Source organism: Pelodiscus sinensis, chromosome 4 (assembly GCF_052426305.1).
Source record: "Pelodiscus sinensis isolate ZL-2025 chromosome 4, ASM5242630v1, whole genome shotgun sequence".
Lineage (NCBI taxonomy): Eukaryota > Metazoa > Chordata > Testudines > Trionychidae > Pelodiscus > Pelodiscus sinensis.
In genome coordinates this window covers 102,946,335-103,090,513 of record NC_143055.1, presented here as the reverse complement: position 1 = coordinate 103,090,513, position 144,179 = coordinate 102,946,335, and the positions used below count along the sequence as shown (strand labels likewise).

General features: G+C 40.9%; 1 long non-coding RNA gene across 1 annotated transcript; it reads left to right on the top strand.

Annotated features, from left to right (window-relative positions):
* Positions 1-50,819: 50,819 nt before the first annotated feature.
* On the top strand, positions 50,820-98,967 carry LOC142829408 (uncharacterized). Its single transcript, XR_012903805.2, has 3 exons — positions 50,820-50,895; positions 50,989-51,076; positions 98,818-98,967. It is a non-coding gene; the product is annotated as an uncharacterized LOC142829408 (long non-coding RNA).
* Positions 98,968-144,179: the final 45,212 nt, after the last annotated feature.

Sequence of the window (144,179 nt, the reverse complement as noted above, 5' to 3'; positions counted from 1 at the left end):
CCGACTTCTGTAAACCTCATTATATGAGGAGTAAGGGAATTAAGAAATAGTGCTCTATTTCAAAATAAGTGTTGTATAGACGTGCCCAAATTCGAAATAGCTATTTCAACTCATGCTATGCAATTGATGTAGCTCAAGTCATGTAGCTTATTTCCAGTTTAGCCCTACTGTATAGGTATGCCCTCCAAGGGCAGTCTAATAGCCCCCACTCTCCCAACACCTGAGCCATTGTAGCTCCAATGGAGCTACAACCAAACGTGCATATCTACCTCATAAGGAACTCTCTCTCCTCTCTACTATCTAGATGAAGAAGTTATGTAGCAGGGCACACATTTCTCCAACTGAATGTAAGAAAAGCAAATTGTTACCAAACCACAATGTTATTTGTGCAATATTGTAGGTGGTGAAGGTGGGTGGAAAAAGTTGTAATCACAGTTGCAGTAACAATATCAAGTCAAAGCAATGAAGTTTTTCTGCCACTTAAATTAGCTAATTGGACTTAACGCATGAATTGAATCCATGTTACCATGTGTTGTTTAAAGATAAAATAGCAGGAAAATTTCAGCAGCTGGGAATGTACTGAATGTTTAAAAGCATAAAGTTTCTGCCAATATCTTAATGAAAGTAAAAATCATGAGCACAAAAGAGAAAAAGAAAAACGTCTAGAGAGTATAGAATGGATTCAGAAGAGGAGAGGATGGATGGTCTTGAGATTATGATATTGCTCTAAAAATTAGGAAATCTGGGTTCAGTTCTTGGCTTGGATATAGATCCCCTCAGTGATTTTAAGCAGTGTGTAATTGTTTTTGTCTCCAGGCCTTTGTTTTGTAATTTGTAGATAATAGTGCCTCCTTTCTGACACTCTTTGTCTGGATATTAGATTATGAGCTTTTGGGGGCTTCTTTGGATGGTAAAAGGAATACAATTTTTTAATGTTTAGATATTTTCAGATATGCAAGAGCAAGAGGATTTGGAGTGTATAGATTAGAATCTGAAATATTTCTTTCTTTCTGTGGACTGATCAGAGAAATGAAAGCATGATAAATCAGAAAAGATTTTAAAACCATTCAATCACACTTCCAGTGTCTTATAAAACAAACAAATATAGAGATGTTTGTGTTTAAGTTAACCAAACTTTTTTGAATCTCTTAAATTTCAATTCAATTTTGGGGGCAAAGTTTGAGTCACTTATTTTATTTGCACCCTTTGAGTAATCCCTAGGTGCAATATAAAGAATACAAATAACCAAAAAAGATTGGAAAAATAAGACACCAGCCTTTGAAAGACATATATGTTTAACCTTCCCTGCCAAGTTAAAACACATGCACTAGTCTTTGCATTATCAGGGCCTAGGGCCTTCTATTAGAGAAGGAGTATATTTTCAAAGGTCATATACTCAGAAGTATTATTAAGGCTAGCCAAAGTCAGGTAGCTGGAAGACTGAGTTGAATGCAAAGATAGCAACATTTTGGGTTTGTAAGGATTGGAAAGAGGTCTTTTAAAAGAAATGGAGCGTATAGTATTTATGTGGAAAAGCTATATATAAACCTAACAGGGCATCAGTGAGGGAACATGATTTGTAATAAAGAATTAAAATTATTGGCCTAACTGGGAGAAATCTCAAAATGCAAGAAGAGAGGAAGGAAGATATGACTTAGATTAGCAGATTTATGGAAAGGGAGAAATAATACCGAACAATGAAGTACTTATAATTCATAGTAAGGAATAAAAGAAGACACTGATACATCTAAGGAAATGTGCTGAAATCTCAGAAAGCCACAAGATCACTTGGGTGCAGTTTAAAAAGTGCTTACACGTAGTATAGAGCTTAGTAAGAAAAATAAGAATTGGAATGATATGAATGAAGACTGAAACTTTCAAACCTGTAGGGTGCATCTAGACTGGTAAGATTGCCAGCTGTCTACACTGGCCGCTTGAATTTGCGCAAGAGCACTGATGTTCTAATGTAATAATTCAGTGCTTCTTGCGCAAATACTTTGATGCTTGTGCAAGAATACTTGTGCAAGAGGGCCAGTGTAGACAGGCACCTTAATTTTTTGCGCAAGAAAGCCCAGTGGCTAAAATGGCCATTGGAGCTTTCTTGCGCAAAAGCGCATCTATACTGGTCACGGATGCTTTTGTGCAAAAGTACTTTTTGCGCAAAAGCATCTGTGCCAATCTAGACGCTCTTTTGCAGAAATACTTTTAACTGAAAAACTTTTCCATTAAAAGTATTTCCACAAAATCATGCCAGTCTAGATGCAGCCGTAGAGTGTCTGACGAAGCTGGTTTTTTTTAATGTTTCAGCTAAAACAGTTCACCTGTTTCTGAGAATAACATGAAAAATACACTGTTTTGCCTATGTTTAAAACAACATAAAAAAACCACTCTACTGTTTTGATGAGAAACTCTAGCATTTCCTTGCTTTCGAGAAGGTGCCTGAATTTGCTTGGGAGTGAGGGGTGGGAAAAGGGGAGATTTGTAGATTTAGCTGTTTTTGTGGGGAAAATGTTCAAAATTAACCAAGTTATAAACCCCTAAAAAATCTTAGTTCACACATACTCAATGAGATTTTCTTTAGAGCTTTGCAGCTAAAATCTCTAAAGATTTCTTTTGTTTTGGCCTCTCACATCTCTGACATCTGATGAGACTGTAGGCCCTAATCTACACTAGCGAGTTATTTCAAAATAACTGTTATTTTGAAATAAAAAGCGGAGCGTCCATACCCGTTATTTTGAAATAAAGGGCTGGTTATTTCAAAATAATAATTCCTGCTTTCCATGAGAAATAATACTTATTTCAAAATGGCTATTTTGGAGACATTTCACTGATGCTATTTTGAAATAACTATTCCCCAGAGTCATTCAGATTAATTACTCCCCAGAACTATCTAGAGCTACCAGGAACTCTAAGTCGAGGTAGCATGTCCACATTAAGGAACTGTGCTTCAGACTGGTTTTGAGGCTTCCCTGTAGTTTGGACATGTTATTTTGAAATAGTTGTTTTGGGAGTTATTATTTCAAAATAAACATGCCTTAAGTGCACAAACCCACAAAGTGACTGGGCAATTCACACATAGAGAGTTCTTCCACAATTGAGCCCTATAGAGGGTATGTATAGACTGCAGAGCTTTTCTAGGATACCAGAGGTCCGTGTCCAAAGAATTTTTTTTGAAGTAGCAGACGTGCTTTTTGGCATCCCCGTAAACCTCGTTTTACGAGGAAGAAGGAATGTTCTGAAAAAAGTTTTTTTTTTCTGACATATGGCCCAGTGTAGATGGGCCAAATGCCGCAAAAGCCTCTTCTGAAAAAAGAAGCGGAAAAAGCTACTCAAATTGAGATTTGCAATTTGCGTATCTTTTTCTGGAAGAACTGTGTAGTCTAGACACAGCCTCAGAAGGAGAAACCATCTGTTTCAGATGCAGAGGGGCTAGGGAATGTGGGAGTTGCAAAGTATAAGAAGACAGAAGAGGAGTCACAGAGGTGTATATTTGCAAAGCAGGAGGATGACAGGAGGCATTTCTAATTGAACATTCAACGTTATTGGACACTTCTGACATGAATATATCTGTCTTCATTCTCCATGTATAAAATGGGTGAGCATACTATCATGTCACAGAGTGTTTTGAAGATAAAGTCATCAAAATTTGTGAAGCATTCAGAAGACAAAGTGGTGAGTTTCAAAGAAAAAAATGCTCATGAGGAAATGATAATTCTGTATAAAAATCAGGCTTTGAATAGTACACAGAACATCAAAACGCTCCTGCTTTCTACACTGGCTTTCCACAGAATTTCAAATCAAGCTCATGGTCTCAGTCCATGTCTTCAGTTTGCAACCTAGTCTTTGTCAAAGAAATCTGCAAGACCATCACGAGGCATAAGGGATCAGTCGACAACGGCTTTCCCTGTCGACTGATCCGCGTCCTGACTGCCGCGTTGTGCTGACAATCGGCTGAGCCGGCACAACGCCGCAGACATTTTTATTTTAATGAAGCGGGGGATATTTAAATCCCCGCTTCATTGACTATGTCAGTATGTCTAATTTACTTGCCTTTATCAGCAGAGGCATGTAGTCTAGACATACCCTAAGTGGCCACAGTACTACTTGTTGTTTATGAACACAGATAAACATGTAACATTTAAAAAGCAACCTTCAAACCTTACCATAATAAGACACTGCTCAGCAGGTTTCTCACATTGGGGAGAGGATGATAAAGGAAACAGCAAATGACAGATTTGTAATGACATTGCTTAATGCACTACTTTAAGGTACTCAGATGTTACAGTGATAACACTGTTTAAAAACCTCTATAGAATAGATAGGAAGGCCTTGGGCTAGAAATTTTAAAATGAAGAAAATATTGAATAACTACTCCTTCAGTGAGCACTGCCCTTTTTATGCACAGAATGAAGGAGAGATTCTGTGGGAGGAAAAATGGCTCATGATGCATGCTCACTTGAAGGGGGAAAAAAATAAGGATGCACAGGCAGTCTTAATTCTGGCATTTCCAAACTCTTGAGAGCTTAAAGAAATCTGCAAGACCATCTAAAAACTGTGGTTTACAACTTCACTCTTATGGAACAATGGAACTCTCCATGGGTAAAGCTCATCTGTGTATGGTGTAGAACCTTCCTAGGAGTTCCTTAATGGCAGAGGAATACATTTCCTGTCTTATCAGAATCCCTGAGCTTTTGTAGTTTTATGCTTGCTAGGTTGGGAGCACTCTGAGTATGCCTACAGCGTATCTGGGAATGTGTCTCCCAGCACAGTTGGACAGACATGTTCTACCTCTCAAGGAGTTAGCATGCTAAAATTAGCAGTATGGACATTGCTGTACCGTCAGCAGCATGAACTGCTGCTGCCTATCTCCCAGGGTCTGTATTAGGGTAGTTAGCCTGTGCTGCTGCTGGTGCTGCAACAGCCATCCTGCTGTGTTTTTAGTGTGCTAGCTTGAGAAGAGCTAATATAGTTCATTCTACCTGGACTGGGAGACAATCTTCTAGCTACGGTGTAGCCCTCAAAGATAGTAGATATTGTTCATTAGGAACTTATTGTGTTCATTACTCACAGCTCTACATTTGATGAAGGGAGTCATACCTGCTCAAGAGTACAGGTTGGACCTCCCTGGTCCAGTACACTGTAGACGTGACCAATCCCAAACAAGGGAGTTTGCCAAACCAGAGAGCCTGGCTGTGGCCCCAGTCCTGGATGCCAGATTGGCTCCACACCTAGCCCTGACCAGGCTGTCTCCTGCCCCCCCCCCCCCACCGACTCTGCTCTTAGTCCTGTCCAGCCTCCCAGATATGAGTCCCCAAGCTGCTATCACCCCCTGGGCCTCAGGACTGGCTCCACCTGTGACCAGATTCCCCTGCACCTGGCCCCAGCCGGAGGTCCCAACCACTGGAATCCCAACCACTGTATTGGCTTTCAGTCTCAGTTACCAGTCCCCTAGTCGCCGCCACCCCCTTGGCCTCTGGACTGGCTCTACTCATGACTGGACTCCCAGTTGCTCTTCCCTTGCCACTGGGCTGGCTTCATGCTCAGTCACTGGCCCCCCGGTTGCCAGACCAGCCTTGCTCCTGGTCTTGGCTACCCCATCTCTCACCAGACTCCCAGCTGGCCCACACTCCCATCTACTGGATCACAGATGTTACCAGACTAGAGAGTCAGGCACCAGAGAGTTTCAACTTGAATTGGAGAGTATTCTCTCTCAAAAACATGTTATTTCAGAGCTTCCTATTTGCCCTGGGGAGGAAGCAATCTTTTATCCCTTTCTAGGGTGCAGCATACCTCACAATGTCTTAAAGTAGCAGGACATATCTGTCACTCACTGATGTGTGTGTTACACAACCCTCTCTGCCTGTTCCACAGAACTGTGAGTCTTTTGCAGCTCAGGATCTTCAACTGAAATTGTGGATTTTCATGGGTTCAGCTCTTCATGTCCTTGATTCAGTCCTCTGGCTATTACACTGACACTGAACTGAAGATCCAAAACAACTAGGGATTGGTGTTCCCTGTAAGCTATGTCCTTGTGCAGCCACTCAAGAGAGTGGCTTCAAAGGCTTTCCAGCTGATTAGCAGAGCACTCACAGCTAGGTTTTTGTATCTACTTGTGGTGCATATTTGCACGTGCCCTAGGGCACGTAAAATATGTATTCCCCACATGGATGGAAAAAAAACCCATATGTGGATGCCAAAGATTAGAGGGAACATTGCTAGTGACCGGATCTTCAGCTAGTGTAAGACAACATAGATTCGTTGACATCAGTACCTATTTGCTCCAGCTGAGGCTTGGCCCATAAACCTTCTAAAACATACATCAAACATTTTCTAATGATAACAATTTAGAACATGTATAGTTTTATCATGTCCATGTGCCTCACCAGCAAGAAAAGCACTTAATATGGCTCTATAGTATTATTTGTTTAAAACACGTAATTTATCTTATACGTTAAATCTTTATCTTAGATGATTAATCTTTAGTGCTTAACCATTTTAATTATTTATTCAGACTCAGAGGGAACATGCTTTGTGTCCAAATCACATTTTCTTGGATCACCTGCCTTCCACCTCTTTCCAGGCCTTTCTACTTTGTCTCCCTAGCCTCCTCTTTTTCTGCCTAGCAGCTACCTGCTCAGGATTCTGTTGTAGTTTCATTCAGAGCCTTATACCTGCACCATCATCAGCATATGTGCAGTGTGCCCAGCCATTTGATAGCATCCTCATCAGCCCCATTACAGCAGTATCTGAACAACTGGTCTGTGCCATTATGTGTAAGAAGCACAATGTTTCAGCCATGATTGATTCTGACTCTAAAGGGAGTGGGATAGAATAAACAAGGACTGAATGAAGATGTGTGAAGTATTTGTAACATATCATGAAAGGCATTTCCGCTGTAAAAGCAAATTATGTGTTTCAGCAGAAGTGAAGGAATTATTAAAATGATGCAGACACCTTGGAAATATGACCAAGATTATAATGAATACATTAGAATAAAGTAAGCAGAAGTAGTCTTCTTGACACTGTTCTTTCAATGTTTTTATTTTAATACGAGCACTAGGAAAATTATGTAACTATATGACATGATTAGAAATGTGTTCACAAAACACAGCAAGTGGTACTGAAAAATATAATAGCAGTGAAGAAGCTCATTCTGTTTGGATTTTTGCCAATATTGTACTTTTTAAGTTAGTTATGGCAGGACAATGAGATCTGAGCAAATACTCTGTGAAATTATAGGTTCTAGAAGATGAACAAAAGGCAAAATTTCACATAGTCACAGCAATCCACCACTTCTTGTCGCCATTTCATTTAATTTATTATGCCGTGTGATAGGTTTTTGAGGGATTTAAAATGTTTATTGACTTTTGGAAAGAACCCATCAAACTCAACCTTCATCCAAGGGCAGAATTTGAAGGAAGTATTTGAACCCCAATTCTTTGTAAAAAAAATAAAATAGAAAATGTTATCTTCTACAAAGATCAAGTGTTGAGCATGTGTAAATGCCATTGATTTCAACTTTATGTATCACTGTTTGAAAATATTGGCTTTAGCCTATTATGAGCTAGATTATAACCTTATAGACTATTATCAGTTTACACATGGTTTACACATGGCTGCACAGCCCCAGAAGCAAAATTTGGAATGAATTGTTACTAAGATCAACTGTTCTTACCCTACTTCCACTGTCCAAGAGCAGAAGCAGATTACTTCTACCAGGTCTTTTCAGAGGGGGAACCAGGAGGGCCTTTTGGCCCGGGCCTCAGGACACAAAGGGGCATCAAAAGTTGACATTTTTCTACCAAGTCATTTCCATTTATTACATACCTTATATAGTAAAACTCCAATAGTCCGGCCTCCAATTGTATGGCAATCTTGATAGTCCGGCATCAAAATGGCAAGAGCCTAGTGGGTTATTTTAGGGTATGTCTACACTACCACCCTAGTTCGAACTAGGGTGGTAATGTAGGCAACCGGAGTTGCAAATGAAGCCCGGGATTTGAATTTCCCGGGCTTCATTTGCATAAAGCCGGGCGCCGCCATTTTTAAATGTCTGCTAGTGCGGACTCCGTGCCGCGCGGCTACACGCGGCATGGACTAGGTAGTTCGGACTAGGAAGCCTAGTCCGAACTACTTAATCCGTGCCGCATGTAGCCGCGTGGCACGGAGTCCGCACTAGCGGACATTTAAAAATGATGGCGCCCGGCTTTATGCAAATGAAGCCTGGGAAATTCAAATCCCGGGCTTCATTTGCAACTCCGGTTGCCTACATTACCACCCTAGTTCGAACTAGGGTGGTAGTGTAGACATACCCTCCGTGTTTAAGTGAATAATGTACAGACTGTATTAGTGTTGAAGTGTATAATTTTTGTGTTTAAGTGAATAAAGTGCTGTATTAATTATTCAAAGGCTTCGCAACAATAATGGTGAGTACTGTACTGTACAGGCAGTCCCCGGGTTACGTACAAGATAGGGACTGTAGGTTTGTTCTTAAGTTGAATCTGTATGTAAGTCGGAACTGGTGTCCAGATTCAGCCACTGCTGAAACTGATCAGTTTCAACAGCGGCTGAATCTGGACGCCAGTTCTGACTTACATACAGATTCAACTTAAGAACCCCAGGCATCCCCAAGTCAGCTGCTGCTGAAATTGATCAGCGGCTGATTCCAGGAAGCCCGGGGCAGGGGCTTCCTGTAGTCAGCCACTGGTCAGTTTCAGCAGCGGCTGACTTGGGGACGCCTGGGGCAGAGCAGCTGGGGTGCTGCTGGGTTGGTCCAGTAGCACCGCTGCTCCTCGGTGCTACTGGACCAACCCAGCAGCACCCAAGCTGCTCTGCCCCAGGCGTCCTGATTCAGCCGCTTCTGAATCTGACCAGCAGTGGCTGAATCAGGACGCCTGGGGCAGAACAGCTGGGGTGCTGCCCGGTTGGTCCAGTAGCGCCCAGAGCGGCGCTACGGGACCAACTGGCAGCGCCCCAGCTGCTGTACCACAGATGTCCGGAGCAAAGCCACGGAGCACGGGGGCAGCGGGACAGCCCAGACGCGCCGTGGCTGTCCTGCTGCCCTCGGGCTCCGTGGCTTTGCTCTGCTTTGCTCCCTGTCCCCCTGGTCTGCAGACCAGGGGGACGGGGAGCAAAGTGGTGGAACACGCAGGCAGCGGACAGCCCAGACGCGTCTGGGCTGTCAGCTGATCGCGCGCTCCGCGGCTTGGCTCTGCTTGGCTCTGCTTTGCCCCCCCCTCCCCCTGGTCTGCAGACCAGGGGGGGGGGGGAAAGCAGAGCCAAGCCTCGGAGAGCGTGGGCAGCGGACAGCCCTGTCCACTGCCCACGTGTTCCGCCGCTTTGCTTCCTCTCCCTGGTCTGCTGGAGACCAGGGAGAGGAACAGCCCCGTTCGTAACTGCGGATCCGACATAAGTCGGATCCGCGTAACTCGGGGACTGCCTGTACATTTATTCTTTCATTCTATGACTAAATTCATGCATTACAGTATGTACAATAAAAAGGGTTAAAAATACTTTATACACGGTACGGTATATACTGTGTGTGTGTATATATATAAATACCCATCTTATAGTACCTCCTGATAGTCCGGCATATCTGATAATCCGGCACCACCTAGGTCCAAAGATTCCGGATTATCGGAAGTCTACTGTACACTGCAGTTATCACGAAGACAGCAAAAGAAGCCAAGTATACCTGCAAAAAAATTGATTTAAATCATTGTGGGACCTCAGGCCTTTGCCAATTTCTTAATCACATCAGAGTTTCCATCTGTGTGACTGGAGTAACTTCTGTGATTAGTGATTCTATATTATGAAATGCTGTTCACAGTCTTTGCATAGTTTAGAGGTTTTAAAAATTGTAATTAATTCTGTTACTGTAAAGTGATTTTGCTTGGTCTAAGGGTGAGCTTAACCTTTAAATTAGATGTTTATTTCTACATTGGAGATTTTTGTATTCCTGTTTTTTCTTATGTGTCTTCGTATACAATAATCATATCAAGCTCACCTGTAAGCTACCTCTTTGTCCAGCTTTAGATTCGCCATTAAAGGCTTTTTAGTGATAATAAACTTCTAATTCTAGTTGTTTAATAAACTTTGTTTCTAATCTGGAAATTGACCCATGTTCATATTCAGTATTGCATAAAGATAAACTATGTTACATGGAAATCAGCTAGTAGATCAGCACTAGATGACAATTCAGTTAAAAATGTATTCCTGCGTGAAATAAACACAGAAATTGGTAACTGGAAAAAACTCCTTGAGCTCATATTGAATTGCCATTCTTTTGCTTTCTGAATGGGGATTAGCTTTGCTTGGTTCCAGTCAATGTTTCTGTTACCTTACTAATGGAAACTTTCTTGGTATACTTGAGCTTCTTAGCAAGTATGACCCACTTTTATCAGGCCATGCTAAGCATGTTCATAAATCACAAGAGAGCAGAAAATGCATGCAAATCTATTATCTGTCTACCAGAATAAAAAAACAAATTTTTTGATCTGTGTAGGACATTTGTGCAAACAATAATTCTTGACGAGATATGATATGCAAAATACTTTTTCAAGAGGCCATGTTCAGGATGTCTGGCTCTCCCCGGGACAGGGAGCTGCCCCAAGACCGCACCCATGTCCCTGTGCCATGTATAGTGTGGCCGGGGCAGCGGAGGTGGGAGGGGGGAGAGATGTCCCTTGCCTCCGTGTAGAGGGGACATGTGAAGGGAAAGCATCCTGCTGGGTCCCACCCCGGGGTTGGGAGAATGTCAGGTCTCTTCACACATGCATGGGCCATGGCCCCTGGGTGTCACGCAGCTGAATCCACCTGCCCAAGGGTGGCATGGCACGTGCTCGCACGTGCACAGGTGTCTGCATGATCCGTGGAAGGCATGGCCCATGCGCACAGTCTCTGGTCTCCCTCCCGCCTCCCCCCCCCACCCGAACTACTTAATTCGAACTACTTACCCGGTATGGTCTCCCTGGATGACCCTGCTGGAACATCTTGTGGTGGCCCCTTCGGTGTGCCCGGGTCAGGGCCCTCCGGTCCCAGCTCGCTGTCCCCCGGGCTGGCACGGACCGCCCCGCCCTCCAAGAGTCGGTTGAGGGCGGGAAAGTAGGGGCAGGTGGCAGCCCCTGCTGCGGCGCCGCCCCTGGTGGCCCTGGCGTACGCCTGACGCAGCTGCTTTACTTTCAGGCGCACCTATTCCTGGGTGCGCCCGTGTCCCTTTTGGGCCATGGTGGCTGCTATGTGGCCGTAGACGGCCGTGTTCCTCCACCTAGTGCGGAGATCATGGAGGTTGGGGGCCTGCCTCCAAACCTCAATGAGGTCCATGACCTCCGCACTAGACCAGGGGGCGCGCGCTGTCTACGGCCCCTGGATGGCCCCTGGCTGCTGGGGGACTGGGCAGGGGACAGCTCGCTGGCACTGGCTCCCTGGCTCATCGTGGGGCCACTGGGTCAGGGCAGAGACCGCTGGCAGGGCTGGCTGTGTGAAGTGCCGTCTGGCCAGAGTCTACCCCTTTAAGGGCCTGGGGCTGGGGGAGAGGAGTTTTCCTGGTCGTGCCCAGAGTGGCCACCAGGGGAACCTGGGAAGGGCTAGCCTCCCACTAGTTCGAATTAAGTGGCTACACAGCCCTTAATTCGAACTAGGCGTTAGTCCTCGTAGAATGAGGTTTACCTAGTTCCAATTAAGCGCTCCGCTAGTTTGAATTAAGTTCGAACTAGCGGATCGCTAGTGTAGCACCTATCAAAGTTAATTCGAACTAACGGCTGTAATTCTCTGAGAGGGACTGACTTCTACCTCAATGCTGACTCAGCTTGTTGACTGACATATTAGAGAGAAAGACTCAAGGTTCCACTCATTCCCCACTTCCTTCCAACTTGCATGTGGGAAATAGCAGGCCCATGATGCCTGTTTTTTTCCTCACAGCTCTTATTAGCAGTCTGGTAATCCACACAGGGGAGAAATAGGATGTGTTGTGCCTCGTTATTCCCTTGCATGGGCAAATTGGCAAACAACAATTGTAATTATGCTAAATAAGTGCAGAATAGGAAAAAATAGTATCAATCCTTATTTTTTTACAGATGGCAAGATTCTTCTCTTCCCTTTTTTGTGTTTGCAAGTGACATCTCTGTGATATCATCTAAAAAGTTCAAGTGACCAATTAGTGTCCACTCTCATAATCTAATATGTATGAATTCACAATAACCATTCATCTAACCTCTCTGACTTTGTTACATTGATTATTTTTCATAATAGAGAAACATTTAAGCAATTTAAACAGCATTGCTTGCCTATGCTATGTCCAAGGAATAAAGACAACATTTGTAAAATAAATGTTTTGTACTATAGCAGCAAATCTTCACAATGTTTCTTGTGGCTTTTTAAGATAGCAGTAGAAACTGACTTAGCTTTGCCACTCAGCTCTAGAAATGAGAAGGGAGAGGTGAAAAACCATCCATTCCATGATGTAATTCATATTTTTCACAAAATGAAAAATAGTATAGAATAAGACTTATTAGTATCATAATACTAATCAGTATCAATGAGTAATAATCAGTAGAAACTTTCCATAAATCTCACCAAGAGCAGTCATGCCTTTCTGGCTAGGAACCTGTTATACAATATTGGTTAGGTTTTTTAATCTCTGTGCTAAACAGAGCTGCAAACGCTAGTTCAAATTAGTTTGTGATAGAAGCAGATATCTCCATTTTGACATGCCTGAACTTGAAAAGATCTTCTTATAGCAGAAAAATTGGGTAAAAGCTTAGTATATCTTAATCCCAGATTTGAGATTCAGTTTAAAACTTTATATGGACAGTTTTTGTATATATATATTTAATTTTATCTAAATCTGCACCAACTATTTCTCCAGAAAATTGAACTCTACCCATTCTTCCTTCCCTCAAAAAGCATATTGAAGTTTGACTAAAAGAAATTCAATTTGGGATCTTTTTCTTTATCTACTGTGTAGGCTTGTTTCACCTGAGAATCATGAATGGAAAAAAATCCACCATGACACCTGCTTTAGACAGTTACTGGCAAATATTTTGTCCATACTAGTTTTAAATGATTCAGATTGGGGATTATTTCACAGCTTAATTTACTTCATTGTTATGTAGTGTTGTGATTGCTCTACTTTTTTCAAGCATCTCCTTTTGAATATCTACATATTTGGGTTCTACAAGCATAAAAATGTCAACTACATTGATTTTTTGAAGATTCCACCAGAGTAGAATTTGTAGGCAGTCTATTGCCACTGGAACTGGTTCTGTGCCTCCCCCACTCCAACTCCTGATATTGTATTGAGGCAGTCATTACCTAGTTGCTGTCCATGGGAGCTATGCAAAGCCAGTGTGTGAGAGAACTGCTCTGACTCTGCCTATTTTGCACCAGGGTCTGGCTCAACGCTTTTGAGTCTGGGGTCCTCCTCCTCCTCCTCCCTGTGTACATAGGAGCATGAATGCTCTCCAGGATCTATCTCTTGGATTTTGGGTTATAACTTCTGCTTATTGCACATACTTCTATAAATCTTTTTGTGCAATTTCTATTGTACTCTTGTTTTTTATCATTCCTCTGTCATCTCCAGTATTTGCCTCCAAGCATGTCAATGCTCAGACCTCACCACTTCCTGCACAGCTAGAGATGGTATTTTTAAAGGACTCATATCTAGGGTGTACAGTGTGAATGCTGGAGAATTGATTTGCTTGAGGCTCACAGTTGCCCATTAATCTTTTTTGCAAGGTCAGCTTTTTTATCACTAGTTCAAATTCCCACAGAACCAGAATCTGCAACTTTCAGGCTTACTAAGCTTAGAAGAGTCTTAGTTTAAATTGAGATTTTTTTTCAGATGCAGGTTAATTAAATATATATTTTAAATGTCTCATTCTATTTATAAACCATTCTGCACTTTAAGGATGAGTCTACACTGCACTGTAACTTGAAATAAGATATGCAATTTGAGCCACACAAATTGCATATCTTATTTTGATGCTATTTCGAAATAGCTTATTTTGTCATTTGGCGCTGTCTACTCAAGGCCAAATGTCAAAATAAAGCACTATTCCAAAACATCCCTTACTCCTCATAGAATGAAATTTACAGGGATATCGGAGTAGTGAGCTCAAAATACTGGGCTTGCTGTGAAGACATGGGATAGCTATTTCAGGATAATCCTGTAACCTGAAATAGCATTGCAGTGTAGACATATCATAAACGTTTAAGGGTACGGCTAGACTACATGCCTCTGTCGCAAGAGGCATGTAGATTAGGCTACCTGACACAGTAAAATGAAGCGGCGATTTAAATAATCACCGCTTTATTTAAATTTACATGGCTGCCGCGCTGAGCCGACAAACAGCTGATCAGGAGGCATACCTGGGTGGTCGACAAATACCTTTGATGTCGGCAGGGGAGCGTCCAGACTATCGCGCTGAGCCGACAAACAGCTGTTCAACTGTTTGTCGGCTCAGCGCGGCAGCCATGTAAATTTAAATGAAGCGGCGATTATTTAAATCGCCGCTTCATTTTACTGTGTTGGGTAGCCTAATCTACATGCCTCTGGCGACAGAGGCATGTAGTCTAGATGTACCCTAAGTGTCAACAAAACTGTAAACTGAGTGTTGCATTCCGAAGCTAGGAACAGCAAAGCCTCTGTGGCAGGGAGTTTGTTTATAAACAGAAGCAGGGTGATTAAGATAATAAAGGCTTGCTATTAAAGTGAACTAAGGATTATTAGATGATACTGAAAGCATCGTCAGGTGCTCCAGTCAAAATATAGGAAACATAGGTGGGCTATCAGGGGAGATGTAAGAGGGAGTTTAGAGGCAGAATTTGAGCTAGATACACTTAAAACTCAATTTTTTTTCAGTTTCTTTAAACTAAAATGGAACCAGCTGATTTACAAATTAAAAAAAAATCAAGAAAGGAATAAGCTCTATGAGAGAATTCTGGCAGAAACCCTAAAACAGAGTGGAAGCAATCTTGTTTATTGCACCCAGAGTAGCATGTTTGCAATGTGTGCATTCAATGCAAGGAGTTTCTGGCCTTCAGAGATTATGTATGGACTTTGGAGACTCGAGTGGCTGAACTGGAGGACATGAGGGAAGTAGAGGTGTACATAGATGAGATGTTCCAGGACACAGTAGAACGATCCCACCTCTGGCCTGATAGCTTCTTTGCTGTCAAGGAGAATGAAAGTCTCAGGAAAGGAGAATGTTCAACTGGAGCAGAAGGAAATGATCCTGTAGTTGAGAGCAGCATTCCCTGTAAGTTGTGCAGCCACTCGGGAGAGATTCAGATACAGCACAGTTGATTGGCAGAGCATCCAACACTTTATTTCTACTGGGGCACATTTGCACATAGAAAATGCATAGAAAAGATTAGAGGGAAAACTCCAGTTATTAGGAAGAAACAGATATTAGTAATGAAAAAAGATTCAGTCAACAGTTGAGTTTGTGATGACTGGCAAATTACATGAGGCTGCTAGGTAAGAAATTGAAATCCGGGACCTCCATGGTAGTATTCTCTGAAATGTTTCCAGTTCCACATTCAGGGCCAGATAGAACTGTAGCATCTCAACACATGGATGAGATGATGGTGTAGGGAGGAGAAGTTTAGATTTATTAGGAACTGGTGAAACTTGGAGTTTAGATTTAGTAGGAGCTGGGAGAAACAGGAAGCATGGGATCCACCTAAATCAAAATGGAACCAGATTGCTGATACTTAAAATTTAAAAGGTCATAGAGTAGTTTTTAAAATAGGGGCTGGGAGAAAGCCGAGAGGCAAAGAGGAGCACATGGATCCGACAGAAAGGAGGAGAAAATGGAAGATGATAAAATACAGCAAAGGTCTGATGAGAAACAGTTGAATGAAAAAGAGTCCCATTTAATCACATCATGTAATGGCAGACAGCTAAAAAGGGACAGGATTTTAAAGTGCTTATATTCAAATGCTATACATCTAAATAATAATATGGTGCCTCATCTTAAAGGATGATATTGATTCAATAGGCATCTCAGAAACTTGGTGGAATGAGAATCAGCAATAGGATGGAGTAACATATGTATTAGTTGCTAAGGTGCTACAAGACTACTCACTGTATGTGAAATAAAGTGTACAACTGAATAAAGCAAAAATTATAAATGTACCAAACTATATAATAGAATCTGTATGGATAATAATTCCCTGATTTAATAATAAGAATATAGCAGTAGGGATATATTATTGACAACTTGACAAGGGTTAGCATTAACTGTGAAATACTAAGGGAAATTAGAGAGGCTATACAAATAAAAAACTATTAGGCTGTGTCTAGACTGGCCAGTTTTTCCAGAAAATCAGCTGCTTTTCCGGAAAAACTTGCCAGCTGTCTACACTGGCCGCTTGAATTTCTGCAAAAGCACTGACTTCCTACTGTAAGAAATCAGTGCTTCTTGCGGAAATACTAGGCTGCTCCCGTTCGGGCAAAAGTCCCTTTTGCGCAAAACTTTTGTGCAAAAGAGCCAGTGTAGACAGCTGAGATTTGTTTTCCGCAAAAAATCCCCAATTGCAAAAATGGCGATTGGGGCTTTTTTGTGCAAAAGCGCGTCTAGATTGGCCAGGGACGCTTTTCTGCAAAAAGTGCTTTTGCGGAAAAGCGTCCGTGCCAATCTAGACGCTCTTTTCCGAAAATGCTTTTAACGGAAAACTTTTCCATAGCCTTACAGTTATAATGAGGTATGTCAACTTTCCCTGTATTGACTGGGTAAATTTCACCTCAGGATAGGATGCAAAGACAAATTTTATTAACACCTTAAGTGACTGTGTCTTGGAGTTGCTGGTTCTGAAACCCACCTGAGGAGAGGCAATTCTTGAAGTAGTCCTATGTGGGGCACAGGATCTGGTCCAAGAAGTGAATGTAGTTGGATGGCTTGGAAAGAGTAACTATAATATAATTAAATTTAAGCTCCCTGTGGTGGGAAAAACCAGTTTCTAACAGTCCGATGCTGTGCATTTAATTTCAGAAAGGGGAACTACACAAAAAAGAGGAGGTTAGTTAAACAGAAATTAATAAGTAAAATACCAAAAGTGAAATATCTTCAAGCTGCATGGGAACTTTACCAAGACACCATAAGAGAGACTCAACTTATATGTATACCCCAAATTTAAAAAACAACAATATAATAATAGCATCAAAGAAAGTGCCACTGTGACTTACAAATTAAGTAAAAGAAGCCGTGGGAGATAAATAAGCATCATTTAAAAAGTGGAAGTTAAATTCTAGCGATGAAAATAGGAAAGGATCATAAACTCTGGCAAATGAAGTTAAAAAATATCATTAGGAAAGCCAGTAAAATTAGGAACAGCTAATCAAAAATTCAAGACATAATAGTAATTTTTTTTAAGAACATCAGAAGCAGGAAGTCTGCTAAACAAACCAGTGGTGCTGCTGGACAATTGGGATGCTGCAAAGACGATAAGGTCATTGTGGAAAAACTAAATTAATTCTTTGTATCGGTCTTCATGGCTGAGGACATGAAGGAGATTCCTAAATCAGAGACTTGGTTTTTGTGAGAGATCTGAGGAATTGTCTTAGACTGAAGTGTCATTAGAAGTGGTTTTGGAAAATATTAATAAACTAAACAGTAATAAGTCACCAGGACCAGATGGCATTCACCCAAGAGTTCTGAAAGAACTCAAATATGAAATTGCAGAATGACTAACTGTTGTTTGCAACCTATCCTTTAAATCAGCTTTAAAACAAAGGAAGTACTTCACACAATGCTCAGTCAACCTGTGAACCTCTTGACAGAGGAGGTTGTGAATACAAAGACTATAAAAGTGTTCCCTGTAAGCTGAAAGCTTGGGTGGACACTCAAGAGAGATTCAAATATTGCCCGGCTGATTAGCAGAGCGTCCACAGCCAGTGGCATGGGTTTCTACATGTGGTGCACATTTGCATGTGCCTCAGTATACAGAACAATGTTTATTCTGCCCATGGATGGAAGCAATTAGAGGGAACATGGTAACATGGTTCAAAAAAGAACTAGGGTATGTCTACACTACAAAGATAATTCAAAATAACAGCCGTTATTTTGAATTAACTTTAATGACATCTACACATACAAACTGCTATTTCAAAATAAATTCGAAATAGTGGAGCCCTTATTTCGAATTTGGTAAACCTCATTCTACGAGGAATAACACCAAATTCGAAATAGCTAATTCGAAATAAGTGCTGTGTAGACACTTATTTCGAATTAGGAGGTCTCCAGCCCTTCCCAGAGAGCCCTGGTGGCCACTCTGGGCACAACCAAGAAAACTCATCTGCGCCCCCCCCCCCCCCCGTAGCCCCAGAGCCCTTAAAGGGGCAGACTCTGGCCACAGTGTGGGCGCCTTCCTGGTCTAGTGTGGAGATCGTGGGCCTCATTGAAGTTTAGGGGAAGGTCTCCAGTGCCCATGATCTCTGCACTAGGTGCAGGAATGCGGCCATCTACAGCCCCTGGTCGGGAGGCCCTGGCATTAGCCTGCCGCAGCTCTTTCACTTTTGTCTGCACCTGCTCCTGGCTGCGCATGTGGCCTCTGGTGGCCAGTCTGGCAGCCATGCCTGCCCGCATTATGAGGCCTTGGACCGCATCCTGGGGGGGTCAGATGGTCCGTGCTCTCCTGATCATCCTTGACCCCGGGCCAGAGGGCCCTGCCCCTGACACAGGGGAAGAGGAGGGAGAGGATGACGATGGCAGCCAGGAACCCGCAGGGAGCGTGCCCTGCACCCAGGACCCCCGAGCCTAATTGGAGAGCCCGTCAGCAGCCTCATTCGAGGCCGGGGAGGCCTCCACATGTGAGTGACATCACGGTCCCCTTATGCAGGGTGGGGGGGGATACAGGGGGAGCCCAGGGACCGTGTGCATCAGCCTTAACAACCTGTGTATCTGCCGTACCATCCAGGACATGTGGCCCCAGCTGAGTGCCATGCAGGGGCCCTGGCCTGGTCCCCACATGTGTCTATGCATGCAGGCACATGACAGGCTCCTGACCCCGGGGAGAGACACTGCACACTGCTCTCCCTCCAGACGCACCCTCTACAGAGAGGCAGGGCACATCTCCCCTCCCCCCCCCCGCACACCACACAATAGGCAGCACAGGGGCTGGGGTGCAGTCCTGGGCCAGCTCACACTCCCGGGGATAGCAGGTGCAGACCTCCTGTCCTCAGCTTGCAGAGGGGGGCTGGGTTTCACCCACAGTGTCCCCAGGGAGAACTGACCACTTCTCTTGTTTCACCGCAGCCCCAGAACCGGCGAGTGCAGGATGCACCACCCCGCCTGGACCATCCACCCGCACCTAGGCTAGCAGGGGCACCCGCAACCTGGAGGAGTTCCAGAGGCAGCAGCTTCATCTGCAGGGACAGCAGGTCCACAGCCAGGAGCAATGGGTTCAAGAGAACCTACAGCTGCGGCGGGAGATTTTGCAGGAGCTGCGGGAGGAGGGCTGTGCCCTTCGCGAGCACCTGCAGGCCCTGGCAGACCGATTGCTGCCTCCTGCTGCTCCAGCCCCTGTGGCTGTCCCACCTATCACTCCTCCTCCCACCCTACTCCCCGTCCCTCTTCTTCTGCACCCCCCCATCCCTCCTGCCCCACCCTCCATACCCACTTCCCCCAGGAATGCTGAGGCTCCCACACCCACAGTGCTGCGAAATGGGAGGGCCGGCAAGACCCCCAACCCTGAGCTTCCCCTCCCCCTTGCTCCTCTTGCCTCCCTCTTCCAGCTCCCTCCCCCCAGGTTTCCCCCGTTCGCTCTCCCGCCCTCATTCCTCTGCTCCCCCCAGCCCAGTTACATGAAATAAAAGAGAGTTTTTTTTGTGGCAACACAGGTGTTTTATTGTATATCAGGAAAGCGGGCTAGGGAAAGGAAAGGGGAAGGAGGTGGGGGGTGGAATGTAAGGCACAAGGCCCCAGTGGGCACGCCAGGGGGACTTCAGTCCTTGTCCACCTGGCAGCCATGTGGGGCTGTACATGCTGGCTAGCCAGGTGGTCAGCCTCTGTCATCCGGGCTGGCAGGAAAGCCTCCCCCTTCCTCTCACATAAATTGTGCAGCACACAGCACGCTGCCATCACGTGTGGAATATTGTTCTGGGAGAGGTCGAGTCCAGTGAGGAGGCATCTAAATTGGGCCTTCAGTTGGCCGAAGGCCCCCTTGACCACAATGTGGGCCCTGCTGAGCCTGGCATTGAAGACCTGCCAGAAGGGGCTGAGGTGTCCTGTGTAGGGCTTCATGAGCCAGGACTGTAGGGGGTAGGCCGCATCCCCCAGCAGGTACACTGGCATGTTCACGTCCCTGACCCTGATGTGGTGGTCAGGGAAGAAAGTCCCAGCGTGCAGCATCTGGCACACGGAGGAGTTGCGGTACACCTGTGCATCATGTGCCTTGCCGGACCAGTCCACATTGATGTCCATGAACCGGCCCTGGTGGTCAGACATGTCCTGCAGGATCATGGAGGAGTACCCCTTCCTGTTGATGTAGAGGGAGGCCTGGTGGTCCGGGGCATGGATGGGGATGTGTGTCCCATCGATTGCCCCCCCCCCCGCAGTTGGGGAAGCCCAGGGCACCGAACCCCCTGGATGACCAGGTCGGTGAGGCGGATGACTTTGTGGAGCAGCACCCTGTTGATGGCCTTGACCACCTGCAGAGAGACACACAAAACCGAGGATCACTGGGGCGCCCGGGTGGCTGGAAGTGTTCGTTCCCTGCCACTGCCCTGCGCCCCACTCCAGGGAGCAACTCCCGCTGCAATCTTGGCCACTGTGGGTGGTCTGTAGCATGGCCAGGACAGACCGACTCCTCCCGGGGAGGGCACTTACACCACCTCCCCCCATTTTCCCTCGGACAGCCCATGTCCTCCTTGCAGCCCCCCCTCCTGGCCCAGTGACCGGTGAGTGCTGTACCTGCATGAGCACTGCTCCAACAGTGGTTCTCCCCACGCCGAACTGGTTCCCCATGGATCGGTAGCTATCCAGAGTGGAGAGCTTCCAGAGGGCAATGGCCACCTGCTTGTGAAGGGGAATGGCCAGACTCATGCGTGTGTCCCGTCACCGCAGAGCAGGGGCGAGCCACTCACAGAGCTGCAGGAAGGTGTCCTTCTTCATCCTGAAGTTCTGGGTCCACTGTTGGTCTCCCTAGCATTCCAGGATGATGCAGTCCCACCAGTCACTGGTGTCCAGATACCAGATGCGGTGGGGCATGCTGGCATCCGGGCGCTGCTCCTCCAGGGCCCCTGGTGGGGGCAGGAGGAGGGCCAGGGGGCTGGCCTGCAGCAGAAGGTGCCAGGCAGCCTCCAGCAATTGCTGCCAGGCTTGTAGTACGATGTTCAGAATGAGCACCAGAGTGCCCAGGGGCAGCTCTCGGTTCATGGTGCCGAGTGTTGCGGTTTCCCAAAGGAAGGAGACCAAAGCAGACGGAGAGGAAAACGCTTTGCTGTCCCTCGGTGAGGTAGGCAAGCAAGCAGGAAAGCTGAGAACCTGCTGTCCATGGGGGTCCCTTTAAGCACAAGCCTCAGATAGCCTCAGACAGCAGCCACACAAAGCAACTACTGACCTGATGCCCTGCTGGAACTGATTTCAGCTGCCCTTAAATGCGATCCAGCATCCAATCAGTGTGGATGCGCTGTTTCGAAATAGCAAAACACTATTTCAAATTAGTTTTTGTGTCTAGAAGCGTTATTTCGAATTAGCTTATTTTGAATTAACTAATTTGAATTAAGTTAATTTGAAATTGTGTTGAAGTGTAGACATACCCCTAGGTAAATTCATGGAGAATAGATCCATCAATAGCTATTATCCAGGATGGGCAGAGATAGTATCCCTAGCCTCTGTTTGTCAGAAAATGAACATCAGTGGGTGGAATATTTGATCTGTTCATTTCCTGTTGTTCACCTGGCACTGGCTACTGTCAGAGAGAATATACTGGGCTAAATGTACCTTCGCTCTGATCCATATGGCTGTTCTAATGTAATAAATGGTGAAAACAGAGAAAAATTAAATAGCTGGGTTTGTACCAGGACCAGTGCTATTCAATACATTCATAAATAAGCTGGAAAAAAGGGCAGACAGTGGCAAATAAGCTGGCAAAATTTGAAGACAATACAAAATTTATTCAAAATAGTTAACTTCAAAATAGACTGCAGAGAGTTACAAAATATTTGATGTATGTCTAGTGACAATAAAAATAGCCTGACAGAATATTGGGACTCATTAGGAAAGGGATAAATAAGACAGAAAATATCATGGTGCCTCTATATAAAATCATCGTACACCTACATATTGAATACTATGTGCAAATTTGATCACCCCATCTCAAAAAGATATATTAGATCTGGAAAAGGTACAGAGAAGGTCAACAGAAATTATTAGGAGTACAGAACATATTCCATATGAGGGGAACTTAAAAAGACCAAGACTTTTCAGTTTGGAAAAGAGATGATTAAGGGAGAGATATGACAGAGGCCTACAAAATCATGAATGATGTGGAAAAATGGAATAAGGAAGTGTTATTTACTCCTTCAAGTAAAATAAGAACTAAAAATCAATCAATGAATTTAACAGACAGCAGATTTAAAAAAATAATAGGAACTATTTCTTCAGTCAGCTTGTGGAACTTCTTGCCAGAAGATGTTGTGAATGCCAAAAATATAACAAAGTTCAAAACAGAACTAGAGAAGTTCATGGAAAATAGATCCCTCAATGGCAATTAGGGATCCAATATTATGTTCTGTATGTGCATTATCACTATTTGCCAGAAACTGAAAATAGGTAATGGGATGAATCATTTAATGATTGCCTGTTGTGTTCATTCCCTCAGAAGCACCTGGCATTTCCTACTGTCACAAAACAGTATACTGGGCTAGATGGACCTTTGGTCTGATGCACTATGGCCAATCTTATGTTCTTACATAGAACCCACATGTATCTGCTCCCACTGTAACCATTAGATCCCACTCTCCTTCCATAGCTGAGCAAGAACCCAGGAGTTCTGATAGGATCTCTCTTTCTCTCTCTCCCCCTGCAGAGTTAGTAACAAAGTAAGAATATATATTAAAATGTGTATCTAATATATATATCTAATAATGTTCTTAAGTGATTTGCTACAAGATGTTAGAACATATTGTTAGAGCTGAGTGGGTCTAATCTTTGTTTTTCTTTTATACAGGAATTAGTTATAGGACTCTTTTCAGATAAATGTTAAACTAGCTGCCAGAAAGCTTTTTTTTTTAAATGCCTAAATAGCCCCCAAATTGTGGTTAAAGTTGCTGCCCCCAATCCAAATTTGAAATGGCACCTTTGCTTTGGTAACGTAACTGTTAGAACTTTGTGTTTCACTTTGTTTCATGTACTTTCAGCTCAGTATTTCAAAATTTGATTTTTTTATTGAATTCAAACTTCTTATAAATTAAAATGGTCTTGCCCAAAGCAAATGCCTCTGACTCTAGAAGGAATATGCAGTATGGTAGGAAAACCAGTTTGGAAACTGAGCTCCTTCACATAATTGTACTACTGAAATTTTCTTTCCCATTGCACTTCACATCTGCTGTTCGGCCTTAATTTGAAGTGCAGGGTTAGAGAGATTTTTATAATCATTTTTCATTGTGTAAATAATATATTAACTTCTTTTCAGATTATACAATTTTAAATTGCAGTGAGGAGTTTTTAACCTGCTTTTCTAGTTTTCAGTAAATTTAATTTGATTTTTATTTTTGTTATTTCTTTGTTTGGTTATCAATACATAAAATAGTGCTACTCAGCAGGCCAAATTTTCTACAGGTGGGTGTCAGAAAAAAATAAACCTTCTGAAATAAATGTAACTGAACAGATGCAAACTGTCAAAAATGTTAGCTCTTTATTTAAAAGGTATTTTTCATCCTTTCAAAAAATTTAGGCTCCTTGAAATTTTTGCCTAAATATATTCTCAGGCTGTTCTTCTGCAAACTCTCAAAGTATAGACATGAGCCAGTAAGGCCTAAATTTGTGAAAGGGAATCATTAAGCAGTTATTGTCAACTGTGGGTGCATCTAAATTGCATGGTTATTTCAAGATAACTAATGTTATTTCAAAATAACAATGCGAACATCTACACAGCCATTCTGTTATTTTGAAATAATTTCAAAATAATGGATGGCTTATTCTGAAATCTGTAAACCTCACTCTTTGAGGAATAAGGTCTATCTCAAAATAGCTATTTCAAAATAAGACATGAGTAGACGCTCCACTGCTGCTATTTCAAAATAGCCCTTCACCAGGGCTATTCTGAGTTATTCTTCCTTAGTGCCTCCTGGGTCTCTGTATCCAGATAGCACATTAGGGAAGCCTACCTCGGACTAATTTTGAGGCTTCCCTACAGTGTAGACGTGCTATTTTGAAATAAACTATTTTGGAATAATTATTCCGGAATAGCTTATTTTGAAATAGCCATGCAGTATAGATGTACTCTGTGTGTAGTAATTGGTTGGGAGGTTTGAGGTTCACTGGCAATGTCAAAGGCATTAGGCACACTTCCCTCAATGAATTCAGTAGGAATTGGGCATTTATCTCTCTTACTTCTCTTTAAATATTCCAACTTTGATCACATCACATCACACAGCTTCTTCTTTTTTTTTTTTTTTTTTTTTGGTCAACTTATCTGTCATGACAATTAAGTTAATATCATATGTAAAAATAATAGTTAAAAAATCAGACACACTAAAATCAGGAAAGGCAAAGTTTGAAAACCAAACTCAGTCATGACACTGCTTGTGCTTATGCCAGAAAATGTGGATTCTTTAAAATCATTCTATGCTATTTGTCAGCCAGACTCTTTTGGGAGCAGTGTGGGTCTACAGCATGGAGGTAGTCTGCCTAAGCCTTGTGCTGCCACTGGACTTTAAGTGGCCAGCTGATTTTTTTGGTAGGGCCCACTTCATCTAGAAGCCCTGGGCTGTAGCCCCTAAAGTCCATGTGTTAATCTGACCCTAACTACTTAGGCCTCAAGACTCCAGTACTAATGCTCAATGGATTAAAGTTAGGTCAGGTATGTGAACAAGAGCTTCAGTCACACCCTTTGGTGACAGCACAGATATTCCCTTTGAGTTTTCTGAATATGGCCCTCCTCTCAAATAGTGGGAACCCTAATCTTTGCCCTTCATTCCCAGAACATTTCTGAAGTTAAATCGTTAGGAGATACATGAGCCTCTCTCTATTAATTGAGGGCTCCAAACACTGTATTAAAGACCTGCTTCAATAACTATCTTTACTACCACATATGAACTAATTATAAAATTCTGAAAACTCTGGAAAAGAAAGAGAGAGTAGGATCTGCAGGGAAAACACAGAGAACTGCAGTTCTTGGCAATTAATACTCATTATTATTCACAAGAATTTTCTTCTCCAGATTCCCACTCCATAGGAGAGATTTCCAGGACCATGTTACACTAAAAGCAACAGACTGACATAAAACTCCTTTTCTTTTATTATGGCAAGGTACTAACAGAGGAATTCTTTTCTGTTCTTACTTTCAACACCACTTTATTAAGCAAGTCAGCTTTAAGAAAGGCTGCATTTTAATTTTATGTATAATTCTGTTTCTTTAATATCTTCAGTTATATATTGTTACCTTCTGCTTGGCATAAAATGGAATAAATAGTGTTACCCAGACAATTGGAACTATTCGGCTGTGTCTACATTGGCATCCCTTTCCGGAAAAGGGATACTAATGAGAAACTTCAGAATTGCAAATCTGCGGGGGATTTAAATATCACCCGCGGCATTTGCATTTACATGGCTGCCGCTTTTTTCCGGTTCGGGGTGTTTGCCGGAGAAAAGCGCCAGTGTAGACGCGATTCTCCGGAAAATAAGCCCTTTTCCGGAATATCCCTTATCCTACTTTCAAGTATTCCTACTTTCAAGTAGGAATAAGGGATCCTCCGGAAAAGGGTTTATTTTCCGGAGAATCATGTCTAGACTGGCGCTTTTCTCCGGCAAAAACCACGAGCTGGAAAAAAGCGGCAGCCATGTAAATGCAAATGCCGTGGGGTATATTTAAATCCCCCGCGGATTTGCAATTCCGAAGTGTCTCATTAGCATCCCTTTTCCGGAAAAGGATGCCAATGTAGACACAGCCTTCTGGTATTTTGTTCTTTACAATGACTACATTGGAATAACTGCCTTGCATAGTGAGCAATAATCATTTAACAACTTCTTTACTGACAGTCATATTATATCTGTTTATGATTTGTTTTGTCTCATGTTCTGAAGGGACCTTCATGGTACCTAAATATCCTTGCCTTCTTTCAGTCATTCATTTATATTGCAAATGGTTAAAGAATGTGGCTATAGGAGCCAACATTCTGACCATGCTTGGTTTTATACATTTGTTATTTTCATTCTGGGTCAGTCACATCATATCAGTACAGGTGGAACCTCCTAATTCCGGGACTCTCTGGTCCTGCAATATCTGTGGTCCAGCAAGATCACAGATGTTGCTGGACCAGAGAGCTCCAGCACCCGGGAGTGCCAGCTGGTTGGGAGTCTAGCAGTGGAGAGCCCCACCATTGGGAGTGGCAAGCCCCATCTCAGGGAGCCCCCAGCTGGGTACGGAAGCAGTAGGGCAGCCAGGGAGCCCCATTCCAACGGGGCCACCGAGGAGCCCCATCCATGGAAAGCCCCAGACAGGTGGGACAGAAGCGGGGCTGCGGCAGCTGGGAAGCTCCATCTCCAGGGAACTCTGGCTAGCTGGTAGGAGCAGGCCAGAGCCAAGCCCCAAGCCCTGTAGCAGCAGGGCTGTAGCGGAGCCGGCAGGAGGGGCAGAGTCCTGAGAGGCCAGTGGCAGGAGATCTCCTGTGATCTGGCAAATTCCCTCATTCAGGACCGGTCAAGTCCTAAGAGTCCCAGACCAGCAAGGTCCAATCTATATTGACTTACAATGAGGCCATTAGGATTCAATACCTACGTTACCTTAACATTTGACTTTGGAAGGAACCTTTTAAGCACACTAATTGAGCTTGATAAATACATTTTAAAATGCATTTTTCACCGGCCAGATCAGACCCTGATTTGAACTCAATGGCTGTGTCTACACTGGGCCTCTTATTCCGGAAAATCAGCCACTTTTCTGGAATAAGCTGCGAGCTGTCTACACTGGCCCTTGAATTTCCGGAAAAGCAACGACGCTCTACTGTACAAAATCAGCCGCTATTCCGGAAAAACTATTCTGCTCCCGCTCGGGCATAAGTCCTTATTCCAGAACACTGTTCCAGAAAAGGGCCAGTGTAGACATCCCAGTAGTCTTTTCTGGAAAAGCGCATCTATCTTGGCCACAGACGCTTTTCCGGGAAAAGGGCTTTTCCAGAAAAGCAGCCTGCCAATATAGATGCTCCTTTTCCGGAAAAACTGAAAACGGAATAGTATTCCGTTTTAAGCAGTTCTGGAAATTCATGCCAGTGTAGACACAGCCAGTGGGTGTTATCCAAAATACATTGAAATCAGTGTAATCATCCTGGGCTGCAGGTTGTCATCATGCATGTGTAAGACAGTTTCTCTGTTTCTCTTTCTTTTGGGGACTTAATCGCTTGCATTTTAAACTTCACTGTTAACATCTCTTCACAGCTATTACTACCTTTCTTGACCTCAACACATGCCCCATTAAACTAATCTTGTATATATATCTGATATACTCAGTGGTTACTGTGAATCTTGTTGTAATGAGTTAACCACATCTTGGACCACTAGCACAACCCAAATATGTGATAGCCATATGCACTGAACAAAGCCTTTCTATCTAACTATGTTGAATAAACAGCATTAATGTGGTAAGGTGGAAGAATAAGCCATTATTGTCAGTCTGGGCCTTCTCAGATTTTCTACCAAATACTGCTTTAACAGATGTCACTAATATAAACATAAAAAGAGCATTACTATTTGTCTTTCCTAAATCAAAGCTATTTACTAGTATTAAACTTCAATGATTTCTAGTTTTAGAGGCATAATGATTCCTTGTACACTGAAGAAATGGACATTCCTGCTTTGATTGCTAACTTTATGATAGCAACACTGATTCACACCAAGAAAAAAACACAATAGAAAAACATAGCCAAAAAGCAATTAAAATGAATGTTGTGGGCTTGATTGAAAATTCTGTGAGCAATAGTAAAAATATAAATGAAGAGTTTCAAAAGGGAAGCTTAATCTAACTTGCTGCACTGCTAGTGCCTCAGGTCACAGTGAATTTTCAGAGCAACATAATCATGAGTTTTATGACCCTACACTTCATAACAAGATTAGAGGTAGTCTATTTGTTACTGCCCAGAAATGGAGAAAGGTAGCAAGATCAATGTGCAGTTAACCTCATATATTTAAGAGCTTGATCTACGGAAAATAATGCATTCTTGACAGAAAAAGCCTGAAGAGCTGATTTATATGTATTTGTTTATTAGGACATGTTAATCATATGGTCATTAGGAACAAACAGAGTGCAGATAGTAATCAACAATAAGCAAATATCAAGTTTAACGATCTAGTTTGGTTTGAGGATCTGGTTTATTGTGTGTAAGATGTGAAAAATTATAATGCTTTATTGTGATATCCATACTTATTAAAGATCTGCAATATCCCATAATTTTTTAACCATTCTCAGGTTAAATGGTCCTGTCCTGGTCTCTCTATTTTTAACTAGTTTACCATCTACATTTCTGTCTTGAATTCTACCAAGTCCCAGAACTCCCAAATATTTGACCTCCACATCCTTCTTTTGACAATTGTTTAGGAAAGAACTCTGCCTTTTGTGCTTTGGAAAAACTTCTGTGTACAAATTCTGTACACTCAATATTTTCTGGGATGTTACAATTCATTAACAACTATCTCAGCTTGGGGAAGCTCTAGAACTTGAGATCAGAATACCGATGACTGGCTCATCAGAAATTTCCAGCTCTTCTGAGGTGAATTTCAGCTAATTAAGAGGCCATTTTAGGTTCAGGAAGAAAGATTGGGAATATTTGTTCTAAAGGATATGAATCTAAGAACTATTGAGAGCTGGGTATGTCTACTAAATAACTTTGCACATCCATAATAATAATTCCTTGAGCAAGATGGCTATAAAGATCATGGTAATAATTATAGAAATAATTTTTCATCTCCAATTTCTAAGATAGTAGAAAAATTGCTGTCTTGTTTCAGCTACATGGTTTTGAATATTCAATAGTACAAGAGCCTGTACTATTTCAGAGAGTGAGGAAGAGTAAGCCTTACTGCTCCTCTAGCTCTTATTTCCTTTTTTAGAAAGTGAAGTATCCTATATGGATAAATATGTGCGCTATTATTTTTGAAAGGCACTAAACTCTTTCATCCTCATACATAATTTGTTCTTAGCTATCCAATCACAGCATGTCCATGATGTGCAGAAGAGATATGCTTCATCCTCCTTTCTCCTCTTGCCAGGAAACCTCTTGCTCAAACCTTAAGAATGAGGAAGGTAACATTCCCAAACAACAAGAAACTGATAAAATGGAGCATCTGCAAATTTACTGAGTATTCTGTAATAACCTCTCCCCCCAGAAAGAATTAAGTTAACACCTGAAAAATAAACATGTATATTAAGACACTTCCATAGACAAAATTTAGAAACAAACATCTCTTTCTCAGTAGCTGTGAAGCACTGTCAGGAAAGGTGAAACGGAATCTTCAGCTGAGTGGGTGGTGTGCTTTAATAAGGCTAAAATATATAAATGTTTTATGCTCTTTACCAGACACACAACTTCCCATTTTCACTCTTGAGCAGCAAATAGTCAGACAAGTTGGTAAAAGCTCTTTGTTCCTGAATACAGAAGGCATATGATAGAGGAACTATTACATGTTCATAATAGTTAATATGAATATGGAATTTAGTGGAACCCTACCCAAAAAAACAAAAAGCAAAAAAACCTGCTCAGTGATGATTCCCTATTTACAATTACATTTTGAGACCTATCAGTTCGCCAGCTCTTAATCTGTTTAGCAAGGGCCATGATAATTTTTATCTCATTCCAGTTTTTTAATCAGACTATATGGTTCCAAGTCAAATGTCTTACAGAAATCCAAGTGTATTACATCAACACTTATTACTCTAAACAACAACAAATGGTCTGGTAGCACTTTATAGACTAACAAAACGTGTAGACGGTATCATGAGCTTTCGTGGGCACAGCCCACTTCTTCAGATGACCGGAATTTTAAGTGGGCTGTGCCCAGGAAAGCTCATGATAACATCTACATGTTTTGTTAGTCTATAAGTGCTACCAGACCATTTGTCGTTTTTTTCCTGTACAGACTATCTTGGCTACCCCCTGAAACTTATTACTGTATCAGCCAAATTTGTCATCTCATCAAAAAAAGATATCAAGTTACAATGACAGCATCTATTTTTCATAACCCATGTTTTTTGTCATTAAGAATATTAGCCTCCTTAAGTTCTTTATTAATCAAGTCCTGTATCAGCCACTCATAGGTCATAGAGTTTTACATAGTAATTTCTGCATCTAGTTTTTCATTGCCTATATGAATTTTAGAGACATCATATATATAGTAGCCCAATGTTTGTGACTCTGTAACGCTGAAATGCTGGCTGTTACCTCTGGGTGTTGCTGTTGCCTCCCGCCGTGGTGCTCAGCTGACTTCTGCGCCACTCAGCCGGGCCGCCGCTCAGGAGCAAGTGGTGCAAGCGGCCGTTTGGGCCCCACGCTCCCCATGCAGCACCCCCGTGGAGAGAGAGGCAGGAGGCGGACGAGAGCTGAGAGAGAGAGAGGGTGAAATAGTAGGAGGAGAAGAGAGAGCATGGCTGTTTGCGCTGCTTGCTCCCGCACGGTGGCCTACCTGAGTGGTGCAGGAGTCAGCTGAACGCCACAGTGGGAGGCGAAGGGGGGTGGGGTGGTGACGTACACGCCCAGGGGACGTGGCCTGGACTAGCGTGCATCCCTGATGGAGACAGAAGAAAGCGGAGAAAGAGTGAGAGGCAGGAGGGGGAGAAGAGAAAGAGAGAGATGGAGAGAGAGGCAGAAGGCAGAGGAGAGCTGAGAGAGAAATGGGGTATGTCTACACTACCCCACTAGTTCGAACTAGCGGGGGTAATGTAGTCATCCGCAGTTGCAAATGAAGCCCGGGATTTGAATTTCCCGGGCTTCATTTGCATGAAGCCGGCCGGCGCCATTTTTAAATGCCGGCTAGTTCGAACCCCGTGCCTAATCCGATCTAGCTACTCCGTGCCACATGTAGCCGCGTGTAGCTGTGCGGCACGGGGTTCGAACTAGCCGGCATTTAAAAATGACGCCGGCCGGCTTCATGCAAATGAAGCCCGGGAAATTCAAATCCCGGACTTCATTTGCAATTGCGGATGACTACATTACCCCCGCTAGTTCGAACTAGCGGGGTAGTGTAGACATACCCAGGGAAAGGCAGGAGGAGGAGGAGAGAGAGAAAGACGAAAGGAGAAACCAGAGGCCCAGGAGAGAAGACCGACGTGGAGTAGAGACCTGAAAATCCCATCTTATGATGGGCTAATTGTCTAGTTATTAATAATAGGGTACAGTATCTCCCTAGCAATGAAAGCATGTGGGGTTTGGTAAAAGATACTTTCAACAGCATAAAGGCTCTTCTGATCAGAGGCTGTTAGTTAATTCAGGCAAGTAGTACACTTGATGCAAAATATTGGCAAATATTTCATCCTGTAAATGTTCCAGGCTGGTGGAATTGTGCTGTCCTTTTCATCAACTACAGATCACAAGCTTGAACAGAACTTAGTGAGGAATTGTTTGGGATTATTGTGACTTCTGATTTCTGAGAAAGTGTGGAACTGGAAAGAACTTTGCAGGGCGTGTTGCAGAGATGGAAATAGAATATATATGTTATAGATATATAATGTAAGTCAGGGGTGGGGAACCTTTTCTGGATCGGAGGCCATTAACCCACAGATAATCAGTGGCAGGCCATACACAGGTGAGAAGCAAAAAACAAAAAACCCACCTCATTGGCATGGTGCCCCAACACTCCCCACATTCCCCTTGCACACCAGAGCCTAGTGGGAGTAGCCTAGATTTTGTGGGATAGCAGAGGAGCTGGAGTGTCAGCACGGGGGCCCTGAGCCTCAGGGGCCAGATCCAGAAAAGCCAGGGGCTGCATCCGGCCCCCTGGCCTGTGGTTCCCCATCCTGCTTCAGTTGTTTGAATGAGAGGAAGTGGGTACCCTTGGTGCAGTCTGAAATGTTACTGGTTCCTTTGACCATCCATTGAGGGTAATATTCATTCTCAATAGCTATACATGAAAACAGGTGTATAGCTCTGATCCAGCAGAATGTTCAAGCACCTCTTTAATTTTAATCATGTGCATAGACTTATTGAAGTTAATGGAAATGTTCATGTTCTGAAAGTTGATTATATGCATAAGTTATTTGTTGAATTGGTGCCCATTTAACAAACTATAACCAAAACTTTCAGATTTTATGGTCGATTTTTAGTGGTTTATTCCAGGCCAGATTTAATCTAACACAGTGTTTTCTGTATTTCCCCATCTCATTTTGCAACATGCTGAAGCCCACTAGAAACACTGGTGTCCTCCTGATTGAGACCCCCAGCCATAACAATGGCATTATACAGAATATTGATATGAAAATAGTTATATGTTCCTTGGCTGCCCAGTTGGACCTGGTTGAGATTGCATAGTGTTGTGTTAAAATTCACATATAGTTTGCAGTGACCTTCCATAATATATAGTTTACAATTTGGAAAGGCTACGCTTCAGTTTTCCTTTCATAATTGGATTTTTAACAGGTTTATTCTAGGTTTTTTATTATTCCATAGATATTTCTTAATTGTTTTATCAAGCAATTTCTTATGTCAGCACACAAAATAAATGGGTAATAGAAAAAAGGAATATAAAAGTTTGGGGAGGATGTTCACTTTAATAATGGGAATTCACCACAATGAAAGGGAGAGGTTTTGACATTATAGCATAGATAGTCTAGTAGGAATTTCTGGCTAAATATTTAAATACACACATTGACCATTTAAATTGGAAATCTTTGTATAATTTTCTTTTTAAACTTAATCAATATGGGTTGCTTCTTATTCATGAATTTCTGCTTCTTCTTCTGTCCACAGAGATCACAATATTATAAATTAAATTAATAATCTTAAATTGAAATCAATTTTTATACTAGGTTTTGTATTAGCGAGTTAGTGACTAAACTGGGAACAGAAGCCAAGACTCCTGAATGCCAGACCTAAGACTGATCCCATCTGGATTGAGTATTGCTTATTTGCAATGAATGAAATATCCTGAATTATCATATATTTGTTTTGATAGCATAGAGTGCTTCTCTTTGCTTGGTTAGCTTACTTGGTTTGTTCTGATAATTATGTGGCCTAATGGACACAGGTGGCCTGCATCTTTACTGATGGAACATGAAGCCCTGGTGCTCTGTCCATAGTAAAACTTCAGATCCCACTTTCTGCAAGGATAGTGAGTTTAACAGTCAATCTTCAAAGTATTTTGGGAGCAATGTGCCATGAGGTAAGTCAGTTGGTCTTTCATCTGACTCTGTTTTCCAGATTATCAACACCTTCTTCTAGGATTTCCCCCTCCTCCCCCCCCCCCCCCAGATTTTTAATTTCAGCATAAAATCTTCAGAGAGATATTTTGTTCCATTTCACTTTAGGTATCATCTGACTTGTCTGTTTTTGGCATTATATCTATCTAAAGAAGAATGTAGAGGAACTAGGCTATATTCAAGTTTATTTTCTTTAACATAGTGAGGTGGCAGGCTAACTTTTCTGCAGTTTGCTTATCCATAGTGCCCTTGCTGGGATCTTCAGTAGAGGTCTATTTTGCAGTCAGGGTAAAATCTATTTGTTTCTGCCAACTGCGCTGATCTATCTTTGTCTCTCATTTTGGATAAAATGGATACTCAAACCTGCCTTTAACATGCAGCTAAATTTTTGTGCCATTTTCAAAAGTACCATAGCTTGAATTTTTAGAGGTGTTTGGTGAGCATTTAGCAGGGTGTTGAGCAGATAAATGAGGAATAGAATCAAAACTGCCTGTAAATGCAACTCAGTGCTTTGGCTTGGATCATGTGGATCACATGGATGCTTTGTACAAAGTTGCTTTTTTGGGCTTTCAGTTGCACACATCTTCTATTACTAAAATAAATGTGAAATGTCAATCTGTCTTTTCCCTTTTTCCTCTCTCTCCACCTCTCTCCATGTCTTTGTAAAAAATTAAAGTGTTGAACAGTTCCTGTTCCCATATGATACACATTCATCTCTCTTCCTCATGGGCAGCATATAATGGAGGCTGGGGTGAGGCTAATACTCCACAAACATTGTGTTGTTGGGGAGTGTGGGTCAGTGGTGGATTACCGCACACACTCATGGGCCCATGCTCAGGGACGCTGGCTGGTTTGCCTCCCACACTCCAGGAAAATCTTTGCCCACTATAGCTCTGGGCCAGGAGAGCTCTTGCTCTCTGCTACAGCTGCAAAGCTTTTCTGGTCTTGGAGCTGCAGGATGTGAAGGGGTGAAGAGCCATAAAGGAGGGAGTAGGAGGATCTTGGGGGGAAGAGGCAGGGTGGGGGCAGAAACAGGGCAGGGCCATGGCATAATAGTGGTGAGGCACAGGGGAAGGAGTGGAATTGGGGAGGGACCTGCAGCCCAGCTGCTGTAGCAGCTCCCTTGACAAGGTACTCCAGACTCTCAGCTCTCCTTCACGGTCATGACCAAACTCTCAGCCCCACCCCTGTCCACAGGGCAGTGGGAGGGAGGGGAGAGAAAGAAACAAGTGAGAGCATGGACTTAACTGGAAGGGATGAGCCATCGGCTAACACCAGCCCTGGGGAAACTTCACTCCCCACTCATGCTCTTCCTTTCTCAGTCAGGGAAGTGCTACTAAACCCGCTTTGATCTCAAGTTGTGCTCATATGGAAGACTGAACTATGCACGTTTGTTTATCTGAGCAAGGTGTTATCCAGGATGTCTGTTCATGAGCCATTAATGTGCTATGTCTTATTTACTTTGTGCAAAAGCACAATGGTGAGAACTTAATACACTAAGCAACGAAGTAACTAAAAACTGAAAAAAGAGACATTTTATAGTATGTATGCTTAAAGTACAAGGTACTGTGACTAGGTACTTAATTTATCTTGTCAGGTGAGTGGCATTCCAGACTGAGCAGAGAATGTATGAATTGCAAGCATGGGGCCAGATTCTGCCTGTCCTTTCAAAAGGTTATGTTATCCCAAAGAAGTAAAGGAGGTATGAGTTGGCATAATGTACATATTAGGAGAATAAAAGGAGGTGCAAGTTACATCAGAATTAATGTATCTGAGAAATTGGCTTGTGGACTCAGAGATTTTGGTATTACCCAGGAATTAAAATGTGGTAAACCCTACTTAAATACATATATTTATAAAATAGCTACAAATGAGTATTCCCAAACCTGCTCATTAGTGCTCTAAAACAAATACAATGTTTGAGTTCATCTAATTTATGAATAACATCTAAATGTGTGCGCTGCATTTAAAATATGCATATATAATATATTGGAGCCATGCAAAATAACTTATAGTCAAGTGTTTAGCCATATCATGTGGTTTGAATACTCTGTGAAAACAAAATGTATAATGCATCAAAAGAACCACAGTGCTAAAAATTAAAATGTGAAAGGATTTTGGACTGAATCATTTAACAAGTAAATACACAGTAAATGAACCATGTAATTTACTGTGGTTCAAAATACATTACCTGATAAATGTATCCCTGTCAGCTGCATTTGTTTTTCAGTTCTGGCAGGGGTTGGTAATGCTAGATCCAAAAATAGGTATTGTGGAACAGGAATAGGGAAAGAATGTAATGATCTAATGCAGAGTCCAAATTTGATGTTGCTTCAACTGTTTGATTAATGATTTCCCTAGTACTTAATTGTTGTATTGCTAAGTCAGTGGTTTTCTAACTGGAAAAATCTATGTACAAATTGATGTACACTGATGACGACTTGGGCACTGCCATTAGTAAACTAATGCATAGAGAGTATAATTTAGGATATTTTACTGAACCTAAAAAATGCGAAGAGAAAACATTGAATAAAGTGTCAAAACCCCTATATGTTTTAAATTTTTAGCAACACTAGGTCGATAAATTCAGGCTATGCCCCATGTTCAATGGAAAAGATATATTTTAGAAGTTATTCCCTGGTGAAATCTTTCCTTGGCATTAAATGTAAATTTAAAGGCTTGACTATATTGTAGGGTAATGCTCTCTATGAGGTGTGATTTGTAAAGAACACTAGCATGTGTTAATTGGTACACACTCACAGTTCCCTTGTTCACTTTAATGTAGCATTGGTTTTTTTGTTTTTTTTAAAAAAAAAACCTTGTTAAAGCTCACCAGCAGAGTCTATATGAACCGATTAAATCCCAATACATAAGCGAACTTTAGAAATCAGATTCCAATCAAGTGCATTACCTCACTTTCTGGTGAAGTAAAATACTTTAGGTAAGCCCCCAAATTATGTTTTTGTTTAAAGCAAGACACTGGACCTTTCCTTTTGGAAGCCAGACTTCAGAATGTGGACACATTGTGAGGATACCCATAATCTCCTTCTTCTGCATCCCCTAATGAGACTGTCCCTTCCAGGGGGCAGTGAGCAGGAGAGGGTGGCTTCAGGCATCTCTTTCCTCTTCCCCAGTCCCTGGGAAAGCTGCCAAACTCTGTGTCTTGTGTTCTTAGAAGGCTGCAGTAATTATAGGGAAGTTCCCAGGTAGACTGCTCCTAGATTGGTCCAGTTCTCTGTATATCCAGCTGGTCAGATTACCCCTTCTTTCTGTTATTGCAATCTTCCCTTCCTCTGTTTACCCAGTAGCACTAGCCAGCACAATCAGGGTGGCTATTAGACTTTTCCAGGCCCTCGGCAAGCAGGTAGGGGTGGATCTGGTCCCCTGGAAGGGTGTGGACTTGGGCAGAAGGGGCAGGAAAATAGCCTCCCCCTGCAAGTCCAGCAGTCCTAGGGCTCCAGTGGTGATTTAAAGGGCCCAGGGCTCCAACCACTGCCATTTCAGCTGTAGCTGCTCCTCTTTGCTCTCCCTCACCTTGTCAGCAGACATAAGCACAATGATATACATTCAGGTGATGGCACTCAATGAATCCCAAGGCTTGACATTCACTGCCCTTGTTTTGCTTCTTTCTGCTCCCTGACTCCTTGTTCTCACCAAAAATTTTAGAAACCTGGCATCTGTGGCCATCTATACAAGTGAATAGTGGGTACAGTGACCAAAAGTCCAAGGAGAGGGCCCAAACCCACTCCTAGCTTCTTCAATTCATGCTAAGTGCAAACACAACTTCCTTTTGCTAAATCATGTTTATGGGTGCTGTAAGCTGGCAGATTCAAACCAGCAATCTTCTGAAAACTAACACATATGCTACCCCACACGTTATCTGTTGTCAACTTGACAACCTTTTAAAAGATTCAGGATTAGTTCAACAGTCTAGTAATCTAGAATAAAAACACATGTCATGTATATACCATGTACAATATGTATTATAAATGTCACATATTTTACATAGAGGAGTGGGCTCTGCCATGCCCTTCCCCACTTCTTGTTGCCCTCAGCTCTGGAATACCCTGCTTCAGGTGAATATGGGACTGTGTTAGGGGTATGGGATTTGAAGTACCTGTTAATAAGGCCTCTACCGCTAGAGAGTTTTCTGTTGGCCACTTACTGCAATTTGATATTGCTTGAATGGCTTAAAGTGGCCATTGTGGACTGGAAAATGCAGTCCATAATTGATAATGATAGTCTTTCAACAACTAATGGCAAAAAAGAACAGATGGATCACATCAACCCTGGGAACAGGCAGATATAGATATGATGTGTAGGAAGTCCAATAGATGATCGGGTTTTGAAGACATACCTATGTCATAGAACTGGAAGGGACCTCAGGAGGTCATTGAGTCCAGTTGCTTGCCCTCATAGCAGGGCCAAGTACCATTCCTGATAGATTTACCCCAGATCCCTAAGTGGCCCACTCAGGAATTGAACTCACTTCCCTTGGTCTAGCAGGACAATGCACAAACCACTTAACTATCCCTTGCTCCCATGAAGCCACCTCTTTAACATTTATTTCAGTAAAAAATATACATAGCAAAGCATGTAAAAGTCTCTGAAGTTTGACTTATATCTGGCAAAAAAAGTCTTGTAGTATTTTTAAATAGGACATAGTACTGTATTTAAAAAATGGTGAATTACATGATTTCAGATATTTAAACCTGAAATTTCATAGTGTTGTGATTGTAGGGATCCTCACCTAAAAAAGAGTCATGCAGAGGTTGCAAGGTTATTGAATGGGGATTGTAGCATTGTTACCCTTACATCTGTGAAGTGACATTTTTACTTTTGCATTGCTGCCTTTAGAGGTGGGCTGTTAGCAGCCACCACTCCCTGGCCACCAAGCTCTAAAAGCAGCAGTATAGAAGTAACGGTGATATGGGTATGGTATTGTCACCCTTACTTCTGCACTGCTCCTGGTGGGGTATTGCCTTCAAAGCTGGGCACCCGGCCTAAATTACAACCATTACTCTCTGGCCCCTCTTCCCCTGATCAGCTTTGAAGGCAGCATGGCAATACTGTGACCCTCCTAAAATAATCCTGTGATTCCCCTGCAGTTTCCTTTTGGGTCAGCACCCTCAATTTGAGAAATACTAGCCTCCCCTGTAAAATCTGTATAATTAGGGTAAAAGTACAAAAAAGGTCAGATTTCACAGTTCAGCAAGGCTGAGAATTTGGTAGAGCCCTATCCATAACAATGTAGTTAAAAGACAGCTAAAAGGAGTCGGCTTTTGTCGGCTTTCTGTTTTTGTTGTTCAGGGTTTTTTTTTCAATTACTTAGTCATCAACGGCACATCTACACTACCGAGAAGATAGATGGTGCCACGGTCAATCTGCTGGGGTTTGATTTTAGTGAGCCTAATGAAAATGCACTAAATCAATCTCAGAGGCCACTCTGTTGGTGCTGGTACTCCTGCTCCTTGTGAAGAGTAAGGAAAGCTGCCGGGAATGTTTACTCTCATCGACCTCCCGATGTGTGGACAGGAATTTAAGATATATCAACTCCAGCTATGCAGTTAAGGTATCTTAGGTCAACCTTCCCCTCAAGAGTAGACCAAGCCCAAAAGTCCTTATATACTTCCATGCATTTGTACTGCACTCCGTGACCTTCTCTCACCATTTATTTTCAAACTCTTTTTGCTTATGGGTAATTTCTTTCCCATATAGTGCTCTGTAGCTCAAAAAACAAAAAGCAAAAACCAAAAAAAGATCTCAGGCAACTTTCTTTACTTATATTTGTATTAGAAGAGTTTCAGGGGACTTCCAGCAAAATAAAATAAAAAATCCTGGGATCATTAATTTCACTCCTTAGTGGTGACCAACTAGAAAATTCTTTCCACAACAATAATAAAGGCAACAGCATGCAGGTAGGCATAATAGCAATAATCTTCCACCAAGAAATGAAGTAAGAACATTCTGCACCAAAGAAAGTAATTCATTCATCTGCCATTCTTTATTTTGGAATGAACTGTTTAGTATCACTAGGCTCAAAACCCTGCAAAAACAAGACTTTTTAAAAATCAAATTGATAAAGAAATGGAAGAAATCCATCAGTGCAACACATTTCAGCTGTCAGATTGTGGACCACTTATAATCAAGTTATAAATATTTATGGAAGTTCTGTTCTTCCTTATCTGCTCTGTTTTTGTGTTATTTTGTTATTACAAATGCCTAAAGTAATACTACATCTACACCAAAGTACTTCGACAAAAAAAAATTGAATATTCATTTTGTCTCTTCAGATATTTGAATGTTGTTCATTAATTTCAACTTTTCTGCAAATGTTGCATAAAATGTTGCATGCTAGGAAAAGTCTAATACAATTGGAATAAATAGATTCAAAATTCATTTATTGAAATAAATTATTTTCAAGGCTCTTTAGGGAGGGTGACTCCTGTTATATTTTCAAAATTTCTAGCATTGAAAAATGATCATAAGCTATTTCTGTGTAACTTAAATTTTTAGTGTATGGCTGATCAAAACACGACACAACTAATTTATGGGAAATCCATGGAAAACTACTAGATAGATGTGCAGTGAGATTTGAACTGAAGAAATGGGGGGAAAAGAGACCATGGAACAAAGAGTGAAGATAGAGTTGGGGGGGAGGGAAAGACTAGGAGAGAGATATAACAAAAGAAAAATGGACTTTGAATCAATTTCCAAGAAATTACCATTATATTCACACTCATTATTTGTCAAACTTTGCCTTTTTGGGGTACTATAATGTATTCAGATGAGTCATTTTGGGATATTTCAAGCTCAGGTTTTTTGGTTTTCATATTAAAAAGGAGCACAATTATTTTGAAAATGAGAACTGAACAGAACACATGACCTCAGACTACTTTAATTCTCTCATTCTATTTAAAAGAATATCCATGGGTAACAGATTTAGCATATTTCATTTGGTAAACTAATTTTTTGTGTGAAGTTTTAATATATATAATAGGTTATCCTGTCTTAAAAATAGAAATAGATAAAGAGTATGTTTCAGCTTCTTAATACCATGCAAACTGAGTTGCAAGATTAGCATTGCATATAGCTCACCAAACTAATTGAGTGGATAATCGCTATTGGCTTATAATAAATTGATAGTGCAGTAATGGAGAATTAAAACTAATATAGCAAGAGTAATTCAAATCTCATTTCTAAGCCACTTGAATTAGGCATTTCCAGTTGCTTTTTTAACGTGAAGATTATAAGAAGAAATCTATCAGCATTTTCAGCTCTTGTATTCTGTGCTGTACGCTATATTACATCAATTCTCGTGGTTGAAAATGTATCAGCTTTCACATATCCATGGAACTATTCTCCAGCACAAAGGCAGTTTCACTGATTAATATGACAGTGAACATGTCTTTCTTCTTAGGAAGAAACAATTGATAATGGTAAGGTTATTCATTACTATCAGGTATATCTAATCACTGACCTATGGATTAGTGGGTGAAAATATCTTTTATTAGATCAGCTTCTGCTGGTGAGAGAGACAAGTTTTTGAGCTTACACCAAGCATAAGGTAGCATAGACTGTTTAGTGTAACAAGTTAATACAGTACAAGGGATCATTCATGGTCATGTGACTAATACTCACATGACTAACATTCCTTAAGTCATAGGAAGGACAACATTGCATTCAGCTGTGTTCACACTGAAGCAACGGACAGTGTGAAAGTAACATTCTATTGGACAATAGCTAACAACTATATGCATTAAGACTATTCTGAAACTGCATAGCATCATCTAGAAAGTGTGTGGACATTCACAAGGCATGCTGATATTTTACTGGCTGCCACTAACAGCAAATCTGTCAGCTTAAGTTGGTTGGCATACTCTGTCCTTAAGGGGTTATGGCACAAAAACTGAGTGCTGATGAGGCACATTTCTGCCAAGAACTACAAGAAATTAATTTTATTCATTGATCACTGGAGTGCACCCGAGCTTGTATCAAAAAAGAAAAGAAAGCAAGGCCATATTAAAATGTGCACTTAACCTTCCAACCAAGCTATCAGCACCATCCTCACTGAGGTGATTGAGCAAACCTAAGGTAAAATTACTTGAATCTATATTTGAAAGCTAACATGTACATCATACTTTAATTAGGCAAAGACCATGATCTCAGGAGGGTGGCTCTTATAAACCAACTTCTCCTAGACAATAGTATTCTTATTCTCTAATCCTTCTCTCGCTAATGAGCAAATTGATGATAAAAATGTACTTCTGAAGTCAGAGATTAGCTTTGCCTTAGTCTTTTTGAAAAGCAGAATTTCAGGATGTTTAATAAATAGGATATACTGTGTGATACTAGGTAAGGGCCTGGGAAAGAAACTGTGTGGAGTCTCGATACATTCTTATCAAACAAATTATAAATCATGACTTCTCCATTACATAGAATTAAGAAAACAAACAAAAGGAATTGAAATTTTTTTAATAATCAGATGAAACTACTGAAGAAAGGGCTATAAATTTTGCTTATCTGAATGAATAAGTAGGTCTCGGAGCTTTGTGAAGCAGTTCTTCTGAGAAGCTGAGCATAGTTAAACTCAAATCTTTTTCTTCCTTACTCTCTCTTACTAATTCTTTCTTAGATGTAGAATGCTGTCTACAGGTTATACCCACATAGGCAAAGAAAATATTACATGGATGCAAAACTACTCCAATAACTTAGGGTATATCTACACTGCCACCCTAGTTAGAACTAGGGTGGCTAATGTAGGCATTCGAAGTTGCAAATGAAGCCCAGATTTAAATATTCCGGGCTTCATTTGCATCTTGCCAGGCGCCGCCCTTAGTGCGGACTCCGTGCCCGTGGCTACATGCGGCACAGAGTAGGTAATTCGAATTAGGCTCTCTAATTCGAACTACTGTTACTCCTCGTGGAACATCTCTTCCCCTATTTACAACACATCTCTTCTCCCAGGTACTCTCCCTTTCAGCTTACAATGTAGAGAGAAACTTTCTGCATTTTTGAAGTTTTGAGAATGTCACTCTTTTCTCTAAGGTTAATAGTCTTGTAATTTTTTTCCCCCTATGGAATTTCCTAAGGTGCTGGATGGTTAGTTTGCTTTAAGGTTGGGATGCTTCATCATTTTCTGGATTACAGTAGAGTGAGCTCACCAGCATCATTGGGTTACACAATGAGGGAAGGGCTCTTTTGAACTCACTTTAACTTTTGCATAGTTTTACTTATGAGTGTCCCTTTGGCTCTTGTAGCTGCAGATCCCCAAATCACTAGAGGTATTCTGTGTGATTTTAATAGGGCGAGGCTGTGGATGAGAAGCAGATAATATCCCTTGTCCTCTCTATGCACTCAGAATATCCTGTGAGACATGGATAAATTATTGTAAGTTCCTCCTCATTCCCTTTCCTTCAAAAAAAAAAAAATTCTGGCAATGTTCTTAAACAGAAAGTAGACCATTGTGGGGGGTTTTAATTCTCAAATGGGTTCATGTTTAAAAATATGTCAGCTAATATTTCAAATGCAGTATTTAAAAAAAAAACTTTATAAAACTGATACCCAGAAACAAAAATGAAAAGTTGATTGGTATTTTATTACAATATCCTCTTATGATTTTGCCTTACTATTGTGCTACTGATTTTTTGTATCAAGCAGCAAGATGGTGTAACCAGGACAGGTGTCAGCAGTCTCAGCCATCTGCTGCACTAGATTGTGTACATAGTTATTCAGAATAATACTATCATCTTAATATTCCCGGATATCCTAATGAGTTTCTCACTCTAATTAAATGTGCAACTTGTAGAGAGCATTGGCTGCCAGATTGTTCTGACTGTGAACAAGCTCTCATTGTCTAAAGAAAGCATATTTTCATAGAAGCACACTTCAGGTTTCTCTACTTATGATCACAAACGAGGTGAAATTTTATTTTTAATTAAACAAACTATAAATTAATAAATACCTAAAGCTACATACACAGATATATATATGCAAATGAACAGAGGCTGAATAGAAGGATTTAAAACATTTAATTTCACCTTTGCATACATAGAGACATTAGTTTCATTGCAATTGCAGAGAAACAGATGGAAAATCAGAAGGTGATTGACTGCTCAGAGTTAAAATTATATGCAGCGATGTCACAGAAACCTCACAGGAATAACACCAAGGCACGACAACATGTTAGTTCTATCACTATTTAGGATTTCATTATTACAGTAATAAGAAAGAATTTTCTTCAGCAAGCTTTGGGATAGTACTGTTGAATGGACATCCTTAACTTTAGAGCACGCTCTCTCTCTCTCTCTCTCTCTCTCTCTCTCTCTCACACACACACACACACACACACACACACACACACACACACACCCACACCCCTTAGATGATAGAAAGTGATTTTTCTGCATTCTGTTAATTTTTGACTGCTCAGGCTAGTACTGTATCTTCATCTAGAAGAAGTTTTCATTATGTCTAAGATAGGACTTCATAAATATGTCTAGTAAACTGCACAATTCCATCAGTGTTTGAGTTAAAATGCTTGGTTCTAATGTTCAGGAAACAGGTCAGCCGGAGAGAAGGCACTACCCGTCAATGACATGAGCAGCCAGGTGCAGACTAAGATTAACATCTAACATTCAATGTTTTATGCTACATATTTCAGTGCTTCACTTTAGCATGGGGTAGGGGACTTGTAAAAGACAATAAAATGTCATAATTTGCCCTGTAGATATTGCAATTTTCAACTGCTCTGCTTGAAATCCATATAAAGCAGAGCAACTGCTGAAAATAATTCCAACAAATACTTTTTTTTGCAATTTTTAGATAAATTTCCTTTGATTCTGTTTTTCCCCTTTTTGTTTTCCCTTTACACTGATATTTTAGAAGAAAGAATAAGCAAGGTTTCACCAAAATAGAAATTTTAAGAGAATATTGTGGAATATTCTTGTAATGCACATTTTTATTTCAAAATCTTAAGTATTTGCACCAGAAAATTGAAACTAAATTAATCTTACAAAATGTGCTGAATAAATTAAATCCCATCCTAAGGATAACAGTTTCATATTAATATTGACGCAGTCCTTTTTATAAAAAACAAAATCTATGTCATACATTCTGTTATATTCATTTTAATCTTCCTAATTTAGTAAGAGATCACAAAGGCTATATTTGCATTTGTAATGTGCCCTTGGAGCATAAGTTTATTCAACATTTCATTCATATTAGATCTCTGAGTTGAAAGGTAAGATGCCAATGAGAGCAGATCATTTAACAGGCTATTTTAGGTGTAAAGCCACAGCCATATATATTCATAATCTTAACTTTAGTCACTTGAGTCATACCATTGGAAAAAAAAAATCCTAAATTTGTCCTTTAAGCCTCCTGAAGGACATTCTCCCTTGAGCCAGATTTCTGTGTGAGAATCATTTTAAATAACATCTAAGAAGGAACATTTTAGTGAGAAATCTGATTATAGAATCAATAGCTTTCTTAAGGGGAAACACAAATGTTTTGTAGAATATATAAAATACTGCATTTCTTAGGAGAAAATGTACATGTTTGTGAACAAAACAATAAAATACTTAATTATCTGGTATTTATTTAAATATTATATTCAATAAGGGCAGGAGATCAAAACAATAGTGTGAAAATGCTTTTAATTAGAGGTTACATCATAGAGTATACTGATTTTATTTTTCATCTTCATACCTTAAGAATGAATACATACAGGATTCAGTACCAGTACCTGTATGGACACCATGGCTACGTCTACACTGGCATGATTTTCCGGAAATGCTTTTAACGGAAAAGTTTTTGGAAAAGCGCGTCTAGATTGGCAGGACGCTTTTCCAGAAAAGCACTTTTTGCAGAAAAGTGTCTGTGGCCAATCTAGACGTGCTTTTCCGCAAAAAAGCTCCGATCACCATTTTTGCAATCGAGGCTTTTTTGCGGAAAACAGTACTGTGCTGTCTACACTGGCCCTTTTGCGCAAAAGTCTTTCGGAAAACGACTTTTGCCTGAACGGGAGCAGCATAGTATTTCCGGAAAAGCACTGACAATTTTACATGAGCTTATCAGTGCTTTTCCAGAAATTCAAGCGGCCAGTGTAGACAGCCGGCAAGTTTTTCCGGAAAAGCTGCTGATTTTCCAGAAAAACTTGCCAGTCTAGACACAGCCCATCTGTTATAGAGACATAAAAAAGTTATTCAACAGAGATAAGCCTTTAACATGTGTGTGATGGGCCAGGGTGCACATTTGGGACAGTCAGCTGATGTGCTGAGACCATAATGAGCCTCTTTTCTCTGACAGCTTCAGCCTGCAGTACCCTGGGTGGAGGAGGGGACTGAGTCAGACACACTAGCCTATTGCAAGACACAGCATCCAGGCCACTCCCCCAAACCACAGACTTTAACTGAAAATATCACAGCAAGATCCTGGTCTTCAGTACTCAGATACCCAGTCCCTCTAGCAGAAGTGGTGTTGTGGCACAGGGTCCCCAACAACTGGAGGCCCCACACTAGAGCAGCAAAAAAACCTAATGCTGTGTTTCCCAGTTTTGTTCCTGTAAGTTTATGTTTGCTCTTGTAATAACACCCAAAAGGTATTTAGCTAGCGCATGAAGGCAAGGGACAAGTCAACAGTGAAATGGAATGGCCCATTAAAGAACATTTAGCTCACAATAGACCCAGAAAATACCTGCCTTGTCTACACTTGACCTAATGGACTTTTCCTCACATAGAAAGGGAAGGGGGCAGGTCAGAGATGCTTGAGGACTCCAGAAAAAAGAGCCCACCAGGGAGGGACTGGCTGGAGCTGGGGGTGGGGGAAGGGGAGCGGAAGAGCTTGAGGCAGTTCAACCTGGTCAGGGGCAGCCCCTTTCTAAACTCCCCCAGTGCAGCCACTTTCTGAACTCCCCCAGCCCTGGTGGTAGTGTCCTGGTTCCTCTTGATCCGTGACTCAGTGCCTTCCCAAGGAGCCACCCCTTATTTTCTGCTTACTTCTAGCATTTCAAGGGTGGCAGTGGTGGAAATTGTACTCCTGCTGCAGCAAGCACAGATGCTCAAGGGATCAACTTCAGGCTTCACTACTACATAGGCCTAGGTCAGGGTGAGACTGACTTCCCACTGGGCTCACAGAGGGAAGGGGCAGAGTGCGTTATGGGGGTGCAGGAAATGAGCCCCAAATAGCAGTGGGAGCAGAGTGAGGTGGGCAGTGGGCTACGGTGGAATTAGTTGGATATGGTACAGAGACTCTACTAGCCTCATTGATTTCTGATTCCTCCCTTGCAATGATCAAAGATCAGAGGTCTGCTGACTTTTTCATATTCTCAGAAGCCTTTGATACCTGTCGTATAAGCAATATAGCTTTTGCTCCAGTGGCTTTTCTCTTTCCTCTCCAACTGTCAAAGGCTGTTCCTCTTGAACACAATAGCAACACTTCTTTTGATATCAATGGGAACAGGATTTGGTCCCAACAAGAGAAAACAGAATGTGATTTTGATCAATTGTTTATCTATCTAGAGACAGTTCTCGTGTATGTTATTGTGTCAGATTGATTTTGATTGCCCCTCCTGTATGTCATGCTGAAGAAAATAATAGAACAATTGATGTACATAGCATCCATAGTTCTGTGCCTCTTGCTCTTTCTGCATGTTTTTCGATAGAAGTATGGACGAAAATTCTGAAAGCCACGACAGTAAGAAATTAAGTGAATTCCACCAAGAGGACATAGACACAAATCTTTCTGAAGACAAAGTGAAACGTTTCATTCATTTTATTGAAAATGATGAGGACTGTGCTTCTGAGATCACCATTTGTTATTATATATACTTGTATGTGATGGTTTGCAGGTAACCTTTCAAAATGTAACCATTTTGAAAATATTTTTACAATATCTGTCACAATGCTTCTATTGAATATTCTTGTTCTGTATTGAAAAAAGTGAAAAGTTATTTGTGAAATACAATCAGTCCAAACATTTGATGAAAGTGCCTCTTTACAAAATCTTACTCATTATGAATTGTCTATTTTTATTATAAAGCACTCTTATCCAAAGCATGTTACAATAGTTAGAGGATGAAGAAAAAAGAATGAAAATTGGGTGGCAGAGGATAAGAGAGTATATTCTTTTTCATGGCTTGGTCCTGAGGGGCTGATCAAGAATGAAATTGAGCAAAGGGCCTCTCTAATTCTAAATCTGCCACTAACCCTAGATAAATTTGTAGGTTTTATAGAGAGCTTAACAGTATATTTTCATGAATTGTCACCTCATAAAAATTGCTGTGCCAATGAATGAAGTATATAAATGCACTATATAAATGTGGAATTCACCATTGAGGACAGGTATATGCCTTATTACATGCTACACGAGGATCACTCAACAACCAATTCATAGATAAGTTCATTTGGACAATGAGTTTGGTCCAGTAGGGAGACAATACTGCAGTACTGTGTCCCCCTCTCTGGTTGCACAGAGAAGAAAACTGGAAAGCTGCTAAAGCAAGAGAAAGAGATGGCTTACCAAAGCAAAGAGTAATCAAAGGACTCCAGGGGAGGTGTAAAGGAAGTTTGGTCAAGAGAGGTGAAGGAGACAGATAGGGCAATATATATTCTTGTGTGATTAAGTAAAGAACAACACTATGTAAAATTATATGAAAAGTGTCTGCATGTGTTATATACAATACTTACCTTGCTAAGAGTCCATGTGGTAAACCAGAAGTCTCAGTCCTTCTGAGTGACATTCTGGGACACAATGGCTGTGTCTACACTGGGCCACTTATTCCGGAAAATCAGCCACTTTTCCAGAATAAGCTGCGAGCTGTCTACACTGGCCCTTGAATTTCCGGAAAAGCAACGATGCTCTACTGTACAAAATCAGCCGCTATTCCAGAAAAACTATTCTGCTCCCGCTCGAGCATAAGTCCTTATTCTGGAACACTGTTCTGGAAAAGGGCCAGTGTAGACAGCCCAGTAGTCTTTTCCGGAAAAAAGCCCCAATCGCGAAAATGACAATCTGGGCTCTTTTCCGGAAAGCGCGTCTACATTGGCCACAGATGCTTTTCCGGAAAAAGGGCTTTTCCGGAAAAGCAGCCTGCCAATGTAGATGCTCTTTTTCTGGAAATACTTATAATGAAAAATATTCTGTTTTAAGCATTTCCGGAAATTCATGCCAGTGTAGACACAGCCAATGGGTTTAATCTGTTGAGGTGTTTGAGGACTCAGCATTCTTCCTTATAAAGGTTAGTAGTAGAGCCCTGTTTCTGTGAAGGGGTAATGGGTTTAATCTGTTGAGGTGTTTAAGGACTCAGCATTCTTCCTTATAAAGGTTAGTAGTAGAGCCCTGTTTCTGTGAAGGGGTAACAAAATAAGAGTCAGTATCCAAGAAATGTGACTGCATGACAGTGTCAGAGAAGATGAGAGAGGAAAAAAATGCTTCAGCCTACTAAGATGCAGGGAAACTTAAAATGTGTGAGGAGTTCAGTGTCTAGGTCCACACACAGCAGCCTGATGAGCCACCATTGAGGGAGCCCGACGAGATCTGTGGCAGAGAGCACACCCCATCTGCAATTAAAGGATCAAATCCCTTTAATTTAAATGAATTTAAACTAATTTAAACCATCTGATAATTTTGTCCTGAGCTTTGAAGGACTTCTTGGAATTGTCCAATTTTACTTACTGGTTTACGGGGACTTCTAAGGCTAATATTAAATGTTTATTCTTTTACTAGTAGAGGCAAAATCTAGCTAGTGGTGTTGACTTCCTATAATAACATTAAAGAGTCATATGGAACTCCCTGCTACAGGTGATCTCCAATTTGCATCATTCTCACCACAAATGTAGCTCGTTCTATATTACAGATAAGACACTAGGGCTACATCTAGACTGGCATGGTTTTCCGGAAATGCTTTTAACAGAAAAGTTTTCCGTTAAAAGCATTTTCGGAAAAGAGCGTCTAGATTGACACGGATGCTTTTCCGCAAAAGCACTTTTTGCGGAAAAGCGTCCCTGGCCAATCTAGACGCGCTTTTGTGCAAAAAAGCCCCGATCGCCATTTTTGCGATCGGGGCTTTTTTGTGCAAAACAAATCTCAGCTGTCTACACTGGCCCTTTTGTGCAAAAGGGACTTTTGCCCGAATGGGAGCAGCATAGTATTTCCTCAAAAAGCACTGATTTCTTACAGTAGGAAGTCAGTACTTTTGCGGAAATTCAAGCGGCAAGTGTAGACAGCTAGCAAATTTTCCGGAAAAGCGGCTGATTTTCTGGAAAGATTTGCCAGTCTAGACACAGCCAAGGAGAAGACTGAAAAATGAGAAAAATCCTGCTCATTGCAGTTTTGTTCTTCGTTCTACTGCTTTTTAAATCTGAAATTATCTAAATGGCTTCTGCTACTTAGAACCAGTTTTCTTCATATTTTTGCCATCTTTGGAGATGCCACTCATACTTTCTTTCCTGGTTGTTTTCCAAGCACAGATGGCATTTCTACTATACTTCATATAGCACTCTAATGACACAAGACTACTGTATTCATCCTACTTTCTTTTGCTGGCAATGACTCTGCTAGTAATTTGCAGTTGATACCAATGATTTTGAGAAAGATCAGTAATTTTTTCTACTCTCAAGAGTTCAACTAACTAAAATGTTACTAACTCAATTTTATTTATAAATGGAAAAAGAACAAAATAGAGCAAAGTAAAAGAATTCTCGCTATTCATGAAAATGCATGTGTTGCCTTTAATAGGAATCATATTTAGCCTTTAGCAGAGCAGAATAAGAGCCTCCCAGCTCTGCCATTGAATTATTATGCTGAATTATTATATGGTTGTTGACCACTTGACCTCTTATGAATCAGGTTATCCATGTGTAAAGCTCATATAGTAATGGCTATAGTTCACTTACCAAATTTTCAGCAGTTGAGAAACTCCATGTTTCTATTCAAATTATTTTGCTTTCTTTGAATTAAAGATGAACTGTAAAGATGAACTGTAAATTATTTTCATGCATGTATGTGTGCTTTGTGAGGCACTGCAGGAAAAAATTAAATGGTATCCTACAAAATTAACACCTGTGTGATACAGCAAAGTGGAGAGCTGTGCTTTAACAACTTGAGATCAAGGACTACACCAACCCTAGTCCACACCTGCAAAGTAACTTGGTCATTCAAAAATGTTGATCAGACTTCTCACTCATACTTGCTAAAATAATCCATTATGCTTTGTTGTCCAAAAACCTATTGCCAACTGATGCAACTATAACCCACAGGTGTGTTACTTGTTCTCTTCCGAGACTAAACCCCATATGAATCTATGTACAGAAGTGGAAATCCCAACAACTGGTAAGTTATACCATCATTGTTGTTCAGATATGAAAGGAAACTTCTGGGTTTCATGGGAAACAAAGATCAAACAAGCATATCCCTTTTCCACAGGTTCTGTTTCACTGAATATGGTCAGACAGAGCTTTAAAAGCAACAGTTATGATGAACGAGAAAGAGGGAGGAAGTGACTTATTTGCAGGTAGAGTCACATGATTTATGTTAAATAAATTACAGTATCTTTAAGTAATCTCATTTCACACAAACCAGATTATTCCATGTGTTACTACAAGAGATTTCTTGGCTTTATGAAGTACGGTAGGATTTGATACGACTAAGGAAAATGTACCATGCTCTCTTTGCTATTGTTTTACATTATTAAGAAGAAGAATCAATGTTTCAGTTCCCAGAGATGATCCTGCCAGAACTTTAAGTGGGTAGCGAGGAGTGAACTTCATAACTTCATTTACCAAGAGATGTATAAATAAGCAACCTTTTTAAAAGTTAAGTCTCAACCTGAAAGATACAAGGAATAAGAGTAGACCATGAATTGCAGGGGTGGGGAACCTTTTTTTTTGGGGGGGGGAGGGTCAGGGCCACTGACCCATAGGAGAATCATTTGGGGGCTGCAGACAAGAGATAAACAAACAAAAAGCCCACCTCTCACCAGCGTGGGCTTAGCAATGCTAAATCCATGCAAACTGGGGGCCTTAGGTTTCCTACCCCTGATGTATTGTGTATCCATCATTCATTGTCCATTAAAATGTTAAATCATGTTGAAGTGCCTGGGAATACTTCATATGCACAAACGGAATTGTCTTTTACTGTGACCATAAGTAGTATGGGTTCTTTTCTTTTACTCAGGGAGACATTGCTGAGATTGCAAAGTAAAATGAATTGCCTGTAGCTTGCTGGACAAAGTTCCAGAGAACCATACAGGGGTCAATAGGCTTTTCAGTGTGAAATGGTAATAAAAGAGAAGAAGCACAACTGAATTTTCCAAAGACATGGAGATTCAAGGAAGAAATACATCACTGTCAAATTTATTGTCACTGCTATGCCACAACATTTAAAGGAACTGGAAGACAAGAACACTCCCCCACCCCCAGAAAATCTGTCTGAGCTGCCTCATTTGAGGTTCTATAGAAGTTAGAAACATTGAAGCATCTCATAGTTCAGTGGATTAAAGAGATTAATTCTTTGTTTTGCCTGAGCTGCACTCAAAGAGCTGTAAAAGTGGCTTTTTGCCCCCAGACTCAGTTGAGGCTCATAAGAGACTGTTTATGCTCCCAGCACAACTTAGAAAAGATTCAAGATTTCCCATACAAGCCTCCTAGTCAGAAGGCAGGAGGGGGTGGGAGTGGCATAATGCTGGAATAGCTATTGCTGTTCTATAAGGAAACAATCAATCACACAGAGAGATTCTTCAGTTGGCTTAGTAAAGCCTATCAAACCCAGAAGCCTTTGCTTTTAAACTTTGCTTATTGTTGGATACGAGTAGCAGGGGGAATGTAATGTAATAACTAGCTTATTCTCATAGCTAGTCATTATTAAAACTCCCCTTTTCTACAGACATCAGGACTACCCCAGCCCTTTCCAGATTCAGAAGGGCATGCAAGACCGATTTATTTTCATGAGACTTCCTGCTATAATGTCTAGAAACTAGTCCCATTAATTCAGTGAACAAAACAAACTAGTGTAAGCATGATTCACCGTCATTGTGCTTGATGTAATGTAATACCAAGCATAGGTGAACAGAAGAGATAGGGATACAGGTTATTACTCATAAACATAGTGCTTATCCAAAATACCCTCAGCTCTTTATAAAATCTAAATAGGCTCATATAATACGCAGTAGAAGAGAGCTAGGTGGAGAAACCTTTGTGCTCCACTCGATTTCTCCATTGAGGGAAACAACTTTCCCACCTGTGCTTTCCCCTACTACCTGTAGTCGATTTCCATGGTAGAACAGTGGTTTAGGCCACATTATTTTCAGTCCTCTGCACTCTAGTCAGAATTTAGGGATCTGTGAGAAGCAAAGGGCTTTCTGAAAGAAAAGGATAGGGAGGCAGCCTGTATCTTTCCTCTGACCCTATAGCAGTGGTCTTTGTCAGTGGGTAGTTCTTTATTATCTCTATGCATAAAGTTTGCATACAGAAATTTAATAAAGACCAGGACTAATATTTTCAAAAATATTCTGTCTAATCTCCAGAGTACTGCACTCCCCTTTTCATGCAGGGGCAAAAAATGGACACAGCCTTGGCTCCCCATCCCACCCAGTGAAGCTGAGCAGGAATAGAAGAGAAACAATCCACTATGGGAGCCAGAGAAGAACTAAAACACTCTCTTTGTCTGTCAGATTTGCCATTGACATTCTAATCCAAGGTAGCCACACGCTGCCCCTTATTCTCTGCAGATTGTGATAATCTAGTATTTATAATTGGCTATAATACTTAGTTCCATTTTTACCTATAGAAGTAAATAGCGCCACTTTCAATAGCAAACAGTCATTCAGAAACCCTTGACTGTTATACTTCTGCAAGTTCTCTAAGTATATTATCAAAAGAAACCAACTATGTACTCTTAGAGTTTTTCTAAAGTACTGCTGAGAATTTTAAGACTGAAACTCCATAAGGATTTTTATTTCTACGTTTCTTTATATTTGTCACTTCAGACCATTCTGCATAGTAGTGAATCTGCTACAATCTGTGAGAATGCAAACATGTGCTGATTAAAAACAGGACTATGTAGCACTTTAAAGACTAACAAGATGGTTTATTAGGTGATGAGCTTTCATGGGCCAGACCCACTTCCTCAGATCTATGTGCTGATTAAATCTTTCTTATGTAGAATCTACTTTAGTAAGGAAGGAAGCTTATTTTGAATGTTGCATCTCCACTGTGCCTGGAAGACAGCAGTGAAAAAAACAAACATTTTAGCAAATATAAAAACAAATGACAGCAGAATAATAGAACTTGCAGTGTGACAGTTCGTTTTGGAAATGGAATACTGTGCAAAAGATGGAAACACTGTATGAATGAAGGCCAAGCCTGACTGGAAACGTATGGTGCTTAATTTGGGACACTTTAGAAGGACTGGATTTTTTCAGAGAGTTGGTGTTCAACACTTTTGGAAAAGTAGGTCTGTGAAAGGCAATTTACCTCAAAATTGAGGCATCCTAGCTATCTATTCAATTCTAAAAAATACTACTTGAAATTTTCTCAAATTGTCTTTCATCCTACTTTGGCATCTTTGCAGTGTCCTAAATCATATATATTGTTCAAAATAAAATTGTTTTTAATTAAAAAAAAACCTGGTATTCGGTATATATTTGAGAAGAATTAATTAGGCATTGGGTATCTTACCTGGTTAGAAACAAGACAGAAGTAACTGGTATCAATAGTGTCTTGCTCCTTTTCTGTGCCTTACTTCTATAAGGAGTAGCATTAACAACCTGTTCCAAAGTACATGGAAGCCAGTGAATGTCTTTCCATTTTGCCAACAGGAGAAGCTCTCCATTTGGTGTAAGAGTAGCTTCACAAAATGTTACAGTGGCATCTGGAGTGCTGTTTGTACAGACAAGCCTGGAGATAGGTACCTAAAGTTAGGCTTCAGGAGGGATCTTTCTGCTTAGGACTCAGCTGCAATTTTTGCCTTGGAGTTAGGGGCCAAAAAGTAAAGGGAAGAAGGCGGCCCTTCCTCATACATTTTAGCCCAGGGGTTTGAGTCCTCTCCAAGATAGGGGACAAAGTTGGTTCATGTCTCCTCTCCACTTATCTGAACAAATGTATCTGACTTTTGATCTGCCCCTTCTCATGCGAGTGCCTGGTCTGGCCCATGAAAGCTCATCATCTAATAAACCATCTTGTTAGTCTTTAAAGTGCTACATTGTCCTGCATTTTGCTTCTCCACTGAACTAAGAGATATTCTGACCTGGGTTTCTCTCAGGATCTTCTGATGAAGTTGATCCATGGTGTATAATAACAAACAAACATACCAAGCCATGGGAGTAAGAGGGATTGCATGCTGGGTCCACTACCACAACTGTAAAGGCTCTAAACCACCAGACTACAAAGGCATTCTCATGCTTATGCTTTCTCTTTCTTTCCCACTACCCCAATAGTTCTTTAATTATTGAGCCACCATGCCGCAGCTACAATGAGATGGAGGGAGCATCCCACATCTGTTTTTCCCAGAGCTCAATGATTACAGCTTGTAGGTAGGAGACTCCCGTTAAGTCCCTTCTTTTTCTCAGGTTTGTGTGGGGGTGGTCGGGTAGTTGAATTGGCATGAATATCTGAACTGCAGAGCTAAAAATCACAGAAGAAGTCTGCATCTTTTACCCCGCTGTTCTGTATAAGTTCATCTGTAGGGGTGTGAGCTGGTAAGTGAGAGATGAGCATGCTTATCAAATCGGCCCCCTCCCCTAGTGTGTTAGGCAGAGGAATCCTATCTTTTCCTGGTCTGTGAAACACTTGGAGGATTACATGTCTGGATGTTTGTCTTGGGGCTTCAGTGTACATGTGCAGAAGCATATGTGCCTAGGAAACTTTTAATGCAAAAATGTAGGTGCTCTCAGGGTTCAGGAGCAGCTGCTGACCATGGATTTTTCTGAATCTCAGTTGGGCTTGCCTCTGGATTTACACACCATGTGAGGCATTAAGTGCCTAAGTCCTTTTGTGAATCTAGCCCTGAATGTCCCCTGTGCCTTCACTGTATATATCACTTCACTTTTCTGTCAGTGCTAGGCCAAAAAAAAAAAAAAGTGAGAGCTCCTAGAACTGTTTTTGTATGTACCTGCTGTCAAGAGCATTAGGGTTTTGGAGGTTTCAGGAAGCTTGGTGAATGGCCAGCAAGATATATGAATGGTATTAGACTCTTTTTTATTGTTTACCTGATAAAGTGTTTATAAGGCAAATAGAACAGTGTATTCATCATTCCCCCAATTAGCTTACTCCGCTAGAGTGTTGCACTATGAATTTGTCATTTGTATTATACTAACTGGTTCATGGAGCTTTTTTGAGCCTTGTATAAACTGCACTGTGTATTGAAATGGCTCTCAAAAGGCAAGGTGACACCCATTGTGAACACATCCTGGGAGCTGGAATTACCATGCAGAAATGCCACTAATGTATTCCGTCAGTGCTGCAGATAAACTCAATGCCATCCCAGATGAAGGGCCCATGTCCCACTTAGAATTCTGCAAATACCACTTACTGAGATAGGCATTCCATAAAGATGGGTCAGTAGTTTCTCCTACAGGTAAACATAACATACCGCTTATAGCACCAGTCTTCAGAAATAGATTGTTGTATTAATTTGTTTTGCCTTCGTGGTATAATAAAACAAGATATAATCAGGTTTTTCCACAGCTTCTTGAAAGTCATAAAATTCAGACTCTCGCTATTTCTAGAAACACATCTGTTTTATAAGCAAATTATAATAAGCCTCTCCTTTCCCAAGTTAACAAACTGTGTGTAGAGAATAGAATGTCACACCAGTTTTGATTCTCTTAAATCACTTTGCTGCATTTATTTTAATTTTAGAAAATACTTCTCAAGCAAAAGGAAAGAACCTACAGAGGTTTCTCCTTCTTCTACATTGTCATTTGGTGTAGTCCTATAAATCAATAGTTCTCATTTGATACTCTCATAGCATATACTTTTTCAAGGTAAATTAACAATAAATATGCTAAATAATAAATACGAATACACATTTTTGCCCTCACATCTCTTTCATAACTTAAATTCAGGTCTGAAGCTTAGTTTTATTTATGATACAACTTTGACCTCAGAAGCCCCCAAAAAGGAATCTATTTTACCACCTACAGTTGTTTCCTACCCCATTTATTGGTACCTGTGGTTGAGGGGGGTGATAAATGACATAATGAAAAGTTTGTTTCTAGAGAAGTAGAATATTTATATGAAATGTCCATTGAACTCTAAAACAATGTTTTTTATGTAGGTTCAAATTGAAATTTTAAAAATAAAGACCGAAGTTACAGATCACATGCAAATTAATGTGCTAAGTTCGAGAAACGTATTTCTAAAGACCTATTTTTGAAGTTGCTGCAAAGATATTTACTAACAAAAGCCTATGATGAGTGAGAAACCAGTGGATTGTCTTTGGCCCAAAGGGGTTTATTCCAATTATTTTCTGTCACATCTTTTATGTTTCATTCCGTGTCATCATGCAAACAGGAAACTGTCACTATCCTATCTCTTTCTGCTAAATAATTGTTGCTCTTTACAGACTCACAGTCATGTACTGTACTTTGATCTGCTTCATATGCCTTGTATTTATACAGTCAGTGACAATATCTTCTGCTATCTTTTTTTTTTTAACCGTGTCAAAAAAAAAATTCAGTTACCAGCAGATCCCCCTTATGGTGCAATAAAATATCTTCTTTGATATTATGTCAAGTTGAATGACATCTGTTACTGAAAGAATTGTCATGAAATCCATACGGAAGACTGAGTAAATGCTGTAAATGAGCAAAGTTAAAATACTTTGTCCATGATTAAATCCATATGATTTCCGGTGGCATAATGCCAAGGTTAATGTTTTTAATTAAAAAATAGTTCCTTTACTGTTAAAATGGAGCTAACATTTTTTACTTCATTTTTTACACAACATTCAAATGAGAAAGGATCACTTTGTGGCAAGGGGAAGAAAAGCAACTCTGTGATAAATATATTTCCCTACTGATGAATCGAAGGAGAAAATCTGCCAGTATCATCCCTACCACTCCTGTTACACCACAGGGAGCTTCAAGTACTTCTATAAATATTTGCTCTTTGTTATTAATTCACTAAGTTAATTTAATTACAACAAAGTGAGCATAGCGTGCAGAGCATTTGTGGTTTCTGTATTAAGCACCTAGTTTCCTTATGTCTCATAGTGAGAATTGCAGAAATAGCCATTAGTACGCTGTTATACCAAATAAAAACTTTTTAATGATTTGATTCATTACATAATCATTGCTTGCTTATGTAATACATGTGCATTTTATATGAGCAAGGCTTCATTAGCACTGTGTGTTCCCTTTTGTTGCTGTACTCAAGACCGGTACACTTAGGTATTGTGTATATATCAGCGAGAAAATCACATACAATCTTGGGGAAGAAATAGATATTTTTACTTTTTCATAAGGTTGCAGAAGGTTTTGACTTTGAGACAGTCATGGCTGGAAAAAAGAAAGATTGAACAAAGACTGCAACTTATTCCATTATGTCTTACCACTGAACAATGTATTTTTTTTTGTTTTAATTGTAACTCTTGCTATCTTCATGCCTTATACTCATGTATTCCCGGTGGCTGTATCTAAACTGCATCCCTTTTCCGTAAAAGGGATGCAAATTAGACACATCGCAATTGCAAATGAAACGGGGATTTAAATCCCACTTCATTTGCATAAACATGGCTGCCGCTTTTTTCCAGCTGGGAGCTTTGCTGTAAAAAAGCAACAGTCTAGAGGGGGATCTTTTGGAAAATAAAGCCTTTTTGAAAAGATCCCTTATTCCTTATTTTAAGAGGAATAAGGGATCTTTCGGAAAAGGCTTTATTTTCCGAAAGATCCCTGTCTAGACTGGCGCTTTTTTCAGGCAAAGCTCCGAGCCGGAAAAAAGCGGCAGCTATGTTTATGCAAATGAAGTGGGAGGGATTTAAATCCCCGCTTCATTTGCAATTGTGATGTGTCTAATTTGCATCCCTTTTACAGAAAAGGGATGTAGTCTAGACACAGCCTATGGCTATGTCTAGACTGCAAGCCTCTTTCGAAAGAGCCTCTTTCGAAAGAGAGCGTCTAGACTGCACGCGGAATTTCGAAAAAGCAAGCCGCTTTTTCGAAAGAAAGCACCCAGTGAGTCTGGATGCTCTCTTTCTAAAAAGCCTGTTTGCTTTCAAGAACGCCTTCTTTCAAAAGAGCACTTTCGAAAGAAGGCGTTCTTCCTCGTGGAATTAGGTTTACCACCATCGAAAGAAAAGCCGCATTCTTTCGATTTAATTTCTAGACGCAGGTGAAGTTTTTTCGAAAAAAGGCTACTTTTTTCGAAAAAAAACCCTGAGTCTGGACACAGCCTATATGTATAGTTTGTTAATAAAGTTTCTCTGTTTTTATTTTTACTATAAACAAACTCAGTACTGTGTTTGAAGGATAGTATATTTACCCCAGTTAAGTTAATGAGCTGTAATATGCTTTTGTTGCTTTGAACCTTATTATTTCTGAGTGATCCAGGTAAAGGTTGGACACTTCAGGATACTTGGTTTCACGGGGCACTTGGAACTAGGATTCTTAGAGTCACTTTTACTGGTAAAAAGATTTAGAGAAAGCCAGAGTGAGTCTGTGGTGCTGTAGACAGGCTGCTGGGTTCAGAGATGTTGAACCAAGGCTATCAAGCGCACAGACATTCAGGATGTGATCTATACACTTTTAGATTGACAGTAAGGTCACTGATGCAGGGGGAGGGGACCCATTTTAAATTGCCTCAGGGCCCAGCAATTGAAAATGGCCCAAGGCTTTGGGCCACTGCTGCAGCTAACATGGCAGAAGCAGCAATTGGGAACCCAATGATATGGTCTGGATGGCACTGAGGCTTGTTACCCTTAGCCCTTCCCCTTCTGCCTGAGGCCCCACCCCTTCTGGGGTGGGGGGGCTGGAGCCAATCCACACCCACATTGCCTGGGGCATGGAGAAGTTTGTCACTATCCCTGACTGGCTGTGTGTATCCCTGGATGGGAGCTACAGCCGTAAAGGATTGTGAAGCATCCGGGTTACAGAGTGCGAGCTGACATAGCTCCCTACTGGTCTGGATTGCTCTCAGAAGTGTGATAATGTCTTAATGGCTCTAAGGACTACAAATAATGACAATTCAGAAAAAGGCCACCTGGACAGAATGCCTTATTTTCTTTTTCTATAGCTGACTATAGTTCACCTATTAGGGTAAGTGGGAAGAAACAGTTAATAGTACAGATTCTCTTTTTTTTTCTGCTCCAATCCTGGTGGTGTGAAAGGGACATAAAGCCAGTGGGAAAGACCACCTCAGGATACATCTGGGTACTTGCAGATTTTGCAATTTGTGGTGGTCCCAGAATGCATCCACTGTGAATGACAGGGGTTTACTGTATTATCTAGCCCTCTCAGATATGCTAGAACTTGCTGACCTTTACTGTTAGCTGCAAAGCATTTCAATGTTCCTGTCTTATATCTGAAGTATTGGGCTCAGTGGGGAAGAGCTTAGTTTTGTGGCCTGGCAACACTGAATCAATCTGAATTAGTCTGTATAAATCTAGACTTTAGGATGGTCACTTCGTATATTGTAAGTTGAAATAAATAAAATTGTACGCACATGGATGCACTATTTAAAAATGTGTCCCTTCTTCATAATTATAGAGCAGAAAGGAAATAAATGAATAGAAATATAAAAAGCCAGTCAAAATATTTCACCAAACATTGGAATATGTACAAAATATTTTCTTTCCACAATGGAATGGGAATTTGTACTACGATAAGAACTTGATCTAGAGTCATCTTTGAGGCTAGATCTGTGCAACCAAAATATTTTAACATCCAGCAATGCTATACTGAATATCTTGTTTTACCATCTCCTCTTCTGTATTATATTTTCTATTTTATAAATGCTTTAAAAAAACCCCACCAGCACCTGTCTCATTTTGAAAACCAAGATCTTATCACTGACAGCTAATCAATACCCAACAAATGAAAAGTAATAACGCACGACTTGAGAAATACTGTTTTTATTCCTAGCCTGAAGCTAGGACTCACCAATATGTTAAGCTCAATCAATCTTCCCCTTCAGACTGAATCTAAATCCAAATAATCAAACCTTTAAATGTACTGTATGCAGAACATCCTGCTGCTTCCACTTGGAGTACAAAGCTGAACAGGCTGTCAGTGTATTTTCTCTAGGCCCTAATAACAAAGTACAAGTGCCAGAAAGGATAAAAGCTGACCCAAAGATTAGAAATATGCTAGTGAGTGGTGCATACTTTTGTGATAAATATATTGACAGTAGCCTTGATGTACTCATGTTGATTTGACTGAGAACAAAGTCCCCTCATGCTTAAATAGCTAGATGAATACAAGTTAAATCTTGCAGCATTCCCTGTAAGCTGTGCACTTGGGTGGCCACTCAGAAGAGATACAAATGCTACACACCTAATTAGCAGAGTGCCCACAGCTAGATTTTGTGTTTCTGCTGATAGTGCACATTCACACATGCCTCAGTGCACATAACAAAATTTATTCCACACACGGAAAAATGAGAGTAAACATTTCTGATCAGGTCGCATATCAGAAACTGATGCCCACCGTATTGCAAGGAGTCTTTGAGGCAACATCACTCATCTGCCACACTACACAGGAAATCAGATTCCTGACATTGATGAAAATTATTTGTTTAGCCAAAAACCACAAAGGATAAATAATAAAAACTCATCAATATTTGGAAATTATTGATTTAATATAAATATACATTGCAAAGGTAATGCATGGCAGGTGCCTCAGAAAAGCTTTTCCTAGCAGTAACATTACTGAATTGACATTCATTTCATATCTATTTGTGGCTTTGCCCTTTAATAGCTGTTTCTATATTTTGATGCATAGCCTTGTTCTTGCTAATAATCTCAATTACTCAAATTAATTAGGATATAAACACACTGAGAGAGACTGTAATACCTCATTTATGCCTGCAATATAAAACAGGATATTTGCCAATGTTAACTGAAGTGATAAAAGAGTTTATAGAATACCAAGAACTCCTCCCCACATTGGTTTAGTGACACAGTAAATGCTTACTTTTTTTGGTATGAAACAAAAGACAGAACTATGTAGCACTTTAAAGACTAACAAGATGGTTTATTAGGTGATGAGCTTTTGTGGGCCAGACCCACTTTCGCAGATCAATATGTAGAAGAAAATCGGCACAACCATATATACCAAAGTGATACAATCAAAAAATGAACGTATATGAAATTGACAAATCAAATTTTACAACAGAGTGGGGGTGAGAGGGGAAGGTTAGTGTCTGTGAGGTAATGACATAGGGGTGATAATAGGGAAAGTTTCTGTGAGGTAATGACATTAGGGGTGATAATTGGTGAAGCTATCTTTGTAATGGGTGAGATAATTAGAGTCTTTGTTTAAACCCATACATAAAGTGTCAAATTTAAGCATGAATGACAGTTCTGAAGCTTCTCCTTGAAGTCTGGAGTTAAAGACTCTTTGAAGCAATATGCATGTTTTAAGGTCATTGAGGGAATGGTCAGTCTGGCTGAAATGGCAAGCAACAGCTTTCTCTCTGTGAGAGAGTCTTATGTCTGTTTTGTGTGCATTGATTCTTTGGCGAAGTGTCTGAGAAGTTTGTCCAATGTACATAGCAGACGGACACTTTAGGCACATGATAGCATAAATTATATTTCTGGATGAACAGGAATATGTGTTCTTGATCTTGTAACTGGCATGGTTAGGTCCAATAATGGTGTCAGCAGAGTAAATATGTGGACAAAGCTGGCACTGGGGTTTGTTGCAAGGGAAAGTTCCAGGGTTGGTATTAGTGTGGTATGTCCTGTGGTTGTTGGTAAGAATCATCCTGAGGTTAGGTGGTTGTCTATAGGAGACAATGAGGGATTACTTTCCAGTAACAACTGCTATGGAAAATTCAATTTCTAACCTTCTATTCTGGGGTGCTAAACTGTTAATCAGTTCCATTCCCATCTTAGTTGCTTACAGTCATTATTCTCCCATTGGCATAGGAGCGAATTCAAGGTTTCTAGGAAGGATGGTGGGGAGGTGGAACAGAAGGAAACATTAAAAGTGCCTTATTTTACAGACAAGTGATTACTTGAAGCAATTTAAACACCTGCGACAATGATACTGTTAACACATAGCATAAATAGCCTACAGTAAACCTACAATATGTCTGTTAAGCCTTTTTTATAACGGAATTTACCTGGCATCCCAAGGCAATAAATCACCTACATGTCCTATGATGAGCTTGATTCTATTATACCTTTCTTTTTGGATTAAATATTAAACTGAATCTACTGTGTAATAATAATTACACTTGCAGTCAATCATCTCTAAAATGCTATTCTCTTATTTTTGCTGACAGTGCTCAACTGTTTAAATTTCCTTTTATTAGAAACTGACAGTTGCAGTGATAAGTGGATTCAAAAACTTAAACCAATCCCCCTCCATTCACTATTACAGAAACAGTTCATTGCAAATTAAATAATGTTATTACTGTCTTAATTTATGCCATGTCGTTGTAGCCATGTCGGTCCCAGGATATTAGATGAAACCCGTGCTGATTTTATTTTACACATTTAGGACTCCACTCTAGCATGTGTGTATTTTTTGACTTAGCTGTGTGTATATTTTTTTCTAGCCATGAAAATCCTGTTCATAGTAAGAACAGTGCACTGACTTCATATATTCATACACAGCTCTCTAATGTGTTTGCCAATATCTGACCCAAGTGTTTGAGGACATTTTTCACCATATATCGTATCTTTGTTATCTAAGCATTTCACTGGTTTATTAAAGTTAGCACATACAATTCCCTGTTTTCATCTTGAAGTCTGAAGGCTTGCTTTGGGGAGTGTTTTTTTGTTTTTGGTGGTGGTGGTGGTATTATGGAAATGTGATCAAAATAGTTCCTATGAGATACTTAGGTCTGTTCTATATGGTGAGGTTTGAAGATAAGAGACAGTGTTTAAATGGTTTGATAGAGGCAGTCTGCACCAGGCCTGAGAAAATATCTGAAATAGATTAACATTAAATATTACCATTTTCTCTGTGGAACAAGACTTTTGAATTATGATTAGAACAAAATGATAGATTATGGATATCCTGAGATAGACATAATGGGAATGCAAACAAAAATGAAGAGTGAAATTTCCCTTGTATGATTAATTTTTTCTTATTTCATCTGCCCTACATTTCTCGCCTCTCCTTTTTTAGCCATAAGGTGCTGCTGCTGCAACAGATGCGAATACAGCTTTAGACATGAAAGACATGACATTAATTTATAACCTAACTTGAATTATTACTCCCTCCCTCCTCCCCCCCCCCCCCCCCCCCAGCAAGATGATTTTTTTGAGGGAGATGTTATTTATATTGTCCCAAGACATAAGAGTGATTAAATACAAACCAACAAAATATCTTTGGCATGCTACATAAACAATGCTAAATTTAATTATATACTCATTCTGTATTAATGGGCCAAGCAATATTAAATAGTATATCAAGCACACCAGAGACTGACAATATAATGCAAAGCTATGTATAAATATTATTATTTCAGATAACTAAAACTGAGAGAAAAAGAGATTACAGGGAATCTGTATTGCTAAACTAAGTTAATCACCAGATATAAACAAGCTCAAGTTGCTCCATTCCTAATTATTATAGTTACTGAATTTTAAGTAAAAGAAGTCAGCCAAGGCTTGCAACATACAGCTTTCATTGGGTAGTTATAGAAAGGATGAATGGTGGAAGATTTGTCCTCTGACATTAGAGGCTAATGTTATCAAGTTACTTAGTTATTAGCAGTGGTATTACTGGATTTAATGCTGCCCACAATGCACCAAAAAAAAGTGAAATTAATAAAGATCCCCTGTGCAGTATGTGATAGAAGTGTATATCATGCAAAGGCTGAATAGACACGTTCTACCCTTTGCATGCCACAGAGAATTGATCTGTGGGATCTCTCTTTATGGGCTCTGTCACATGGTGGGGCGGGGAGGGGAAAGGGAGCATCTGCCCCACACTGGCCCTTTTAGGGTTAAAACCCAGCCCTCTAAGAACACCGAGGCTATGTCTACACTGCAGGGGGAGGAGGTCAGAAAAAGGTCCGCAAATTGTAAACCACAATTCTTTTCTCGGAAGAGTCTTTTCTGACATTGGACCCATCTACACAGGGCCAAATGTCAGAAACACCTCCTCTTTTGGAAGAGCCCTTATTCTTCATAAATGAGGAACACAGGGCTTCCAAAAGAGTGCATCTGCTCTTCTGAAAAAAAATTAGGAAGAGCAGATGCATTCCATGAGGGAAGGAGTTAGATGATGAATGATAGTGGGTCACTGAGGCAAGGTGGGTATTGGTGGGAGGAGGGTTCCCTGGCAGTGGAGGACCCCAGAGTGCAGTGATCTAGGACACTCTGAGAAGGAAAGGGCACTGTGGCCAGTAAGGGAGCTGAACCAGCAGAAGACCTGAACAGAAGCTGCGACATCGACCAGGAGAGACTACTCTGGGGCAGGAGAGCTGATCCCCCGAATAAACAACTGGAGGTGCTATAGGGGTGAGTGCTTGCCATGTGACATACTCCAAAAATCCAGATAGGCCAAGGCCTGTGACAAAGGTATGGCCAGTGACTCTGCAAACAGTAGAAATCCACAATTCTTCAGCTCCATACAGAGGTGCATGCGGACTATAATTGTTTTAAAAGTCCAATAATTGGAACAGATGCTGCAGAATGAGTGTGCTCAGGCTCTGGTACTAGTAAGGACTTTACCTCTATCCTTCACACCCTGGTATGGCAGATTGGACTCCCATTTGGGACATAGTGAATTTGAAATCTTCCTGTCAAGATTGGAACTGGGCATATCAAAATATTACAAACAAATGGTAATAAATGATAATGAAACAAATATTGTTGCTCAATTTCATTTGTCAGTTCTGTATCTAAAGGCGCTTATGTCATAAATCATGTTGCATTCTAGAATTCATCATGAGCAATTAGCTTTTTCTGATCTCTTTTAACTAAATATATTTATCTTCCCTTTCGGAAATGACTAACATGTTGCAGACACAATTTTTTTAGCATTTTGAATAAAAGGTGAATGACCGACAGGCAAGAATATAGGGAACAACAACAAAAGAACCAATGAGTAATAACTAGTAATTATTTAGAACTTACTCTTGGTGTAATTGGCAATTTAATTCACTCAGGGTATGTCTACACTACCCCCCTAGTTCGAACTAGGGGGGTAATGTAGTCATATGGAGTTGCAAATGAAGCCCGGGATTTGAATTTCCCGGGCTTCATTTGCATAAAGCCGGCCGGCGCCATTTTTAAATGCCGGCTAGGTCGGACCCCGTGCTGCGCGGGTACACGCGGCATGGACTAGCTAGTTCGGATTAGGCTTCCTATCCAAACTAGCTGTACGCCTCGTGGAACGAGGTGTACAGCTAGTTCGGATTAGGAAGCCTAATCTGAACTAGCTAGTCCGTGCTGCGTGTAGCTGCGCGGCACGGGATCCGACCTATCCGGCATTTAAAAATGGCGCTGGCCGGCTTTATGCGAATGAAGCCCGGGAAATTCAAATCCCGGGCTTCATTTGCAACTCCGTATGACTACATTACGCCCCCTAGTTCGAACTAGGGGGGTAGTGTAGACATACCCTCAGAGACTTCTTCAAATAAGTGATTTTTGTTTTTTCATATTCTCCACCATTATTTTAATCTAATCCAAATAAGATGGAAATTCCACCCCAACTGAGTGAAATATTCAGTTTGCATGTATTCATGTACTTTTGTATGGATTCATATCCTTCTTCCTTCTATAGTCTCAGTTTGGGAGATCAGCTAAAATGCTGCAATGAACTACCGGCTTTTCTTCCAGAGAAGAAAAGGAAGAAGTTCATAACTCCACAAAAGGCTGATCTGTAACACAATGATGAACTGGAATACAACAGAGAATTTCTCTCTACAGTTACCCTTTCCTGTTACTAGCAGTAATTTTCTTCTAATGTTGGAAGTTTGCTCTTTGCAACTACAGAAAAGTGCTTTTAGATTGTAAGCTTTTGGGGGAGAGTTGTCTTTTGTTCTGTTTGTACAGTTCCTCTCATAATGGGGCCATAGTCTATAACTAAGTCTCCCTTAGTAATACATAGGTTGATACTCAGGACATCCTTATGAGGCACTCTAGCAAGCAGATTAAATTGCTCCCTTAAATATCTCTGTTTACACACTTTGATTTGTTAGCCTGGCTCACAAATGTGTCTGTCTTCAGTTGTAAAGCGCATTTCCACTCTAAAAAGTGACTATGAGGGAATGGAATATGGAATACCACACAGGTGGTGTCTTGGCGATTTCCCCATCCAATGTTCTCAGTTTACAAGTAAATTTTATATATCTACATCTAGATCATACATATGCATGAAAGTGGATGTGTTACTGCCAGCACTTCCTTCAACACTGGCTCTTAAGAATCTCACCTAGACTCTTCCTTTTCAGGCCTGGTTCACACTCCAGAATTATGTTGACATAACGTAGCTTGGTCCTAATGTCAGGGTATAAACTATAGTTTTCTCCCATCAACATAACTCACCTGTTACGTTGACTTAAGATCTGTGCCTCTTTCCAAGGAGGATGTAAGCTAACATAGCCAGATCGACATAGTGAAAGACTAGAAACAGCATTGCTTATGCTGACTTAACTGGCGTCGAGAGCTATCCCATAATGCCCATTGTGAACTCTCTGGTCACTGTTTTCAACTCCACTGCCCAGAGCTGCGGACATGCTTCTTTTACAAGGAGCAGCATGTTATCCTCTGCATACATACCTCTTGTTATGATCTAAGAATGATATATCTCCTTTTTTCCCCAATGTGCTCTGAACTTTGCAAGCCCTTCCCAAGGCACCCTGCACTAGAGTTTCACAGTAGGGTAGCTATCCATGGTGAGCTGCTACTGTGGATGTGATCTGTTGACACAAGGAGCATAGTGTGGATATGCACAACAGACTTACTTACTGGAGTGACTGTACATCAGCTTAAGTTGTCTTAATTTTTCCAATTTTCCAGGTCAAATGATGCGTCTCTTTCACAAGGCTACTTGCTTAAAATCATGCCATTAGTAACACTAGATCAACCCCATAAGTTTCAGTGAGTTATATTGAAATTTAGTAAACAGATCTGTTCTTGAGGCAGAAGAAGGTATGCAAATCAGTTTATTCAAAATTGTGTCTCCACAAACCTAACAGGAGAGAAAAAAAAATACAGGTTTATGCTTATAAGTAGGCAAATACTTGCATTCAGCAGCATAGAATGGTGCCGTTTTTATAATCAGTTTTTGAATTAGAAATGTACATTATTGATTTTAAGTAGTTATAGTCCCTTCACAGGGTCTATACTTCAATGTCTCTTGTTCCCCCTCCCTCCTTAAAAAGGATATATTCTAAAGCTAGATGTCTTGTAAAGGCTACACTGACTTACATGGCATATCCTAAAATGTGTTGTATTGCATCTGAAAGAAAAGCTGTTAATCTTTGTCATTAACATCTATTCAACAAGCAGTAAACCACAAGGGCTCAAATCTTGGTCACCTTTAAAATGCTGTAAATGAAAATCAAATTAGAGTGTGCAAGTAACTTGGGCATTCAACTGTCCAGAAATAAGAATGTCCTGTGGTTATTTATCCTCTTTTAAAATTGCAGCTAAAGAAGGAATATACCAGGATCTGCTTTTTTATTCCAAACTATGTAAGTCTTTGTGGACTAATTCCCAGATCAGTTAGGCACTCAGGCATAAAGAATAAAATGTAACTACTGCTGTACATAACATCTAACCAATTATACAAAATGTGAACAAAAGCAGCACAAGAACACAAAAGTGTTCAAGCATCCATTATAAACAGTTCCAATTTCCTTTCTAAATGTCAAGTACAAAATATATATTTTAAATGCAAATAACACTGGAGTGAGGTTGCTAATATACTCCTGAAATTACATTTTCTTATCATGACCTTTCCTGCTAACAATAACTTACATTTTAATTAAATCTGTGGCCATTTTCATTTCATGCCAAATATCCCAGTGCCATATATTTCTGAATTTCCTTGTCAGGAATGAAAGTTAAAGGTCACAGACTTAAATAATTATTGAATTTAACTTTACTAATGATTTATGAAAAAAATGACGTGTATGTGCTCTTACGGCTGAGGAAAGCATAACTAGTTTGTATGAGCACTCCTTATTGAAGGTAAAAACAATCGTTCACTAAACTGTGCATGAAAGTACTGCAACAAGCTGTTTGGCAAAGTTTTGGACTCTGTTGAATGAGACCTATCCATTTTATAACTGCATTCACAAGGGATCCAAATCTGCTTTACTGGAGTTGGTGGCAAAACTCCTGTTTACCTTAATAAGGGGGAATCAGACTTCAAGTTCACTCTTCATCATAAGTCTGGAAAAAATTATCATGACAGCCATGGATTTGAAAATAGAGCGCCAAATTATTTGCTAAGGTAAACAGGAAAAAACTTTAAGGGCTGCAGCTGTGCTGACTTGTACACAATCAGAGAATAGTAAAAATGGTATGTGCATTTAACCTGTTGGGAAATTCAAGCTTCTTCATCTATGGAAGCTACCTGAATTCTTGAATGGTCTCATCAAGATGAGCTCATGGTGTTATTCTGAATGTGTTCTTTGAAGTGGTGAGATATGGCAGAGATGTAAAAAGAAAAATGGAACTGTATTTTCTGCTTTTGCAGTGAATTTATAAAAACCAGTGATGAGCTCTGAATTCCAAATATAGTAACAAAGCTCAAAGTCCTTTTTGTAGATCATTATCTTGCTATTGTGGTCTATGCAGTGCTGAAAATGTGTTCAGCCTTTTATAAAGGACAAATAGAGAGAGAGAGAGTTCCTCCTGCAAATTGCTTACAATTTAAGACAAGCATGGCGTAAATGGGAGAAATAGAGTAGGATTTATTAGATATATTTTAAAATTATTATTATTGATACTTGCTATTGAAATGATGTTGTGTACCAATAAAAGTCAATTGCCTTCAGTGATTTTAACTCTCCTTCTGCCTAATTCATACTGCAAGTTTAATTGATATAAGAAAGATAAATAATCTATCTGTGGATAGAATTGTATGAAATGTCCTCAGTATTCTCTGAACCTGTCAAATATCCTCTGAACCTGTCAAATGACTGCAGCTTCCAGGAGTAGCTGGCAGAGAGAAGAAGTTAATAACACTGCCCTATCACCTCTCAGGATCATTAGGCATGCTGGAGCTCACATGATTTTCCCAAACAAAAAGTATACAGTTGTCATTCTCACTTCTTGCACTGGGGCACCTTCTTCCACTAACGTTCAGTTTTTCTAAAGCATATGTACCCTTTCTTTAGTACAGAGGTGCTAGAGAAGCTGTGGGATCCTCATTGCTATATACAGAAACTTCCAAATGCTGGGGAATGTAGAGGTAGATCCATCCTTTTTGTGAAGTAGGCCCACTGCTAATTCAATTCTGATCCACAGGGATATTTAGACCAGCAATGTTCTGTATATACATTTTTATTATTGGCTCATTAATATGGAGAAGTAACAACATTTGCTCCAGCATTATATATCCACAGAAAACTTAGAGACCATAGCCTCGTCTACATTGAGAACCTATTACAAAATATGCTAGGTGTAAATATAAAGAGGAAAAAAATCTGTGCTAACTGGCCATATGGCATACTTATTCCACACTAACAATGACTCTGGAGATTTATCTTAAGTAGATTATGCAGTTTTTCAAACAGTATTATGTCAACAAACCTTAGGGAACATTTAGTTTCTGCAAAAGCCAGTTAATTCATGATGCTCCAGTGCATAATAGATTTTACACCTGTCTAGTGTGGGCTAATGCAGAATATAGGCAAGCCGTTCATGTAGCATGAGAGTGTATATTCAGGGAACTTGGGTAGAATAGCTATTCAGAGCTATTTCCTCATAGAATCATAGAATACTAGGACTGGAAGGGACCTCGAGAGGTCATCGAGTCCAGTCCTCTGCCCTCATGGCAGGACCAAATACTGTCTAGACCATCCCTGATAGACAGACATTTATCTAACCTACTCTTAAATATCCCCACAAATGGAGATTCCACAACCTCCCTGGGCAATTTATTCCAGGGTTTGACTACCCTGATAGTTAGGAACTTTCTCCTAATGTCCAACCCAAACCTCCCTTGCTGCAGTTTAAGCCCATTGCTTCTTGTTCTATCCCCAGAGGCCAAGATGAACAAGTTTTCTCCCTCCTCCTTATGACACCCTTTTAGATATCTGAAAACTGCTATCATGTCCCCGCTCAATCTTCTCTTTTCTAAACTAAACAAACCCAATTCCTTCAACCTTCCCTCATTGGTCATATTCTCCAGACCTTTAATAATTCTCGTTGCTCTTCTCTGGACCCTCTCCAATTTCTCCACATCTTTCTTGAAATGCGGTGCCCAGAACTGAACATAATACTCCAATTGAGACCTAACCAGCGCAGAGTAGAGCGGAAGAATGACTTCTCGTGACTTGCTCACAATACACCTGTTAATGCATCCCAGAATCATGCTTGCTTTCTTTGCAACGACATCACACTGCTGACTCATATTCAATTTGTAGTCCACTATAACCCCTAGATCCCTTTCCGCCGTACTCCTTCCCAGACAGTCGCTTCCCATTCTGTATGTATGAAACTGATTGTTCCTTCCTAAGTGAAGCACTTTGCATTTGTCTTTATTAAACTTCATCCTATTTACCTCAGACCATTTCTCCAATTTGTCCAGGTCATTTTGAATTATGAACCTATCCTGCAGATTAGTCGCAACCCCTCCCAGCTTGGTATCATCTGCAAACTTAATAAGTGTACTTTCTATACCAATATGTAAATTGTTGATGAAGATATTGAACAGAGCCGGTCCCAAAACAGACCTTTGTGGAACCCCACTTGTTATGCCTTTCCAGCAGGATTGTGAACCATTAATAACTATTCTCTGAGTACGGTTATCCAGCCAGTTATGCACCCACCTTATAGTAGCCCCATCTAAGTTGTATTTGCCTAGTTTATTGATAATAATATCATGCGAGACCGTATCAAACGCCTTACTAAAGTCTAGGTATACCATATCCATCACTTCTCCCTTATCCACAAGACTCGTTATCCTATCAAAGAAAGCTATCCGATTGCTTTGACATGATTTGTTCTTTACAAATCCATGCTGGCTGTTCCCTATCACCTAGCCACCTTCCAAGTGTTTACAGATGATTTCCTTAATTTCTTGCTCCATTATCTTCCCTGGCACAGAAGTTAAACTAACTGGTCTGTAGTTTCCTAAGTTGTTCTTATTTCCCTTTTTATAGATGGGTACTATATTTGCCCTTTTCCAGTCCTCTGGAATCTCTCCTGTCTCCCATGATTTTCCAAAGATGATAGCTAGAGGCTCAGATACCTCATCTTTCAGCTCCTTGAGTATTCTAGGATGCATTTGATCAGGCCCTGGTGACTTGCAGGCATCTAACTTTTCTAGGTGATTTTTAACATGTTCTTTTTTTATTTTACCTTCTAAAACTACCCCCTTCCCACTAGTATTCACTATGTTAGGCGTTCCTTCAGACTTCTCGGTGAAGACCGAAACAAAGAAGTCATTGAGAATCTCTGCCATTTCCAAGTTTCCTGTTACTGTTTCTCCCTCTTCACTGACCAGTGCGCCTACCCTCTCCTTGGTCTTCCACTTGCTTCTAATGTATTTATAAAAAGACTTCTTGTTTCCCGTTATTCCCCTACCTAGTTTGAGCTCATTCTGTGCCTTTGCCTTTCTAATCTTGCCCCTGCATTCCTGTGCAGTTTGCCTATATTCATCCTTTGTAATTTGTCCTACTTTCCATTTTTTATATGATTTCTTTTTTATTTTTAGATCATGCAAGATGTCTTGGTTAAGCCGAGGCGGTCTTTTGCCATATTTTCTATCTTTCCGACGCAATGGAATAGCTTGCTATTGGGCCCTTAACAATATCCCTTTGAAAAACTTCCAACTCTCCTCAGTTGTTTTTCCCCTCAGTCTCGATTCCCAAGGGACCTTACCTATCAGCTCTCTGAGCTTACCAAAATCCGCCTTCCTGAAATCCATTGTCTCTATTTTGCTGTTCTCCCTTCAACCCTTCCTTAGAATTGTGAACTCTGTGATTTCATGATCACTTTCACCCAAGCTGCCTTCCACTTTCAAATTCTCAACTAGTTCGTCCCTATTTGTTAGGATCAAATCTAGAACAGCTTCCCCCTGGTAGCTTTTTCAACCTTCTGAAATAAAAAGTTGTCTCCAATGCAGTCCAAGAACTTATTGAACAGTCTGTGCCCCGCTGTGTTATTTTCCCAACATATATCTGGATAGTTGAAGTCCCCCATCACCACCAAATCTTGGGCTTTGGATGATTTTGTTAGTTGTTTAAAAAGAGCCTCATCCACTTCTTTCCACCTGGATAGGTGGCCTGTAGTAGACTCCTAGCATGACATCACCTTTGTTTTTAATCCCTTTTAGCCTAACCCAGAGTCTCAACACCTCCGTCTCCTATGTCCATCTCCACCTCACTCCAAGTGTGTTCATTTTTAATGTATAAGGCAACGCCTCCTTCCTTTTTTCCCTGTCTATCCTTCCTGAGCAATCTTTCAATCCTAAACTTCTAAAATTGTATAAATGTTTCTCTGCTCAATGTATCAAGCCTAAATCATATTTACAGAAGTAAATAGGCACGTCTGACCATCTTTTAAAACTATTTAGGCACTTAATTTCCATTAGATCATAATAATGAAATACACCTGTTTGCTTTTCTTTAAACTCATATATTTTATTTAATAATATGTGAACTAGTTAACAGAGAAACATTCAACCCTAAACAAATGTTGCTCTCAGCTTGTTATTTGAAAGAGCATCTTTTTCATTTTTCTCTAATAATTGTACCATAGTTATAGTCAGTTTTTGTTTTTCAAAGTAAAAGATGCTTGATTATAGATTAAGGAGTGAAACTGTGATACTAAGTTTGTTTTGAAATGTCATCTGGAGTGACAGTGGTCCATCAAACAGTATCATATACAAAAAATTAGAATCCTGATTTGTCATATGTTCAAACTATTCCTTACTATTCCCTTTCCTTTCTGTTGGATGTTTGGATCAAGTGCAGTTTATTATTATAGTATAACTGAAACACAAGTTTGTCAGAAAATGTTTCATATCTGGCTATGGACTTTAAAATAGCTGTATGAAACCCAGCTATTTAAATTAACATATATTAATAATTTCCCCTCCTCTCAATAGCTTCCTGATCTTGGAATGAATGTTTCCTCTTTTACAGTTCTCTGTAGCTGGCATTGTTATTTGCTAAATAAGGACCAATCCTGCGTGGTCCCATGTAGATTGAACACTGAGACCAAGAAGAGTGTTACCAAGTCACTGGAGTTCTATGTATATGGAGGACTCCTTATACAGGAGCTCATTAAGGGTACATTTATACAGCAGTGTCATTTTTAAAAACGTATGTTATTTTGAAATAACATAATGTGCATCTACTCAGGAAGACAATATTTTGAAATAATGTCAAGATGGAGGACTTCTTACTCCAACTCCTATAACTCTCATTTCACAAGGAGTAAGGGAAGTCGAAGGAAGAGAGTTCTTTCTTCGACTTCCTTCTGTGTAGTCAGTGCCAAAAGCCGAATTAAGCTATATCAACTTCAGCTAGCTGAAGTTATGTATCTTAATTCGACTTTTATCCTGCTGTGTAGATGTTCCCTACAGGATCAAGGACTTATCCTGTATCCTACAACGAGATATATTCTTAAATCAGAGCACTAAATAAATGCAAACAAATGAAGCCTTGCATGAGTTCACATTCAGGTCTGCACTTCATGCTTGACTTTTGGTCTCACTTTGTCTGCAACATTGCTTACCTGACTCCACAGAATCAAGGCTTTAGTACACTGCAACAAAAAGGTCACAAATACTTTATTTTTTCTTAATTTGTCTCTCATTTGTTAAGCATGTCTTCATGGGTGAAAGAGAAGCAGGAAAATTGATTATGTATACTTTTCTGAGTTACCGCTAGTGAGTCGAAGTCTCTGGGGGATGGGCAAAAGCAGCAGAGTATATACCAATAAGCTCTAGGTAACTGGAGGCAATTTTTAATCAAATAAAGAACCCACTTTACTTCAGTTCATCTCTAAATGAAATAGGAAATAATCTCAAAGCACTGCATATATACAAAGCAAAAATGAGACTGATAACATTGTTATACGTTTGTCACACCCACTCGTGAATAAAAGCTTGAGAGTTTAAATAAGGTGGGTTTTTTTCTACACTTCATATGTAGGCTCTGTAACTTGTAATGGCATAAATTCTATATAATTTGAACTGATTTAAGGCTTGATACAAGGGACATGGAAATCAATAGAAGTCTTTTAATTGGATTTAGTGGGAGCTAGAACTAGCCAATATAGTGCACTTGAGTAGCCAAATACATGGTTGCACTTATTGATCAGAAACGTCATTCCTGGTGCTCACAAGAGGTAAGTCTAGATTACATGCCTCTGCCAACAGAGGCATGTAAAATAGGCTACCCGACATAGTCAATGAAGCGGGGATTTAAATATCCCCGGCTTCTGTAAATAAAAATGGCCACCGCGCTGTGCCGGCTCAGCTGATTGTCGGAACGGTGCACGAGTCAAGACGCGGATCGGTCGACAAGGGAAGCCTTTGTCGACTGCTCCCTCATGCCTCATGAAACACGATAAGGTGGGTGCATAATTGGCTGGATAACCGTAGTCAGAGAGTTGTTGTTAACAGTGCTAAATCCTGCTGGAAAGGGATAACAAGTGGAGTTCCTCAAGGGTCTGTTTTGGGACCCGTACTGTTCAATATCTTCATCAATGATGTAGATATTGGGATAGAGAGTACGCTTATTAAGTTTGCAGATGATACCAAACTGGGTGGGGTTGCAACTTCTTTGGAGGATAGGGACATAATTCAAAATGACCTTAGCAAGTTAGAGAAATGGTCAGAGGTAAACAGGATGAGGTTTAATAAAGAGAAATGCAAAGTGCTCCACTTAGGAAGGAACAATCTGTTCCATACATACAAGATGGGAAGCGACTGTCTAGGAAGGAGCATGGCGGAAAAGGATCTAGGGGTCATAGTGGACCACAAGTTGAATATGAGTCAACAGTGTGATGCTGTTGCAAAAAAAGCAACTATGATTCTAGGTTGTATCAACAGGTGTGTTGTAAGCAAAACTCGTGAAGTCATTCTGCCGCTCTACTCTGCACTAGTTAGGCCTCAGCTGGAGTACTGTGTCCAGTTCTGGGCGCCACATTTCAAGAAAGATGTGGAGAAATTGGAAAGGGTACAGAGAAGAGCGACAAGAATGATTAAAGGTTTAGAGAACATGACCTATGAAGCCAGGCTTCATGAACTGGGCTTGTTTAGTTTGGAAAAAAGAAGATTAAGGGGCGACATGATAGCGATTTTCAAATATCTAAAAGGGTGTCACAAGGAGGAAGGAGAAAATTTGTTCCTCTTGGTTTCTGAGGACAGGACAAGGAGTAATGGGCTTAAAGTGCAGCAGGGGAGGTTTAGATTGGACATTAGGAAAAAATTCCTAACTGTCAGGGTGGTCAAATATTGGAATAAATTGCCAAGGGAGGTGGTGGAATCTCCCTCTTTGGAGATATTTAAGAACAGGTTAGATAGACATCTGTCAGGGATGGTGTAGACGGAGCTTGGTCCTGCCTTGAGGGCGGGGGGCTGGACTCGATGACCTCTCGAGGTCCCTTCCAGTCCTATTATTCTATGATTCTATGATAAGGTTTACAGGAGTGGTCGACAAAGGCTTTCCTTGTTGACCGATCTGCATCTTGACTCGCACACTGTGCTGACGATCAGCTTTGCCGGCCATTTTTATTTTAATGAAGCCGGGGATATTTAAATCTCCACTTCATTGACTATGTTGGGTAGCCTATTTTACATGCCTCTGTCAGCAGAGGCATGTAATCAAGATGTATCCTAGGTGTTACGGTATGTTAATAGTGATTTTGTTCTTATAGCCAATGGATGAGCTGTAGTGACCGTATTATATTTACTTACTGTTCTAAACATACACTTATATGTATATGATTTTAGTGGAGGGCAAGTATAAAATACATTATTATTATATATAATACTTTTCAGTCATTATCTCCTTAATGCCCCATATTAGGCTTCATTAGTAAAATATGCTATTACATCTGTTCTGTACTTAATAGTAGAACTGGACAGGAAATGGCTCTCCCTTCCCACAAAAATGTTTGAGACTAAGGGTGAACCTTCACAGCAACTTTATTTTGAAATAACTGAGTCTGCATCTACACAGCAGGCAGTTATTTCAAAATAATGTTGAATTGCTGTCAAGCTGGAGGACTTCTTACTCCGACTCCTGTAACCCTCATTGTACAAGGAGTAAGGGAAGTTGGAGGAAGAGTGCTCTATTTCGAAATAAGTACAGTATAGATGCTCCCAATTTTCAAATAAACTATTTCAAAATAAGCTATACAATTGACATAGCTTATTCCAAATAAAGTGTAGATGCACCTTAAACGTTTTCCTACAGCAGGATTAAACCAACATTTTTCAAAAAAATTTATAGAGAAAGAGAAATCCCAGAGTACCCAATTTGCTGAGTGGTTAGAGCACTTGCCTGTGATATTAGATACTCAGTTTCAAAGCCACCTTCTGCTTAGTTTCAAGTAGGGACATCACTTCATCCCAGCTGACTGGCCTAATCATTTGGATAGTCTGGAGCCATCTCTCACTTGATCAGAAATTACATTTAGATGAAAAATCCTTTTCCAGTGAAATTTTAATTGAGCCTATATGTTTTGATGAATAGGCATGTTCCAACATTAAAAATAAAACTGGATTTAATTCCTAAATTATCAGATAATTGCTAGTTATTGCCATACAGAAAATTCAGGATTAGATGAGACTTGACTCATGCTACCTGTGTTTTTGCTTTCATAGATCAACATGGATGCATGATATTTGCCAACTGGTACTCAGACAGTCAGTGGGAGGGTTGGAAAAAATGTATCTCCCAACTATTCTCTCCCTAGTGATATCCCCCTTAAACACAGCCTGCTCTATACCTGAGAAGTGAAAAATCTGCTCTTCTTTCCTGTAAAAGCTTCCCACATCTGCTATTGCTCATTTAATTTGTTATTATTATTATTGGAGTGCTTAGCCACTGCACATAAAATAGAAGTCCCTGTGGATCAAACCATTTTCTGTTCCTCCCTCCAGATTTCTCAATAAAGTAGAACTTTTGATAACCTTTTAGATAATGTTTTTGATGACAAATTTTCACCAAACTCCTTCCCTCCTCCCCATCCATGTATTTCAAACCCTGTTAAACCACAACTTTGAAGTTTTTCACATTTTGTCCATTGTAATTACAACTCCAGTCCTTTTTAGTTTGAACAAAATTCTCACATGGCCCCCTGTGGCTGCATTTATGCTCTCTATTGTGCAACAATGAAAGATATTTGTTCTGCCCTGTTTCAAATAGAATGATATTTAATGTGCAGTTGTGCTCTGAAAACTGACTGTAAAAAGAGATCCATGATTACTGTCTCATTTGATTCCCTATAGCACCTAAGATCCAAAAGTTAAGCGGTGTTTTTTCCTCACTTTGAGCATCAATGACAGCAACCCAAAAGATGGACACCGGCTGTGTCTAGACTGGCCAGTTTTTCTGCAAAAGCAGCCGCTTTTCCAGAAAAGCTTTGCCACTCCCGTTCGGGCAAAAGTCCTTTTTGCGAAAAACTGGTGCGCAAAGGGGCCAGTGTAGACAGCTAGCTAACGCTTTTGCGCAAAAGCAGGCTAAATGGAAAAAAGCGGTTTGGACGCCAGGAGACCCTGTAGGAACCCCAGACTTCCTGGTAACATGAGCTCTTAAAGAACATGCAGGCTGCTGAGCGCACGTGATAGGACCATGCCTCAGACCTCTTTGCCCTGAGGTCTGCCACGGCGCCCCTGTCCTGCCCAGCAGCCATCTAAGCCAGCCATAGCACCACCGAGCGCTGAACCACCTGCACCCCCAGCGCAGGAGGCCCCCAGGGGCCAGAAAAGATGGGCCCCCTCGTGGTCCCCCAGGGAGCTGGAGACCCTCCTGGAGCTCTGGCAGGAGGAGGAGGGCCTCCATGACACGAGGTCCCAGCGCCACAACACCGACATCTAGGGCCGCATGGCCCAGGCGCTAGCCTAGCAGGGACATCCTGCCCGGAACCTAGACCAGGTCCGGGCTAAGGTAAATGAGCTGCGCCTGGGCTACATGCGGGCCAGCGAGGTCAGGGGGGCAGGACCAGGCACTTGCCCCCACTACGACCGGCTGAATGCCATCCTTGGCCCGCCAGCCCTGCAAGCCCCAGACGTGCCTATAGACACCTGCGAGCACCCCCTCGCCGTCACCCAGACCACCGAGGCAGGGGAAGGAGAAAGCAGCGCGTCGGAGGAGGATGCCAGCATCATCACCCAGCAGGCCCCCTCCAGCAGCTCCTCCGAGGCCGGAGAAGGATCCACCGGTGAGTCTTGCACTTTGCACTCACAAGGGCGGGGGGAGGGGGACCATGTCACTCAGGCCACGTGAGCTGCACGCGCTGTAGCATTAGGCATCAAGCAGCACGTGCAACCACGTGCAGCCTGGTGACCGAGTGGCACATGGCTGCAGCAGGCATCTGCAGGGCACGCCTGGTACCGTGCTGCTCACACACATTGTCGGCGGGACCAGGGGGAAGGGTGGATGCCGGCTGGAACTGGCCAGGGCCCCAGGGACTCAGCCCAGAGCCCGCACCTCCGCCAAGGGTGCAGCACGGAGAACGGCACACTGTCCCATGTCTGGCTGTGAGGCACAGCCAGCTGCTCTTGGGTACACCGCAGCATCACAGCTCTGTGATCGTGGCCCCCACTGAGCCCCTCGCCTTGGCTGGCTCCCCGAGGGAAGTCCCCACTGCGGCCACACATGTCCCTGGACTCATGTCCCTGGGCTACCGTGTGTGAGGGATAGTGGGAGGGAGAAGAGTGGGAAGTGCTCGGGCCGCCCTTAGGGCCACCTGAGTTTTACTGTAAGGATGGGACACCCCCCCCCCCCCCAGTTACTCTTCTGGTTCCGTCCAGACATGGAGGGAGGACCCTACTCCAGGGGCGGTCCTCCTTGCAAACATACAACACGGGAAGTAGGGGGGGAACCGAGTGGGCCCAAGACACACTACTGTGGGGTCACCTGGGCTCAGGGGTGGAGGGCATGAGGTGTGGGGACAGTGGCTGGCCTGCCTTACTGACCCATCCTTTCTTCTCTTCCCTGCGGTGGGACCAAGCACAAGCTGGGGACCCTCCAGTCCAGCAGCAGCGGCACCCCCCAGCTGCCCAACCACGCAGGCACAGGCTCTGCCACCCGGACCAGCTCGTTCGCCGGCATGTGCAGACGGTCGAGCAAATCGAGGCCTCGATTCGCGAGCGCGTCCAGGGGGACCTTCAGTGGCACCAGGACGCCTGGGCTGCCTTCCAGGCCCAGTGCACATGCATGGCTGACTCCATCGCCACCCTTACAGAGCACATAGCACATGCCATACATTATGGCATGGCCTTACCCCATGCCCCGCCATCCCTCCCCTAGCACTGCCCATGCCCCCTCCTGCCCGTGCAATGCCCCCTCCTCCAATGCCCCCTGCTTCTGCTGCCTCTGCAATGCCCCCTCCTCCTGCCCACCTCCTTGTGCAGCCTGCCCCGCATGTGCTGGTCCTCCCCCGCAGGGGCCATCCCTCCCAGGAGTAGCTCTTCCCCGTCCCCATCCCAGCTGAAGGTCTCCTCCCCCTCCCCGTTCCCCTTGTAAATAAAAATAGACAATTTTTCAGTTGATTATTGTGTTGGTTATTGTGTTACTCGAAGTAACTGTAATAAATGTTTTGAGATGCCAATTAGCCAACCAAATTTAAGAGGATTACAAAATGTGGACACCAAATTCTGTATCTATCGCCGGTCGTCCCTTTAAGTGGTCATTGGCTTGTGGTGCATAAATAAATACTGACAACTTTTCAGTAAAATTTAAACCACAACTATATTAACATAGATAACAAACAAGCAAGAAAGGTTAAAAGACACACACAAAAGAATATGTAACATAGTCTAGATGCAGGAGACGATTGTAGTGTTGCTGGCAACCTCAATCCTTTGGTCCTTCCGGGCCTTGGGAGAGGAACGGCCAGGAGATCCCTCGAAGGCGACTGGAATCGGGTACGCTGACTCCAGCCTTCCGCACGAACCACGAATCCTCTTCCTGTTCTTCGGGACAGCTCGGACGGGCGATGGTGGCCTAAACCCTAGCCTAAACTAAAAAGAAAAACCCTAACCATGTCCGACGCACCCGACGAACATTCACGATGACGTCTGATGTGCTTGGAACCGAAACTTTACAATTGGGGGGAGGGAAGGGGAGGAGATGGGAGGGAGTTGTATGGGGAGACCCAGGCGACACTACTATGGGGCTTGTGCGAACATGTCCGTCGGGGCATCTCTGATGCGCACCCCATCCTAGTGCGCCTGGCGGATGGCAGCTGTGTGGGGCTGTTCGAACATCTGTGCCTCGGCTGCCATTGATGCAGGGAGGAAGGCCTCCCCACTCCGCTCCACAATGTTGTGTTTGCACGCAGCACGTGGCCAGTACCTCCGTTGCATTCCGCTCACCCATCTCGAGATGGGTGAGCAAACAACAGAAGCAGGCTTTTAAGCATCCGAAGGTGAGCTCCACCTGAGTTTGGGCCCGGTTGAGGTGGTCGTTGAACCGGGCCCGGTTCTGGTCCGGCCGTCCCGCGTAGGGCCGCATTAGCCAGGGCAGCAGGGGGTAGGCCATGTCCCCGATGACGCAGATGGGCATAAGCACATCCCCAACAGTCAACTCCCGCCGGGGGAAGTAGGTGCCCGCCTCCAGCCTGCGAAAGAGTCCAGAGTTGTGGAGGATGCGGGCATCATGTGTCCTGCCCGCGTAGACATCCAGGAAGAGGCCCCGGTGGTCCACGAGGGCCTGGAGAACAATTGAGCAGTACCCCTTCCTGTTCGTGAAATGGGCTGCTCGATGCTCCGGGGCCCGGATTGGGATGTGGGTTGCGTCCAGGGCTCCCCCGCAGTTGGAGAACCCGAGGGCAGCAATGCCGGCCAGCGTAGCATCCATGTCGCACAGGCGGATGACTCTCGGTAGCAGGACATCATTGATGGCGTGGACAACCTGCCGAAGGGTGCAGAGAAACACAAGGGAACACATCACATAAGGCAGGGGTGAGTGTGCACTCCCTTGCCCCCCCGTGATTCCCTCTGTCCTCATGCATGCATGCATGCACACACACACACACACACACACCAGGGCCTCCTTACCCCACGCCCCCCCCCCCCCACCAGCAGGCTTGTGCAAGGGAGGGACGGTCCAAACCCCTGGGTGACCCAGCCTGGAGTCTTGGCTGCCCCTGGACATGGAGTGCAGCACCCTCCCCACACCCCACTCCCCCTGGGACTTACCTCCATCACGACGACACTGACGGTGGATCTTCCCACTCTGAATTGCTGTGCCACCGAGCGGTAGCTGTCCGGGGTGGCCAGCTTCCATAGCACGATGGCGACTCTCTTGTTGACGGGGATGGGTGCACACAGCCGGGTGGTGGCTCTCTGTAGCACGGGGGTGAGCCAGGCGCACAGCTCCGGGAATGTCCGCTTTTGCATGCGGAAATTCCAGAGCCATTGCTGGTCGTCCCATTGCCCGAGGACCAGCCGGTCCCACCAGTCTGTACTGGTGTCCAATCTCTAGACTGGCCACGGTGGGGTGCTGATGCCACAGGAACGCCATGGCCTTCCTGGTGAGGGAGTCGAAGGCGATCTCTGCCTCCTGGTCCTGAAAGATGAGGGAACCGGCCTGGAGCACCAGCTGCAGGCACTCGAAAATGGCGGACAGGGGCCAGAGCAGGCACATGGTCACCAACGGCTCCATGGCAGACAGAGCAGGGCACAAGAAAGCAAAACCAGGAAAAAGCAGTAGGGGGCAAAAGGGTGGTGTCCCCAAAAGTCAGAGGGCAACCACCAAACCTGCTACAGCTGTCAGTCCCTGCCAGAGGTCCTAACGCACGGAGCAGGAGACAAACGGCTGTCCAGCGAGACCCCTTTAAGCACGTGTCTGAACGGAGCTCCAGCCCCGCCCCCAGAAAGGTCTGGTGGCCTTTTGACCTCTTCAAAATGGTTCCGGGCTTCTGCTTTTGCGCAAAAGTGTGCCGCAAATCTAGACGCGCTTTTCCACAAAAGCGCATCGTTATAACAATAACTCCGGGACCAATCTAGATGCGCTTTTCCGGAAATACTTTTAACGGAAAACCTTTTCCGTTAAAAGTATTTCCGGAAAGTCAGGCCGGTGAAGACGTAGCCAATAGGTATAGACAGTGTTGATTAAGGCATACAGCTCTAAGCTCCACCAGGGTAATATTCTATATGGGTATGTCTACACTACCCTCCTAATTCGAAATAGGAGGGTAATGTAGTCATACCGCAATTGCAAATGAAGCCCGGGATTTGAATTTCCTGGGCTTCATTTGCATAAAGCCGGCCGGCACCATTTTTAAATGCCGGCAGTTCGAACCCCGTGCGCGTGTAGTCGCGCGGCACGGGGTTCGAACTGCCGGCATTTAAAAATGGTGCCGGCCGGCTTTATGCAAATGAAGCCCGGGAAATTCAAATCCCGGGCTTCATTTGCAATTGCGGTATGACTACATTACCCTCCTATTTCGAATTAGGAGGGTAGTGTAGACATACCCTATGTTAGATAACACTCCTGTTGATGATTTCCAAACCAAAAACATTGGTGACCTGCTGTGTAATTTTTAAAAATAATTTTGACAAGCCTTCTTACTGATAAGTTTATATTTCAAAAGCTATCTCTACAGGATATAGGGACAGGATCTGTGCTGTGATATTTCCCTTTTTACTCCTCCAAAAGCACAGGGGATTTTAAAATAGTGACATTGGGCAATTGTTAACCAGCGTAGGGTTATTACAGGGGTGTTAAGAGCTTCCTCAGACTCATCTGATACCAGACATAGTTATGAGACCAGATAATGGACTTGATGGAACAGTGGTCTTACCAAGCAACTCCTGTGTTCATATATGATGGAACTTATTTTTAGATTACCTGAAAAGAAAGCTCTCTAGAAACCCTCAGATTGCTAGACTAAGAAAGATGTAATATGGAGAGGAAAAAAAATGCAGTCTGGCAGAAGATTCTTTATTGTTACAGAAGCAGCTCTTTGGATGAACATAGTTTGAGAACAAATCTTAGAGAGCACAACAGTGTAACTACAGGTAATAATGCCAAAGGACAAAAGCTTGTTGAAATGCCCCATTGAACTAAAACCTCACACAATGTCCAACAAAGGCTATGTCTAGACTGCAAGCCTCTTTCAAAAGAGGCTTTTTCGAAAGTATCTTTCGAAAAAGCCTCTTTCGAAAAAGAACGTCTAGACTGCAAGCAGTACTTTCGAAAAAGCAAGCTGCTTTTTCGAAAGAAAACAGCGAGTGAGTCTGGATGCTCTCTTTCTAAAAAGCCCTGTTGGCATTCAAGAACGCCTTTTTTCGAAAGAGCACTTTCGAAAAAAGGCATTCTTCCTCGTGAAATGAGGTTTACTGCTGTCAAAAGAAAAGCCACGTTCTTTCGATTTAATTTCGAAAGAACGCGGCTGCAGTCTATACGCAGGAGAAGTTTTTTCGAAAAAAGGCTACTTTTTTCGAAAAAAACCCTGAGTCTGGACACAGCCAAACTGTACAATATATCTGATTCTTATAGCACATTAATTTATATAAGCTCTTGATATTAAATGCTAGATTCAACCAGTTCTACAACACTACTGTAGTAGTGTCATTGGCTTTCCTGGAGATACAACTGGTATAATAGAATGCAGAATCCAGCCATAAGGTGGGCCAGAATGGCCACAGACTACTTATCACAGCTGTTTTCTCTTACCTGTTGCAGGATATAGGCAAACCATCTCTAATTTCATATGCCGAGGTTTCAATGGTGGTTTAAAAGTGGCCCTGCCTTGTAGCATTTTTTGGTGAACTCATTTGATTTGTAGTCTGCTGTCATTTTCTTCACTGTTTTTCTACCCATTATATAGTACACAACTGATATTCACCAGGGTATGCTACTTTTCCAAACAAGTTGGCAAGACTAGCCAAGTTTCATTTCACTGAATTGGGTGAAACCATGACAATATTCAGAAAATGGCTGATCTTCAGATTACTACAAAAGGAATTATGTTGCTGTATTTAATCTCATCTTCAACAGCAGAGTTTCTGGAGAAGAATAATGTGTGTGTGGAGGAAAAGGCCTTTTGTAATAGATCTACCGGTTTTCAAAGAGAGAGTTAACACATTTTTCTTGAACAAAGAAACTAAAAACAACCATGCATCGCATTTCATCCTCTCCACTACATTTTTCTCCTTTCATAAATTAAGTGATTAAAATGCCAATAAAGACCAATGGCCCATTGAATACTGTATCCTTTCTCCAACAGGAACTAAAGCCAAATGTTACTTAAGAAGGTGAAGAAAGTTCATAACGCATGCAGAAAATTTTGCAGTATCTGAGAGAAATTATTCTGACCCCGCATGCTAATTTATTTTAGAATGTAAACTCTTTAGGGCAAAATGTCTTTAAGTGTCTTGATGCATGGGGTACACTTATGGGTCATCATAAATGTATGATAATCATCTATGCCTTTAAGCATGAGGTTTGATAGCCCTTGTAATTTAATCTTTACTAGTGTACTATATCTGCAGGTGCTATTCTTATTCATATCAATGATTTAACAAAAATCTTTAACCTACTTGCCTCAAAAATATCCTGCAGCAGCAATTCCTATATCCATCAGAGCAGAAAGAACACATTAAAAAAGAATCTCCTTGTCACACAAATAAACTCTCTAATTAAAAAAAAAAGCCCAAAACCAAATCCTGGGTAAAGGTAAGTGAGGAGCATTGTAGTATTCACTGTGGTGCCTATTACAAAACTCCCAGTTCCAGGCATACACCATATACCCAACAAAAGTGGTAGAGAATAGGTAGAACACTGTTGGGTGGAGTAAAAAGTGGAATAATGAAAGTTAGCACACGTGTCTACTTATAAACTAACATTACACCATATAAATTGGAAAACATCGTGACTAATCACCCAGCTGATACACATACCAAAAAAAATTGGCTTTTAATAAAGAAATAATGGGAGACAAAAAGAAGCTCCTTCCCTTCCTTTAAAGGTTAATTTGAATTAAGGCTGAGCTGTCAACAAAATTCCATTTAGCCAAACATATCAAAGTTTTGCTACCATTGGGATGATACTGAGATCTTTTCAAAATTCTTAAGAAAAAAACAGGCAGGAACAACGAGAGAAAAAGAGACAGATGCAAGTATGAGAGTAGCCTCCTGGTGAGGACATTTACAGGTGCCTACTCTGCTTGATTTAGACTGTTCTGGACCTTCACAACAATTTTCTCCTCAAAACAGAACCCTTTTCTGCTAATGGGTGCAAAGTATCTAGCAATGAAAAAGAAAAGAAATTGTCAAAAAAATCACAACTAATTTTAACCATGTGGCCAGTCACTGTCTTACATACTTGTGTTCATAAACCACATCAGACCCATATTAAGTTAGCTAATTGTTAGTTTAACTGCTGTTTTCATGGTTCAGAGTTCACTTCTCATGACTTCTTTTTAGCAAAAAACTACAAGGTTCATGTCCCAATTTAGCAAGGTATTTCAGCATGTCCTTAACTTCAATGAGAAGAGGACATCCCCTGAAATCACTAGCACTTTACTTCTTCTCCAGGAAGCTTGTTAGTAAATGACAGAAAGACTAAAACTCTTCTTTTGCAAGGTGCTTCAGCAGGTGTTTAAAGTTAAGTCTGTACCATGGAAATATCACAAAATCTGGAAGGGTATGTCTACACTTGCACCCTAGTTCGAACTAGCGATGCAAATGTAGGCATTTGAAATAGTCAATAAAGCGGGGATTTAAATATCCCGTGCTTCATTAGCATGATCTTGCCGGCACGTTACTCCAATCAACAGCTGTTTTGAAAGTGAAAGTGTGCGCCGGGATGTGTTAGTTTGAACCTAATCTCTTGGTTCAAACTAACATTACTCCTCATTTTTTGAGGAATAACATTAGTTCAAACGAAGGGGTTTAGTTAAAATTAACACATCCTGGCGCGCACTTTCCCTTTTGAAACAGCTGATGATTGGAGTAATGCGCTGGCAAGATCATGCTAATGAAGCATGGGATATTTAAATCCCCGCTTCATTGACTATTTTGAATGCCTACATTTGCATCGCTAGTTCGAACTAGGGTGCAAGTGTAGACATACCCTAACTTTGGGAGAGAAGCAGTCAGTCACTGTTAGTGTGTACTTTATGCTTTTGAATGATTACATTTAATAGAGAATATGAGGTGAACGGTCTGGAACTAACATGCTATTTTCCCCACAAACCAAAAATATCTTAAAGACAATCACTCTTTAAAAAACATACATACACCTCCTCCAAACTGAACATCACTTGTCCTTCTAACATAATAACATAGTAAAAAAAAATTAAAAAACAACAGTGGACCTGTAGCACCTTAGAGAGTAACCAAAAAAATATAGATAGCTAGATAGATAGATAGCATCATGAGCTTTCATGGGCACAACCCACTTCTTCAAATGACAAATATGGGGCAAGAGGTTCAAATATAAAGCAGAAAAAGAAGGGAGAGGGGGAGGGGAAAAAACCCCAAAACCCTGTCAATTAAAGTGTCCATGCTAAATGAGGCTATTAGAGTGGGCTATAAGTGCCCAATGCTTACATCCAAAATGACATAACATAGTCACTATCTTCATGTTTCCAATTTAATGAGGTACTTCTACAGAAGTTTTATTACAGTTTTCAATAATTTTAAAATAGCTATAAAAGTGTCTACCTGGTTGTTTCTTACTCCTGACTTTGTTGGCACTCCTCCCCTTAGTTCATTAATATTTTACACTAATGTATTTTAAAGGATGACTTGCTTCCTTGGTGCCACAGGGTTGCTGATGACTATATTTAGAAAACCAATTTCCTTACTAAGTAGTTTTTCAACCAAACAGGAAGAATGACAAATCCATATAGCTGAGTCTTCACAATGGACCCAGTCAGTGAAGGATATTGTTGTTGTTTAATATTTATGGTAGCTAGCTGAGATGCCAATCAGTAGCTTTCATCCAACTTTAACTTACATCTTCTTATGCATCCTTCTGGCTCCTCAGAGTATAAGTATTTCGTATGATGTCTAAAACTGGCCCTTTTATGTTGTTGACTGCTCAGAAATCATGACAGAGATACAGAGAAAGAAGTTCAGCAATACAGATGATTCATATACATATATTAGTTTCATATTGCACAGACTTGGTGGCTGAAGCAGAAGAATCAATATGCAGAACTGTAATGGGTAACAAATACCTAGTGATACAGATGGTAAATGAATCTGCCTTGTGCAGCTTCCAATTCACTAACAACCAACACTGGAGAGAAAATTGTTTGCAGGCACTTACACACAGAAAAAAGGGGTTAATTTGAATAACAACAAGATTGTATTAAGCAAATCAACTGTATCTCACCCAAATAACCTTGAGAGACTGTGAGCTGAGGTGTGGTAAAACTGCATCTTCTGAAGGGTAGCTGCCTAAAGTGATGCTGGACTTTTGGGAGAACTTCCAAGGTCACCTGTAAATGTTGTGTATGTATCCATAATGGCAGTTTCTAAACAATTACAACAGTCCCAACTACAGGTTGTAAAACAGATCTCTGGAAATGTTTGAATCAAATCCCCTTTCCTTTCCTTTCCTTTCCTTTCCTTTCCTTTCCTTTCCTTTCCTTTCCTTTCCTTTCCTTTCCAGAGCTACAAGTAACTGTTTATGTTGACTCCATTGTACAGGAGGGACTGGAGGAGAGGGAAAAGAAGACAAGACAGGAAGACACAAAGCTTAGGGTGCTAGGCTAGGATCTGGGAGATCTCTGGTCTGCTGTAGACTTTCTGTATGAGCCTGAGCCCATGCGTAAGTCCCTGTTCCTCAATTCTCCATCTTTGAAATGAGGATTGTAGCACTTCCTAAACTCTTTTGTTACAGTTCCCTACCCAATTGCATTAGATTATTAGTCGTTCAGATACTATAGGAACTGAGACTATTAAGTACCAGAGGGTACGTCTACACTGCATACTTATTTCGGAATAAGCTATTCTGGAAGAAATACTCTAAAATAGCTTATTTCAAAATAGCACGTCTACACTACAGAGGTGTCTCAAAATTAGTCCAAGGCAGGCTCCCCTAATATGGATGCACTACCTCAATTTAGAGCCCCAGGAAGCCCTAGAAAGTAATTACTCTGAATGGCCCTGGGGAGGAGCTATTTCGAAATAGCAGCAGTGAAGCATCCACACTACAGCTATTTCAAAATAGATATTTCAGAATAGGCATTATTCCCCATGAAATGAGGTTTACAGAAGTCGGAATAAGCCATCCGTTATTTTGAATTTATTTCAAAATAACTTAATTGCTGTGTAGATGCTCGCATTGTTATTTTGGAATAATGGCCCTTATTTTGAAATAACTCTGCTATGTTGACACACCCTTAGATAGACTGTTTTCTGGGGATGGGAATAAGTCTATGAGAAACTATTTCTGTTAATCCTTATGTCCTTGCTATAATGTTAGTAATGTTGTGAGTGCTGCTGGAAACAGGGTGGCTGTACTGTCTCTACTACCTAAATTAAACCTGCCACTAGTGTGAGCATGAGTGGGAAATCTTTAAATAATGTTGCTAGTGTAAGAGGGGCTTGAGTCATTATTATAATTGCACAGGAGTTGCTTATAATTGGTGAACTTCCCAGAAATGATTTTCAGAGAAATTCTTTATGACCAGTTGCATTACTGCCTCCCAGGATCAATATTATATTAGTCCCAATGCACAGATATCCGCAGGGCAGAGTAGCAAACTATTAGCATTTCATTAGCAATATCCCACATTTCATGGCTATCATTCAAATGATTGATGACCTAGCCAGTATATATAATGAAAGGCATTTGAAAAGCTAATAGTCTTTGGGGATTTTTTTTAGTTGTCTTTCCTTTTAAATTGTCTTTTTTTTTTTCTTGCTTGTGAAAGCTCCCAGATTGACAGGCATAGTTGTTGAAAACGGTTAGCTGTCCTCAGAACAGGAACATCACAGCCAGCAGAAGCGATGTATGCATCTTCAAACTGCCCACCAAAGCGTGAATCTGGAGGGACAACATCAAATTTGGTCTCCATGCCTACTCACTTATTGTTCCTCTTGCTACCATGGCCAGCAACTGTTGCCAATTAGTGGCAACTTTAGAGGTGGATTTTTTGTTTTATGTCCATATCTGGGCATTGCTCCCTGGGGACCATAAGCTTTTAATATAGGCCATCGGACTGCCTTTAGAGGGTAATGATTTTTGATCATTCCCAGTCTGAGCTGCATTTGAATTTGAGTAAAAGGCACTGTAGCATTTACTGAGTAATTTAGTCACTCATGTTTCTGTATTCTGTATAGTCATCATAATCAAATTTTAAGGTAGCTACCAAAATTTGGATAGCCCATCATTAATGGCACTGCTTCTAACAGAAGATTAACATACCATGGCTAAGTAAATACTGCAAATGTATCAAAACACAAAATCCAAACCAAAGGAACAAACAAACCCCATTGGTCAAGATTTTCAAAAATGAGACCCTAAAAGTAGGCTCGTAGATTCATATTCATGTACTCGAATAAATGGCTTGATTTTTCAAAAGTGATCAGTCTCCAGCACCTTTTGGCTACAGTAGGAATTGCTCTGTGCTCAGTACATTTAGAAATTAGGATATTTATTTGGGAATCTAAATAAATGTAACAGCAATGTTCTACCATGTCCTTTGGAGACCTTATTGAATCAAATTAAATTTAGGTATTTTTGTTGGCTGGAATTATATTTAACCTCTCTGGGGAAATATGTATTAGATGTGAGACCAGGTTGTTCATAGTACTGTATCAAAAATCCCAAACTGTATAAAGAAATGGCTGACTTGCCCAGGTTGTGTTCTGGTCCTAGATGATGAGAACTTGTATCAGTGAAAAAAACCCTGTTGTGGGAATTGAAGGACTGACACCTACCAAACCCCATAGCTTGAGCTTGGTGTGACCTCTGGTAAGCTACTTAGCATGCGTTTTGTTGTTCTAACATGGTTTTGGCATAATGCTTTTGTTTTAACAATCAGTGTGCTTGCTAAGAAGGAACTGTGCTGTGATTGAAAACAGCAGGTGCTATATTGAACATAGCCTCAAGAGAGAAAATGAAGTGCTAACAGTGGCCTATTAGGCAATTTGGCTCCCTGGGGATATCACAGATTAGGCAGGGAACTGGTCATCCTTAAAACCTCCATTGAGAAGGGAGTAAGACACAGTTCTTTGCTTAAAAGAGGTGACAGAGGGGAACAAGGAACCTTTAAGTGGATATCCTTGATGGGCCATGTTGGGTGGGAAATAGGAGGGAGGAAAGCACAGTTACACTAAAACTTAATGATTTAGGATATTAACTTTAGTCTCCTAATTTTTAATAGCTGACCCCTTGAAACTTGATAAGAAGCCTTTCTCACTGGATTGGATGGTAAAAGAATTCCCTTAAAGCCAAATCAGACATAATATTAATAGACTTTTGAAACATTATTTAAAATTTAGTACTTTATCAAGGGCATCCATCAGAACACTATCTTTCAGATCATCTAGCTACTTCAGACTCCCCATGGGTTTGCCTGGTTCCAGCTGGAGCAGCAGTATTCAGATTCCAATTTGCCCATCCATAGCCGCTTTGTGTTATCAGCATACCTTTAGGGCATCTGTTAGTGTATAGTCAAGATGGATTAGGCCATAGAGATTGAAGGCATATTTTTTCTTTAGGACAGAGAAACCCAGGAGGTTAACATGAAATGTTATGCAGCTGTCTCAGCACAGTTTTTTTTCAATTTTACCACTGCAGATAATAGTCTTTATAATGCATTTCATGCATGCGTTAGAGAAACAGCTTGAGATAAAGAGGAAACTGAGCGGAAACTGAGATTTCTTTATGAATTGCTTTAATTGCTCTGACATAGAGCATTGGGGTCTAATTTAGATAGCTCATCATAACATCAATACTATTATCCTATTTGATCAATAGGTTTCTATATTCATTTTTGCATTTGTGTTGCCTATTGCTATAATAGTTTGTTTTTTCCTTTCCTGCAAACCTCACTGAAGGTATGTGAGTTATATATACTAGAAAACAAGCAGAACTAAGGGTGTGACTATTCTACGTTTCATAGCTGAAACTTATGTCGACATGCAGAAGCTGCCAAAGAGTATTTACAGTTGCTCCTTCTGTCGACAGATTGTTTTCACTTTTTTAGCTCCCTTGTCAACAGCATGAGCAATGCACTGTGGGTATGTATCCCACAGGACCTGATAACATCATGTGTTGCTAGCCACTATGGGAACATAGAAAAGAACATGAAACATCTTAAGACCATACAAAACATCCCATAAGACACTGTAGCCTTCTTCTGGAAAAGCTTATGCAAATGCAGCGTGGTGTGGAATATCGTTGTGCTTCATTTGCATAATTAATTCGCAGCCGCTTTTGTGCAAAGGGCTTTTGTGCAAAAAGGAGCTGTGTAGATGGCTCCCTTTTGTGCAAAAAAAAAACCAACCCCTAAAAGAAAGAGCTGTTCTTTGCGCAAAAAGGAGCCATCTATACAGCTCCTTTTTGCGCAAAAGCCTCTTGTGCCAAAGAGACTGCTAATTAATTAATGAAGGGTGGCGATATTCCATGCCGTGCTTCATTTGCATAAGCTTTTCCAGAAGAAGGCTCCAGTGTAGTCATAGCTCAGGGGTTTCCAGATTCTTTTCGCATCATTTTTTCAAATACCATTCTTTGCTGTGCACTCCAGCATCTACAGTGAGAAGCATGGATCCCACACTTGTCTCCTATGGTCTGTTCCATGTTGTAAGGACGTTACGCATTGCAGTAGAGTAACTTGAAGCTACTGGCAGAGGAAGAAGACTTACAGGTGGCCAACATTCTGCATGAGATGGACAGCAATAACCTTTCATTCCATTTGGCATTCATAGATCAGCAGTCCGGGGTTGTCCATCACTTTTAGATTAACGGAAACCAGCACTGGGTAGTGCGATCACATTGTCATGGATGTATTGGATGAAGAGCAGTGTCTACAGAACTTTATGATGCATAAAGCAACCTTCTTGACTGCTGAGCTGTCTCCAGAACTGCGGTATAAGGACACCAGAATGAGAGCTGCCCTCCCAGTAGACAATTGTGTGGCAATTGCTGTTTGGAAACTGGCAACTCCTGATGGCTACTGGTCCACTATAAGTCAATTTGCAGTGGGGAATTCTACTGTTGGGGCCAAACTACTGCAAATGTGCAGGACAACAAATTACATTCTGCTACAGAGGACTATGACTCTGGGTAATGTGCATGATATACTGGATGGCTTTTCAGAGATGGGCTTTCCTAACCATGGTGGGAGGGGGAATAGATGGCACATATATTCCTATTTCAGTGACAGACCACATTGCCACAGAGTATATCAGTAGGAAGAGGGGTACTTCTCCATGGTGCTGCAGGCACTTCTCCATCACTGTGGTCATTTCACAGACATTGGGGGGGGGGTGTCTAGAAATCTACATGATGCAAACATCTTCAGGAACCTTGGCCTGTACAGAAACCCACAGGTGAGGACTTTCTTTCCAAACCACAAGATTACCATGGGGGATGTGGAAATGACCATAATAATCCTGGAAAACCCAGATTTACCTCTTAGAGACATGGCTCATTAAACCTTACACAGGGCACCTAGACAGCAGTAAGGAATGTTTTCAACAACAGGCTGAGCCGTGTTGCATAGCAGTGGAGTGTGCCTTTGGCAAATTGAAGGGGAGATGCAGGAGTCTCTATGACAGACTGGACTTATAGAGGAGAATATTCCAGTGGTCATAGCAGGCACTGTAAACATGCTGAGTGGGGGAAAGGGGAATCAAAGGAGGGTGAAAGGTATGAATGGAGTAAAAGAAAATACAGTCATGACTTGTGGAGGAGCTAGTCAGGGAGTCTTTCTAATTTTGCCACACTTCTTCACAGGCAAGTATCACAGTAGCAGACATCTCACTGCTGAGGGTAAGGAAGGAAACCAAGGCTCATGAATACTAGTGGCTTTTGCCCTAACCCTAACCCTAACCCTAACCCTATGTGTGGCTTTTGTCCCTGCACCATTGATTGCAGAATGGTATGGGAGAATGTCTTACCATGGGGGAAGAAACACAGCTGCACTAACAAGAAACCCGTGAGAAAAAATAACAAGTACCACAGGCAAAGTTTCTAGATTATCTCTCTGCAGGATTCCATTGACATTTCAGTGTATATCAACATCCTGCTCAAAGAAGTACAGCCACTGTCCCACCTTCTGAGCCCTACACCCACTTCTGCACTCCCCAAGCCAGTGTGACTTATCTTGTGTCTCATCTCCTGCTTCCTGCTCCCCAGGAACAGATGCTGAGACTGGCTATTCGCTTCAGGAGTGGAGAACAGTTTCCAGCTGCCTGCCCCACAAGGCACCCCGCTAGTGGCCCTACACACTCTACCTCTTCATCTGTGATTTCATCCTCCAGGTTAGGTCCTAGTTCTGCTGACTCCATGCTCTCTGAAGTATCCACAGGACATTTGGTGGTGGAGTTGAGGTCCCCTCTTAGAAGAGCATCCAGCTTCTTATAAAATTAGCAGGTCTTGGGTGTAGCACTGGATAGTTTGGTTTGACTGCTTCACTCTTTTAGCTTCAATCTGCACTACAGCATATCCTGCTCCTGTCCCTTTTTATACAAGCTTTGCAAAATTTTCCCATAAGTGTTCTAATTCCTATTACCTCACTCACAGCTGGGATACCTCTTCCCACACACTGACCAGATCCAAAAGCTCTGCAGTTGTCCAAGGTGGAGAGCATTTGGAGTAATAGCCAGCCACGGTCAGTTGGGAAGATGCCTCTCCATACTGAGCAAGCCAGAAGGAAATGGAATTTACAGTTCCCTAGGGACTGCAAGGTAGAGGAGCTGATTGCAGTGTCCCTGGCTTCAGTGCAGTAGAATTCAAAATTCTGATCAGAGCAGTTGCTTGAGGCATTGTGGGAAACTTCCTTTTGGCATCTACACTGCATGATTGTCAACAGTAGAGGGAAAGGGAAAGAAAAAAGTACCTTGTGGATGTGGAAGTTTAATGGATGTGAAAGTCAGTGTTTTTTGCAAGAAGGGTCATATTGCAGTGCATATGCTATTGCAATTTTGTCACCAGAAGACAGTTTTTGGTTTCAAAACTTGGTAGTGTAGACATAGCCTAAATCCCAGGTACTCACATGTAGGATTAGTGAATATAATTTAAGCAAATAAGGGCAAAATGTGATATTTCACATCATTTTGTGAACATTCCATATATGAATAGCATACTCCTGCCTCTCTTTCCTGACTGTGCCCCATCCTCACTGCTCCCCACTCCTCCCAGCGCCTCCTGAATGCTGCAAAATAGCTGATTGTGGTGGGTGCGAGGTGCTGAGTAGGAACCGATGGGAGGTAGGGTGAAGTTAATTGGCATGGACACTGGTGAGTGGGAGGTGTTGGGGTACAGGTGCGGGCAGCTGGTTGCCACTCATATTTTTCCATGCATGGTCCAGTCCCAAAGCACCAGTGCCTATGTTTGTAGGAATGGTCACAGCGAAACACACTTGAAAAAGTAGAAGAAGGATTGAGGATTTAAAAAGTCTTGTGAAAGACTTTATAGGATGAGGATATCTGTGAGGAGAGTTCTAAAGTCCCTGTATCAGAGGCAATCCTCATCTGTATGCATTCTAGTATAGTTACATTTTAATTTCTTTGCTCCCTAAGGGTATGTCCACACTACAGCGTTATTTCGAAATAGCTTATTTCGAAATAGTTAATTTGAAATAGATTATTTCAAAATAACACATCTACACACAAAATGCATTTTGAAATAGCATATTGCTACTTTGAAATAGCGCGTCCACTCTGAGTGGACTCTGAATCGCATTTAAGGCTTGCCGGAACCAGTTATGGCAGGGCACCAGGTCAGGACTTACTGTGTGGGGCTGCTGCCTTAGGCTAACTGAAGTCTGTGCTTAAAGCCCCCTCCTCCCCCCCCCCGGACAGCCAGTTCTCAGGTTTCCCTGCTTGCTTGCTTGCTTGCTTGCCTACCTCAATGAGGGACAGAAAAGCATTTTGACACTGCGTGTTCTGGTTGCCATCACTTGGGACATCACAGCACTCTGCAACATGGAACCAGAGCCACCCCTGGGCGCTCTGGTGCTTCTCTTTGACGTGTTGCTGTGAGCCTGGCTGCACTTTCTGCAGGCTGACATCTGGGAGGTCCATCAGGGGGCTGTCAGTATCCAGGAGGCCCTGCGGGAGAGCTTCCACCCTGAGGAGCACTAAGAGCCTCCCTGGTCTGCCCCACTGGGGGCTTGTGCCTCATTCCTCCCTCTCGTCCTTCCTCTTACCCCTCTCTAACCCCCTTTCTTGATGTCAAATAAAATACATGTATTTTCATGAACACAAACTCTTTTTATTTAACAAAACTGGGGGGGTGAGGAATGAAACTCTGGTGAGACTGGGGAAAGGAGGCGGGAGAGGGGAGAAGAGAGGGTGGGAAAGGGAAGGGGGAAACCTGGGAGGTGGAAGGGGGAAGCAAGGAGAAAAAGGGGGAGAAGAAGCTCAGGGCTCAGGGTTGGGGGTGTCACCGGACCAACTTGATTGTCATGCAAACCTGCTCCTGGGTTCGCATGTGGCTTTTGGTGGCCAGGCTGGCAGCTATCCTGCCATAGATGGTCATGTTCCTCTGTCTAGTTCAGAGATCATAGACATTGGGGGATTCCCCCCCAAACCTGAATAAGGTGCATGATCTCCACTCTGGACTAGGAAGGTGCCCACCTTTTCCAGGCCCTCGCAGGCTCCTGGGAGCTGGCTGACTGCTCTTGGGGAGCGATGGAGGGCTGGCTGCCAGTGGCTTGCTGGCTCATGTTTTGGGGCCACTGGGTCAGGGACAGTGACTGCTGGCTCTGGGACGGCAGGCTTGGAGCTGGCACAGGCACTATGGCCAGAGTCAACCCCTTTAAGGGCTCTGGGGAGGGAGGAGAGAGCGGAGTGTTTTTGGTTGAGGCTGGAGTGTCCACCAGTGCACCCTGGGAAGGCTGGAGGCCCCCTATTTCAAAATAAGTGTCTACGCAGCACTTATTTTGAAATAGCTATTTCAAATTTGGTGTTATTCCTCATGGAATGAGGTTTTCCAAATTCGAAATAAGTGCTCCGCTATTTCGAATTAATTTTGAAATAGTGGTTTGGCTGTGTAGATGCTAGTAAAGTTATTTTGAAATAACAACTGTTATTTTGAAATAACTTTGCTGTGTAGACATACCCTAACTCCAAAGATCTTCATGTCAGGATTTGGAATGGGGGTTGACACCCTTTTCAAACCAAAGAGCCGAACTACACCAAAATTCAGAATAAGTGATCAACAAAGAGCCGTATAAGAACTGTCATTTGCTTGACTGAAAATAGACAGTTAATATTATTGATAATTGACAAGGTGATTAATAATAGATACATGAAACATTGGACTCTCAGACTTTATTTAATGGGTCTTCTGATGCTGCATTTTTTCACACAGTTCTTTGAAGTTTACATCATAACTGGTCAAATCCAGCATCATGCACATATTCTGGCTGTCTTCTGTCATTCTTATGGCAGGGGTCTGGGGATGTGGGGGTGCAAGAGTCTGGGTTGGAGTGTATGAGGGGTTTAGGCCAGTGGGTCAGATGTATGATGGACTCAGCATAGTTATGGGGTGTGAGGGGTGGCAGGTGAAGACAGTAGTTGGAGGCAGGGTCCTGCAGTGGCCTAATGGATATGCCATCAGCCTCTAAAGTCTGGGAGTGTGAGCTTGAGTCCCTGCCCACAGCTGGACAGCTGTCACTAGACTTTTCATGGCCTGGGAACAGCAGGGTAGCCACCATTCAGCATGCCTTGGCTGTGTGCTGGAGCTGGGTTGGGGTGTAGCCTCAGAGCAAGTTGTCCACCCCAGGAACAGCCAGACAGCCACCACCAGCTTTCCCAGGGCTGGAGCGGGCACCAGTTGAAGGTAGGGAGGATAAAGTGGTGGTGGGGTGGGTCTTCCAGTGGCCTAATCAATAGGAACATCACTGAAGCAAATAATTTCAAGAAGCCCTGGAATTTCAGCCATCTCAGTTCTTCTAGCTTGTTCTGGTGGCGTAGTGATGTGAAAACAACTACTGGTATTTGTTATACCTTTGGGGGAGGGGGAATATGTGGATTGTTCATTCTCTCTCTCTAATCTATAAGTTATGTATCTAATAACACAAAATTCAGTGTAGAAACAGGATGCATTAGTGTATCTCTGTTATACTCTCACTAATAAAGGAACCATATTTTTTTTTAAATTGAAGGCTTAAAACATCTTTAAAAAACCCAAAGATGTCAATACAACTAATTTGGCATGCAGGAGATTTGTTCTGAGTTGCCAAGATCTCTAGAATCCAGGAAATGTTCAACATGTTGTCTTAGCAATGTACACATTTTCTAACGTGATTTATCTTTATCTATTTAGAGCAAGTTCCTCATGTTCACTTGTTAGTTTTGTTTTCTATAGCACTAATTTGCCTTTATCTCTTTGACTCATTTTAAGTATACAACATTTCTCAAAAACTGATATACATTCTGGAAAATACTGCATGTGATATGAAAAGTCAGAAAAATATGGTATATCATAAAGAAACACCAGAATTTGCTTTTGGTAGTAGATGTTACAGTATTTGTATTTTACAGTTATTGTTATTTCAAAATTACCGAAAATGCATCTGTGAACCACGATATTCTCCCATATCTTAATGTGATCTTTTCTTATTTCCTTTTAGCTAGAATTTGGAATCTACCTTCACAGTCTCAATAATAAGGTTGTGTTGCAGTCCAAAGCACTTATTCCTGCTGACAGATGGTCCTACCAGGCCATGATCCTTTGCAAATTGAAAAGTTCTGACCTACAGTGTGAATGTAAAGAATGCAGATGTGCCTGTAATAAATAATAGATTTACATGAGTGGCATAAATGATTTTTTGGAATACAGAATATCACACCATAGTAAATTTGATTTGCTATTCAGATAAGCATTTCCTGCAAGAAACTCTAACTTACAGTGATTGATATAATTAGAGGAGAATTAACCTTTTATGTGGTCCTGAGGCAGAGCATGTAGGGGCCCCTTCCACCTGCAGCTTCCATACTCTGTTTTTTGTGCTCCTAATGGGGAAATTACCTTTAGGCAGAGAGACTTACCTCTGCTCTCCAGGTTGGTGAATTGAATTGGGACAAACCCCTATTGGCCTATAGGAGCATTGGGCAAGTGGGCAGATTGGGTTGGGGCATGTGGGTGCCCATTTTTCCAGATGCCCCTAATTAGCTTGTGCCCAGTGGCTAGTCCTCCACTTGTAATTAAAAATAATTGGGACTAAATCTGATTCCTTAGTTAGATGATGTGGTGTTTTTAGATACAGAACTTAATATGTAGAATGAACTAAAAATGATTGTTTTGCCAAATCTAGGAAGGAAATCATCTGACCAACTACGTAGAAATTAGCGTGAAACAATCAGTGCTTTCTTTGCTTCAGTATTTCAGAAAATGTTTGTTTTTAGTGTGAGATTGGCTCTTGGTTCATTATATTATAACCAAGCATTTGCTAACACAGTGTTATACTTCCCTGCAAATGGAACATTGATTGGAAGGTGTCACACAGTGACTTGCTTCTTTGAGAGGCAGTGTGGCCCTTATCTCCTGTGACTCATCAAAAACTGCCCAACTGGGCTTAAGCTAAGACACCTGGGCCTTAAAGGAAGATGCTGTATCAGAGATAGCAAAAACTGTCAGTCATGAACAAGTTGATTTAGAGATCCCGATGGGTAAATTTGAATTTAAAATCTAATTTTAAAAAATGAATTAAAAGGGAATGACAGGCAATATGAACAGAAGAAACAGAAGGGAAATGATTCCAAGAAATAATATGCCCCAGAGTAAAAAATACAAATATACTTCAAGACTGTAAGAGAAAGAATGATTTGGATCTTTTTTAAAATTTGTACTGGCCATTGTGGTTTCAATAGTATAGGTATTTTGTTTCTCATGAAGGCATGTGCAAGTTCTAGGAAACAGTTGATCATTTTGAGGCATGTGCAAGTTCTAGGAAACAGTTGATCATTTTCTTTGGGAGTGCAAATATACAAGCAAAAGGGGATATTGATACAAAAAACTTAAAGGAATTCAAGTATGTATTATGGTTAATTATTAATTATTATTATTATTACTAATAGTAGTTTGCTGCAACACCCTATTTAGTGCACCAAGAAAGCAGGTATTATAAAAAAGCAATACAGCAGTCCCTTAAGAATACTGGATAAGTCCTTGGCAGTCATAGGCTCAGCAAGTGGGGCTATGTCTACACTGGCATGATTTTCCGGAAATGCTTTTAACGGAAAAGTTTTCTGTTAAAAGCATTTTTGGAAAAGAGCGTCTAGATTGGCAAAACGCTTTTCCGCAAAAGCACTTTGTTTTGCGGAAAAGCGTCCGTGGCCAATCTAGACGCTCTTTTCCGCAGAAAAGCCCTGATCACCATTTTCGCGATCGGGGCTTTTTTGTGGAAAAGAAATCTTTGCTGTCTACACTGGCCCTTTTGTGCAAAAGTCTTTCGGAAAAAGACTTTTGCCCGAACGGGAGCAGCATAGTATTTCCGCAAAAGCACTGACAATCTTACATGAGATCGTCAGTGCTTTTGCGGAAATTCAAGCGGCCAGATGATTTTGCGGAAAAACTTGACAGTCTAGACACAGCCTGAGTGTGTACCATAAAACACAAGAAGAAGAAAAAAAGATGACAATGTGAAAGAAGATAGCAAAAGAGATGCAAGTGAGTAGAGCACTCTTGTAGGAGACTCCAAGGAAGAGTTAGGGCCTGGAAGCCAGAGCTAGAAGGCTGAGCTCAAGCAAGAAAAGAATGGAAATAGTAGCTTTTTGAAAAACAATGTGAAAAGAGCTCCTGTTTTGCAGAAGATGCCAGAGTTGGGGATGGTCTTTTTGTATTTGTGGACTTTTTGTATTTTGTATTTGTATTGGAATCTTATGGATTGTTGTTGTTTCTGTTATCAAACCAGCCCAAGGCAGGGATGGTTTTATCGCAAGAAAGACTGTCTGGAGTCTTAAATAACCTTAAGAGGGGAAAAAATAGAAGGGTCCTGTGGGAGCCATTCCTGGCCACAAGGGGGTGAATGGGAGTTGGCTACCTTATTATAGCAGATGTAAAATGTTTTAACTGAAATTTCTTGAATTATGAAAATTGCTTTTTCTCACACCACCATTCCTCTACCCCCTAATGTTCATTTGTTTTCCTATAAGCACATTACTGCCAGATTAAATAGCCTGGATTTCACTCCAGGTTTGGTAAGGTTAGTGTACAGTTTTAAAATGTAACAGGAACAATGAAGTGAACTATTAAAAGTCAGCTTACACTGGTAAGATATTTTTTCTTCATTTTCAGGTCGATTTCTGTGAAATTAACTAAAACAGATTTTTTTCCCCAATATGCATGTTATCATTATGCACATTATTAGAATGCTCCCTCCACATATGCTTTTCATTAACACCGGTAGATCAAATCCTTTTTATTGTTTCTAAAATCATTGATTTTTAGTAGATGACACTGAATGTTACACATAGGGCTTGTCTACGTGGCCCTGCAATTTGAACCGCAGGGAAGGTGAATTGAAGCACATACCATGTTCCACACTGTGACTGCCCTGTGTGGATGTTTCTGGTGCTAACAAAAAGGTACTTAATTTCCATTAATGTAATCCTCTTTAAACAGAACAACATGAATTGAGGTGCATTTTAGTACCTGTCAGCAGAGTTAACACAGAGTAGTTATAGTGCACCACTTTGGTGCGTGCTACAAATCATCCTCCCCCAACTGTGGTGCAGTGTAGACATAACCATGCTTCTGGTGACTTCCATTATTAAAAGGATAACTTTCTAGTAAGTTGAAAAACAATGGGTAGTCCTGTGGCAGTTTAGAGACCAACCAAAATGTCTCCAGGGTGCCACGAGACTACTCATTGTTTTTAAATTACAGACTAACACAGCTACTCCTCAGAAACATTCTAGAAGGTATTACATAGTCATTACATTTTCTACAGCTCCCAGGTGAGAGTTGATCATAGTTGATCTGCAACTCATCTTATCCTAGAGCAAGTGTAATGTGCTATGGGGGACTCCCTATTTACATTCTTGTTTGATGGTTTCCAAACATAGACATTCTCCTCTGCATTTGAGCCATTTTGCATTACTCTGGTGATACAAAGCAGTCTAAAATGAGAGTCATCAACCATTCTAAGGTCCTGAATGTGTGTGTATTGGGAGTTACAGTAAAGGTGTTGCAACTCTCATACAATTCCCTTTCCCCACGAGTGGCGGGGGAACCCAGAGCTGGGGGAAAGCAAGTCCCCCACTCTACCCTTCTGCCTAGAGCCCTGCCCCTGCTACTCAAGGTTTTGTTGGAGCCTGCAAGTTATAGAGGCAGGCCACTCCTTCCCTGCAGGCAGTGCACAGCCCCAGCCTGGGGCAGAGGGAGGAAGGGAAGGGTGAATGGCACAGAAGCCTAGTTGAAGCATGGGGCAAAGGAAGGAAAAGGTGCTATATGGTCCCAGCCTCCCCTGGCCTTGACAAGCTGGTGGAAAAGCCCCAGTCTTGGCAGGGCTGAATCCCAGACAGCCTTTGAGGAGCTGCATTGAAGTGGGTGGGCTGGAAGCAGAGTGTGAGTGGAGCCGGGCTGGCAGTTTGGGAAGGCTTTGCCTTCCCCTGCCTCTTAGTCCTCCTGCCCACACCAGTCCCTAAAGCTGCTATGGTGTATGTCTGCACATTAAGCAGGATCCCACAACAGCAAATCTCAAAGCACAGGCCTCAGACTCTGAAAAACATTCTTCCTCTCTACACTTCAGAACCAAACTCCAGGCTGAAGCCTAGTGTCCACATAGCTATTTTTTAGTGTCATAGCACAAGACCACATCTGTAGACCTTGGCTCCAAGAATCACTTGCTGTGTAGACATAAGCATATTCTTAGTTAATCAACAATTTGTTAATTCAACCAAAAGCACATTACTACATAATCAACAGTTCACCAATCAAATATAAACATATCCAATTGTGTATACTACTCACACAATACAGTTCTGCAAGCAATTATCATAAGCTAGAATTCAGTCTCAGTAAATTCTATCAAAAAAGAATACAAATTACCAATATTTCTTATGATCAACAGCTCTCTTCTTTCACACTTAACACATTTAGCACTCTTCTGAGGATACACTTGTCTTTAAGAATCTTTTAAGTGTTATTTCTCTTTGCTTTTAATATTCTAAACTGGTCCTTTTGGGATCCACTAAATAATTAATTCAAATAATTATTTCTAATCTCTTTAACTCCAGATTGCTTGGATTTGTGGTGGAGTTAAAATCTAAAATATGGTAAATTGCTGTGATGCAAAGTGAGAAAGGGTTAATGGACTTGCAGGCTACATGACTCAACTTCACCCTTTAAAATATATTAGAGGTATATAATAGGAATTAGGGCTGTTCCATATGAATAGTCTTCATAGCTATGTTAAATGCAAACCCCATTTTGCTAGAGAAGTAGAGATAATACTAATAGTATGTGTTGACATGATTAACAGCCAACAAGATAAAAATAAACAGATTTTTTCTGTCTGTTGCTATAGCTCTTGATTCAGTAATCAAAACAGAATATTAACATTTAGCTGAAACTCCGGTGTAAAAATGTCACTGTCTAGTTCTCTTTGAAGTTTGTAGCAAACTGACTATGAACTGCTTAATGGATCTTAATGCACCTTATGTTGGTGGATGTAACAAGATACCTGTATATACATAGGGAATGGTGTTGTTTTGTTGTACTAAAAAAGCCACTATTCTTCACTGAAATACCGGCTGTCAAAAGTCTATCATAGCCAGCAAGAAAACTGTACAGACTCTTGAATCCTGATCCTTGTTTCTTAGCTCTGCTTAAGTTTTATCAGGGGAAGTTTGAATTTTAAGACTGAGGTTTCTCATCCCATCTGGATCACCAGATACTGGATTTTGAATCGTAACCTATGGACTAATTCTTGAAACAACTTTTTGCAACTCTACTACTAAAGTTCACCATCCCTACGACAAAATTGACATAACACTTTATTCATATCTGTATGCATACTGATCTTTGAACCAAATACACTCTCTTTTCTTTTTCTTTTTTAAAATAAATCTTAATTTTGTTAATAAGAATTGGCGGTATGACTCTATTCAGGTAAGATCTGAGCTATCCTGGTAGGTAATGTGTTTGAGCCTTTGAGGTTGGTAGAACTTTTTATATGATGATCAAGATTTTCAGTAATCATCATATTTGATTTGGCTATCTGGAAGGAAACTCAAGGCTGGCTTGCTTTAACGGAACTGTGTTTCTGGGGAAGCAGTAAGGTATTGTAGAAGCTGCTTTCTTACTGACTTGGTGAATCTAAGTTTTAGAATAACCACCAATTTTGGGAATTGTTTGCCCTAATTGAGCAATCTCAATTAGCTTAGCTCTGGGATAATTGAGATTGCTCTGGGACCCTGGTCAATGCTGCCTTTTTCACAAGAGAATGCAGACCCAGCAAGATAACCTAGAGTTATTTATATTAAAGTACAGAAGAAGAAATGCAATCTTTTATGCGAAATCTCACCATTCCTTCTTATCCTCTTAACTCTGGGGAAGGGGAGAGCCCTTTCCACATGGTTGGTCTGGGCTTTTGTTGCTTTTAGGATTCTGCAGCTTCTTGTGTTGGGTTCAATCATCTCTCCTGAGCAAACGGTGATCTAATTCAAATATTTAATATCAGGGCTTGTTGGTGGGGACACCCTTTGATTCTTGGATTCTTTGATTCTTGGAAATGTTTAAGTGGGTCCTGAGATTGCAGCTCTTTTATTTTCTCTGCTTCTTCCATTGGTATCCAGTAGACAGCACTGGCATATAACAAATGATCCTTATCCATTTATTAGCTGAGGCTTTTTACGTTTGATTCATTTCAAGGATTGTAGTTCATTGTTTGCCCTGAGTCTCAATTGGAATTCCCTGTTTGAAGCAATTTCTCTTAATAGCCCAAAATTATAAGCTGATTTATATCTCTCATTATATCTCTTTCCTTTTGGTAGACAATTCCTATTACTTCTAGGCTATGTCTACACTACAAGTTTTGCTGGAAGAGGTAATGCAAATGAAGCTCAGATTAGCATTTTCTCATGCTTCATTTGCACGTCTTTGTGCTATAGATTTTTGAGCAAAAACATTCAGTGCAGACGTTTCCTTTTTGCACAAACCCCCCTTTTTGTGCAAGATCCTTATGGCTCAAAAAAGAATGCATACTGATCTTGTGCAAAAAGGGTTTTTTGCGCAAAAAGGAAATGTCCACACTGATTGTTTTTGCGCAAAAACCCCAGCACAAAAACGGATTGGAAGAGAGTGTGCAAATGAAGTGCGAGAAAATGCTAATCTGTGCTTCATTTTCATTGCCTCTTCCAGCAAAACTCATAGTGTAAACATAGCCCTAGAGTGCTACAATTATTTACAATAAAATCCTTATAATCTTCTAATTGTGGAGGGCAAACTTCATATAATCTTTGATTATGTTAAATATTTCACATTAGTTAGCGCTTACAATAGAAAAAGGCATTTTCCACATTAAAAGGACATAGCTGACTCACAGGTGAAATAAATTAATAAGGATCTCAGGTCTAGAACCCTGGTCCACAGGGATCTTTGGGCCTACTAAACTATAACTTGCTCTGTTGTCAGAATAGAAGCTGAATTCTAACCAAGGACTCCAATCCTGGAATATGAGTAGCAGAATGCTGGAAGGCCTGAGTTGTTCACAGCTTCTATATAAACTTAGCACAAGAACAGGAAGTTGTCTATGCAACTGAGTTCTCCATTCTTTGTACACTTCCCCTATGATATTTGCTCCCAATAATCAGGTAACTCAATCGTGTTGACTTCTACTTTGCTTGATAATATGTGTTGGACTCTGGTAATCTGATCCTGCCTTACACCTGACACCTGATTCTTGGTTTGCTCTTGGTGCTCATAATATGAGAATCTGATCTGACTCCTGCTCTGGCCCCTAGGTCAGAGTGTGCCCGTCGCCGACGGCAGGTTCACTTCTGGGATACAAAATTATTCATGGTATATTTAATTTGAAAGTAAATAGAGTATAGTTTATTATTAGGGCTGAAAATACATAGCTTGGATTTCTTGGGGAAGAGTTTGCTTAATATGACCTATAAACTTACAGCCAATTTTCTATTTTGTCTAACTTGCAGTTTGGCCATCCATCTCTTGTTGATCTACTCAATGTCCAATGGGCTGCTTTACAAAGCAAAGCAAAATATTCTTCTTGGTAACTTTTTTGCACAGTTGGAAGGAGGGAAGAAAGATTCTTAAAATATTTAAATATTGAAAGATTATTGCTTAAATAATTAACAATACCCACACATTTTGGTGTCTATAAGAGGGTAAAGGAATGCCTGACCTTGGATGATCTGTATTTTTTTAGACAAAGTGTCTCACAAGAAGTGTGAACCATTTTGTATTGTCTTTATAGGTGGATCCTATTCTGGGATAAACAGAGGCGGAATAGCTTTTCTGATTTTCTCAGGCCCTGATGGAATCATTAGTTATTTATCATTCAAGGCATATCTGTCCCATATAGCTCTTACAAGATCATCCATCAACTGCTTATGTCCCAGAGTGATCCATGAACATAGGTGCTCATGTGGCCAAGCCATTGGGTGCATCAGAGGCTTCCTACTAGATTGGATCCTGTTCAGAATCTGGAGGTATTGTGGTATTGCTGCTATCACCCACCTTATCATTTTACCCAGTGGTTAGAGCCTTCACCTGGAAAGTGGGAGACTCAGGTTCCATTTCCCTTCTTCTCCATGCCTCCAACACAGTAGTTCTATACTTAGGTTATCACAGTGGGAGATGGGAACACACAAAATCTGGTCTTCCTTTGCCAATAGTTAATTATCCACAGTGGAACAGCTTCAACAGACTAGAACTGAGGGTATCCAACCTCAAAACTTCCCATAGCTCAGTGGTTAGAGAACTCTCTTGAGATCATTTCTCCCCTTAAGGAAAAAGGGATACTCAATTTGGGCCTCCTACATGTGTCACTCAAACCACTGGGATAAAAGATAGCTACATGGTGTCACTTCCGCATCCTCTTCTGGCCATTTTATGTGGATCAAAGTATGCATCTACCACATTTCTGAAAAACCAGTCTTAGGCATTTAATCCCCATAGATCCAGAAGATAGGGTCCTATCTGGAGAGTGCTAAACAGTGATAGGCCTAAGTCCAGGATGTAGGGAGGGATCTATTTCTGAGAGGGGCAGGGCTTAGGACATAGCTCTCAACCTGGCATCTTCCATTGGCTGTCTTAAGTAGCTTCTCATCTAGTGTATTAGCTGTTGTGTATTTCATTCTAAATTGCCTATCTTTCCCCATACCTAGGATAAAATCTTATGTGCCTAGTTCAGGTGCTATGATGCTCAACATTGCAACACCCAAGTCATTTTGTGGATTTAGGCTCTCCTACATCTACATTTTAAAGGTGATTTAATAAATAAAGGACCAAAGCTATAAAGTGGAGAGAATATCCAATCTCAATATCTTCATTTGTAGATGGATATATTTTCCATTTTATTTCACTGGGCAATTGTCACTGTTGCAAACGAGTATAATGTCACCATCAGCATAAGACTCAAAATGTTGTTCGCTTTTCTGGGAGAATCACAGCTGAGGTACAAATATGAACTATTCTCTAAGCATTGTGAGGTTTGAAACATACTGCACTGGAAGGAATCTAAAATCTCATGCTTCAGGACATAAACCAGCTAATTAATAAGCAGCTTTCCTTCTGGGCTGGCTGTTCCACAACTGATCACAGCAGAGTTTCTTGTATATTGCTCTGGAGCATCTTGTGTTGGATGCAGGATACTGGACTGGATGGACCAGTGGCCTGGCTCTGTACTGTAATGTCTTTTTTCCTAATAACACAGCATTATTTTAAAAGTTAGTGAGTTAACACGTGCTCTTGAAAATTTCTAAATTGACTATCCCACCTATCTCCCCACATAAACTTCAGTATCATTTTAGCAGCCAATATTCTCACAGGCTGATAGAGATTATACAGTCTGAAAACTAGAACTGCAGTCTTTAGTTTAAGAAGATATACAGCAATTATTTTTCTAATTGTAAATGAGACAATGAGATATAAAAACAGGCTGAAACTGAAGGGGAGAAGAAGAGCTAAATGTTATTAAAATAATGATATTGAAAAGTTTGATAAATAATGGAACAAAAGGGTTAGATAACATTCAGCATTAAGCTTCAGATAATGTTTAGCATTTAACTTTAACCTTCCCACGTGATAACAGAGGTCCATGCCTTAAATATCCTGCAGTTCTAATCCTATAAGCTACACACAATGACAGGAAACTGCAAGCTAGACATTAAAGTATCTGACACATCAGAAAAGGGCAGACAAATAAATAGTGACAAGTTTTTAAAGTGCTTGTACACAAATGCTAGAAGTTTAAAAAATAAGATGGGTGAACTAGAGTGCCTCGTGTTAAAGGAGGATACTGATATAATAGGCATCACAGAAACCTGGTGGAATGAGGACAATCAATGGGACACAATCATTCTGGGGTACAAAATATATCGGAAGGACAGAACAGGTCAAACGGGTGGGAGAGTGGCACTATATGTAAAAGAAAATATAGAATCAAATGAAGTAAAAATCTTAAATGAATCAACATGTTCCATAGAATCGATATGGATAGTAATTCCCTGCTCTAACAAGAATACAACAGTAGGCATCTATTATCAAGCACCTGACCAGGACAGTAATAGCAACTAAGAAATGCTAAGGGAGATTATAGAGGCTATCAAAATAAAGAACTCAATAACAGTGGGGAATTTCAACTATCCCCATATTGACTAGGTACATGTCACCTCATGATGAGATGCAGAGACAAAATTTCTTGAAACCTTAAACAACTGCTTCTTGGAGCAGCTGGTACAGGAACCCACAAGAGGAGAGGCAATTCTTGATTTAGTCCTGAGTGGCACGCAGGATCTGGTCCAAGAGGTAACTATAACAGGACCGCTTGGAAATAGTGACCATAATATAATAACATTTAACATCCCTGTGGTGGGAAGAACACCTCAGCAGCCCAACACTGTGGCATTTAATTTCAAAAAGGGGAACTATGTAAAAATGAGGAGGTTAGTTAAGCAAATTAAAAGGTACAGTGACTAAAGTAAAATCCCTGCAAGCTACATGGACACTTTTCAAAGACACCATAATAGAGGACCAACTTAAATGTATACCCCAAATCCAAAAACATAGTAGAAGAACTAAAAAAGAGCCACCGTGGCTTAACAACCATGTCAAAGAAGCAGTGAGAAATAAAAAGACATATTTTAAAAAGTGGAAGTCAAATCCTAGTGAGCTAAATAGAAAGGAGCATAAACACTGCCAAATTAAGTGTAAAAATGTAATAAGAAAAGCCAAAAATGCGTTTGAAGAACAGCTTGCCAAAAACTCAAAAGGTAATAGCAAAATGTTTTTTAAGTACTTTAGAAGCAGGAAGCCTGCTAAATAACCAGTTGGGTCCTGGACGATCGAGATATAAAAGGAGCACTTAAAGACGATAGTCATTTCAGAGAAACTAAATGAATTCTTTGCTTTAGTCTTAACAGCGGAGGATGTTAGGGAGATTCCCAAACCTGATCCATCCTTTGTAGGTGACAAATCTGAGGACTTGTCACAGATTGAAGTGTCATTAGAGGAGGTTTTGGAATTAATTGATAAACTTAACAGTAACAAGTCAAAGGGACCAGATGGCATTCACCCAAAAGTTCTAAAAGAACTCAAAATCTGAAATTGCGGAATTATTAACTATAGTTTGTAACCTATCCTTTAAATCAGCTTCTGTACCCAATGACTGGAAGATAGCTAATGTAATGCCAATATTTAAAAGGGGCTCTAGAGGCGATCCCAGCAATTATAGACCAGTAAGTCTGACATCAGTACCGAGCAAATTAGTTGAAACAATAGTAAAGAATAAAATTGTCAGACACATAGAATAACACAATTTGTTGGGCAAAAGTCAACATGGGTTCTGTAAAGAGAAATCATGTCCTACTAATCTATTACAGTTCTTTGAGGGGGGTCAACAAACATGTGGACAAGGGGGATCCAGTAAATATAGAGTACTTAGATTTCCAGAAAGCCTTTGACAAGGTCCCTCACCAAAGGCTCTTACGTAAATTAAGTTGTCATGGGATAAGAGGGAAGATCCTTTCATGGACTGAGAACTGGTTAAAAGACAAAAAACAAAGGGTAGTAATAAATGGTAAATTTTCAGAATGGAGAGGGGTAACTAGTGGTGTTCCCCAAGGGTCAGTCCTAGGATCAATACTATTCAAAATATTCCTAAATGATCTGGAGGAAGGGCAAAACAGTGAGGTGGCAAAGTTTGCAGATGATACTAAACTGCTCAAGGTAGTTAAAGCTAAAGCAGACTGTGAAGAACTTCAAAAAGATCTCACCAAACTAAGTGACTGGGCAACAAAATGGCCAACAAAATGGCAAATGTAATTTAATGTGGATAAATGTAAAGTAATGCACATTGGAAAAAATAACCCCAACTATACATATCATATGATGGGGGCTAATTTAACTACAACTAATCAGGAAAGACATCTTGGAGTCATCGTGGATAGTTCTCTAAAGACGTCCACACAGTGTGCAGCTGTAGTCAAAAAAGCAAATAGGATGTTAGGAATCATTAAAAAAGGGATACAGAATAAGATGGAGAATATCTTATTGCCCTTATATTAATCCATGGTATGCTCACATCTTGAATACTGCGTACAAATGTGGTCTCGTCTCAAAAAAAGATATACTGGCATTAGAAAAGATTCAGAGAAGGGCAACTAAGGGGGTATGTGATAGAGGTATATAAAATCATGAGTGGTGTGGAGAAAGTGAATAAGGAAAAGTTATTCACTTGGGCTGTGTCCAGACTCCATGCCTCCGTCGACGGAGGCATGTAGATTAGCGAGATCGGAAGAGGGAAATGAAGCCGCGATTAAAATAATCGCGGCTTCATTTAAATTTAAATGGCTGCCCCGATCTGCTGATCAGCTGTTTGTCGGCAGATCGGGAGAGTCTGGACGCGATGCCCCGACAAAGAAGCCTTTCTTCATCGACACAGGTAAGCCTCGTGAAACCAGGTTTACCTGTGTCGATGAAGAAAGGCTTCTTTGTCGGGGCATCGCGTCCAGACTCTCCCGATCTGCCGACAAACAGCTGATCGGCAAATCGGGGCAGCCATTTAAATTTAAATGAAGCCGCGATTATTTTAATCGCGGCTTCATTTCCCTCTTCCGATCTCGCTAATCTACATGCCTCCGTCGACGGAGGCATGGAGTCTGGACACAGCCCCTTTCCCATAATATAAGAACTAAAGGCCACCAAATGAAACTAATGGGCAGCAGGTATAAAACAAATAAAAGTTCACACAGTGCACAGTCAATCTGTGGAACTCCTTGCCCGAGGAGGTTGTGAAGGCTAGGACTATAACAGGGTTTAAAAGAGAACTAGATAAATTCATGGAGGTTAAGTCCATAAATGGCTATTAGCCAGCATGGGTAAGGAATGGTGTCCCTAGCCTCTGTTTGCCAGAGGGTGGAGATGGATGGCGGGAGAGAGATCGCTTGATCAGTACCTGTTCAATTCACTCCCCCTGGAACACCTGGCATTGGCCATTGTCGGCAGACAGGGTACTGGGCTGGATGGACCTTTGGTCTGACCCAATATGGACATTCTTATGTTCTTATAAAGTACAGGAAGCAGTAGGGTTTCAGAGCTGTCTAATAAAAGTACTTTTAATAAAGCTGCACTCATTTGCATTATGGAGCTATTAGAGCAGCACTATTAAGACTTTTGTATATTGCCATGGCAACTTATTTTCATTATTCAGATTGTAACTTTTTTCCTCAACAAATTTGTCACGTATGGATGCTGTGATGAAAATGTCAATGAAATTTTACTTTACAATGCCAAGTAGGCAACCTTTTAATATGAGTGAAGTCCACTGTTACTAATTGCAACTTTAATAAAACATGACTACAAACTGGTGGGTTGAAATTTGCTCATAATTGCTGTGGATGAAAAATGCCTTGACACAATTAACACAATTGTACGTCTCTTGCCCAAGCAAAAGCAAAATAAATTAAAACAAAAATTCTATATGATTATGACTATTTTAAATCTCCTAATTCAATAGGGGTGATTAGATTGGTGTTTTGTTCATTAAATCAGTCCAGTGATGCCTGTATAGGCAATAAGGAATCCAGGGCCTTGGTATGGCTAATATATATAAGTGACACATTTATTTTCATGATAGCTCATAAAAAAATGTATATAGAATTACCATACGAGAAATATCAGGCCCAGAAACTGAAACCATGTAATCAAAAACTATTTGTGCATGTTCTCAAGTGGAAGTGACCATCTGAATCAGGAATAACTAAAGCAACTAATGTATAAAAAAAGGGTTCAGATGTGAGAAAGCAGATTCCATTGTATTGGGACTCGGTGGGCCTAGAATTCAGAATTTTGAAGAGAAGTTCCTTGCTGGAAGTGGTATGCTGCAGCTGTGAGCTGAGATAATGTCAGGCTTTAGGACCTGTGTGGAGGTACGGAGCTATTCTACTGACTCCCACAGGTAACAATTCCTTGCAGCTGCCATTAACTCTAACTCTGTAAGACTTAGGCTGAGTTTTTATCTGAGGAAAAGTTGTTTTAAAGGAAGGAACAGAAAGCCTTGCAGCAAAAGCCAGCTCCAGAAGAGATAAGAAATGGTTTGGGTTGTGTTGTTTGCAAGTACAGTTCTGTGTTGTCAGAGGCAATGAGATAAAGGTAAATCCAGTAAAGAGGTGAACTGCATAAGAAACTATTGTTTGTGTACCATGCAGATTTTCTGCTTACATGTGGCAATATGCATTCAGTAATTAGCCTCAGGCTAATTCAATGGAACAGGTTATCTAGTAAATTAAGTTCTTTAAATCTGAATCCACTATAATTAATATAAAGTAAATCTGACTGGATTAAGGGTCTAACATACGTTCCCTTGAAGTCAGCAGATCTCTAGGCTGCCATGAACTCATTTTCCAGTTTTCTGTACTGTTTTATAGTTTCCCCATTAAATACAGAGTCCAATTTCAAGTATTTGTCTTGATAAGAACAAAAGAACATAAGAAAGGCTGTACTGGGTCAGACCAAAGGTTCATCTAGCCCAGTAGCCTGTCTGCCACCAGTGGCCACCACCAGGTGCCCCAGAGAAGGTGGACTGAAGACAATGATCAAGTGATTTGTCTCCTGCCATCCTTTTCCAGCTTCTGACAAACAGAGGCCAGGGATACCATTTCTATCCCCTGGCTAATAGCCTTTAATGGACCTAACCTCCATGAAATTATCTAGCTTCTCTTTAAACTCTATTATAGTCCTAGTCTTCACAGCCTCCTCTGGCAAGGAGTTCCACAGGTTGACTACACGCTGTATGAAGAAGAACTTTCTTTTATTAGTTTTAAACCTGCTACCCATTAACTTCATTTGGTGTCCTCTAGTTCTTCTATTATGGGGACTAATAAATAACTTTTCTTTATTCGCCCTCTCCACACCACTCATGATTTTATAGACCTCTATCATCTCCCCCCTCAGTCTCCTCTTTTCTAAACTGAAAAGTCCCAGTCATTTTAATCTCTCTTCGTATAGGACCCGTTCCAAACCCCTAATAATTTTAGTTGCCCTTTTCTGAACCCTTTCCAAGGCCAAAATATCTTTTTTGAGGTGAGGACACCACATCTGTATACAGTATTCAAGATGTGGGCGTACCATAGTTTTATACTGGGGCAGTAATATATTCTGTGTCTTATTTTCTATCCCTTTCTTAATAATTCCTAGCATCCTATTTGCCTTTTTGACTGCCGCTGCACACTGCATGGAAGTTTTCAGAGAACTATCCACGATAACTCAAAGCTGTCAATGGGACTGGCCCTAGAGAGATGCTGCATGGTCTCTTCCTGTGCAGTCAAGACCTCCGGTAACACCTAAATTCAACTGCAAGAGATCAGATAATAATTTTGATACTTAAGATATCATGATTAACAATGCCAACAGTATGCTGAGATTGGATTGGTTCCATTTGCAAATTAGTCTGCAAATTATCTTAGCAAGTGTCAAGGCTAGAGATTGAGTTCTCATTTTCAAAGGAGTCAGACACCTAACTCTCTTCTTGCCCTTTTAAAAAGGAAAATTTAGATACCAGTCTCCAGAAAAATACCATGGCACCTATCACATGTGCCTATGTCCTAATTTTAGGCTCCACTGAGATCCACAGAACAAAACTCCTTTTTCACATTGTAGTAAGAAGTGAGTCAATTAAAGTGCCTGTTTCTGTGGTTGCCATATCCATATTAAAAATGTGGAAATCTGGCTTGGTTTTAACTTTATTGGCTTGTGAGAAATTCTTGTTGGCTGGCTTTTGCTTGTAGCTTTGTGGGAGAGGGGAGCAAGCAGAGGCAACTGAGAAAAGATAGGTAGTGGCTCACCAGCCCATGTGTAGGACACGGTCAAGCAGATGTGATCAGTGGCAGCCTCCTGGATCTGGTCCCATTAAAAATCCAAGCAGACATAGTGATACCCACTTCATAATATTTTGCCAAGGGCACCAGTTCTCAGTTCATTACACCGGGACCCCTTCTGACAACAAAAATGACTACATATCACAAACCTAGGAGGGGGGATTGAAGCCTGAGCCTGTCTGACCTCCACCACTCCAGGCCTGATGGAGAGAAAGCACTTACAGAGGTCTCCCACCTTCCTGAGTGCACTAGGCTAAAAGTTATAAGATGGGTGAGGCAGGCAGTAGGTCATTCCTTGGTGCCTAAGCAGGGGTGAAAGTAAGTACTGGGACTTATCTGTGTGGAGCTTGGAGACGCCGGGTTCTTGAGCAAGGTGGGAGGAGTGTAGCTCTGGGTGCTTCAGGAGGAACAGGCAGGATTCCCCCACTCAGCCCTTGATGTCTGCTGCTGTTTTAGCAACAATCCTGGGACTCTGGTTGCGATTTGAAGGGTCTGGGGCTCTTGTTGCTGCAGTGGTGGCAGCTGGGAACCCTGGGTCCTTTTAAATCACCAGGCCTCGGGACAGTTGCCTCTTTTGCTTTCCCCTCCCCATCAGTGGCCTTGCTAATAGGGTCTGGCAGTGCTGCTGAATCCTACCAGCCGGGTTGACAGCAGGAGGAGAATAAAAAAGGGGCAGTGGCATTGAAGTCAGCCGTGTATAGGCTGATATCAGTGGTCACTTCTTGTTGGTATGTTGTACTGGGTCCGCTTTCACCTATGTGCCTAAGCTATATTATTCCAGGAGACAGGATCCCATTTATGAATTTGCTAAGCAGATAGACACCTCCCTTCAGCTAAGACTTTGTGGGCCTATCTTCTAAAGAGAGGTTGAGCTCAGAACACGTCCCTCTTACCAGCATCTCCCAGTAGCTCGTTTAGAGGGTTCCATGCCTACCATGCTGGCTTTTTATCGATTGCATTCTTAGGTGACCGTCTCTTCTCATTGATTGTATAGGGATCCTACATGCCTCTTGTTTTGTGGATCATGTGTTTCTAAGAATTTTTTATAACTGAAAATTAGGCCCCATGAGGGTGAACTACTGAAATCCTCAAGTGGATCCTAGGTTAATCTCACTAGGGCACCTCCAACCAGTCCCTATTAATCTAATTGCTTTGCTAAGAAGTGGAGAGGCAAGCATGGGATGGAGCTAACATTCAGTTTACTTCAATGGTTTCATACAATAATCTCCTCTTGAAAAAGAAAATAAAACAGAGTCATGTTAATAACAGCATTGCCCACTAAGATGAAACTGTTAATTTTCCTAGAAAATTGCTTTTCTTAAGAAGAACAGGGGATCATTAGGGTAAGGAATACAGATAACCTGGATCTGCTCACTAAACATTACAGTGGGTGAAAAATTAAATTACTTATGGCCAATATTCAGGACGTCATAAAAAACATGTGCAAGTGTCAATGACAGCAACAATAAATGCAAATTGATGTCATGCAGGAAACGATTTTATATCAAGCACTAATCAGGTTGCTTTTTCAGTCGTCAACTTCGCCTTTCAATAGCTAACAACATTAGTTCCACATTAATGTGGGTAAAAATCTCCTATCCAAATCTACCCAAGACATTTTGATAGGAACATTCTGAATAAAATCCAGAAAGTACTAAGATATTGCCATATATTCATCAACTTAGAAGCTTTGTGATTATAGTGATGAGTAACTGTTCCAACACACAAACTACTTAGATTTATATTTCATACACCCCCAAAGTTTACAGGTGTTCAGTACTAAGTAAACCTGTTTTTATGAGAAAGAACACCTTTTTTCGAAAGAGCTCTTTTAAAAAAAGTCGTTCCTGAACGCAAACAGGGCTTTTTCAAAGGAGAGTATCCAGATTGCCTGGGTGCTCTCTTTCAAAAAAGCAGATGGCTTTTTTGAAAGTCTTAGATGATTTCTTTTGAAAGAGGCTCTTTCGAAAAAGGCTCTTCCAAAAGCGGCTTATAGTCTAGATGTACCCTTAGTACAGCGGCAATACTAATCATTTCTGTTAAGAACTTTGGGATGCTTCAGGTCCAGGATGGAAAAAATCACTTACTAAATGTGAGGTGATATTACCACCACATACTAGGATGAAGAAGTTTCAGGTCAGTGTCTATTTCAGCAGATAAGCAGGACTTAATTTTATATTGATTTGATCAATCACTTTTATGTTTGGCCTCCTCCCAAAAGCGAGATTTTGGGTTAAAATTCCATAATCCAGAGTTCGCTGGTCTGGCAACACCCCTGGTCCAGCATTGTTGGGTGACCCCATGAGGGACCTCGTGAGGATAAGCCGTCGGGCTCTGGCCAGGTTCATTGCTAAACTAGGGGACCAAGACGGAGCCCTGGGGGCAGCAAAGCCACTGGGGAGAGAGTGACGCTCCAGATGGCAGTGGAGTCCCTGGCCCTGTGGAGCGAGCAGATTCATGGTGGGGGGGTTGACCCCCGAGCAGCAGCTAAGCCATGGGGGGAAAGAAGAGCTCCCTCTCCCTGGTGCTGTGGGGAAAGCAGAGACTGGGTGGCAGTGGAGCTGCCTAGGGAAAAGCAGAACCTCTGGGGGCAGGGCAGGGGAAAGCAGCCCCCCAGCTGAATCATTGACCTCCCCTGGTCCAGCAAATTCCTGGTTTGGGGCCAGTCAGGTCCCAGGGGTGCTGGACCAGGGAGGTACAACCTGTATTTGGAAAGAGGTTTTTTTTGTTTTTGTTTTGTTTTTTGGTGTTTGTTTGAGTCTGTTACAATTCTTTTTCTGATTCCTCCTGGGGCAATGCAACTATTTTTCATCTGTTACTAATGTTCTGGACCCAGTAGCTCAGTCCATCCCTAAATGATCAGGGACACAGACAACTCAGGCTGCCACTTAAAGATACTGTTAGTCAGTTATTTATTGGTAATTCCAAAAAAGAATTAATTAAATGTTTGTCATCTAAAATAATTCTGAATCTGGTGGATTAAAGGTATAATCATGCAGTCCTGGCATGCACCAGGCTCCAAAGAAAAATATTCTTGGATCAGAACTCTGAGCATGCAAAACACACAGGAGAGGGCCCACTATTTGATATGGGGTATAAATATTATGGTGAAATGTGGCTTCATTAATAGTAACAGGAAGTCATTGATTTACATGAGAACAGGACTTAGCCCCAGAAGGACAGATGTAGGTTACCACTGCCTAAATTAATAAGACTATTTTAAGACACTAGCACTCTTTTGTTTATATTAAAATACTAAAAAGCAACAGACTATAAAATGGAATACTGTTCATTAGGTGCAGTGGTGTGGGTGAATCCCAGACATCACATAATTCTGGATGAATAGTTGCAAAATGAACTTTTGGATGAATAGTTGCAAAATGAACTTTTGTCTTGGTTGATACTTTTTAGTTAGGCTTTGCATGCTAATCAGAGCTGTGTTTTTAACTACAAATTAGTTTTCAAGGCATAAGCAAATCTGCATATATAGCAACAAATATGACTCTCATTTAAAATACACAATAAATGAACTGGTCTTTTAATGCTAAAATACTTCATCCTGGCACTCCGTTATTTCAGAGCCACTATAATTACCTACTATATAGCTTAGTCCGTGCAGCATTATTCTGAGGTAAATTCTTACAAGGAAGGAATAGTATACCTCTGTATTTAGATGTAGATAGGTGACCTTAGTTGAGCAAAAAAAAGTTAAGATGAGTCTATACTTTAACTGAGAAGTTATAGATTTGCTCACCTACCAAAAGAATTACATAATTTAAAAGAAAAGTATTAGTTTTAAAAAGCCAGATATTTCCAGTACTGTGTCCTGAACATATAGAATGTACTGAAGGTTTATGAAGTGCATATTGACTAGTATGGAGAAAGAATGATAAAACACATTTTTTAGAATGAATACAAAGCCTGAGGTAAAATTTCAAGGGATTAAGAAGGGTTTTGACTTGAAACTCCCCTCCTCTGATTTTAGCGAATCTATAAAAGATATACTTCCCAGCAACACTGGACATTAATATTTTAATCCTGGCAGTTTAAGATTAAGAAGAGAATAAAATAAGGCACTTTGTTGCACACAATGCTGCAAAATCAAAACTGTTGGGTAGAATGACAAATGATCATTTAATATTAAAAAGAACTGCAGTTATTCCTGTTTCTATTTCTGGGCACTATTTTCCATTTTAAATGTGTCCTATTCACTGTGGATTTGTATACTTGCTTTATTAAGTTAGCATTGGGATTTATATGATAAATTCTAGAAAATAAATCTTTAATATTCTTCCAGTTTTCCACTTTCTAAACAGTAGACCAAACGCAGACTGATGTATCCTTAGCTGCTTGTTGCATACAGTAAAGGAATATAGGTTGAATATTATGGCTTCTTACCAGAACTAGGTGATTTTTTTCAGTGAATAGAAAATTAGCCAAAAATACATTATGAATGACACCAAAACTACTGATTAATATGGGTAGAATTTCATCAATAGCTTTGGCTGAAGAACAAAAAAACATTTTGGAAATGTTAAGGTTTCCTTTTTATGTTTGAAAAAAGAACTCAACATTTCATTTGGAAATGACATTTTTGAAATATCCCCATCAAATTGATCAAAATGGTTTGTTTGCTTGTTGTTTTTTCTTGACAAAACAAAAAGCAAAATACAACAAAAAAAGTTATTTTGGTCTTAAATGACTCAATTTTAAAAAATATATGTTAGCTTTTGGACAAAGGCCAAATTGAAGAATCTGCCACTTGCTCATTGCCTATTTCACTAGAAAAATACAAACCAACAAATAAAAAATTACAAAATGATCAGAAGTCAACACAGATGATTAGGTACTAGAGTGAGAGAATGAGACATATTGTTTCAAGTTTGTATCCTTGGCTGTGATGTGCTTTCACAGTCTGACCCTATCATTGTACCCACACCTTAGGTGAACACTGAAAAAGGGTAATGTTGCATCAGCTAAGGAGTGACAACCTCATCTGCCTATTTGAGGAAGCTTTAAGTTCCATTTGTGCCTGTGTACAGTAGTTGTTGCTGTCACTTTTCAGCCTTTTGGCTAAGATCTGATCAATAGAGTTCAGAGCCCTAGTATTTTAATAAAGGACAATTTGTGCCCTAAGGATCTACAGTCTAAAACAGATCAAACAAACAAAGGGTGGAAGAGAATTAAGATGAGGAATTTCAGCTCCCCATTTTACAGAGGGGGAACTGAAGCAGGGCTCAGGAACTGCCTGACAATACATGGGCTGATCCTGCAACCCTTAAGGCTGTGTCTAGACTACATGCCTCTGTCGTCAGAGGCATGTAGATTAGACACATAGGCAAAGGCAAATGAAGCCGTGATTTAAATGATCACGGCTTCATTTAAATTTACATGGCTGCCGCGCTGAGCCGACAAACAGCTGAACAGGCATGTAAATTTAAATGAAGCCGCGATCATTTAAATTGTGGCTTCATTTGACTTTGCCAAAACAACAAATCTACATGGCCCCGTCGATGGAGCCATGTAGTTTAGATGTACCCTAATTTTGCAGTCAATGGAAAGTTGTCACTCAAAGATTAGGCCAGAAATAAAATAAAATAAAGGGTCTGATTACACTCCCAATTATTATTGGAAGTGAGGGATTGAATCTATAACATCAAAAAAAGCACGACTGAGCCTTAAAAATGCACTGGAAATTGCGTACGTATATTTTAAGGGTAGAACTGGGTATGCAATCTACTACCAAATATTCTCCCTTACGTATGCCCCAGTCCATACCTTTTCAGCTTTCTTCTGAATATATAATATTCTATAGTGAATATATGTATCGCTTTTCTGGTTAAAAAAACTGCTGTCTTAATTTTTTTAATTTAAATAAGCATATTAAACACAACTTTGTTATTTAAATAATTTTCCTGCATATTTAAGCTCTTGAGGATTTATCATCTTATCAAATTCATTAATTTAATGTTACTAGGCAATACCACTCACAGTGTTAAATTTATTTCTCCGAGATAATAGTTGGATAAAGAAGCCATTTCTATACAAATGATTTATAAAAGGAAATAATGGGATCTATGGAGACTGTTTTTTTTTCATTCAGCTAGGTGGAGGCAGGAGGAAGGATTTGATATTCTTCAACCCCTCCTTCTCAATATTAATCTCCATAAAAATATGTTTTTTTTCTATTTATACATGAAGATGTCTAAAATTACCATTTGATATTTTTGATGTTCTGTGCTTGTTTCTATTTAGAGGTGAGTTTTTAGTCTATAAAACTTTCCAAAGAGAAATACGGCAGAATGCCAGTTTATGAAAGACATATGAAATGTATTTATCCTAAGCCTTTACTCTTTCAGTATGTATGTGATATGCTCGCTGGTCAGCATCTTTGAAAATCCGGTCACTTGACTCCGAAGGGACTATTCATGTTTAAAATTGATCACATGTATAAGTCTTAACAAAATTCAGACCTATTTAGCAAAACACTTAAGCACATGCTTTCGGATACATTTAGATGTGGATTCAGCAAAGCATATTGTCAGATTCTCAAAGATTGAGATTGTCTAGTGCTTCCTCCTGGAGCTGCACTCACACATGTGCAAGCACACTAAGGATGTTTCATTTTCATATTTTAAGTAATGCTCCTCCTCAGAGGTCTGCCTCATACCTTTATGTACTGGCAGAAAGGCATTATTTTACAGCTTTAGAAACATAAAAATGGTAAGCAAGACTATTTGTAACTATTGCAATTCTTTTGTTCATTCCAGGGAAAGTTTTCTGCTTCTCTCTTGTTGTCCTGATATCTTAAGGAGTGAGAAGACCATAAGGAGCAGGCTTCACTCCCAGCCATTCCTCAATGGAGCAAATTTTCAAAGTGGTTGAGAAGGCATTCAAATTGAAGCATCCCAGTCACACTGTATTTGTTGATATCTAAATTGTATTTGACCCTGACAGGGATTTGCCTTGGGTGATCGTGAAACTTGCAGTCCTCCCTGACACGCTCTGTAGAGTGGGCTGTCTTGTATATCATGAATCCTCAAGATGTGTCTTTGCAAATCGGGTGGGGGTGGGGTGGGAGGGAGAATCACCTTCTTCCAAGGCATGTTGCCAACTTACAACTCTTCAATATCTTCATGGACCCAGGACTATGGTGTGGGTTAGAATGAAGGGACTGAGGGAGAGAGAGCGGAACAGTAATTATACCTTTGAAAAGACAAGAGAGTGCAGTGCCATATTTCATCTAAAAGCAAAAATCTCCCCCCCTCCTCAACAGCCTGAGATTAATGTATATAAACCTTTTATATGCATTTATAGGATAAATAAAATGTAATGCTTGTGAAGTTAAGGGACTAGCTAGACCATCGAGGCTCTGGAAAATAGTTGCAAAAACGTCTCTGCATTTCTCTATAATGTATTTTGAATTTTGTCTTATAACACTCCTGAAATGTAATCTTGAACTGGTATAAACTGTGGTCCTTGTGTCAAAATTGCAAGGTGCTTTTGTTGGGTGGACAAACATCTTCCCTAAAATCTAAGATGAGATCATAAAAATGATTTACCCTCTAACATAGTGTAGCTACTGTATGATTTGACGTGACTACTGATCTCCAGTGTCTGAGGGATGAGTGAATTATGCTTATTAATCTAGTTAAAATTAATAGAAAGGTGGAAAGTAGAGGTAATGAATGAACATGCAAAGGAGAGAAGGTGAAGGGCAAGCAGCAGAACTGGTGTAATTAGGTTAGAGACTCTAATCATTCACTTAAAAGGCATGATGGAAGGGTTTGCCCAGAGGATAAGTGAGCTCAGCAGGTTGTACTTGTATAGCCTACATGGAGCTCACTTGCAGTTCATCAGTCAAGAATAGAACAAAATATATATGGACACGTTATACTTCTTTAGAAGTTTTGCAAGAACTAAGGGGCAGAGGAGGAAAAAAAGGGATGGAGAATGAGCCACAATGTAACCACTCAAATGATGAAAACAATTGATTTCATCCACCTTTACCAAAATTAGGAACAACTGTTTTGGGGAAAGAAGATTATGAAAGGTCTATTTATTTATATATACAATTTTTTGTCTATAGCAGGGTTTATAGACACTGTGGCTACGTCTACACTGGCCCCTTTTCCGGAAGGGGCATGTAAATTTCACCAGTCGTCGTAGGGAAATCCGCGGGGGATTTAAATATCCCCCGCGGCATTTAAATAAAAATGTCCACCGCTTTTTTCCGGCTTTTAAAAAAGCCGGAAAAGAGCGTCTACTGGCCCCGATCCTCCGGAAAAAGTGCCCTTTTCCGGAGGGTCTTATTCCTACTTTGAATAAGTGCACTTTTTCCGGAGGATCGGGGCCAGTGTAGACGCTCTTTTCCGGCTTTTTTAAAAGCCGGAAAAAAGCGGCGGACATTTTTATTTAAATGCCGCGGGGGATATTTAAATCCCCCGCGGATTTCCCTACGACGACTGGTGAAATTTACATGCCCCTTCCGGAAAAGGGGCCAGTGTAGACGAGCCCGGAGAGAAGCAAGGAAAGACTGGAACAATATCAGGCCAGGAGGAAAACTCCACCCATCTAGGCAGTGCCAAACATGATCCTGAGGAAAGGAGCAGGATAAAGAGAGGTCCAACAGCTCAGGCAAGTTGGAACTATTTTCAGAATGACACTTGTTCTGCAATAGTAGGAGAAGGAACCCTTAATGAGGAAGTTTAGCTTTTTGCCAGTCAGACGCATGCCCATTTTAAATATCTCCAAAGAGGTAGAGAGAACCACATGTGGGTCAGGCAGCAGTGGGGCCTATCTTGAGGGCCTGAAGACAGAGCCCGAGCATAAGTCCTTCAGCAGGGTTTGTAGGTACAAAGCTAGGAATGGGGCCCTGAATACTGAGAAAGCAGAGTCAGGACTCTGTGTAAGGGGTGGCAGGTGAGACAAAAAACTGAGGGTGCTTCAGCACCCTCCACACTTCTAGTTTCCATGCCTAGGGGCTGGCTGCCCAAGCCAGTGCCACTGCATATGCAGCTGCATAGGGCACCAAGAAATTTGGGGCAATTGGATGCCCTAAATTTTGTGGTGCCTTACATGACTGAATATTTTGCATATTGGTAGGGACAGCCCTGTATACAAACACAGTTGACATGGTATATGCAATGTGACTTTACTCTGAAATAGTGAACGTGGGAAGAGGCTGAAGATCCATTTGTATTAATTCTTTTGCCCCTGTATTCCATGCAATTAGCATGGAGCAGCTGTGGTCACAATTCTATCCAAGCAGAAAGCTGGTCTTCATGTGAGCTAGGGTAGAACTGAATTTCCTCAGATATGCCACTCTCCTAGAGCCCAAATACAAGTAAATGTCACCCAAAGCACATCTCGGATAGGTTTTCCATTTGTAAGATCAGCAGAGATTGAGCCAGCACCTCCACACCTCATAGCATATGTAACCTTCCTTAGCTGTGTGCTCTGTTGACAGAGCCATGTAAACTAGTTTACCCAGCATAAGCAAAGAAGTGGGAATTTAAATAATCCCCGCTTCATTAAAATAAAACTGGCCGCCACGCTGTGATGACGATCAGCTGATCTGGCACAGCACAGCAGTCTAGATGCAGATCTGTCCGCTGGGGAAGCCTCTGCCAACTGATCCCTTATGCCTTGCTTCTTTACCTATGCTGGGTAAACTAGTTTACATGGCACCGTCGATGGAGCCATGTAGTCTAGACGTACCCTTGGTATGCAAGTTATAGATGGTCCTAATTCTGCAAATCAAATCAAAGTTCAAAAGAGTGCTCAAAAGGCAAATAGTCCTTAGTGAGGAGTATCTCCTCACTGCCAAACTCTAACTTTCTCCTCCAGGTATAAAACTTCTGAAGAAAAATCAGTTGTTTTATAATATGGGGAAAATGGTTTAATCGTTCTATCCCTCTCTGCCCCCCCACCTCCCCGCATTTCTTACATGAAAATTGCTTTTTGTTCAGTCCAGGTCTACTGACGGGGGAAGGTGTAATTGCAATGGGACCCAATGATTGCAAAGGGCCCTGGGCTCCTAGCCTTTTAAATTGCTGCCGGAGTGCTGTGCAGCACGCTCTTGGCCACACTGAGGCTATGTCTACACTGCAGGCTTCTTGTGCAAAAACTTGTGGAGCATCTACACTGCATGCATGTTCTTGCACAAGTAAACTTACAGTAAGGCATCGGAACAGAGGTCTTCTTGCATAGTTCTTCTTCTCCCAATGAGGAATAAACCCTCTTGCACAAGAAGGCAGTGTGGATGGGCAACAGGGGTTTCTTGTGCAAGAAACCCCTATGGCTAAAATGGCTATCAGAGCGTTCTTGCGCAAGAAGCCTGCAGTATAGACATCGCCTGAGAGATGGGGAGAGGTGGATTCATGCCACTGTACAGGTGATGGCTGAGGGCTGGGGAAGCCTCCATCCAGTTGGTGCTGTTGGCTTGCTGCTCCTGGGCCCACTCCTTACATCGGTGGCACCGCCTCTTCAGGGAACATGGAGCTCCCCTCCACACACACACACACACTTTTCCCAGGGGCCTGGTGTGGCTGTCAGATCCCTTGGTTCTGTCAAGATATATTTATATTCCTTCAGACCAGTCTTGGAAAAGGTTAGCTTGAAAATTGAACATTTCAAATGTTGTTTGACTGACTAAAAGGGAGCAGTTCTGCTCTACAATAAATGTTTCTATTATCCTGTAATTTTGATACTGAAGTATAGTGCTTAAGCTTAAGGGTTTTTTTAAAGGATTTTATTATTAAATATAAAACTAGTAATTTACATTTTTCCATCTGGATTACACATATCAACAAAACCTGCAATTTATTTAGCTAAACCCTGAGATTGCTCTATTTAGTAAACAAGGGAATTATCTTTGAATAACATGTGATGTTTCATATTAACAGATGAAATATAGTTGTAATGATTATCAATATTATTTATCTGGTTTGACAGTTCTTACATCAGGTTTACCTACTTTCCTGTTAATTTCACTTTGAAAATAGAACTATGTAAAGTCTAGATTTATAACTCAACAGATGCTCTTCATGTTGTTTAATGTTTTGTTTCATGATCCATATTTATCATCCTTGCTGATTCTTAAATTTATACCCTATTCTTTAAGAACATCTGGTGTTCTTTCTTTTTCTATGTTCTTAAAAGTACTTAATTTGTTCAGGAAAAGTGTTTTTCTTTCTTGTGATGCTCTTAATCTTGGTGGGTATTTGGAATGTGAACACTGGAACAGCACTTTTAACTTAAAATAAAAAAATGCATAAACATCTTTTAATCATAAATTTGTTTATTTTACTGATCATCTTCTGGAAGTTTTCAGTATAAATTGTCTGTTGCAGAATTTGAACAGAATGTTCCTGTAAAGGAGATAACTATATTCTGTGAGCAATTGGTTTGCATATAGATTTTAAGGTAAATAAGAATAAAGAAGATAAGAATTTTTGATAATGAACATAAATCTCGAGGATACAATATATATAAATATGTTGAATAACTTGGGAAAATATGAAATCTATGCTTTCCTGACAACCTCCAATTCACAACAGACATTGTGTTCAAAGTGCATGCCATATTTTGTTAATTTAGTTTTGTAATAAACCCACCTACATACCAATTGAAAGTAGTATCTGAGTTTAAATAAATGGAAATCTGAAAGTAGATGAATATGTATGTTACATTCTTGATTCCTTGGCATAGAGTCACAGGTTAAAACTTTAAATTATAGATAAACCTAGATATAGTCCAACAAATCAACCAAATTTTTTAAAAGAATAAACTATGCTGTTGCAGACAGTGAACCAAACAAAAGACAATATAGAATCATGGAACACTAGAACTGGAAAGGACCTGGAGAGGTTATTGAGTCCAGTCGCCTTCCCTCACAAGGACCAAGCACCACCTAGACCAGTGGTCTCCAACCTTTTTACATCCAAGATCACTTTTTAAATGACAGATCAAGCCAAGATCTACTGCCCCATCCCTTCCTTGAAGCTCTACCCCTTCCTTGAAGCCCCACCCTCTCTGTTCTCCTCCTCTCCGTCACTTGCTATCCTCAACCCCTTACACTGCCCAATTCTTCTGTAGGAAGAAGTTTTTCCAACATTTGGCCTGTCTAGACTTGACCAAATGTCAGAAAAACCCTTTCTTTTGGAATCCCCCTTATTCCTCGTGGAAAGAGGAATATAGAGGTGACCGAAACATCATGTTTGCTCTTGCACTAAAAGAAGTGGAAGAACAAACACATCCCTGGATGCAGAAGAGTTTTTCTGGGGTATCTCCTGAAAAACTCCTGCAGTCTAGACGTACCCTTGCTGGGTTGAGACAAGATGTGTAGGCTCTGGGGTGGAAATGAGGGATTTGGGTGCAGGCAGGGGTGAGGGGTGCAAGCTCTGGGAGGAAATCAGGATGCAGGAGGAAGTGGATAAGGGAACGCTGGCTTGGGGATGGATTTCCAGGCTGGGCAGTGTTGGGATCAGATGTAGGGTTAGGGTACTAAGTTAGCCACAGACTTCTGGATGTGAGGGTTCAGGAATTTGGGTTGGGGGTATGTGAGGGGCTCAGGGCAGGGGGTTCCAGTGTATGATAGGCTGAGATCTAGGCTCTGGGGGGAAAGGGGAGTGCAGGAATCTCATGATGCTGTGGCCAGATGGGGGATTGGCCCCAGTTGGGGGTTTGTTGGCCAGTTGCAGTACATAAAAAAGTCCAAATTCAATACGTTAGAAGGAGCAGGAAACATCATATGAAAAAGAAATCAGAGGTGAGATGATGCATGTCAAAAACCACAGGTACTTGAATTAAGAATATCTAGGTTTTGATTATTAAGTGCTGAATGCTTGCAACTCCCATTATATTTAACTGGTTAATTAATGTGTTTGTCAGTTGTATTTAATGGAAGCTCTGGTGCTAAGCATCTCTGAAAGTCAGTCCTCTGTAACCTAGAATTATCCTATACTAGCCACTGTGAAATAACACTACCCTCTTGATCTCAGCCCACTGAGCCTGCCATCCCTTGTACCATTAGTCAGACCATTTCTGCTGGATTACATCTCCCAGCTATGCTACAAATCTCTGTTCTGCAGGACATCTACTACTAGGTGTGCATTTTTGTAAAAGGCAAGTACGTGCTCAAATTCCATGCATAAATAACAGAAAGTTCATGCATTAACCACTCCAGACATCTATGGAAAGTTTAATCTCATCATAGTTTAGTCAACAAATAGTAAAGTAAAACAAACAAAGAGGTCTGTACTTTGTCAGAAAACTTTCTGCTTTCTTGCAGAATTTTAATGAAATTAAACATTTTTTATTTCAATGAATTTGCAAAATCTGATGGTGATGGAAAACAAACTGCTACAAAATTTTTCTACCAGCTCTATCATTAAATAACTCCCCATAGCACCTTGCTAAGTAATGCTTTTCCACCTGGAAGAACTGAGTCTGGATGAAATAAGGAAAATATGACTGGTGGAAGGAATGCAGCATCAGCTAAAGAAAACCCTGCCACTATATATTTAGATGAATGATGACTAAGATGTTCCCTACAATAACTTTGGCAGTCACCCATTAAGTTGAATTCCCACTGCCACTGTGATGTCTAATAAGTAAATGACCCTTTACTGTGCCTATTGTACCACATCCTCCTTCTTTACAGCAACTGGATAAGAGTGGCCTCTCCTGAGTTCACTGAGTTGTGGCTTCAGCAAAGAGCCCTCCCTATGCTGTGTCCCATCAAAGAGTTTCTTTTTTGTCCTCTCAGCAGAGTCTTCCAAGTACTGTGGGATCCTCCATCATGGGGAACAAGTAGCATATGGAACACTACTGTAAGGAACATAGGTTGAGAATCCAATGTGGGATGTTTGAATGGAGTCACCAGGCCTGGCACTGGACTGGCTTGGGCCCAGGACTGAAACAAAAGTGCCATCACCCTGGGCTGAAGCTGAAGTGCCACTTCCCAGAACTGGTGCCAACATCTAAAAGCTTCAGCACTAGTTGGTAGCGTTCAGGCTTCAACTTCGCCCACTGGAGATGTGGCTCAGGTTAGAACCCCCCTATCTGGGGCTGAATCGTCAAGCTTTGGCCTCAAACTTCAGTCCTCCTCAGGGTGCTGTAGTAATTTTTGTTGTCAGAAGAGACTCGCAGTATCTAAATCTCTGACTGCCAGAAGCTGGGACTGGATGACGGGATGGATCCATAGATTGTCCTTTTTCTCTTTCCTTCTGTAGAATCTGCCACTGGGCTAGATGGACCACCATTCTGACTTGTATGGGCATTATGTTCTTATGTATGCTACATTTTCTATTGAAACAATGAGAAGTATTCCTGGATCAAACTAATGTCATTGTGAAGCTGCTGTAAGTCTGGATATAGGCACTGTGTAATGTAGGTGGGGAAATATATTAGACAAACGAAGCTTAATATTATCTTTGTGAAGAGCAAAGTATAAAGGAGGAAGAGGTTGCCAAAAAGATAGCCACCAGGAAATCTTGGTGAGATCTTTACATCCTTCAAGTCAAGATGAAATAGCAGCTGCTGCTTTTGCAGATGTTGAATTACTTTAATTTAGTTAAAGAAAAAGGAGTTTTCACATTGACCATCCTGTAAAAGTTTAAGGATTGTTTTCCTGAGCTTGTTCAGTATGATTTAATTACCAATTTTAGTAATTAACAAGCCAGATAAATTACACTAGGTGCTTATTGATTGCATTTCAGTTGATATATCAATTTGACCACTGTAGTCTATTCTTGTAAATACAAATCAGAACTCTAAGTTCACTTACCTAGCCATATATTATGCTAAAACTAATTTGTTTTATAAATTATCTCCTGTTTCTTTTAACACATTTATGGAAGACACATCAAACTGTTATATTTACCAAATATTTAACACAAAGTAGACTGGGAAAAAAAATACTTAGAGCCCTTTCTACATTTCAGTTACTCAAGATATATCTCTGTTATTCCTGCAGCAAATTTGAACATTTGTAGGTTTTTTTTTTATTTCTGTTATTTTTAATGACCAAATCTTGTCTAAGATGATAAATGTAGCTGCCATCTTGACAATTTTTGACATATTTCTTTCCCGACATCCCCATTTCTTTGCACATTGCTATCAAGGTATGTAACTCATCATTTGTAATCATTTGTGCTTTTGTAAGTAGTACCTGAATTGGGTAATGCTAGGAATCTCATTAGTTCTGTTTTATCATTATTTTAATTCCTAAATGATTATTTTACCATTTCTCTCTGAATTCAGGAAAGGCTTAATTTTTATTTTCATGCTGGTTAAGTTCTCACTGAAAAAAAGATATAGCAGCAGCCAAACTTAGATCTTCTAATCACGTCAGTGGGTCAGCCCCTGACTTGGAGAGGCTAGCCTTCCAGCCCCACCCCTTCAGCCTGAGGACCCACCCCTTCAGCCTGAGGACCCACCCCGTCTACATCCTCTGGAGCCCAACCCCCACTGTGGCTGCTGGCCCCTGTACCAGGCTAGCACCTCCAGGCCGCTGCCCCCCAACTCTGGAGTGCTCAGTTGCCAGGCAGCATAGTCCCAAACTCCCAAGCTATGTCTATACTGAACATTTATTTCAGAATAAGGAATAGTTATTCTGAAATAGCTTATTTCAAAATAGCATGTCGACACTGCAGGGAAGCCTCCAAATTAGTCCAAGGCAGGCTTCCCTAATGAAGACATGCTATTTCAATGTAGAGCCCCAGGACACACTGGGGAGGAATAAGTTAGAATGGCCCCGGTGAGGGGCTATTTCAAAATAGCAGAAGTAGAAAGAAAAAGGTTAATGTGCATGGGGGAGGAGAGAGGGAGGAAAGGGAGGCTTTTCAAAAAGCTGATTTGTGTCCAAGAAGTTTTTTTTCAACCTAGAAATGGAGGGACAATCACTTGGTAGGTGCTGTCCATGTGAAATACCAGACTCTCCTTACAGCTGGGGTTATGCTGGGAAACTGTTCAAAAGCAATAGGCAACAGAAAAAGGATTTTACCTAATCGGGAAGTGTAAAGTTTGAGGTAGTGTCTTTACATTTATTTTCTGTGTTGCTTGTATGTTCTTGCCTTTCTCCCTTATTATTTCATCTTAGAAACACACAGCTTTAATTAAATAAACCTCTTGTTTGTTTTTACCCATGCAGCACTCTTTGGTGCAAACTATGTGAAGTGCGTGTGTGCCAAAGAACACTGGCTCCATTCCTTCAGAGGTGACAAACCTGAAGGAAATGAATGTCTGAGTGTTTGATAGCTAGAACTCTAGGAGGATGGATATGCAGATACAAGGGACTGGAATAGCTGTTGGCATTGCACTGCAAAGAAGTAGGCTGATGGAAATAAGGGTGATACCTTGTGCTTGTGGGCAGGTGTTGGATGCCAGTGGACTGAACCAAAGCTTCACAGCATAAAGGCACCAAAAACTACAGGGCAGGTAGTATAGAACCGCTTATAATTCTGGGTCATCCCCAAATTGTGTTACAATAACAATTTGGGATGTACCAGAATAAATCATGATGAAGGCTGTCAATTGCTTTCTTGAAACTATGAAGTTTATGATCCAATTTAACATAGGGATGTGAAAGATGGAAATCCCTGTCACCAAAGGTAGAGGCAGGGTCTAAATACTTCTGAAAACAAATGCCTTAGGACAATTACATAAATTGAATTAATTTAAAACAAATGCTAATGTTTGTTGGCGAATTCAACACTTCCAAAAGTTATTTAGAAAAAAATATTGGAGACATGCATTAAGAAGAAAGCAAGAGCATCTTCCACGCTATTTCATACCATTGGGCAGCTAGAGGAACATGTAATAGACTAGAGGCCAACTGGAAGAATCCCTTTGTTGAAGAACACTTGCAGAAGAGTAAAAACTTATGGAGTTAATATTAAGAACATGTTAATGGCCCAGAATAGGCAGGGATGGTGGAAAACTGTTTGCAGGAAGGGAAGGATTCAGCTACTATATTTTGATTATAGGACTGGGGGCAAGATCAGCATCAGAAAGGAATGTTAATAGTCTCCAGCCTAATTATTGATGAGAGGAGACATAACGTGACACTGAAACTCCAGGAGCAGCAAATAAACTACAAAGCCTGCAAACCTAGAGACTGCAAAATGGCTTGACAAGTTCAGATACACACATCTGAGATAAGTTTCTGATTTTTTTTTTCTGATTACACTTAGTAAAAGTTTGTTCTCATCCATTTCTCCACTTCCCTCAGGCACTAGAACAGCAGAGAATATGCAATATCTGCAGCTCTCCTAGAACTGACAAAAGAATATTTGAGGGTATGAAACAAATTCCAGACTTTTTCTCTTAAATAGTTCTCATACTTGACTTTCAAGTCACTTGCATTATTTGGAATGCAATCATGGACACAGAGTTTAATCCAATGTAATATTGGAACATTATTAGAATTTTCTTAAGATAAAGCAAAGTATCAGCCATCAGAAGTGCTTTTCACTTCTGCTAATGCTCGGCAAACAAAGCGAAAATCAAACAGATATTTAAAAATAGTAGAGTTGATAAAATGTCTAAGGTTTATATTCTTATCTCTGATATGCATGCATAATTATGTGGATAATCTATTAAGCAAATAATTATTGCAAAAAATAATTTGGCTGTCCGAGTTCTATCTAATATATCTACTATATGTACATATCAGCAACATTACTGCAGTTTTTTAACTGTTTCTGAGGTTGGTTGTCTATGCAAACAGAAAGAGCCACTGTCTAGGAAACATGAAAGTCCTTAACTCCACCCTAATTAAAAGAACAACGAGTAGTCCTGTGGCACTTGTTTTTAAAGTTACAGACTAATGTGGCTGCATCTCTGAGACTAACTAAAAAGGCTAATTCCGTTATTTTCTCTCTCATTCTAGGGAATGTCCAGGTCTCTGCCCTACTTTATGGGAAGAGAACCATTAGGGGCAGGGATAGGAGGCTACTGCATGAAGAAATTCTAGGAACAGACAAGCTTCAGAGGAGGTTGTGATTCTTGAAATTAAGCAGTGATTGCCACTGCTTAAGTTAGGGCAGACTAACTTCCCGGTTAAATGCAGAGCTGGAATAGAAGTAGTGTCTTCACCCTCATCATGTGGAGTGTCTCTTTCAATTCACCAAATGTTAACCTTTTAAAAGTAATGAATTTAGTAAGGAATGTATCTGTCAAATGATATGAAAGGAGCACAGGATGACAATTTAGGATTACAGATTCCTTAATATTTCATTTAACTTTTATATCACATTTGCCGAGGCATCAGCAATTTTGGAGCACTGAAGCCTTTTTACAACTTTTTATCTTCTTAGTGCTTTGCCAGCCTGAAATACATAGTGATTTACATACCCTTTCCCAAAAGCCTGTTATTTCTCTGACAGATGTTGGAATAGTAGTTGACATCTTTAATAAGAAAATGGAATGGAGGAATAGAAGAGGAGTAAATTAAAATAGTCATTTGTTACTTTGTTTCTGGTTTTGATAAAGTAATAGTATGCAGTCATGAATTCCTATTCACTAAATATGAGCATAGAATTAATCATTGTCTTGAGTCAGACATTAGAAGTAATTCATGATATTTAATTCAGTGTTCCCCTGTCAGAAATAAATAAGCATATGGATTCCAGTAGAGGAAAAAGACACTTATCATAGAATCATAGGACTGAAAGGGACCTTGAGAAGTCATCAAGTCCAATCCTCTTCACTCATGACAGGACTAAGCATGGTGTAGGCCATCCACAACCAATGTTTGTCTAATCTATTCCTAACAATCTCCAATGGTGGAGATTCCACAACCTCCCTAGGCAATTAATTCCAGTGTGTAATCACCTTGACAGTTAGGAAGTTTTTCCTAATGTCCAACCTAAACCTTCCTTGCTGCAATTTAAGCCCATTGCTTCTTGTCCCATCACTAGAGGTTAAGGAGAATAATTTTTCTCCCTCCCCTTTATAACAACATTTTAGGCACTTAAAAGCTGTTACCGTGTTCCCTCTCAGTCTTCTCCTTTTTTAGACTAAACAAACCCATTTCTTTCAATCATCTCTCATAGGTTAGGTTTGCTATCTCTTTAATCATTTTCACTGTTCTTCTTTAGACTTTTTCCAGTTTCTCCACATCTTTCCTGAAATGTGGCACCCAGAATTGGACACAGTACTCCAGTTGAAGTATTATCACTGTGGAGTAGAGCAGAAGTATCAGTTTTCATTTCTTACTTACAAGGATCCTGAAATGTTAGGGCATGTCTACACAGCAGGGCAAAAGTCAAATTAAGATACACAACTTTGGTACGTCAGTTGTGTAGCTGAAGTTAAAGTTGCTAAATTCTGCTTTTGGTACAAGCTACACAGCAGGAAGTTGAAGAAAGAACACTTTTCCTTCAACTTCTGTTACTTGTCATGAAAGGAGGGTTACTGTAATCAATGTAACAAGTCCTCTATCTCAACAGTAGTTTGAAATAATGGCTTGCTGTGTAGATACGCACTTGTTATTCTGAAATAATATCAGTTATTTCAGAATAATGTCCGTTATTTCGAAATAACACAGCTATATAGAATCAGAGAATACTAGGACTGGAAGGGACCTCGAGAGGTCATCGAGTCCAGTCCCCTGCCCTCATGGCAGGACCAAATACTGTCTAGATCATCTCTCATAGACATTTATCTAACAGATGGAGATTTCACAACTTCCCTGGGAAATTTATTCCAGTGATTGACTATCCTGACAGTTAGGAACTTTTTTCTAATGTCCAACCTAAACCTCCCTTGATGCAGTTTAAGCCCATTGCTTCTTGCTCTATCTTCAGATGCCAAGATGAACAAATTTTCTTCCTCCTCCTTATGACACCTTTATAGATATCTGAAAACTGCTATCATGTACCCCCTCAATCTTCTCTTTTCTAAACTAAACAAACCTAATTCCTTCAGTCTTCCCTCATAGGTCATGTTCTCTAGACCTTTAATCATTCTTTGCTCATCTCTGGACCCTCTCCAATTTATTCACATCTTTCTTGAAATGCAGTGCCCATAATGGAACACAGCATATAGATGTGCCCATATATACTATTTAGCTTCTGGCAAACATGACCCCCTAAATCCCTTTACACAGTACTCCTTCCTAGGGAGTTATTTCTTATTTTGTGTGTATGCAATTGATGATTCCTTCCTAAGTGGAATACTTAGCATTTGATATCTTTTTTGAATTTTACGTTATTTATCTCAGGCATTTTTCCAGTTTCTTCAAATCATTTTGAATTACAATCCTATCATCTAAAGCACTTGTGACCCCTCCCAGCTTTGTATCAGCCACAAACATTATATGTGTAGTACAGTATGTATGTCATTATCTAAGTCATTGATGAAGATATTGAACAGAACCTAATCCAGAATTAATCCCTTTGGCACCACACTCATTATGCTCCCCTACTTCCACCATGATTGAGAACCATTGATAACTACTTTCTGGGAATGGATATCCAACCATTAGGCAACCACCTTATAGTAGCTCCATCTAAACTGTATTTTCCTAGTTTGTTAATAAGAAGGTCATGTGAGACTTCATCAGAAGGGTTACTAAAATCCAGATATAGCACATCTACCACATCCTGGCATCTACAAACCCTGTCAAAGAAAGATATCCATTTGGTTTGACTTGATTTATTCTTGACAAATCCATGCTGACTGTTACTTATCACCTTATTATCTTCCAGATGTTTGCAGATGGATTCCTTAATTATTTGTTCCATTATCATTCCTGGCACAGAAGTTAAAGTGATAGTGTGTCATGTCCTGGGTTGTCCTTATTTCCATTTTTATAGATGGGCACAATGGCAATGTCTGCACAGCAACATTATTTCAAAAAAAACTAGCATTATTTTGAAATAACTTAGTCGAAATACTGTCAAGCTAGACGACTTCTTACGCCAACTCTTGGTAACCCCCATTGTACAAGGAGTAAGGGAAGTCAGAGGAAAAGTGCTCTATTTCAGAATAAGTGTTGTATAGGTGCTCCCAATTTAGAAATAAGCTATTTTGAAATAAGCTACGCAACTGACGTAGCTCAATTTGCATAGCTTATTTAGAGTTAAGCCCTGCTGTGTAGATTCACCCTATAAGTGCCCTTTTCCAGGCATCTGGAATCTTTCCCGTATTCCATGATAATAGCTAATGACTGAGGGACCTCCTCAGTGAGCTTTTTGAGTATTCTAGAATGCATTTAATCAGGACCTGATGACTGAAAGACATCTAAAGTGTCTGAGTAATTTTAACTTATTATTTCCCTATTTTAGCTTTGAAAACCAAAACAAAGAAGACATTAAGCACCTCTGCCATTTCCACATTTTTTGTTTTTGTTTTTCCCTCTTCATTTAATAGTGGACCTACCCTGTCTTTAATATTCCCTTAGATTCTAATGTATTTCTAGAATAGTTTCTTGTTACCTTTTATGTCCCAAGCTAGTTTGATCTCTTTTTCTGCCATGGCCTTTCTAATTTTGCCCTGTCATACTTGATTTATTTGTTTACATTAATCCTTTGTAATTTAGCCTACTTCCCATTTTTTGTAGGGCATATTTTTGATTTTCAGATCATTCAAGATCTCCAGGTTAACGCAGGATGGCCTCTTGCCTTACTTCCTATCTTTTCTAAATAGTTGAATAGTTTCCTTTTCTGCCCTTAATATTTCTTTAAAAACTGACAACTGTCTTATGTTTGAGGCACTGAACTAGGAAAGTTACTGGCTTTGCCATATCTTCCTCTGTCAAAAGACTTCTCTAAATCCAAATAATTGTTAAAATGGTTCTATTTTAACTTCTATCTTACAACGCTACTTATAGAATTTTGGGATTTCCTAAATATCCCCAGGGAGCTTTCTTTAAACTCACAGATGATATTTCTCCTAACTGTTTAAGTCTACCTTTCGGGATGGAGAAAATTGCTAAAATAATGAGGAAGAGGAATCATGGAATCATAGAAAGATTAGGGTTGGAAGAGACCTCTAGTCCATCCCTCTTCTCAAAGCAGGACCAATCTCAATTAACTCATCCCAGCCCAGACTTTGTCAAGCCTGGCATTAATTACCTCTAAAGATAAAGATTCCACCCCCTTCCTAGGAAGCCCAGAAAAATGAGGAATATTTTCTCTCCCCATTTCTTGAAGGCCCTGGTGTTAGAGAGGACCTGGTGTTGCCAACTTTTGCAGTGTGATAAGCCTTAATATTTAGGCTTTTTTGTTTGTTTGTTTGTTTGTTTGTTTGTTTCTTAAAGCTCCACGCCTTGAATTTCTGTGATTATATGAAAATAGCACCTATCTTTAAATGAATATTTCTATTCATCTGTCAGCAGTGAAAAGCTTTTAAATGTGACTCAAGTGCACCCCGTAGGCTCAGATGACTGATAAAAATGAACTCACTTTGATTATTTAAAAAAGAAAGCGCAAGGCTTTAAAGCCACTCACGACTTTTTGAGGCATAGCTCATGATTTCTGAATGCTTGAGGCTGTTAATATTAGGGAATGGCATTGTGAGTTTTGTTCCCTCTCCCTAGTGAGGTGAGTTAGAACAGTATCTTGATGTCGTAACTAAATGGATGCTGCGCTGTGGAGTGAATGGAGCATTGTCTAACTGTGCTTTGCTTATCATGTTCTCTTTATTCTAACAGCATATTAGACAAAGCAAGCTGAACACTGAATCAAACTGTCTACGCCAGGAGTGGGGATTTGGTGGTTTATCAGCTGGATCATTTCAACCAGCTCACTGCAAGTCTCTGTGCTGCAAGCAGGAAGTCCAGAGACTCATCACCCCTGTGGTGCTAAAGCCTGGAGTGCTGGTTTTTTGGCATGTTCCTGTGATCCCAAAGTGAAAAGGGAAGCTCCATGTGCTGCCTGCTTCCACCACTGGCTCCAAAGCTCACATGGGCCAGAAACTGCAGTTGATGGAAGCTGCATGGGGAGCATCTGTAGGTGCAGGTAGTGCACACCACACGGAGCTGCCTGGCCTTTCCACTGACAGGCCAAACGTGGTGGCCACCTGTAGGAGCAGCATGGAAGCAGAAGGGGCTGCTTTAGCCCTGTTGTGTGGCTTACCAGGAGCCATCTGAATTGAGTGCCCCCAGGATGGAGCCCACACCTCAGTCCCCTGACCCAGGTCCACACTGTAACAACCTCTTGCAGCCCGCACCAACACAACCCTAGGCCTTCTCCAACACCTAAATTCTAGTAGCCCACACCCCAAACCTCCTTCTGCACCCCAACCACCTGTACCATCACTGAATCACAGACTACTAGAACTAGAAGGAACCTCAAGATGCCATCGAGTCCAGTCCTCAACACTCATGGGAGGACCAAGCACCCATCTAGACCACCTCTGACAGATGTTTGTCTAACCTGCTGTTATATCTCCAATGATGGAGATTCCACAGCTTCCCTAGGCAATTTATTCCAATGCTTAATCACCTTGACAGTTAGGAAGTTTTTCCTGATATCTAACCCAAACCTGCCTTGCCCATTTCTTCTTGTCCTATTCTCAGAGTGTAAGGAAAATATTTTTTTCCTCCTTCCCCTTTGTAACAACCTTTTAGGTGCCTGAAAGCTGTTATCATGTCCCCTCTCAGTCTTCACTTTTCTACGTCCAATGCTTTCAATCTTCTCTCATAGGTCATGTTTTCAAGACCTTTAATTATTTTTGTTGTCTGTGCCCGGCCATACTCCATATCCCAGTCTTGAGCCCACTTCCACATTCCAAACCCATCATCCCAAGCCATACCCCAGAGTCTGTATCCAATCTGGAGCCCTCCTATACCCCAGCCCACAGGCCCTTCCTGCAGTTTAACTCCCTAATTTCTGGCCTCACCCTGGAACTAGGAGAAATCCCAAGCTTCTGCCCCCCCCAGGGGGTTTTGTGTGACCCCCAACTGATTTTTTTTCCTGTGGATGAATGGCCCATGATTTAAAAAAAAAATTCTCCATCCCTTGTCTAAGAAGTGGTGTTATAGATCATTCAGGCAACTGGTCCACTGGATAAATGAATAAATATCTGTTGCCTTGTGTTCCAGGTGAGGTCTCAGTAGTTCAGTGCTGAAGTTTCTAAAATATGAACTATCACTGTGTTGGAGTTGCCGGGGTTAGTATACTTTTTAAAGGGACAAAACATTATTTGTATAATTTTCAGATTATAAATTATGCAATCAGTTGGGATAATTCCAAAGGATAACTCGAGGGCATCATATGCATCTAGTTAATTTAATTTACTTTCACTTTTTAATTCTTCTGAAGAGCACTCTGCATTTTTACTCTCTGTTATCCTTGCTGTCATCTTATCCCCTGATTCTTATTCTGAGTGTCATTATCCTAAAAACTAATATTTTTTAAAAGACAACATAAGATTTTGATGCATATGCTCTTTTATGGCATACATTAGTTCCAAGAGAAGTGGTTACTGGGAAGCATTTCAGGATCTTTCCTATTCTATGCAAATTCAGTCTGAGGACAGGAGGCAGTACAATTGTAAAGGCAGTTAACCTATAGCAAATTATTTTTACCCTCTCTCAGTCCCAGTTCTCCATGCATTCTTTGTCTCTAACTGATCTGTTACGTCAGAGGAGCACTTATACCACAGGATGCACAAATTTAACTAAACCATTTTTCCCCCTATCAGTTTAATTAGACTGTTTTTAAAAAGTATGTGAAGACAAACTGTTAGACAATTCATTCCTCTGGTGAAAAGAAGAAGAGAAGGAAGCTTCATATGAGCAATCACATAAAGGATGACGTGTGCCTCTATATTGTCATCATTCTTTTGTTTTGTTCATTTAATGAAAAAGCTTGACTTTCTAAAGTCATCTACTTTTTATGTTTCTTGTCGGCCATTTCTTTTATGAAGTTACACTTTACAGGAAGATTTTTTGGGCAATAGTAGAGGGATTGGAGTTGACAGAGGAAAGAGAGAGAGAAAGAGTACAATTTGGCGCTCTGATTTTTACATGAATTTACTTAATAGCTTCAGATTGGTTATTAAGACCTATTGGGGTATGTCTACACTACAAAGTTAGTTCGAACTAACGGAGCGCTTAGTTTGAACTAGGAAAACCTCATTTTACGAGGATTTACGAGGATTAAGGATTAAGGGGTGTGTAGCCTCTTAATTCGAACTAGTGGGAGGCTAGTCCTCCCCAGGTTTCCCTGGTGGCTACTCTGGCCAAAATCAGGGAAACTCTTCTGCCCCCCTCCCGGCCCCGGACCCCTTAAAGGGGCACGCGCTGGCTACGGTGGCCGTGCCAGGTGCAAGCCTGCCAGCACCCAGCCAGCAGACCCTGCACCTGGAACGGATCGAGCCACTCACCCGATGCCCCCCAGCCCTCCCCCTCTTCCCAGGACCAGGCTGGTGGCTCCCGGGAGCTTGCCCGGGACCGCAAGAGGCGGGCACCCACCTGGGCTAGTGCAGACATCGTGGACCTCGTCCACGATCTCCGCACTAGGCACAGGAAAGTGGCAGGCTAGGGCAGGAGAGATGCCAGCCTGGCCACCCAGGAGCAGGTGTGCAAGAGAATCAAGGGGGTCCACTGAGACCCCCGACCCTGAGCCCTGAGCTTACAATGGCCGTCCTGGGTCAGACCAAAGGTCCATCTAGCCCAGTAGCCTGTCTGCCGACAGCGGCCAACCCTAGGGACCCTGGAGGGGATGGACCGAAGACAGTGACCAAGCCATTTGTCTCGTGCCATCCCTCTCCAGCCTTCCACAAACCTTGGGCAGAGACACCACTCCTACCCCCTGGCTAATAGCACTCCATGGACCCAACATCCATGACTTGATCTCACTTCCCTTTAAACTCTGTTCTAGTTCTAGCCTTCACAGCCTCCTGCAGCAAGGAGTTCCACAGGTTGACTCTTTGCTTTGTGAAGAAGAACTTTCTGTTACTAGTTTGAAGCTTGCTACCAATTCCTTTCCTTTGGTGTCCTCTAGTCCTTCTTTATGGGAACTAATGAAGAACTTTTCTGTATGCACCCTCTCCACCCCACTCATGCTTTTAGAGACCTCTATCCTGTCCCCCCTCCGTCTCCTCTTTTCTAAGCTGAAAAGTCCCAGTCTCTTTAGCCTCTCTTCATATGGACCTGTTCCCAACCCCTGATCATTTTAGTTGCCCTCCCCTCTCCCAGCCTCTCTCTTCCCCTCTCCCACCTCCTTTTCCCAGTCTCCCCCAGTTTTGTTCAATAAAGACAGATTCCATTTTGGAAGACACATTATCTTTATTTTGTACATCAAGAAGAGGGGCTAGGGAAGGGTAAGTGGAAGGAGGTGAGGGAGGAATGGGGCACAAGCCCCCGATGGGGAGGACTGGGCTAGCTCTGCGGGCTTCTGGGGGTGGAAGCTCTCCTGCAGCCCCGCAATTGCCCCCTCTCTCCAGATGGCAGCCTGCGGCAAGTGCAGCCGGGCTGATGGCCGAGTGCTGTGATGTGCCCCGTGTAGGTAGTCCGGGCAATCCAAGCCAGGACTGCTTTGCAAGCGGGGCACCCCTGAGAACTGTCTGTCCGGGGTGGGGATCGGGACCCTTTAAGCACAGCCCTCGGCTAGCCTGAGACAGCATCTCCACGCTCTAAGTCCTCCTCTGATGCCCTGCCGGCACTGCTTCCGACCATCCTTAAGCCCGGTTCAGGGTCCACTTAATGTGGACATGCTAGTTCGAATTAGCAAAACGCTAATTCGAACTAGTTTTTTAGTCTGGATCCGTTAGTTTGAATTAGCTTAGTTCGAATTAACTCATTCGAACTAAGTTAGTTCGAATTAATGTTGTAGTGTAGACATACCCTTGCTTCCCAGAGAGGGATTATCTGCCTTGAGAATTGCCCATAGTGTTTGTGATGTGTTGATGGTGTGGAGAGTAGAATGATGGCATTGGGATCAATGTTTAATAATTGTTAGGCTCAGTATCCCAAAACACATTACATGTCATGCATGTAGAGAATATTGACTAATGAATAAAATGCCTTTTTTTTCTGTAATCTTATCAAGTTACTCCTTTTCTCAAGTCTTATTAAACCACACCTTCCCCTCTACCTTTGATATCCTTCTGGGAGAGGGAATATTCCCCTTCTGCGTTGATTCTTTTTCCCTGAACTCCCCAATTTAAAAACCCCATCATCCCAAGAATCTGAATTTCAACTATAATAAGAAACCTCAAGTCCAGTCTTTTTCTCTTTTTTTTGGTCACTTCATTCTTGTAAAGATTTCATGTGCAGCCATGACATGGTAGCCAGGGTCCCATAATGTTAAGTAAAAAAAGTTATCTAAACAAAGTTTTATAAAATTCACCATAATTCCACCCAATTCCTAATTTGAAAATGCACAAAAAGTAAGAAATTAAAATAATTTAACGTACAATAGAAACACATGCATCCTATACCGACTGCCTCCTAAAATACCGTTGAGGAAGCTACTGGTACAATTTTAGGGCCATAAAATAAAGAATAAACAAGATGAATGAAGGAAAGGGAGTGAAAGTCTTAGAACTATTGACCAAGATTTTCTAAAGTGTTTTTGAGTTCCCAGCTTAAAGTAACATGAAAACCAGGCTTCTTTAAACTTTTCATGTTTGGCACCCAAAAATATAAGTAAACAAAATATTACATCACTTTTGAAAATCTTGTTTATATTGTTAAAATGGGGTCTTATATGTTGACAAATACATTAATCTTAGACTTTATCTGAAGTTCTTTGTCAAAATAGCTACTTTCTGAGATAGGCATTACATTATTTTAGAATTCATGAGACAATTTTTAGTTGTGTTGGGCTAAAATTTTACATAATAACAGATTCTCCTGGGAAAGCTGTAATTTAATCACTTGTATTATTTAACTCAATCATCCATTTTCTTTGTTACTGTAATGACTTCGTGGCAAAGGTGCTAATGCTTAGCCTGTATTTCTATGAATTCTCTCATGTAATTAGATTAGAAATTATGCACTGAGAAGCTATTTATAATTCTTAGCAGTTCAAGACTTATGTCAGTGTTTTAATCAAGCAGCAAATGATGTATTTCTCAGTCTACTTTCAGTTCTGATTTTGAATTACAATTGTATACATTGCAGCACGTGCCTTTTCATTAGGCAAAACAAATCACTATAGTGTTTTATCTTTCCCATTCTCTACAGTAAGATAGAAGAAACTGTTGCTTCAGAGTCAAACCACTCCATGCTATCTAAATATACATAATTAGAACATCAGAAAACAAATGTGATTATAATGAATCTAATGCAACTACAGGATGTATTATCCAAATCAGTCTAAATTGATTCTTATAGATATTTATCTAAATTGATAATGGAATGCCCAACTTTTAATATAGAAAATTGTCTGCCTTTTCATTATCCTTTTTGCTTTTCCACCTTCTTACTACTGGAATAGTTAATATAACTCTTATAGGCTTATACAATTATGTTTGCAATGCACTGCCAAGCTAACCTGGTTTAAATTGGATTCAGTATAAAACACAAATACCCATTTGTGGTTACAAAAGTAATTTAATTAGTGCATCAGTTATATTGCATGCTATGAATATATCATACTGTCTCACCAGTAATTATCAAAGAATCATTTATGGGGTTATCTATTTGGCCCATGTACAATGTATGTTCAGCACCTTTAGAGAGGTGGTAAAATGGAACAAAGAGAGAATTAATGATAAAGCCTATTCCATGCTAAAAATTAAAAAAAGCAAACACATGCATATGGAGAAATCCTGGCTTCACTTAAGTAAATGGGAAAACCAATGACTTCTAAGGGACATCACCCCTAGACTTGGAATACAGAATAACTATGAATATCATTTAAAACTCATACAGAGTATCAAATCTGAAAGAACAGACCTTTAACAACTGGGACCTATTTTTTAAAATCCTGTCATCCCTGAGTTGCTAAGCAACAGAAAAGTGAAGAATAAAAAAGCTATGCTGTTCTGTATCAGCTAAGGATTTGTTACAGGGGGAAAAAACTTTCGCAAAATTCAAAATTTCACCTTTTTTGTTTTTCAGATATTCAAATGGCTCAATTTTTTGTTTAAATATGTCATGTAATTTTCAAATATTTAAAAATATTGTTAAATGTCAAGAGCTATTGTGTCTTTTAATAATATTTTCAGTAAAAAACTGGCAAAAACACAGAACATTTTTGTGACATTATTTAATATAAAATAAAACATTTTTAATTTTAAATAGTTTGATTTTGAAAAAATTGAGCCAGTTATAAATTTGACATAGAGGATTATAGATAAATAGCTCTGTCTTATAGACATCTCTGTCTGTATTGACCTCTAACCCAAAAAATATGATTTGGGTTATGTGCTGGCTTGTAATATGACCCAGACTTAAGTGGAGGTATAAAAAAATCAATATTGCTTTCAATGCCAATATGTTTAGAAAGTATGTAATATCAAT